The 144,179-nt window shown below is 38.8% G+C and overlaps 1 protein-coding gene across 2 annotated transcripts; it reads left to right on the top strand.

The window, feature by feature from the left end:
- The first annotated feature begins 44,134 nt into the window (after positions 1–44,134).
- TOX3 (TOX high mobility group box family member 3) lies at positions 44,135–134,554 on the top strand. Of its 2 annotated transcripts, none has more exons than XM_054048503.1 (7): positions 44,135–44,831; positions 105,469–105,534; positions 109,479–109,730; positions 126,066–126,335; positions 128,215–128,442; positions 130,259–130,339; positions 132,683–134,554. In XM_054048503.1, the coding sequence occupies exons 1-7, from the start codon at positions 44,748–44,750 to the stop codon at positions 133,418–133,420; spliced, it is 1,719 nt and encodes a 572-aa protein (XP_053904478.1). In that variant the 5' UTR covers positions 44,135–44,747; the 3' UTR covers positions 133,421–134,554. The 2 variants fall into 2 exon arrangements, with proteins under 2 accessions (XP_053904478.1, XP_053904476.1); XM_054048501.1 differs by having other exon boundaries at positions 44,136–44,831; positions 109,476–109,730.
- Positions 134,555–144,179: the final 9,625 nt, after the last annotated feature.

Raw genomic sequence — 144,179 nt, 5'->3', positions numbered from 1 at the left:
TCTCAGTACAGAGTCTTGGGGGAGGAGGGAGACTCTACTGTTCACCTCTCTCCACTGTGAAAACTGACCAATTATTCCTACTCTTAGTTTCCAGTTTTTCAACCAGTTATTGATCCATTGGAGGATCTTCCCTCTTATTCCATGACTACTTAGTTTCCTTAAGAGGTTTTGGTGAGAGACCTTGTCAATGGCTTTCTGAAAATCTGAATACCTTATATTGACAAGGTCACCCTTATCCAGATCCTTGTTAATTCCCTCAATGAATTCTAATACATTGGTAAGGCATGCTTTCCCTTTACAAAAGCCATGTTGATTCTTCTGCAACGTGTCAGTCTGTTCTCTTGGATTCACCCCTTGCACACTATTATAATAATTTTTGTACAAGGTATGCCTTGTGAGGTATCATTTAAAAACTGATAACTCAATGGTCGATATTGTCCTAATAAACTGTGTGAAATGTTGTATGTAAAGTTATAAGATTCCACTGTATGGTGTTACTAAGACATATTCCAAGCATGGGGAGCAGTCAAACCAGTTCCTCAGAGATAAGACAAGCTGACACTTCAGCCAGGTGCAAACAAGGTCAAATGGGCCATCACTTGGTTAAGTGCCTATTCACTGGCAGGAATATGGGTGAAAAATATACATTTTAAAAAGAAAGAGCTTGGGGTGCCCATCCACACAGACTTTTTGTCTCCGGAATCTCGTCTGGAGATGCTTCTCGAAGAAGGGAAAGAACAATAAGAAGGGAGGGCAAATCTTTCCTCCCTTTCTCTCTCCCTTTCTCTCTGCCTATGGCATCCATGACACGTGAAGAACAAAGGAAGCAGCATTGGACTCGTGGAGGGATCTTGACTGAAAGAAGTTCAGCCAGTAGAACTGCTGAAAATGTGGTGAGAGAGAGAGAGACCTTTGCTTTGAATTCACTCTAGTTTAAGTGAGGCATTAGTGGCATTTTACTTTTATTTTTCTTGTAGCCAATTCTGACTTTTAAACCTCATTGCTTGTATTCATTTAAAGTCTCTCTCTTTGTACTTGATAAACTTGTTTTATTGTTTTATCTAAATGAGTGTGTTTGACTTGAAGTGTTTGGGGAAACTCCATTTGTGATAACAGGATTTGTGTGTATCATTTTGTATTAATAAAATGACTGTCTTTATATGAGCTTGTATTGTATTGGAGCGAGCTGGGCAGAACAAGACTTACATTTCTGGGGAAAGTCTGGGACTGGGAGTTTGCTGGTGTCACTCTGTAGTATATTCGAGAATGTGTGAGTGCTTCAGCCAGCCAATATAACTGGGAGTGATTTACATGCTGGAGGCTGTGTATGAGCTGAGCAGGCATGGTAAGTACCGCAGCAAAGCAGTGTAAAAGGCACCCAGGTTAGAGCTGGCACAGCTGTTCCTCAGTCCAGATTGTACCCTGGGTATGTCAGAGCAAAAAATCATGTTTATCTACGTGTCTGCTTCTATTGGACTGGATGGTAAAACTTCATTAACTTCCATCTGTTAGCAGACAGGCTTGTGCTAGCTTAGCTCAAGCTAGTGTGCTAAAAGAGCAGTGTGGACATTGCAGCACTAGTGGCAGCTTTGGCTAGCAGCCCAAGCTCAGATTTACGGGATTGGGTGGGTTTGGAATCAGGTACTATCAGTGCCAGTCAGTGGAGGATTAATGATTTTACCGCCCCTAGGCCCTGAAATAATTGCCGCCCCCGGCCCCTTATGAACTTATTAAACATCAAGATTTTCAATATCAACACCAATATTTTCACTTTTTACTTTACTTTCAACTATTTTTTCTGTCTCACTGTCGGCACTAACTAATACAACAAAGGAATCTATTTTGCACATTTTTGCTATAATTTCATTTTCCCTTTCTTTCTTTTGTATAGTTTTGTTTTTTCACTGAGAACCGCTTAATTTCTTCCTCCAGTCATATTATTAACGTTTAGGGTTCTCGCGAGTATGTTTACTAAATGGTGTTGCCCCGTCATTGGTGGTTTCAATACATGTTATGATTGGTAGAATCGCGGTGTCACTGATGCCACAATTACAAAAATGCTGCTATTATAAATTTGCCACCCTAGGCCTAGGCCTTGTCAGCCTAGGCAATAATACACTGCTGGTGCCAGTGCCGTAATGTCCATACTGCTATTTTTAGTGTGCTTGCTTGAGCTGAGCTTGTGCAAGTCCGTCTACCTGCACTGGCAATCATACCTCCCAGCTGCAGTGTAGACATACCCAAAACACTCCAATGCGTTTCTGCACATACAATTGCATGCATGTAATTCTAGAAATCGGGAATTTTATTTTTCTTATGTTTTTGAGTAATTTTGGTGGTCCTAATAGTGAAGTAGATCTTGCCCCGTCTATTGTAGTATAGAAAATGTGAGCTCCCATTCAAGTACTGATCAGGCCCAGCCTTTCCTAGTTTAGACCGTGACTTGACCGCAGCGTACAAAATTGTTCCTTAAACTAAGCGTTGTTTGGATAACTAAATAAAAATCAGAAGTTAGATACTGTGAATACTGAGGGTAGGATTTTTCAAAAGCGTTCAGGGTTAATTTAACACAGCATCCACTTAAGATAACAGCAGTTTTACCTGTCACTTTAACAGAAGGACAGTGCTGAGCACTTCTATAAAACCTAACCTGAGGCAAATACAAGGAAGTACGGGGGATAGTGAATTTTTATTTATATAAGGAAAACAGGCAAGTTTTTAATGGTCACCATTCTATAATCTAGAAAAGTTATAAACAAAAGAAAATGGATTTTTATAAATGTTGGTTATTTTGAGTTTGCAACCACGTCACATAAGTGTACAAAACTCTGTGATTGTAATCCTCTGAAAAAGAGATACTACCACGGAGAAAACAGGTGAAATCTCCAGGGTACAATCTGAACTGATGGACAGCTGTGTCCCCTCAACTCTCCGGTCTGGGGCGCCTTTTACACTGCTTTGCTGTGAGAACAGCCACTCATGGTCTGTTCACACACAGCCTCTAGCATGCAAAATCACTCTCAGCTGAATATGAGAGTGTTTCTAGCCAGCCAGTCCTGAATTATATTGCAGAGTGACATCCGCAAACTCCCAGCCCCAGACTTGTCCCCAGAAATGTGCGTCTTGTACTGCCCAGCTCTCTTGTTCTGGACAATACAAGCTCATAGAAAGTCTGTCATTTCATTAATAGAAACTGAAATGTACAACTTTTATCTCAAATAGAGGTTCCCAAACACTTTAATCTAAACACACTGGCTTATATAACAATAAAGCAAGTTTTATTAACTACAGAAAGATAGATTAAGTGATGCAAGTAATAAGGCATAAAAGTCAGAATCGGACAAAGAAAAATAAAAGGTAAAATGAAAACTAATACCTTACTTAACAAGCTAAGTGAACATAAAGCAAGTGGATTTCTCTCACCATATAGTCACACCTGGCTGGATTCCTTCAGCCAGGACCACTCCTCCAGTCCATTGATGCTTCATTTGTCTTTCAAATGTTGTTGATGCCCTGAGTAGAGATGAGGGGGGGGAGAGGTAATTTGGGTTCTCTATTCCTCATTTTTATACTTTTCCTCCTCCTTGAGAATAATCTCCAGCTGGGATTCTGGCAACAGAAGTCTGTTCGTCGAGATGTAAATTTCTCGCTCAGACCCTTCTTCCTGCCAAAGAATGGCCACTTAACTTGGTGATAGCCAGGTGTCAACAAAAATCAACTGGACTGAGGCATCAGTTTGCCTTTTTGTCTTGGAGGAACTAGTTTGGGCTGCTTCCCCAGATTTGAAATATGCCTTAGTAACATCATACAGTAGAATCTTATATTTTTGCATTCAATGTTGCCACACATTTTACCAGGCCAATAATCAGCAAATTATGAGTTTTCAAATGATATTTCACAAGGCATACATCGTACAAAATTTATCATAGTCTTGTAAAAGTGGTCAACATTGGAGTACAGTCGGTCATAAATAGAATATGAAGAGCAGCAAAAGCTGGATGGTCCAGTGATTAGTATGCTAGATTTTGTGACTTTGGGTAAGTCACTTGAAATGAATGCAAATTAAGAGCCTAAATACCTCCTGGGGAGTGGGTCTCAATCTATCTGTTCCTCAGTTCCCTAACTGTAAAATGGGGAAAATAGCACTTTCCTACCTCACAGGGGGATTGTGAAACTACATAGGTGCTCAGATACTATGGTAATTGGCTCCATATAAATATCTTAGTGAGTTAGAAAGTCTACTTCCATGATGAGAGCATCCTGAGAAATTAATTTAAATGAGAATCCCTCATTTAAAATACCCCAAATAAAATAGAGCAGATTCCACACTTTGGTTGGGATCAAGTTCACACCCCTCCAGTAAATGAAGTAAACTGCCAATGCCCCTCTGTATATAATGTTAAGACTTTCTTATCACTGCCACCCTCATCTACTAGATTGCTGTTTCTTCCAGTGAATGCCCACAGTGCCCATACATTGCCTCTTTACCAATCGGAGCCATGGACCTCAACGCTATTTCTAATTACATTTCCTTTTCTGTCCTTTCCCCAGATTTTTTTTTTAACTGAAGCAATGTAGTCTAGTGGAGCTAGCCTATAACTAGGAGTGAGACGCTCTTAATTTCTGATCCAGGTTTTGATACTACTTGGCTGTGCGACCTTGAACAAGTTATGTAAACTCTTTGCTTCAGTATCCCTCTCACTGTGTGTTTGTGCTAGGTGCTGTTTAATGGGGTCCCAGTTTATGGCATGGTCCCTCAGAATATGTAGCATGGGAACATCACACAATCTGGTTACCATTTTCACCTTAGCAAAGATGGGCTTCTACTCAGCTCTCATTGCCATTTTGAACACTGTACTTCACTGCATAGGAAAGGGTAGGCCACCAATTTTCTTGATGTATAAAAAAGAGGAAAGTGGAACATATTATGGTGAGGTCATGACAGAAGACCAATATTATGAGAAAATGAAGCCAACAGGGATGAACTGCCATCCTTGTGTAAATGAGCAATATAGGGTTTGGTTTTTTTTAAGTGCAAATCACCCCTTGGTGTACATATTGTGTGTTCAGCTGTTCCAAAGGCTCCTTCCTGACTCAGATCAAGAAAGACTATAATGTGTCATTGAGCAGCACTGCTTGTGTACTTAAAACTGTAGTCTCCCTCTGGAGAGTATCTACATTAAAGCAAAAAATATTCTCCAGGGTACGGGAAGAGCTAGAGATGGAAGGCAAGAAATTACCAGCAGAGCGCTGAGAGATGGCTTCCTAAGATAAACACATAAAGGGTATGTTAATTTTTATCACATACAGTAATATTGCACTGCTCCAAATGAGATGCACCTACTTGTTTTGCTTCTTTTTTAAAATAAAATGTGCAGCGTGTCAAGGTAATAGTGTACTTCGTATAATATGATACCTGCAACTAACATTAATTTTTACTCATGTGGCATTGTTTTCTGATCATTTATTAGTCAAATTACTGTGTGTGGGGGGGAACCTATATCATTTTAGATTATTTTTAAACCCTTTTATTTAAAGAAGGCTCTGTTTTAGGAGGACTCAACCAAATATCATTTTCAGATTGATTTTCTTTCATATAAATATCATATGATGATTTTCTCCTCATTTTATGCTTTTATTTTATTTATATGTTGTTTCACCTGTTTAGAGAAATAATCAGGCACATTGGGACAGATTCTCCTCTGATGAACAGTCTCATGGCTCCGTGAACTTCAGCTGAGCTATGACAGTTTACACTAGTTGAAGCCTATTCTTTTAATCAAAACAATAAACATGTGCATACGACACAATTCTGCATGGGCAAATAAATTAATGTTGGTTTGGAGCCCTGCTCTGGACTAAAAGTTCAGATACTTAATCAGAGCTTATCCAAATGGAGTGAGGGGAAGCTAATTAAGACAATAGGATAACAAAAATAAAAACCTTGAAGATCATTACTCTGAAATCAAGTAACCATCAGGAAAGGAGGAAGGGCTCTGATAAATAACTTATCATCCAATGCCACTGTAGTCTGGTGATTTATTTTTTTTCATCCTAGAGAATTCTTCGATGTCGCCTTGTGTACCAGGTACAGGGGAGGAAAAAACATCCCCCATATTGTCGGAATGGTGTTAATGGAATGTAGACAATTAAAAAACAAAACAAAACACTACTGTGCTTGCAGTGAAAGTGCTAATCATTATTTTTCAGCCATTGAAGGACTACTGGTGTACTGCTTGTGGGGGTAAATGTGCAATCTTTACATTGAGCAATCTAGCCAAAAGGGGTTTAACAGAGAAGAGACATATTCTAACACGGTCCGTTGGGCATCATAAAGACGAATAACCTTTTTAATGTCCTTGGGAATCACAGATTGCTACTTTCTGAACAAAAATGCATTCAGTCATAAAGAACATAGAATTTCATCACTTTTGTGTATCTTGAATTAACTGTTGAAACAGAAGATTTTATTTACTTGGATTCAGGCAAGAGCTTTTTGAATTCTTGGGAATGTAACAAGTCCTCTGTATCTGAAGTGTCACTCAGGAGATGTCTGCCATGGAAGTGAGGGTCTAAAATGTTAGCATGGATTTTTTTTTGATGAACTCTAAGGGTCATGTATAATGCAGGGAAGGAATTTGTTGTAGTGGATACAAGATTGGGAAACCACGAGGATCAATGTTCCGTGGTTCAGAGCAAATGAGTCATATGCCCAGATGAAAATCATTATCTCAAATATCAAGGTTTTATTATACCTAGGAAGAATGTACTGAGGAGGCATTCTTTGCAAATGCAAGGTGCATTGCTCAGCATTCCACAGTACATGAATGACGGAGAGTGGTAGACTGGTCAGAGGCAGACTAGAACAAGCATCATTCTTCTTTTACAGATCAAGGATTCATACACTTTTTTCTGATGTCTTGTACCACGGGAAAATATATTGCAGAGTGAAACTTTAATGGAGTGGGCACAGCCGGGTGGGAAGCAGCAGGCAAATAGTCAGTCAGCTACAGTGACTGAAAAGAAACCAGAATGATCACATTTAATATTTTGAATCTAAAAGGCACAGAATGTTCGAGTCTCTTAAATATTCTTAATGTGAGCAGGATTCATAGCTTAGTGGCTGGTGTCAGATCATGAAGCCAAATGATTTGACTGAGTTCAATTGGATGGAATAGGAACTACTCAGCAGTTCAGCATCTCTCAGGATTCGTGTCATGGAATCAGCAATAGGAGATGAAAAATCACTATTAGCTCATTTTTTGCATCCTCCCCTACCTCTTCTTAAAAGCTCGTCCCTATCAGTGTAGGATTTTCCCCTACAGTATATTCAGTGTTTTGTCTATGAGTCCAAGGACTGGGGCTTCTGCCACACACTGGAGAGACATTCCAAAGTTTAGTTGACCTTCCTATTGCGAAAGTGTTCTTGATCATTAAAGGTTACCTTTGCTCATCCCAGTGCAATATAGAGAGAAGCCCAGCTATGTTTATGCTGTCCTTGGTAGAAAATGTCATTTCCTCAGTTTTTCTCTAATCCTACTGTACCTTTCTGGTACAGAGGAAATACTGAAGAGAAATGTTGGTGCGTGTTGATTTTATTGACTCAGGGCTCCTTCCATGTGAGCAGTCCAGCCTCATTTTCTTGACATAGACAGAACCCTGTCTACCTGTGGATGAGTGCGACTTCTTTTGGAACACTCAGATGTAAACTGAACTGAGTACCAAAACAAATATGAGAACCATTACTCTGGCTTGGCATTGTTATGGAAATGCTGTGAATGGGGTGGCCTTATCTAGTCTTTGGGTTCCTAATACAGTATTTGCTCACATAAATCATCCCATTGAGTAAGTATTAATCAATGTAAGTAATAGTTGCAGAATTAGGCCCAGAGACAGCCCCAAGGAACACTTCAGCACTTGTATTGTGAGAAGATGCAAAAAATGAAAAACTGCACACAACCAGCAGAAAATCGGGTTTGAAAATCTTATGAGAGATCGTTTTTTACCTCAAGATTTCCAATTCTTCCAGTGTTTCAGGAAGTGCAAAAAAAACCCCATCCCTAAATAAGTAAAGTTTGAACTTCAAAAAAGATTTGTTCTGAAAGGTAGTTTTGGTTGGTTCTTAAGTTATCTAAACTGTGTGGCCTACACAGTGCAATGCAGAAATCCAGTACGGAAAAGAGTTTTCCTTATTCTGAGTAAATTAACAAACCAATACTTGTTTGGACTTCATTAGCTAGCTGTTTAGTCTGTAACAGTTGCAAGTAAATCTTATGCTGTTCTGGTGTGTCCATGTGATATATTTCTGCTTGATTGATCTGGCCTTGTCCTTTAAATTGATGTTCTCAGAGCTATGGTACAATTAAAAGGAGTTTATGAATGATGCTAAAACCAGAAGCATCTGAATTGAAAACAGAAATGCTCAATGTTACATAGCAATCAACGGTTCACTTATGGGAATTATGCTTAGCTAACTGCAGTAGGTCAGGTGATGTAATTCACAGATGATCTGGCTGGTGAAGGGAGTCAGTGCAGCTTCCCTTAGGCCGTTATGGAGATGTCTGTGCAGATATCTCTCCCAGAAATACCATACGCTCAAGAGATGCTGTCAAGTCCCAGAGGTACCACCCATTTAAGAGGAGGAAGAAGAGAGCAGATGACCTGCGGCAATGCCATATATTAGAACAATCTGTGTAAACTATACTGCAAAGAAATTAGCAAATTGGAGCAGAATGAAGTGTGAATTGTAGCACAGTGAAACTGACTGAACAAGTACTTAACCTTCCTAGTTCAGTCCCGTCAACACTGCTCCAGTGAGTTACATTTTACTCTGCTTTGCCAGCTCTGTCCTCTTCAGTTTGTCCAAGATTACTTTTCTGTCATTTCAATTTAATCCATCTTCCTTCACTACATTTTTCTCTAGTTCAGCATAATTAATGTTTTCTCGCCCTCCATTTTCATGCCATGCCAATAGCTTTCTCTGGTATACTTCTCCTTTCTCCAGTTTGGCTCATATTTCCGCTATGTAACATTTCAGTTTCAACCCTTTCTTCCTCTGTTTAAGCTTATTAAGTAGTATTATTTATTTATTATTTCTACCTTTTTAATGCACTGCACTCATTGGTATAATACAACTTTCAGCCAAGGCTCTCAAAGCACCTTACAAATGTTCATTAATTATGCCTCACAACAAGCCTATAAAAGATATAATTATTATCTCCTTTTTAATAGATTGGTGAACAGAGGTAGAGAGAGAGTTTAGATAAATTGCCCTATATTACATAGCAATCAGTGGCAGGGCTAGACTGGAACCCAGAGTCCTAAGACCTGTTTCCACACTGTGACTGCTAAGAAATTCAGCCAAGTTGCATTGCTGAAAGCTTGGAGTATCATCAAGAATATACACCATCTGTTGGGGAATCAGTGCATTAACCCAGAATCCCTCATGTTCTAGTTTGGAGCATAAGATCTATTATTGAGTAGGTTTTCAAACTCAGGTCTTCCCTTTTTTCTTTCCTATGGAGACAAGCCAAGAAATCTGAAGTTCTAAGCTTATGATAGAAATCTTTCTATTCTTTTAGGTCTTTCCTTGACTTGTGTTATTAGTTTAAAATTGCCCATTGCTATAAATTATATATAAACTACAGCACGGTATCTACAAAGGAAATCCATTATCAAAATGTCATGGTTTGACAGATTGCCCACAGCATCAAAAAATCCAAGTAAGGCTAAAGTTGTGACCAGTGTTATGACCCATGATAAGTACTGATTATTTTGCTACCCTTACTCAGGCTGAATAGTACCACACTCACTATACAGTCACATTAAAATCTTTCAGGCCATTTGTGCAATAAAATACTATCCAAGTGAGTGAGGATAGTGGATTGAGGCCTTTTGTTATTACTGACGGAGAGCTAGATTGTGCCATTTGCACACAGTCCAGAGTCGGGGCAGAGCAGAACTGAATTGCTCCTAGTGGTGCCTGCCTTCGTCGGTTGCCCTATATTGCCCCCTTGCCAATCCCATGCACTAGTCGCAATCTTTGGGCTGGGTCAAGTCTATGGCTCCATCTACTTTCCACCAATCCCTGACTCCTTTAGGGTAAACTGTGTCCTGGGAGGTGTAGGGAGGAAGAAGCTGACCTTGGACTCTTCTGAGCGCTGAACCAGAAAACATGGCTGGCCCTTACACAGAGTGCCCAAGGTACGGGGAGAAGGTTACTTGTCTCTCCCTCCCCCCAGCCCTGTGCACCTTAATGAAGTTCAGGAACAGTCTGGCCTTGAGAAAATCAAAGGCATCTGCCACACTGTGTGTAGTAAATGCAAATCCCATTCTAATGCTCTAGTAGATAAAACAGTGGAACTATAAGAGAATGCTACATTATTTTGCATCTTATCTCATCCTGCTAAATTTTGATGAGAAATGGGCACTCTCTCAGGCACCTGTGAAAATCCCTGCATAGGTGCCTAGTCTTCTGAACTTCTCATCCATCACCCTGTGTTTAAACACTCAGTACAAAAGAGGAAGAAAGGATTCCTTGCTGTTAGGGTGCTCAAAACCTGACCACTAGCAGATAAGTTCAGCTTATTGTTCACTACATCGGGCATAATGAACAATTAAAGGTGAGGAGAATGTAATTCGAGTAGCAATCAAACAACCATCAACATCTTAAAGAAGTATGGCACAGGAATCTGGTGAGAATAGATGGGTATCCATCTTTTTCATACCAATTACCTCCATAACTTTTAAAAGAAAATATTAATGACACTGATGACAGCACTCATGAGGTGTTGATTACAGCAGAGTGGTCAGAGAGACCGACTAAGAGGAAAGCAAAGCTAAAATATCCTACAGGAGTAATGGTCACAAAGAAAGGCAAGATTTATGGATGAAATGCTCAGCAGAGGTAGTGATTTGGGAATGAAGGAGGGAAATAACACAGTGCACCATTACCAAGTGGTCTGTTAGATGAAGTTTTTCTTCCTCCTGAATCAAAAGGACAGCAGCAGTACAAGCAGCTCCTGGGTGTCACTAAAGGAAGGGACAACAGTCACAAAATTAACTGCACCAAAAAGCCATAGCAACATCAACAATGCAATAGCATGAGTTAGTAGCAGACAGCAGTAGTGCAGTAAGAGGCGAAAGGGAAGAACATCGGTGAGAATAGGGGGAGGCAGAGGCAAGGTTAGGATCTCAATAGATCATATTCCTTTCATACATTTTGTCATTATTCACTGAATATTCCTCTTTTCAAGCTATAGCAAAACTTCTTGCATCCTGTCTTGTTTCCATAAATTGGTCAGCAAGCATTAAACAAAATATGAATATTAAGCAAGAGCATTAATATTACTGCTGTAATACAATGTTGATCCTAAATAAAAATGAATTAAAGATCCATCCACAAAATAAAGATCTGAGTTGCTCTAATCAAGGAATACTAATCATGGGAGTAGATCCCCTGTTGGGCATCTGATTAAAAAATAGGCTTTTGAAAACAAATGGTCTCTGCAATTAAAAACCCTCCCATAAAATACCTCATTACCTCACCTCACCTCACCTATTCAGTCATTAGTGATAAGGCTAGTCTTTTAAAAGCCTGTGTCTGAAATAGTAGCCTACAGTTTTTTGCCTGCAACTTGAAGGGACAAATACTTGAGAGTTCAGTTGATGTATATGTCTCAGTAACTGATTTTCTTGTATCTTGTCATACGATGACATCAACAATTCCCCCAAATAATTGTGTGTAAAACTGGGGGGGGAGTCAGTGCACTGACTGAAAGACAATGGAATGCCATATTATGGTTGGTTAGTGCTGACAGCATGCTGGGTAACATATAAGGAATCATGGTCATTTCCCCAAGTTGTCTCCAATCTATTTCAGATATAGCCAAAACAGATCTCGCACACAGAAATAAACTTTCAGTTGGTCCTCAACATGCCCTTCATATGTGGCTGCCCAAGTGCACATATGTGCCTCAACTTTGTAGGTGCAAACACCTGCTAAAAATTCACTCACATACCTGTGTTCTAGAACAGTTTAACGCCCTGAGTTAATAAGAGTTAGTATTTGTACCCAGGAACACGGTTGTACAGGTACAAATGGTAACATATGCATGCCCAGGCCATTTAAAGGCTGCAGCTAGTTGTGGCATGTGTATGTATTTCAACTTGCAAAGTACAGAGACAAGAATGCACATGGAATTTTGTATGCACACAAGTGGAAGCTGAGAACTGAAAATCCTGCCCTTTAAGTATATGAGGTGCTGACATGAGAACGAATAAGGGGCTCTTCCACGGGGCCTTACAAAAATGATCATGGAAAGACATTTGTTTTTGAGGAAGCTTTAAATGCGTGACTTAAATTGTTTGCTCTCCAAATAAGGAGCATTTATTCCAAGTTCAGGAGGAGGTGGTGGTGTGGTGCAGACAGAGTGAGAGATTGCAAGGAAGGTGACTTTGGAGAATGGCAGGAGCAAGAGGAAAAGAAGAGAAAAATTAGAGCAGAGATGTAGGCAGGAATGGAACTGTGCAGTTCCATAAAGTGAGATCAGGAAACTTGAACCGGATAAGAAAGGCAAGGTGAAGAGTGTTGAAGAGAGGAGTGGCAAATGACAAGTCAAAATGAAAAGTGAGCAGCAGCATTTAGTAACAAACCTACTCGCTAATTACTGGGCATGAGGTTACCCACATCCAACCAGTACAATTTTCCACAATTCCTCCAGCACAGGAAGGGAAGTACAACCTGAGATCAGCGGGATCAGGCTTGGGAAGGATTGCAGAAGCTGCAGAGTGGAGACAGGACCTAGGGAGTTGGGACGGAAAGGCTGAGTGCCAGTAGGTAAGGGGCCAGAAGTAGCCATAGCATGCAGATACTTTGGAGTGGCCTGCAAATGTGTGGTGAGGCCCAAATGTGACCCCTGGTGACAAACTAAAGAACTAAACATTAGTGGATCTGCAGCCAGGGTATGATGGGTAGCCTGGACAGCTAGCCTCAGGATCCGCACCCATCATAGCCCTGGAGTGCACTGCCCCTAGGGGTTGGGATGGGAACTGTTGTGTTAATCTTTTAGTTGCAACTGTTAAGGTAACTGTGCCTAGGTAACTGTTAAGCAACTGTATGTTACTTGAAGTATGGGAAGTTTTTGTGGGAAGTGTTACAGTTGCACCTGAACAGGCTAATGCTTGGAGCACCTTGGAGCGCTCTTGCCTCCAAGCATGTGGCACATCCAGCATGTTACTAAATATCTAGTCAGCTGGTGTATTACACCACTAACAGTGAGGCTTCGGAGTGAGGTCAGTTACAGTCTCTTACATAGACACAGTGGGTTTGCAGGGTATCTTAATGGTGAGTTTTAGGCTTTGGCAACTGAATGACAGTGCTGAAATATACAGAGTGTGTATTTTGTGGAGAAAAAACTCATCCATATAAAATTGTGCTCATTACTAAGGCAAATAAATTCCTGTCTGGCAAGCAAAGGGCCATCTTAGCAGCTGCTCAGAATTCTAAATCAATTACTAGAGAAAAACAATGTCTGTATATAGTAATTATTTCTTTAGTGAAGTTATAGGAGGGTTTCAGATATAGGGTCAACTTCTCCACTCACATCAGCTTTACACCAGAATAACTCTATTGTCCTCAGAGGAATTACTCCTTATTTACCCTGCTACAAGTTAGGAGTGAATTAGGTTCTCAGCATGCTATGAAGCACAGCATAATATGTGGCACCTTTTTATTTTTAAATATTTATATTCAACATGTTCTTATGTGATCAATGCCCCTTTAAATACTTTTACATTAAATTAGGTATTTTACTGCATTTCTTTGTCTCATGTTTGTCAACTTTACAGTCTCTTTACTACTGTCAAAAACATTTCTATGCTATAAATAAGAGCAGGGATTTTAAAGGCACACTAATTAAAACACATGTTTTTCATCACAAGCTGATCACAATGTGTTCACTTCTTCCCTTCTAAAATGATATGTTTTCTTCTTTATTATTTAGAATCTGGGCCATTCCATTAATGCAGAACATAAGTAGATGCACATCTGAGACACAAAAGGAGAATGAAGAAAAATGATGCAGGCATGTAAATTTATTGTACTCATTGATACAAGTGGCAATTTTAAAGAAAGAGTAGACCTTAACTGTACTGTAGTTACATCCAGTATAGAGATTCCATAGAATACAGTGAGACAAAACATGGTGTTGGGCAGATACTGGACAATGAATAAGAAAAATAAATTAGGCCTTTGCTGCTACACTGAGATGAGCAGGGATGAATAGAATTGTGGAAGGAATCAGATTTTAGGCTATGGCTACACTACAGAGCTTACAGGTGCACGGATGCAACTGTAGCGCTGACGCTCTAAGTCAATGGGAGAGTACTCTCCTGTCAACTTAACTACTCCAGCACCCATGAGCGGCGGTAGCTATGTTGGCAGGAGAAGCTCTCCCGCTGATGTAGCACTGTCCACACTGGTGCTTAGGTTGGTGTAACTTATGTCACTCAGGCTTATTCATACCCCTGAGCAACATATCCTTAGTCATAAGGATGCCCTGAGTTACATATCCTGTTGTGTACATAACCTTAGTTGCACTCCCTGAGGCCTGAGTGTGTGAGGTGCTGAGAGGCCTATCTCCCACTAAAGCAAAGTATTGAGAATTCCAAAACCAATAATGTCATATCGAATATTATGGCAAGGTAAAGGTAAGTGTTGATGTGCACACACTAGGCCAAAATCAGTGGAGCTGTGCCAATTTACACTAGTGGGGATTTTTGCCCATTGTGTATATGTGCCCCCATATCTGCACATCAAGAAACTATACATTATGAATCTCTGATCTAATATACTGCGAGTGAAATTGTAAATGGCTGTGTCTACACTGAAATTAGACACCTGCAGCTGGCCCATGCCAAATGACTTGGGCTCGTGGGGCTTGGACTAAGGGGCTCTTTGATTGTAATGTAGATGTTCAGGCTTGGACTGCAGCCTGAGCTCTGGGACCCTCCCACTTCACAGTGTGCTAGAGCCCCAGGCTCCAGCTTTAGCCCAAATATCTACACACAATTAAACAGCCCCTTAGCCTGAGCCCTCTGAGCCCAAACCAGCTGCAGGTTTTCAACTGTAGTGTAGACATACCCAATCCGTAAGTTGTGTGTGCAATATGATAAGATGCGTTCACTGCAAGTAAAATGAGTACATCTGTAAGGCAAAATTGAAATGAATAGGACCATAAGAGGAGTGTTTTAGGCAAGGACAGCTGAGGCTGATTTACATATATTCAGAGCTTTCAAATATATTGCATTTTGCAGGATGTTATGCATTTTGACTGAGCCAAGTTGCCTTTTCCACTATATCAGGCTAGATAGATAGATAGATTCCAAATGCCACATAGCCTAGAGGAGGCAGGAGATCATGAGCTCTAGCTTCACCTCTAGTGACTGCTGTTTATATTTCTGTGTCCTCATGACTGAGCATACCTCATGTTCTGTCCTAGAAGTCAATAGAGTTTAATTCCCCCATTTTATAAATGTTAATTGAGGGGTAGTAGAAGGTCATTTCCAGTAAAGCTTGGATATTTTGTTTGGTCTAATAAACAATGGTTACAGACTCCTTACATGGGGCCAGAAGTAGAACTCAGGATTCCTGATCTCCAACATTCTCCTGCTGTCTAGCAAATAGTTGCAAAACCTACGGGTGAAGTACGTGTCAGTTTCTCCTCTAGTTGTTGGTTCATGGAGAGGATAAATGTCACTGCTTGAGCTCAAGTGGTACCCAGTAACTAGTTCTAGGCTGGAGATTTGAAAGTCCAGGAGCTCTGAAGCTGACAACCCAGGTGGAGTTCTTATGGTGGCATGTGGTGAAGTTTTTTGTTTTTTAAATGGTTTTATTTAATTCACACAGTGAGAATACATCGTTAAAACAGGCTTTATAGTTAAAAACAGGATAATGTGTCAGTCCTGGCGAAAGGCACAACAAAACACACATGTGCCATTTGTTGTTTGTTTGTTGCACATTCTGATTATTTGTTTCACACAATGGCAGGTTGAGAGATCTGTCAAGGCACAATGTTATTTATACAGTGTGATACAATAGCTGGGATTTTGTCAGAACAAGGTAATGCTTGGTATGTAGTTGTGTTAGCACAATATTAGTATTGAGATGGTATAAAAGCTGGTATATAAATGGAGCAATAAGTGTGAAATAAAGGATTGAATGCAAGAAATGTGCAAAGACTAGACTGATTCATTGAGAGTAAAGAGTTCCATTTCTTGCTAAAAGAATTCTCAGCAGCAGATTGGGAAACCAGAAATATATTTCTACAAGGCAGAAGTTTACTGTTATGTGTGAAAGGGAAAGAGATAGTGAACGTTTATGATTCTCACCTCCTCTAGGATTTCTAGAGAATCTGTTAATAACTATATCAAAGCTATTATTTCTTCTAGGATCTTATAAATTAACATTAGGGCCCACACACTATTCAAGGAAAACAAACTTAGAGTGGAAAGTCTGACTTCCCTTTCACAAACTATTTTGTAAAGACTTTTTGTTCCAAATTTTCAAAGGAGCCTTAAGACAGCCTCCATTTGTGTACACACTAGCACCTGGGCATGCAAGGAGATCAGTTATATACATATATGTCTGATCACTTGTACACACAGATATTTGTGGGTACATAAATGGAGACCAGTTTTTGAAAATATGTTTTGTTTTTCAAACGTTGATAATTGTAAATGTTTTAACTTTCTGTGCTGTACGGTGGTGGCTGGTTCAACAATTTTGCCGTTGTAGTTAGATAATATTACCACAGTATTCATGGTGCAATATTACCTGGACTTCCCTTTATTTAGTATAGAAAATCCTATGAATATTAAATAGTATATTATTTTGTTACCTTAGGCAACTGAATAGATTTTAAAGAAGTGCTGTATCTCAACTGACCTTCTAAATTGGACATTTTTTTTTTCCCTTTTGCACCTAATAGTAATTTCTCCGGTTTAGGCCTAAAGTTGTTGTCTTGCCTTTTTTGTGACATGTTGTTATTCTTAATGTTGTTGCTTCCTGCCAGGTTGGAAGAAAACCTGTATTTTGCCACCATGTTCTTTTTCTTCTTCTTTTGATCTGGCTTGTCTGAAAACATGGGATCAACCTTTACTGTCTGCAGTAACCTAAGCATTGGTGTGCACCATTAAATGTACACACCCGAATGTAAGATATCAATAGAAAACAAAACCAACAATGTGAAGATAGGTAATAACTCATACCATATTGTGGGCACCATTAAAATAAAAGTTTACCATGCTATAGTATTTCATCAATTTTTTTTAAATTCCTTTTTCAATTTGAGAATGACATTTTTTTTCATAAGAATAATGAAACAAAACAATGTGGTTAAAAACTTGCAATGAGGATCCTAAAAAGCACACTTGAGAGAGATGCATTTTGTTGTTATACCCATTCAGTTTATGAAGATTAGAAAGAGATAGCTGTGTCAAGTCCTCTTAAAAATAATATGCTTTCATCCTACGTCTTAATATAACACTATCTTACACAGCAGATGTTCTGGGAGTGCTCTTTCCCTTATGCTATGACAGAAGCATACCAATGCTCATAGAGAGGTTTACCTTTTAGAACTGACAAGTGTTAAGAAAAAAAAAAGTGAGAATAGATTTCTAATCTACATCACATAGATATGTGGGAAAGGGCTCAAAAAGGGAGGGGAAAAATCAGAGGCACTAAATAAAATCTATATAAATAGTAACAGTGAAGTCATACAATATCTTTTAGCAAAACAAGCCCCACTGAAAAACAGGCCATGAGCAGCAAGAGCCTGCTATTTCTTATGGGATGTGGTGATAAAGAAATTACATACTTATTTGAGAGGAACATAAATAAAGATTAATAGGTTAATGAGTTATTTTCCTTTCATTACTACACTATTGTACTTTATTATAATTGCTTTGCACTCATTTAATTAAATTTGAACTAGGGCCAGCACAAGATAATTTGTTTTCCCTGTACTAAACAATGAGTATGCAGATTGGAAGTACTGAAGCAGTAATCAGCCCTCTGTTTGCAACACTTTTCTACTCTGAGTAGACATTATAATTGATAATTTGATTGTTGCAGCACTCTGTGCAATATATTTTAAAGCAACATTAACATAATGGAAATTATGTTGTGTGCCTAATCTGAGCTTTTCACTGTGCAAGTATATGAATCCCCTCTGCAATGAATTAGGGCGCTATTCACACAACCTTTACGGGCCTCGCTTTGGTATATAGCTATCTGGGCCTGGGCTTTACGAAACATCTCTGTAATCAAGTAACATGGCCTTAACTGCACACCTCCAGAGGACAAGTCACAAACTTTAAAAAAAAAAAAAAAAAGGGGGGGGGGGGATGGTTGAGTTTCAAAGATTAATAGACATATTAGTACTTAGACAAATATTAATGGAAGATGTGTCCTAATCCCCTAGACTGCTTTGAAACTCTCAACTTATCTTCTGAGCTTTAGACAATATTTTGCCCCTACTATAGCCATACAGGAAAAAAGGAACTCTTATCCCAGTCATCACAGCAGGAAATTATTAGGGACTGAGTTATAAGCACTGTTGCTTCAATCTTATTTCTTTAGATTGCTAAATGTAATTGAATGATTCATCAAACAGTCACAGAGCTATTTATGTGTGTTCTGTTGACATGACTAGCAATAATGGCTCCTCCCTTCATCCCCGCTACTTTCTGTTTTGACCTGTACTTGTTGTAGAACTAGGACCCAGAATGTACTGACTGAAGTTAGGTCCTGCAATATCGGGGCCCAATTCTGAGTGCTGGTGCCCAATTCTCAGTAAATTCACCTCCCTCAGTGCCTCTCAGGATTGGGCCCTTGGAATGAAGTGGAACAGCAGTGTGAAATGTGATTGGTTTTAAAACTCAGCAAACATTTAACTTTATTTATTGACAAAGGCTGGGTGGGTTTGCTTGTGCAGGTGTTTGAGTCACCTCACTTATATTTGCCTTTCTATGTTTATGCCCTGAGGTGTCTTTTGCACAGAAGGAAACTGAGGTAGGTTGTGTGTTTGCAACATAAGTTCAATCTGTTTGAGAAGGAAGTTCTAAAGAAAAGTATTCTAATCATTTTAAGGGCTAATCTTGGAATCCTCATGTGTGTAGTCCCACTGTGGACTAATCACATGAGTAAGAGATTGCAGAATCAGGCCCTTGGTGTTTAGAGGACTGTACCTCTAAACTATTTAGTTTGCTATAGGTAGCCTTGACTATATAGAGAAGTGAAGTGGCTGTCTATTGCAAGAAGCCCCTAAGAAAAATGCATTTTTGTAATAAAATCACAGGAGATTTATATATTAGATTGTAGTGCTTTAGGTTTAATATTCAGTGCATATGCAACTAGGCAGACCTCATATTTGAGCTTCTTTTTGTCTTTTGCTGTTTTTTTGATGAGAGATTTACTAACTATGACTGACTGACCTTATATCATGTTTTATTGTCACTCTACCCTCACATCTTTTTTCTTTTGCTATTAAGACTTTTCACCTTAGTGCACGAGCCAACAGAGAGAGAGATGCTGTTGGCTTTGAAATCTTAAGGAAGTGGAACTCTTTGGATATATTGGGAAGCTACAGTTAGTAGTGACTGTATTTTAGGCTGCCACTGAGATACTACTGAGGGAGGCCTGAAAGAGGGTTGGGAAGGGCAGGGAGAGTTGGAGTATGTTACACACCTTTAAAGAGCTGATATAAAGTGTTCTCTCTGGTCCCGCACACCACTGGGGAGCTCCCAAAGGCATTGCTCCTCTTGGAGGCAGAATGCATCCCATTTTTTCCACTTGGGCTCCTCACTGCCCGTTACTACAGGCTGTGGTAGGGGTACCAACTTTCTAATCGTACAAAACCGAACATCCCTGCCCTGCTACTTCTCTGGGGCCCTGCACCCCACTCGCTCGAGCCCCCGTCGCTCGCTCTTCCCGACCCTCACTCACTTTCACTGGGCTGGGGCAAGGGGTTGGGGTGTGGGAGGGGGGTGAGGGCTCTGGCTGGGGGTGCGACCTCTGGGGTGGTGCCAGGGATGAGGGGTTCAGGGTACAGGAGAGGGTTCCAGTCTGGAACAAGGGGTTGGGGTACGGAGGGATGAGGACTGGGGATGAGGAGTTTGGAGTGCAGGAGGGGGTTCTGGGCTGGGGCCGAGGGGTTTGGAGTGCGGGAGGGGGTTCAGTGTGCAGTGTCCCGGCTGCACTTATCCTGGCTCCCAGGGAGGCTCTGCACACTGCCCTCGTGCCCAGAAGCGCCGCCCCCACAGCTCCCATTGGTTGTGGTTCCCAGCCAATGGGAGCTGCGGAGTCGGCATTGGAGGTGGGGGCAGCCTTAGCTACGGGTCCCCACTGTGCCGTCAACCGGAACCCCAAGTATCCCTTTTCGATCGGGCATTCCAGTTGAAAACTGGACACCTGGCAATCCTAGGCTGTGGCTAAGTTGCCTTTTTGGCCATTCTTTTTGGCCTGCCATAGTTCTCAGTCCACAAATATTTGCTACATGCCTTCTGCTACAAATACCATATAATAAACTTGAATCTCCACTGTCCAGCACGTTGCCTTGTTATTCATGCCAGTGCAAAGTAGGTGTAAAATGCTACTAAATCAGAATGGGAATGATTTACACCCATTTTTGCACTCACTTTGCACTGGGTGAAGGGCAGCAAAAATTCTGGCTCACTATGTTTTCTGATGGTTGAGGTGTGCACATTCCAAATGCAAAGTTACAAGCATATCCATTAGTTTATATTGTAAGGGTTTTGCAGGGATATGCAAATATTCTAAACTAGGTGTGGTCCTTGCATTCTCTTTGTGTGATCCTTGAATAATTGATCCTTGCATGCCCTGAGCCATTCATGTGAGACCATTTCATTTTCACAGGTATGGGTCCTCAGGATCCAGTTACACTACCAGAAATGCAGAAGCAGACTGAATGCCAATAAACATGATGGGGGAGAGGCAGGTGGAGCCATTACATGGTTCACTTTTTAATAATCCCCACATACTCCTAATTCTGGCACTCTTCTGCAACTTAGGCAGGATGTAGGGAGCTTGTGGGGGAGCCGAGGCATGCTTCATGGACATGGGGGCTCCCTGTGTGCTGCTACCCACTGGAGATTTAGGGCAGAGCAGGGGCAGGTCTGTGGGTCTCTTGCGGTGCAATTCCACCAGCCGTTCCTCACATGGAAGGGTGGGGTGGAGTACATATGGAGAAGAGGCAACTTCAGCCTGGATGCTGGCATATTAGCTTTGAATAGCTCTGCTACAGCTCTTGGGTCTAGAGGAGGAAATGCCTTCTCACCCAGCCTCTGAGGAGATCCCCAGGACATTGCCTGGCTGTTTGGGAGAGGAGTTGGAGCCTAATGGCTAGTAGAAGAGGAATCATCATCAGAACCCACTACACAGGGAAGTCTCTGTTTTTTCTGGTTCATGAGGCCACGTATGACCTGAGGTTTAGCTCTGACTTAGGGGTTTGCGTGACCCCAAAAGGCTTTCTGCAAAATTGTGCAGACCCTCCTGGGTTTCAATAAAAACAATGAAACTCACCTATCTCGCACTCGTGCAGGCTTCAAAACCCCAATTCCTCTTCAATGGAAGTAGAGCTCAAACCCTGCCCCATCCTTGATTTTTAAGGGTTGACAGTGGGCCCACTCCCTCCCTGTAAATGAGATTTTTTTTTTTTAAACTCCATCTACAGTCTTTGGGTCTGGAAAGATAAGCTCCTCACCCACCTCTACAAGATTGTGCTGATTCCATCTGGCACCTGTCCAGGGCCAATTTATCATGATGTGGGGCTCAGATGTCTCAAAATAAATCATACAAGAGCCACTGGGTGCCCCTTCCCCAGATAATAGCACAACGTAAGAAGAAAACCAGAGCCTTTGAAGTGGGGGAGACTGTAGGCATGCTAGACCCAGTGAAAATCGCTGTTAGGCCCAACCTACAACTTGCTGAATCTTAGCAAAAGTCACAACTGATCATGGTGAGTTTCACTTTTGTAATAAAACTTGGTAGGTTTCAGCTGCTTTTGAGTTTCATGCAGCAGTACTGTGTGTTGGTGAGGTGCCATGGCATTCACGATAGCCCAGTTAACTCACACACTGATTAGCTATGGGTTTTTACTTCCCACTATTTTGAACTTTGCCATGTTGGGCTGTACCTTTTGGAGGAATGCATTTGTCTGTCTTTAGTAAAAAGTGAATCATAAATGCTCTCTCTTCATACAAAGCCACTGCTATCAGCCCACAAGGCAAACCCAGGCAGTTTTCTGTTTTCCATTTACCATATTTTCAATTGATTGGCTAGTGATGTATATGCTTTTCAGGCTCTTTATTCCCTCTCTTTCAGATTGGGAATCTCACTGCCTGAAATCCTGGGGATAACATTATAGATTTTTTTTTTTCTTTCACACAGAGATCTTTAAACACAAGGCATACCTGAGTTGCTACTCCATCTAGCTTTAATTCAGTCAGGGTATATAGCACAAATCACTTACTGAACACTATCATATTGCTTCTTTACACAGTATAAAAGAATGGAACTTAAAAGGGAACAATCCTCGGCCTAGTTCTGAGCCACAAAGATAACAGGAATGGAGATGTGGGCATGGGAGAACATATTAATATTAGGGGCAATAAAGCAGGTTAATTTTCATCTTATTTGTGTTTTAATTATAAACTAAATTATAATTTAGTTTGGAAGGGATGGATATCATTGAATGGAAAAGGATGAGAAGGGGAAAAAATGTTTGTAGGTCGACAGTTATGCCTGCCATCCAGCACGGATATTTAATTCGAATAACTAAAAGAAGATTGGAGACAACTGAAATGAAAATATCAATCAGTAGTAAGATAGTGATGGGACAGGAGAGAAGAGGACCAGAAAGATTACAGAACAAAGTGTGTGTGGGGTGGGGAGGGTGTGAAGAGAGGGGATGACAAAATGTGAGGATTGCATAAGGGGCTATGATAAATAAGACATTTTCCAAGTAAAAAGGAACAAGAGATCACTGGAAGAGGCAGTGGAGCTTCAGACATAGCAAAGGTAACCTATTGACAGAAGAGGCATGTATTTCTAAAATATTAAACAAACACTTGGACTCAGTTCTCACAAAGAAGGTTGGGGTAATAGAAGACCAAAAGAGACATAGATGGAACATGGAAACAGAATAGGGAATTAGTACATACTCCAGGGAAACTGAAAAAGTTCAAGACTTCAAAAGAGACATCCTGGCATGCTAAGAGCAATGATCAGCTGCAGAAGGAGACAGATTATTAGTGTTGGAAATGCTGGGCATGGCATGGGAAATAGTGACTGGTTATAAATACTTGATGGACTGAAGTGCAGACAAGAGCTTTTAACCCCAGCCTCTCATTAATCCATGGAAAATACTCCAGATTGTGATGGTTCATGGCTGACAGAACAGACCCCAATTTTTGTACATGGCAGCCTTCAAGGTCCTTCTGCTCCATCTGCTCACTTCTGTTCTATCCCAGAAAGCAAGCTCCCAAAAGGGGGCAGAGGTGGTTGGGGAGGAGGTGAGTCCACAGCCCCACTGCCTGATTACCCCACTGAGCAGGGATGGTACGCAGGGCAGAAATAGAGCACATTACTCCCCCAAGGCAAATTTCAGAAGTTGCGACCTGTGATATTGGCTTCAACATTAGAGAAGCCATTGTGAACATTAATCAGAAAGAGAATAGAGAAACCTCACAAAAGTCCTGCTTGGAACCAGAAGGAATGTAAGATATACATTTAAAATGCCACAATGGGCAATGGAGGATAGCAGAGGATACAAATGTGCACTTCTTAATGAAATAAATTCAAACAATTCTGAGATGTGAATACAAAGTCATCAAATAGTATGGTATCAGTGAGCGATTACATTATTTTGGCAGTACATGAGAGACTGGGTAACCAAAATTGCAGACTAATTATTAAAAAGATATCCTACAAACAGAGAGAGTGCAACAGAATGCAGCCAGACTGATATGGAGACAGAGGATCTTATTTATTTATGAAGGTTAGAGAAACTAGGTCTGTATTCTTTAGAAAAGAGGAAATTAAGAGGTCATCTCACCAGGTTAGAGATAATTCTGAAGGGACTAGAGAGGATAAATGCTACAAGGCTGATTGAGCTACTCTCAGATACAAGAACAAAGAATCATGAACGTTGGAGAATTGTCCAACAAAAATATTTAGTCAGAATTTCTTTACAGACTGAGGAAACAGGCCAATGTCTGAAATATACTACCAAAGGCATCAATAGGAACAACAAATCTAAACTGTATTTAAAAGATAGTGGATTTAAGATTTTTTTTGAAAATGTGATTGAAGTGGAATATTTGCACATGCAAATAAGTCAATTAAATCCATGCACAAATTAAGCACATCATTGTTCATACAGTCTTGGTTTTTTTCAGTTTTTGGTTTTGTTTTGCATATCAGGCCTTAACTACCACATCTGAAGGGGAAAATATATTATGGAACAGAAATGCTAACTCAGAGAGTGGACATAGATCTAGACAGGCTTCTTGTGACTCAGCTATCATAAAATTTCTTATATTTTACCCTAACTACTTATATAACATTTTTCCTGAGAGACTCCTTGTATTGTGCAGTCCAAAATAATAATACATTGTACATAGAGAGAGAGTGTAAGGAAAATCTTCAGAAAAATGTTTGTGTGTTATTTAACCTGTGTGAATGAGTGCTCATCTTATGTATTGTGTATGCCGCTGATACGAGGGGATTCTGTGATGTCTGGGTCATAAAGGTTTTGGTTTAAAAAAACTGACTACCATCATGCAGATGATAAACACTTGTACAAAATAAAATGTTGTATATTCAAAGGAACATACTTATTTTGACTCTACAGAAAAGACTGAAAGTGTTTTAATGGATGGGTTTCATCAAGGCATGCCTGCCTGAGACCTTCAACAGGAATTGCTCGGAATACTTACCCATATTTCTCTCCTGTAGAATAGCTCTTAGGGAAAAAGATGTAGCTAAAATAGTTGGAACAAAAAAGAGAGTGACACATTTCATTCCAGGACAGAAGGCAAATAAACTCCTTGTCCTAGCCACTAGAATCGGAAGGGTTCCCTTTTTAGGTACCATAATCTAAGACTACTGTACTTGAAGCTATAATGTGGGATTATTCAGAAACTGAGATTAATTAGGAATGTGGCATCCTGCTTGCTAATATCAGCCTTTCCAGGGAGAGCCTATACCACCACTACTTCAGGCCAAGTCCCACTGTGCACTTCCTGGCAGAATTCTCGGCATTACGTGTGACTTTTAAAGCCCTAAATTAGTTGGATCCAGGTTACCTGCAAGACTACTTCTCTCCATGTACCATACTCCTGCAACTAGAATCGATGGAGGTATTCAAGCTGGAGTGCCCTCAATACAGAAAGGAGAGAGCCATTGGCAGAGGCCTTCGTGGTCTGCCAGAACCCGGATCACTTATTTCTCAGGCTTTTGAGGAGGGGACAAGATGGAGGCTGGGTGGGGTTATTTGTTAATGCAGCAAAACCAAGTTATAGAGTGGGAGTGAATTATGAATGTACAAATGATCAGCAGTGGATTAAGCAGTTCAGAGCAAGTACTGATTACTGTGTGTTTGAAATATTGGAAGGGACACCCAAAGCTATGGATAGGTGCTTCTAGTATCTATGATTTATAAACTGAAATAAATTTGTCGCCCTAAAAAACAACAACCCATAGACCTAAAACCATATCAGGAACGTTCCTTGATGAGGATCTGCTTCAATATATTCACTCAAATGACATGGTCTCCTTCCCTCCTGATCCTTCCAAAACAATGAGGATCCCATATTGGTTCAAATCCAGGGACCCAGAGCCCACCTGAATAGCAAGCTGTACACTGGATATCTGTGAAGGAGATGGGGTGAGGATTTCTCCCTCCAGTTTGTGGATCAGTGCTACAGACACTCTGCAGAGTCCATTTTAGGCTAATGGCTGAGTTAGTTCTAATGCTGTCGCACCACAGAAGAAAAGGAATGGATCTTTTGCCATGGTCCCATCTGTCCCCATGTAGTTGTCTGCACTGCACAGTGATACCCATCCCTGGTGTGGGCCCTCTTTGCTCAACAAATCCACATTGGTTTCTCTGTCAAAGGGACCACCACAGCTCCATTGTGTGTAGAATACAAGTGAATTTTCTATAACAATTGCTAATACTCAGAAAGAATAAATAATTGTCATAGAAGCCTTATCTCAGAGCCTGCAGAGAACAAGAGAGCATTACAAGCCAGAGTATAATATAAAGGATTTTTTTTATCTATAAAGTAGAATAGAGCTTGATTTTTGTAAAGCACCTTTCACGCTCAAGGAATGGCAAAACACTGTATGAAGCAGTGAGTTACAGTTGTGGCTGTTCAGTACAGAGCAGTGACTGGTTTAGTGGTTCAATGCAAAGTCATTATGCGCTCAGCAATAGCTCACGCGCAGCCTTGGCCATTAGAAGACGTCTTACTGAGATAGGGAATGTTAGCCAGGACACCAGCATTATCCTCTATTCTTTTCAAAACGTCTCGTGAGATTCTTTCTGTTCCCATGGGATAGGAATCGGAGTTGGAAAGAAGGGAACTTTGGTTTCATTTCTCACTAAGGACAGCAATTCGGACAGCACTGTTCCCTTTTAATGGTGCATTGTAAAGTTAATAGTTGATATGGGTGTGGAACTTTTAAGCTCAGAACTGAGAGAGTTAGTCAGCCAGAGGGTCACTGTATGCTTGTGAAATATCTGGCTATGTAACAACATGCTTCTTCCTGTTCTAGCATGAGGAACCGGACTTCTTTGAATATTTAAATTAAATACAACCAGACCACTAAATTTTTATCTATGCAGCAAGGCTGGATTTTCACAGGAGCCTAGGGGAGTTAGGCCTCTGATTCCTATTGAATTTGAATTGGACTTGTGTATCTAATTCTCTTAGGCTCCATTGAAAATCCCTACTTCAAATTCACACAGAATAAATTCTGAATTCATAAACTTGATAATTTGTAATAGCACCCAGTTAGCTATACTCACCCAGTAAAGTAACAGAAACTATACACCCAGTAAAGTAACAGACACATCAAACAACCCTGCACAACACAGATTTTGAATTTAACAATGTATAACTTGTGAATAGATCCAAAAATTATTCAAAATAAATAATTTGTTTCAGACTCTGATTCAGCAAAGCAGCTCAAGTTCAGCTTAAATCTTTTGCTGTAAAATGCATCTTCAAGTTTTTCTTTGTTAAAGCATCTTAACGTTTTTAGCCTAGGAACAAGTCATTACTCAGCTCTGTATTCTCAAGGGGCGAAAGTCACTTCTCACATAAAGCCATTTCCCCCCTCTCTTTGTGAGTATGAAGAATGAGTGGGAGGGGTGGATGGGCTGAGAGCCCGCACCCCCACTACTCCAACAGCTGCGGACTCTGCATGCCACTTGTGTGGTTCAGTAAGATCCATGTTAATAAGGGTCCCACCTTTGCTATCTCTTGTATGCTGACCTATTGAGGTTTAGGCAGGGGCTCTCTCACTGGCACTTCTTAACTTTTCCACCAACACTTCATCCACATTCCACTCACAATACCACTAACCTTAAGTTAGTATGGAGAGACATAGGGTTCCCATATTTCCCCAAGGGAAAAATGGGACACAGTGAGGGACTGGCCCAAGCTGCTGGCCCAACTCCCTCCCCCAGGGCTAGCCTGAGCAGCTCGCCCAAGCCCTGCCTACCCCCTGCGCACGGCTGGGGCTGCCTGAACCCTGCCTGCCCACCACACATGGCTTAGGTCACTGCTCACCCGATCTCTGCCTGCCTCCCCCAAGCCCTGTCTCCCCCTTGTGTGGGGCTGGCATCGCTGCTTGCCCCCCCCCCCACGTTTCTCCGCACGCACCCCACTTTTTTGACAAAAGTGGGCATTTGTCCTGTTTTCTCTTGCCAACTGATCAAGTCGGCAAGAACAAATGGGACAAATACGCACTTTTGCCAAAAAAGTTGGGATGGCTGGGACAGGGCTTAAAAAAGGGACTGTCCTGGCCAAAATGGGACATATGGTCACCCTACAGAGACGTAACCCTGATCCTGCAAGTTACTCCACACAGGGCGGACACCTTCTCCCCACTAAAGTCAATGGGGTGCTGTGGACACAGGGGTCTACTCAAGCAAAATAATTTGGAGAACTAAGGCCTTAATACATGTGGAGGGCCCTGCAGAAACCCACATCAGCAGGGTGAAAAAAAAAGTGAAAGTTTTAGAGAACGCTTTGCCAAGCAATACCTTTGGCAGGAGTTTCTTGCAGTAAAAGACATCAAAATATTTTAGTCTTTCATTTTCTATAATTATTCTGAATTGCTTCACTAATAACAGCCTTGTCTTGGAGAGTCACAAGTTAAGAACTAGAATGGGCCTTGTAATTACATAATGTTCTTTTTGTGAGAACTGCCATAAAAAAAGACTGCAATCTCATTACATAGAGATTCTAACACCTTGCCCTCCCTTACTACTGGACACCCCGTTCCGGATCATCGTGCACATTGGAAGTCACTTAAATTCATAAAAATAATCCAATAAAATGTAACTTTTAAATGTCAGAGAATAGGCCTTGTAAAAAGAAGGAATTTCTAGTTGTCAAATCAATGTACAAGATAACACAAAAAATACTAATGAAAAAGAAAGAAGCCATTGTCACTGTTAGTAGTAGGGGTATATTGCAATTCGTATGATGATTTGATACTTGTGAAGCAAACAACTTACTCAAAAATATGTTTTCTTTACCAAGTTGTATATTTAACAACTTCCTTCTTGACCAGTTCATTGAGTACTGAAGGATGTATTCCACAGTTCTTAGTACCTGGAATTGCATATTTATTTTTTCAATGGGAAAAACTATAATAGCTTTAGCAGAGAACACATACACATCATTTACCGGTACACTTTAAACAAGAAAATATCACAATTGTCATCACAGCTCACTTGACTTTGAACATGCTTTTTAATGAAAATGTCCCAATCTACCTTGGGAAACATTTAATATTTAGAATATATTCCTTTAAGATCCATCAGAAGAGGCAAAGCTGCAAAACAATGCCTGGTGCCGGAGCATTGTGCGTCTAGTACAAAGGAATGAGGTGATTCTTTCTTTCAGGTCAGAAGGTCAGGCTTCACTGCATTAATTTTGCTGAGTCCCTTTGTTATAAATAACAAACAAGGTCATTTATTTTCACTTCCTTGTTTCTAATTGCATGCATCTCCTTTGGAGTATGAACTCAGTAAACAGGTGGCTGAAATGCTGGGGGAAAAGCTTGAAGCTGTTCCAGAAAAGAGGGCACGTCCCACACTGGTAAAGTGGTTTGATGAGTTAGAGATTTAGTCATAGCAGGATGTGCACCTGCTTGAAAGCAAACACACTTCTGTTTGGCACAGGCAGGTTCATGTAAATTAAGAGAGATTCTTTCATTCTGAATGCTGTGTTGATATTTGATCAAATTTAACATTTCAAATATAATCACAGTGTGTATTAATGAAACAAGTTCTTTTCAGCTGATTCTGATTTCCCCCTCCCCTCCCCCCCGCCCTTCGATGGGTATTACAAATGAATACTATTTTTCCACTGGCTGGGTCTACAAAAACGAATATTTCTCAAGAGGAGAACTTTATCAGAGAATCATTTTGATCGTAAGTAACTGCATGCACAAAAAAATGTAATAACAAAAAGCTTGGACTTGTGACTGAAAGGCATAAACAAGTCTTATTGATATATTTTTACTCTGAAATTAACTGCCAACAAATTAAAGGGCACTTGCTGAAAATGAAAATGTCTGGTTTATCTGTTTTGAGCCAGATGTTCAGCTATCCTATGCTCAGTCTCTAAATGGGCTCATGTGCAACTTTTGCATGTGCCGTTAATGTTTAAATTAGAAGCTGCTTTTTGCAGATATAGGGTCCTTGCCTATACGTAAGGTACAGAGCATTTCTTGAGACATACTGTGGGCTGTCAACTCCCATTGATTTTAGAGGCAGTTGGTGGCATTCAGAACTGGGTCCCAGATTGTACTCTCAGTGGATGCAAAAAGGGCCCTCTTTCCAAGGATATCCCAATTTCCACTAGGAGTGAGAGCATCACCTCCCTGTCCCTGGGCTCTGTGGTGAAGTCCTCTGCAAGCTTAGGAAACTGTGTGTGGGAAACAGGCTGAGTTAGGAAGAGTGGCTGGGGAAAGAGAAAGGAAGAGAGTATGTTTTACAAATCAACCTAGACAAGATAAACAAACACTTTTTTTGTTTTAGTCACTTCATTTTAAAAGGCAATAAATAATCTTACAGCAGCCTAAATAATTGTTGATTATTTAGGCTGCTATAAGAATCAATGTCTTTTATTGTAGAGCATTGTATTTAGCAGTTAACTTGGAAGATGTTTCAAAACATATGTAATTGGTATGGTTTTGCCCTTGGCTGTATTGTTCAGTGTTACGTATGCATGGTAATGGTAAAAACAGAGTGTGGCACTTGATTGAATGTGAGTTTCCAGGGTCTGAGAGCAGTGGGTGAAACCTGCCTTCAGCACCAGAGTGTGGAAGACCCAGCCTCCTGAAGCAGCAGAAAAAAATCAGTGTCACTCTGTCTTGAGTGGCTCACAACCGTCAAAAGGCAGGGCAGAAACCCCAAACCAGTTGTATGTTGTATAATTAGATTTCACCAACCCAGTAACCAGTGTGAACACCTAAAGCACTATAACAGTCGTACCATGGAGTCACAGACAGTCCCCTTGGACATTCCAGTCTATCTTGCTACCCAGCAAGTTGGACTATGTGATAGATGGTCACTAAACACTAAAAATCACATTCCATAAAGTCTAAATACATTGTTACAGCTCTAATATCTATTTTGATAATGCTAACACACATTAACACAGGTGAGCCAGACTGGTTTCCAGCTATACATTTGTAAGTTACTCCTGGGGGAAGTTAGGACCACAAAAATAAAAAATTCTGTGCACAATATTTTAAAATTCTGCATATTTTGTCAAAATAACACAATATAATCACGCTAGTTACAATTATTTTGGTAATACACCTCTACCCCGATATAATAGTGTCCTCAGGAGCCAAAAAATCTTATCGCGTTATAGATGAAACTGCGTTATATCGAACTTGCTTTGATCCACCAGAGTGCGCAGCCCCACTCCCTCCCCCAGAGCGCTGGTTTACCACGTTATATCCGAATTCATGTTATATCGGGTCGCATTATATCGGGGTAGAGGTGTATATACCTGTCAGCAAGTATGTCTGTAACAATACAGACAACAAAAAAGATTCAAGAAATGTCACTAAGCTGGGGCTCCCGTTGTCAGCCCCACCATGTGCGGGGCTAACAGCCCAGACACCCAGAGCCAGCCATGTACAGGGCTGAAATTTGTGATTTCCACCAAAAGGAAGCATTTTGGTGGAAATCAAAAATTCTGCGGGAAAAAATAGAATTCTGCAGGGAGCATTAATTCTGTGCAAATTATGCACTGTGCAGTGGTGCAGAATTCCCCCAGGAGTAGTAAGTGTTCAGTGAGCCTGGGGACCTTGGCATGAGCTGGCATCTGTTTCCAGCATCACAGTCAGAATTAGAGTGAATAAATTTACTCTGTAAAAAAACAGGCCTCATCCTTGAAGGTATAACAATGTGTTTAAAAGATGATATTGGAGTGCTGTGTGGGTCCCTAGATTGCGTTTTTAGGAAATGGAGCCCCAAGTTAGAAAAGCACTTAAGCACATGCTTAAGTCACTCTCTATTAAAAGACCCCTAAGCTCATGCTTAACTTTAAACATTTTTCAAATTAGGTCTTATCATCTCTTATTTATATTGTGGTAGCATCTAAAGCTCCAGTCATGGACCAGAACCCAATTGTGCTAGGCACTATACAAACACAAAACAAAACGATGGTATATAAAATAAAACAACATATTCTTACAGCATTTCTGTATTACATGAGTCAGTGTGATATTTTCCATTATATAAAGTTAATCTTTGCTGAAGCACAATTCCTTGTTATATTCCACGAACACAGTTGTAAGTCCTATTTTCTTTTTTTTTTCTTTTTCCAAGGAGGGATGAATAATGTATGTCTTCTGTATTTCTTGCTATCTTAGAGAGTCCTTTTCACTGGAAATTTTCACAAGCAACATCTCATTTAATTCTCAAAAAAAAAAAGTGTTTCAGATTTGCAGATGAATATATCTTATCTGAAAATTCAATAAAAAGAAACCAGATATCTTGCTATTTGCTTTTGCATACCTTGTTGACTTTTTAATTTGATGCACTAACAACTCCATTATGCTATGTCCCAAACTCTATTGTAGCAAGTACTTACAGAGTAAAGTGTTTTCTTTGTCTAATTCCCAGCTAATAAGAACCATGCTACTACTAATAAATGAGTTATTAAAGATTTATAATCTCAGAAGGCTACGTCATTAATTAGGAGACCTAAAACGATAACTAATGAGTCCTTAAGAAGATGACTTCCAATTATTGACTAGATTTTATTCCAGTCCTGCCCCAATAAAATTGTGCTTATGGGCAGTCTCACCAGATATGAATAAATCTTATATTTCCACATCTTCTTGACCATTGCTCACTGGTTGTTTTATAATTTTTTAAACCTGTATTGGAGCAAGGTACCATTAATACAACATCTTAATAAAACATTATTCCTTTAGAATAGTACTGTGAAGGCGTGCATAGACCCCATATGGACCAGGAAGGTGACAGAGAGGGCTAGCCACATCCCTCCTGGCATGTCAATCTTGTATAAAAGGGAGGAAGCAGGGGAGGGTGTGGAGCAGGATTGCCCTAAACAGTAGACTGCAGCGGTGACTCCTGAAGCTGTGGCGGGAACTCTTAGCCAGGAGACCTTCACCCCAACCCTGACGAGAGTGCAGCAAATTCCCAGGATAAGACAGAAAGGCTGAGCCTGACTCAGAGGCCTAACCAGAGTGATTTTCCCAAGTCCCCCTATGGTGGTGCTTGATTGTTGGCAGCATTGTACACTTGCCACTCTGCTCCTGGGGCCACAGGGCAGGAGTATCCCCGAATACACTAGAATTTGTGACTTTCATTTTGATTCCCCATCCAGAGAAACTTAAAAAGGCTCACAAAGAGCCCCACCCCTTGCAAATAGTAAGAAAGTGGGGCCTGTTTTGAGACCACCCAGTATAGATATTTGGGCATGGTCAGGTCTCCCACCCTCTGAGGGAGGAATCACCGAAGCCCCCATTATAGGTACATATGGCAGACGATCATTCCTTAAGGGGGGAGGAATAGCTCAGTGGTTTGAGCATTGGCCTGCTAAACCCAGGGTTGTGAGTTCAATCCTTGAGGGGCCACATCTGGGGCAAAATCAGTACTTGGTCCTGCTAGTGAAGGCAGGGGACTGGACTCAATGATCTTTCAAGGTCCCTTCCAGTTCTAGGAGATAGGATATCTCCATTTATTATTTTTTAATGAGTATTTCTCTAAGATTTTTTCCACTATCTCTTCCTCTATCCCCTTTATATCTTTTGCTCAAACGTTTGTCTGTTTGTGAGATGGTACAATTCTAAACCAGTTCCTGTATAGCTAGTGAACTTTCTCTTAATTCTGTTTACTAGTTTTATGACAAATACAGTATCACAGCTATAAATGTTGGTAGAAGGGTAGTCTTGCAGATCCAAAATGGTATTTAATTTCTTGGAAATTCATTAGAATGTCTCCACGATACAACTGACTTAAAGGTGGGTTTACCAAACTAGTTTCTTAGGATGAGTAAGTGTGGAGCATGATCAAACCATGTGATGTGTCTTTCAATTAATTGCATGAAAATGTATAATGGAAAGTGTAGATGAGTATATTTAGTGCAGGCAGGAGAAAAAAGGATAAATTTTGTAATTCAGATGTAAAGTTCACCAGCTGTCTCTAAGACTTTATAAGTGAATTTAAGTAAAATAATTCTTTCAATAATCAACTTTTGGTTCTAGAGTACAATTAAAGTACCTGCCAATGACAAGTGCTCCTTCTTAAACTTGTGTAGAATATTAAAGAAGTTCAAGAAGAATTTGGACTGACCTTGATTAGGAACATATATGTTCCTCTTGATAAACACATTTCTCATTTAATTTCCTTTAAAAAGTAGATATCTTTTAAAATACATCTGTCTCCCTTTTCTTTCAATGATTTATATAGATTATATTCCATACCTGGGCACACATAAATAAATAGCACAACCACGCCCCTTATTTTTAACTGATGCTGAAGAAAACCATGCATGACAAAACCAACTGACTCTAAAAGAAGCATCTTGTCCCACTTTAAAATGTGCCTCTTTCAAGAAGGGGCTACATTTGGGCTACATTTCCTTAATTTCAGTTAAAACCTTTACAACGTTATTGAGACCCTTAACATTAATCCAAGTAACCATTATCAAAATAGCTATTCCAGTAATTTGTTTTCTTGAATAAGTTAATTTTCACATTAGTTTCTAATTTTTGTTGTTGTTTCGTTTTCAGCTCTAAGCTCAGTCCTGTTTCCACTGTGGTCCTTATCCCACAAAAACTATATGCTGGTATGGCAGAGTGCTGTACATAAAACAGTATGTAGACAATAGCAACAGGATATTCACTCTGGCAAAAAGTAATTTTATACTTTATTACATTATAGACAGGTTAATTTTGAAGGTGTATGGAACAGCATTTTAAAGAATTAGAAACCTTTTTACTATAAGATACCAGTACCAGTGTCGGTCTGTACTCCAAAGACAGTAAATAACTTGAAATAATAATTTTCTGCCCTAACACGGTTACAAATGTCAGATGTGAGTTGAGATGATGAAATAATTCAGACAAATAAAAACAAACGTGATCCTTCCATTCAAAAATTAAAATAAATATTTTTAGAAGTTTGAAAACAATCAATAGTTTCATGATTTTTTTTTCCAGTTTCACAAACATCTGCACTTCCTGATTTTTGGCAAGGACCATAAGAAATTGGATTTCCATTAACCCCATACATCTCTTTTGCCTCTGAAGTGATTGCAGTATCACAATATTGTGTATTTTTAAGTAAAGTGTTATAATAATAACAACACTGGGCTCTTGTATGGCCTTTTTCATTCATAGATTTCAATTGGATTGTAAGTATCATTAGTCCCAATTTACAGATGTGGTAAAGTGAGGTTAAGTGACTTGTTCAAGATCAAACTGTAGACTAGCAACAAACCCATGCTTAGAACCCACCTGTTCTGGCTCTTGGGCCACTGTGCCTCCATAATAAAATACCACGTTTACTGCAGCAACCCTGGGCGGTGAATGTTGAGTGTTTAATGGTGCCCACTGTACCTGGGACAATTGTGTTGAGCAGAAGCATAGATATCAATGAATATCTGATTTAAATTCATGTTAATGGTAAAAGTGGTCTCTTATCAGACTCATTGTTTAGGAAGGAGGGAGTCTACTTCCTGTCATCAGTTTCATTTAGAGGTGCCAGCTGACCCTAAGATCTGATGAGAAAGTGACGTGGCCATGATTAAGATAAACTGTGATGAATTAAAATGCTGTTAATCATATCAACTCAAAAGTCAGCACTATAACTGTTATTTCATAGGATGAATCAAAATATTATTGATTCTCAGCTGTTGTTCTGGTAAGATTGCCATCTGGCTGGTTTTTAACCGGTCTGGCTGGGGAAGAAGTGCCAGGTTTTTTTTGCCCTTTTCCTGCTCCCCCACCCTGAGAGTGAAGGGGAATAAATGCTCAGCAGAGACTTCCCATGGTCTTATCCTTTTCAGAGCTGAGTCTCCCTTGGAGGACTGGGCTGCCTTTCCCTCCTTCCCAGCATTCTCCGTGATCAGCCAGATTCTGTAGCCTCCGCCTCAGTAAGAGGAATGGGGGTGAGGAGTTGATTGTGGGGCCACCTTCCCTGCTGGCTGCTTGTGTATTTGACAGGGGACCAGAGCCACCTTCATCCTTGGTTGGACACTGGCTGGACTCAGAGTGCAGCAAGGCCTTGAAGCACCCCCCAGGTTCCCCGACCTGCATAGTCATCTGCATGAGGAGGGCAGAAAGGGGTCAGGCTGGTGGTGATAGGACACCTAAGAGCGGATGAGGAGTGGCAGGCTGGTGGTGGAGGGGAGGCCAGTAGCCAGTTTTTCTGCATCTTGGAGGTGGCAACCTTATGTTCTTGGTAAGTAGATTATAGGTCTGATCCAAAGCCCATTGCAATCAACAGGAAGGAGTCTTTCCACTGACCTCAGTGGACTTAGGCCCTAACCAGGTTAGTTAGTAGCTCATCTTGCTGCTGTCCTTCTCTTGCCCTTTTTTACGTCTCATACTCCCTGTCCCTCTCTTGTTGCTCTGTGAATGGTTTGATGGTTGATGGGATTGTGGTACCCTCCCTTGAAGGACAACATCAGAGCTCTGATCTTCTTCCAAGAAGGATGGAGAATCAGAGGTAAGTCAGTCTAACAGTAGCCTCTCTAACAGCCCAAAACAATGGATAACAACGCCTGTCATTTGATGGGGATATCAATCTTTTGTAACTCTGTCCCATATCATGAGACTGAGGCAAAGAAATAATCTCTTAACAACATTCCTGTGTGTCACACCCTTATTACAGTCAAAATCTCTCTCTCTGACGTATTTCTTCTCCCCTTCCTCTTCACTTTCCTCATCTTCTTTTCCCCGTCCTAATTTTTCCTCTTTTTTTCTCTCCCCTCTCCCAGTGTGGTGATTGTAACATCAGACAGAAATCACCAGTAGAATGGTTCACTCAAGTTGCTGTATTTGCACTGTACTGTATTGAAGTTCTGATTACTGAGGTTGTAAACATGTAAATGTTAGACGGATGGCATGGTCTCCTCTATTGGATTGTGCATAGGGTAGAACTCGGAACTCTTGAGGTATACTATAATCCTGGCTCCGCTATTAACTCATTGTGGCCTTGGTTAAGTCACCTTAACCTCTCTGTGTCGCAATTTCTTTGATTGAAAAAGAAGGATAATGCGCACATCCCACAGTATTGTATCCATTTTACAAAAGGAGAAACTGAGGTGCAGAGGTTAAATGACTTGTAGAAAGTCTCACAGAGAATAATAAAAAGGTCTCCGGATAGAGCCTATGAACAGTCCTGATTTTCTGCGCTCTGCTCTGACACTAGACACACTGCTTCCCCACGTCTACTACTGCATGGAAAACATACTTGCCAGGGATGTAACAAAACCAACTGGACTTGGAACATGAGGGTTTACAGATTTAAGTTGAAGATACTGTTTTTTAGGTGGGAGTGAATTTATATATGCATATTTATCTAATATGTCTATTACTGATTCATTTAAATACATTTTCTGTGCTTGCCGTAGACCAGGAGTCTGAGTGTTCTTTGTGGCTAATTGATCTGTGATGAGGATGATTTGGAAAAAGTTTAGCTGAGGATGGAACAGAGTCATATTTTATGTGATACCTCCAGACTTAGTAATTGTTGGCACTACTAGACGTAGATTATACTACCACCAAAAGGGTACATTTTAAAAAGTTTCTTCAAATTCAAGGCTGCCTGGTACAAAGAAAATCCTTGGCAAGAGTATTCCATTTACTGCAGAAAGATGCTTGCTTTATTACACCATGAAAAGAATAGAACACACACTTAAAATGACCAATACTTCATAAATACAACTGCTCTGAAAGAAAAAAAAAAGTAGAATTCCAAAGCCATGGTTCTGTTAGAGGATATGAAAGTGAATAACCAAAGTGAAATTTACTGGGCCCCCTTAAATATATAAAATGATAGAAAGGCTCTGGACCACATTATGTCCTTAGATAAACCAATGAGATCAATATGGCTTGGCTGTGTATGTGGCCATTAAAAGTGTAGCAGGAATTATTTGATTTATCTCATAAAGTGAATGAACTTGAAAAGATGTTGAGAAAATAAACCCCTTACATACCTGTTTTATTTTCAAAATTGTTAAATTCTTTATGGAACAATATCTCTATGGAACAATATCATACAAAACGTAATGCTTGTTCTAAAAGAAAGGTAATAAGCATGCATCCTAGTTTCCATTCCTTTCTCCTTAAAATGGTCCTTTGCTCTCACTTGATCAATTGCAACTGTCACTAGAAATTCATACCTACATCCTGTGACTAACTAGAGATGGTCGAAAACTGGAATTTTTATTCTGTGCAAAAAGCCATATTTTTTAAATTTCCCGTGAAACAAAATCTTTGAACATTTTTTCCTTTCAGGTTAATTGAAATGTTTTATTTCAATAAAATCAAAATATTTTGTTACAATATTTTTAAAAAGTGAAAATTGCATTATAATTTATAAACAACATTTAGTTGAAACAAACCCATTCCATTGGAAAATTTTCGGTCAACTCTAGCGAAAAACAATTAGACTCCTGGGGACAAATCATGCTCACCTTAGTTATGCAAGTCCCATTGTATTCAGTGGAAATATGCCTATACATCGACTTAATAAAAACTGTATAAAAACAGAATAAGGCACTCAGATTTCTGATAGTCTCTCAGAAAAACTGCTTGTCATAAATAATGTGTGGAGTCACAGCTAAGAAGCGACTTTTCCTACCTTGCATAAATGTCTTCCAGGAGCATAGCCTCCAAGTGAATAGACAGATTTTGGTGCTTGCACTTGTTAAGCCTCATACAAAATTCTTCTCTCCTCTAGAAATTGGGTTGCCATCCCTGTCTACCTATCATTTTTCTGTCAATGTTGTTTGTGGATGAGATCGCCAATAAAATTTTACATTCTGAAGGGCTGTATAAATTCTGGAATAGGCTCTGCACTTCTGCTATTTTTTTCATTTTGCAAATGACTTATTTGTCTCATGAATGTTAATATTTTTGCTACATGGTAAATATTTTTGCATGAGTGCACTGTATACACACCATACACATTTCAACCTTTTTTGCTTCCAGCATCAAGTATATAAAGCCGTGAGCAAGCGACCAGGGAGCTTTGTGAACAGGGGCCGCTAACAGGGAGTTTTGAGAGGGAGTTTGGAAGGGAGGCGAGATATACTTGCCATTCTTTAATACCTTTAAACTAAACTATAATCACAACTTCTTGATTTAAACAAAAACCCTATCAGTAACCTAGGTAGCTGTAGGAGAGAATGCAGGCAGAAGCCCAGCAGCAGAGTGGGGGCTATCCTGTGTATTGCACTCAGTGTAGCATGTATGGTTACCTGCCCTGTAGGTGGGTGGCGTATGTGTGCATTCGGTGCAAGGAGCTCCTGCCCTAGGAGACCGCATATGGACTTTGGAGGCCAGAGTGGCGGAACTGGAGGAGCTAAGGGAGGCAGAGAGGTATGTTGATGAGGCTTTCTGAGACACTGTAGATTTGTCCCACCTCTGGTCAGACAGCCCCTGCGCTGTTAAGGAGAATGAAAGGCTCAGGGAAGGAGAGTAGTCAATGGGAGCAGAGGGAAACCTTCCAATAGTTGGGACCCTCCTTCCAGATGATGATGGGGTATCCTCTCGCACTGAGGTTACCTCTCTAGGGGAGGGAACTCCAGTCATTAGGAAAAGGCAGGTGTTAGTAATGGGAGAATAAAATTGTCAGATACGTAGAACATAAATTGTTGGGCAAAAGTCAACATGGTTTCTGTAAAGGGAAATCATGGCTTACTAATCTATTAGAGTTCTGTGAAGGGGTCAACAAACATGTGGATAAGGGGGATCCAGTGGACATAGATTTCCAGAAAGCCTTTGACAAGGTCCCTCACCAAAAGGCTCTTACGTAAATTAAGTTGTCATGGGATAAGAGGGAAGATCCTTTCATGGATTGAGAACTGGTTAAAAGACAGGGAACAAAGGGTAGGAATAAATGGTAAATTTTCAGAATGGAGAAGGGTAACTAGTGGTGTTTCCCAAGGGTCAGTCCTAGGACCAATCCTATTAAACTTATTCGTAAATGATCTGGAGATGGGGTAAACAGTGAGGTGGCAAAGTTTGTAGATGATACTAAACTGCTCAAGGTAGTTAAGACCAAAGCGGACTGTGAAGAACTTCAGAAAGATCTCACACAACTAAGTGATTGGGCAACAAAATGGCAAACTAAATTTAATGTGGATAAATGTAAAGTAATGCACATTGGAAAAAATAACCCCAACTATACATACAATATGATGGGGGCTAATTTAGCTACAACTAATCAGGAACGAGATCTTGGAGTCATCGTGGATAGTTCTCTGAAGATGTCCACGCAGTGTGCAGCGGCAGTCAAAAAAGCAAACTGAATGTTAGGAATCATTAAAAAGGGGACAGAGAATAAGATGGAGAATATCTTATTGCCCTTATATAAATCCATGGTACGCCCGCATCTTGAATACTGCATACAGATGTGGTCTCCGCATCTCAAAAAAGATATACTGTATTGGCATTAGAAAAGATTCAGAGAAGGGCAACTAAAATGATTAGGGGTTTGGAACGGGTCCCATATGAGGTTAAAGAGGCTAGGAGTTTTCAACTTGGAAAAGAGGAGAATAAGAGGGGATATGATAGAGGTATATAAAATCATGAGTGGTGTGGAGAAAGTGAATAAGGAAAAGTTATTTACTTGTTCCCATAATATAAGAACTAGGGGCCACCAAATGAAATTAATGGGCAGCAGGTTTAAAACAAATAAAAGGAAGTACTTCTTCACACAGCACACAGTCAACCTGTGGAACTCCTTGCTTGAGGAGGTTGCGAAGGCTAGGACTATAATAGGGTTTAAAAGAGAACTAGATAAATTCACGGAGGTTAAGTCCATTAATGGCTATTAGCCAGGATGGGTAAGGAATGGTGTCCCTAGTCTCTGTTTGTCAGTGGGTGGAGATGGCTGGCAGGAGAGAGATCACTTGATCATTACCTATTAGGTTCACTCCCTCTGGGATACTTGGCATTGGTCACTGTCGGTAGACTGGGTACTGGGCTGGATGGACCTTTGGTCTGACCCAGTATGGCCAGTCTTATGTTCTTATGTTACTTTGTTAATTTTGATTCTTTGGAGGTTTGAAGTAGGTAGACACTGACTGAACCTGAAGCTGATTACAGTATTTTTTTTTATATTATATATTTTTTGCCTCATGCCGTGCCTCTCTGCGATCAGCGTACAATAAGGTGCAGGGATCTCAGCACTGGAGTCTTTCAACTGGGAGGTTGCAGTGGCTCAAGGCAACCATTACCTCCCCTCTCCTGGGATGTCTGCAGTCAACATGTTGCTGGCTCTGGCTGAACAGAGTCTATGGAAAGTTTGTTGGGGTGACGTGCTGATTCCCACGGCATCCCAGATGGAGCTTAAAGGTTTTGCTCTTATGTGGACTCTATGAGAAGGAATCATGGGTGCTGTCATTTGGATTTCCCTGTGCTAGCTGGAGTGAATCGAGCCACAGGATGTAACAAATATTAAAATGGTAAGAGCACGATTGCGACAATATTCCCTTTTTAAAATCCCGTGTGTCTTTCAGGTGTCTGCAAAAATTAATTTAGGACACGTCATGATTGTGCTGGTCATGTCATTTACAGTTTACAGCCCAATCTGCCTATACAATACAAAATTGAACATCTTCTTACACACACATGTGCACACACACGTACATACACACATATATATAAGACCTGCCGACATTTGGTTATGAAATGATATAATGGGGAGGATTGTCAGTTTGGACGGTGCAAGGGACTTTAATTGGTGGACTAGGGTTCTGGTTGTATGGGTTTCTCTTATAATTGTGCCGTTCAGGACTCAGCCACATAGATGTCTCTCCCTCATTTCCTCAGACCCATGAAAGTGCAAGAAAATTGTACATATCTAAATTTTCTTGTAAGTTAGGAGACTTAGACACTAGCCTGTTGGACCCTAAAGTCTGCAGCTGCCTCTTTCTGTGGAGCCTTTCAAAATGAACATGTTCTAAAAATAATCTAGGCAATTCTTTGTATAACATATATTTTGTGCTGAAATCCTTTGTTTATTTTTTTTAAATGATATTAAAAGCCTTATGAACACAATACCATTTCAAGAACTGCAACGTGTATAGGAATATTCTCTCTTCTCAAGAGGATGAGGACCTTTGGACACACATCTGGCCAGTTTCTACTGGTGGTGGGTTTTTAAGGATTTGCAGTTGGGTGTTAGGGTGGACCTACGCTCAAAGATAGGCTGCCTCGGCTTCCTAACTGCTGGAAGTTAGGAGAGGAGGGGCAGCCTTCTTTTGGATCCACAGACCCATCTTTTCTCTGTCCTGGCTCCTTCACAGTCTGGGGTCACAAGCACCCTTTATTTTTCTGTCATCTGGTTTTATGAAGGGTAAAATGAGCAGATGTATAAGACATGTCCCCTCCTACAACAACTGTACAGAAATATGAATGCTACCATACAGGGTCTTGTTTAAAAGTTCTGTGGCTAACATTTTTGGGATACAAAAGCCTCCATAGATCTCTATTGTGACAGCAGATCCAATAATGTGGTGACTATGGTTGAGTAAACATATTTGGATTACTGTTCTCCCTTTCACATTGGCTTCCAAAGAATTTGAGAGAGAGAGAGAGAGAGAGAGAGAGAGCTAGCTAGCTTTTGTGAGCAGGCTATTATGTTTTAAAGCCTTAGTGTGATATTATGCTAGCAGAATCTTTTTCTTTCTTCTACTTCCAGGTTCAGCTAGCAAGATATCACTATGAATCAATAAAGTACATTACAAAATAAGCTGCAATTTAAAAAAATGCAGTGGTGGAAGTTACTCACCTACAATCTTTCAAGAAAATAGGACAGGAATTGAAAGGTCCGGTTACATCCAGTTATTGGAATACCTTTTGAATACAAAAGAAGACCAAAAATAAATAAGAAGGAAAGAAAGTTTGTCAAATGAAAACAAACTAAAGGAAATAGTATGGAAAATTATTAGTATTTTTTCAAGTGAATAATGGTCTTGTGTCTCTAGATACAAGATATGGAAAGTGTTGAGGAGGAAGGAAGGAAAGGAGTAGATCTTGCTAGGGAAACTGCAGTCTGCTCTGGGAGTCCTAGAGTGGTGGATGAGTACAAGACAACTAAAAACAAGGGGGGAAACGGAGGAGCAGGAAGGACTCAAAGAGGTGGGGAAGACATGGGCATGTGGATTAAGGGAAACTGAGGAATATATGTGGGGAAAGGGGAGAATGGATCAGAGCAATGGAGAGGGGTAGGCATGTGTGTATATATGTACAAACTGTTCACTATGTGTGTATGCATGTGTAGCTGTGTGTCCAGTCTGTATGCACTTCGCTTCATGTGCGCATTTATGTGTTCACAGTATGCACATTGGGCACTGTTTGCGCATTGTTAATATTTTAAGCATTTATATAACACTTCAACTGTAGCTTTAAGCCCTGTGCATTGTATTTGTGACTGTGCGTGCACATGGGTATGTGCCGTACCCTGTATATGTGACTGTGTGCAAGCACTGGGCTTTCTCTATTCACTCCACACTTGGTATTGGCTGGGGTAGGTGCACGCACTGTATTCTGTGAGCAGGGGGTGTGTATAGCTGTGCAAACATCGTGTGGCACTGCCTAGGCACTCCAGGGATGGATGTGCAGTGTCCTCTGTGCACTTTTTGGCTGGGTCTCCGCTCTGTATGTAGCTGTGGGTGTGCAGGTGTCCGTGCAGCCTGTTGACCCTGTCCATGCTCACCGAGTGTGCACCCGGTGTGCGTGCTCCGCATGGGTGCGTGCGTGCGCACTGTCCCCCGGTGCGCGCGCAGTGTGCTGTAGTCCGGCGGGGCGTGCGCACGGGGGCATGCCCGGCGAGTGCGCGCCGGGCTCTGTGTGGAGGAGCGCTGGCTGGCTGGCTGGCTGGCAGGCAGGCAGCCGGGGCGCAGGGAGCGCCAGCTGCTCGCCGTGGGAGGGGTGGGAGCGCGGGCGCGGGGAGGGGCCCCAGTCCCTTGTTCCACCCGCTTCACTTATTCATTCCTCCTGGGGAGCGGTGCCAGTAGCGGCAGCAGCGGCGGCTCCTCTGCTTCTCCAGCACTTTGAACTCCCCTCAGTGTAGCCGAGGGGGGGTGGGAGCCCTCCCCCCTCGCCAGCGCCCTCCCCCACCCCACCCAGCCTGGCTTCACCCCCTCCCGGACAGCGGGGCTGGGCAGCTCTTTCTCTCCCGCTTGCCTTGCAGCCAGGCTTGGATTGTCTGCGGGCAGAGGGGTGAGCCAGCGGGGCAGCCTTTTGTTCCCCCTCTGGCCGGCGAGCCCCTTCCTGGGGCAGGCAGGGCGCCGCGGGGAGAGCCGCTGCTGTATCAGCGCCGGGCGCGTGGCTTCTTTGTGTACAGCTGCTCCCGAAGGCAGAGGCAAACCCTGTGGCTTGGCACTGAGCTTTTTCAAAAAATAACAGCCCCTCCTGCCTCCCCGCCCCGGCAGAGAGAGACACCTACCTGGGCTGCTCCACCTCCTCCCTCTCCCTTGTTTACCTGCACTTTCCCACCGCCTCTTTCTTCTCTCCCTCGGTCCCTTCCCTTGTCTGTCCCCCTTGCCTCAAAGGAAGATTCGGCTCCCTCGCTAGCTCCAGCAACTTGGTCCTTTCCCTGAAGCAGAGATCCAGGGAAGGGAGCTGAAGGTGGATCTGTTATAACCTCCCAGCGCTTTTCTCGAAGTGCACTTCTTGGACCAAAACCACCCCCAGCATGGATGTAAGATTTTACCCAGCTGCAGGAGACCCTTCCAATCTGGACTTTGCCCAGTGTTTGGGTTACTACAGCTACAACAAGGTGAACATTTCTGTTCTTATTCATTATTCTTCAGGTTGCTGTTATATTGCTTATCTCTGTATGTATTAGAGTTTGGTGTATGCCGGTGTGTGTGTGTGTATCAGGAGGTGGGGATTTTAAGTACTGATCCAGAAGGTTAAAACTTACTTTTCGAAACTGCGAAATGGGACACAATGTCCTTAAAAAGTTTAAATGCTCACTTCCCCCCCCCCCCCGGCACGCATTGATGGAGAGAGCCGCTGTGATTTTTGCTCTGAGAGAATATTTCCATCTCCCCCCAGTCTGAAAGGCACAGCTTTGTAATGGTGCATTTACATCTGTAAACGCAAATGTGTTACACTTTGAACAGCTACATCATGTTACCGCTTGTAGCGTTTCATTGGCCACAAGAGAATTACTAAGGAACCGAGTTTTCATCTGGGCAAAGGATCTTGTTTAGTTTTTTTTAAATATAACTTTCAGATGCGCTGCTTTCCCCCCGCATGTCGGGAACAATGGACAGCTTCTTTGAGTCCGTAGTAGCAGAGTGGGATTTCTATCCAGGGCCAGCACTTCTGAAGTTTTCTAGGGGCTGGACCCACTTCTGCTCCCAGTGTTATGTTATAGCAGAGTTCGGATGGAAATGGTGCTTCAAGACAGTGCATATCTGTTGTGGGGGAAAGAAAGACATTATTCTAATAACTCGTTCTTTCAGATTATTTCAGATCAGTTTTATCGAGGCTCTAAGTAAAGGATTATTACAAAGTGGAGGATTATCTAGAGGTTTATGTACCTCAGCTGCTAACTTTAAAAGGGAATAAACATTTTGATTTGGATACTGTCAACGAAGTTGCAGTACTGCTTACTGTATTTGTTTTTCACACCTTTCTTGTGGCTTGTATGGATTTCAGAACAGATGTTGCTAGTCAGAAGGAGTAGATGTTCCCCAGTGGGTTCTAGCCCACGAAAGCTTATGCCCAAATAAATTTGTTAGTCTCTAAGGTGCCACAAGGACTCCTCGTTGTTTTTGCTGATACAGACTAACACGGCTACCACTCTGGAACCCAGTGGCTCAATTTATTTATAAAATATGTGTTTAAATAATATCAAGACAGTTTGTTTCACAAATTACCAAAATCTGGAAAATGTGAAGTTTAAGAATGATACTGTGACTCACGCTATTTTGAAAAAGACTTAGCTGTTTGCACTGCTGTGTGTCAATAGCACATTGAGCTATTAGCACTGGGCCCTCTCACATGCACATAAAGATCCCTTTCACACTGTGTTTTTCCTGGTGCTGTGTTTGCCCAACCTCTGGGGCCTTTTGTGATGTACTATATGAAATGTTGGGGAAAGAAAGGGTGCTGCATGAAGTGTTAACTTACGTTAACTCTGATTCTAGAATCCTTTGTGAATGCCTCCTTAAAGTTTGAGGAAACACGGAGATCACTTTAAGGGAGAAATAATTTGGGATCAAAATAAATGGATGGAACAATATTTGAGTATGGAGAAACTTTCTCATGAAAAAATAACATACAAGTGGATATCACAAGTATACTTTTCTATTCCTCTTCAAATAATAATTCTAACTTCAATTGCTGCAATGTTGAAGGTTGTGAGTGCTTTTTTGGGGGGCTGCCTTGCTATTCAAATCATAGATATACTTTCACTGGGAGATGTAGAACAGACTTCCCGGGAAATGTACATGACTCACACATTGCGCATGCTCTCAGCGAATCCAACACGGAGAATATTGGCATGCTGCTTTGTTAATAGTTAATATTAAAAGAAAACGTGAATGAAGATAACATGAGTGTCAAGCTTTGAATGCTGTTAAAGGCTTCAGAAATGCTAAAATGCCTAGTAAATATGCACTGTTGTTTGGTACACCAACTAATTTTGAAAACCTGAGTAATTTACTTGACATAAATTTATTTATTCATTAACATTTTTATGTATTATACACCTCATGTACTTATTTCAGGAGCCACTACAGATACTGTGTAAATTCTTTTTGATTCAGTGATTGTTACATCCAAAATCTTGAATAGCTCCAAAACCAGAAGTTTGTTGTGTAAACTCAGTTGGTGCACATGCACATAAAGTTCACATCTAAAATCACCATACTCAATACATTTTTATTGTGGGCAGGAAAGGAAATAGTGCACATATACAGCAAACATTAGAAGTAACCAACTTCTTGACCTGTAAGATTTTTGGAAAACCTAATGCAAGTTCCATTTTTCTGTACTTGTTAACACAGTTTTGGTAAAGACTAGTAGGCCAAGCTTCAGCCTATAGCAGAAGACGTTTTTATGACCAGAGGAAAACTTGTAATAGATCTACATTGTGTGAGTTGTTACAGATAAAGCTTTGCATGTTAAGGGCCTGATCTTGAGCGGATGTGTGCACCCACAGTTCCTAGAGATGTTATTGGGATTGGTAGGTATCATTTCCCGTAAGGATCAGTCTGGAAAGCAATAGCATACTGTGCAGGTGTTTCAAGAACAGAAGTGCAATCTCTGATTGAGTTCCTAGAAGGGAGGCTCCTGTTCTATAGTAAGTTAGATTCGACTTCTACCTATACTAAATAGCTCACCTAGTAGTTACTCTCCTGCATGGAAAATATACTCCCCACCCCTTAAAAACAGAGTTCACAAACGAAGGTTAGACTAGACAATCACAATGAGCCCTTCTGGCCTTAACTTGAAATGATGCATATATTTTTTCTTATTAAGTTTAGTTTTGAAGCATTTCTCCCTCCCACTCCCCCAGATAGTTTATTTTGCCTAAGCATATTTTAGTCACTGGGCTCAATTGAAAGCATATAACTCAAGGGTGAAATCCTGGCACCATTGAAGTCAATGGTACATCTCCTATTGACTTCAATGTGGCCATGGTTTCATCCCAGGTCTTTAAGACTCCCAGCTGAGTTCCCTGTCCACTGGACCACTCTGCCTCATTGTTACAATCTGTATTCATATTCTTCTTGTAATGTGCCAATGACATTACCTGTGACAATTGAGTTGCTGTGGAAAAAATGGTGTGATTACAAGTAAAATGGTTTCATGTTGGAACATATCACTGCATAAACAACACAGTTTCTATGAAAATATTGCCAGTATGATTAAAAAGTGTAGTTGACGATTCATGAGTCAGCCACTGCAAATTAATTGTTGAGTTATGATGTCTAAAAATTTCAACACAAGCACTGATGTTGGGTAAATACACTATAAAGATAATCATTGGAGCAGAATTCTCACTCTAACATAATGCTCTCACCCTCCGCCTAAGGGACAATCTCTCTATCACTCCTCTGGAGGCCATGTGACTCTGCCTACCCCTAAACAGAGCTCTGGCATAAACGTCACAACCTAACCCTGAATCTGCAGGTATGCAGTACACAAGGCTAACTTGATTTCTTCCACCAGAACAGTCTCTAAAAGTTGCTACTCTCAAGCTTAATGTCACCCTGTTGGTTACTCAGTGTTGTGGTAATTATTTCCAAGGGGTAGCACCTTGATTTCGAAGACTATTAGTTTTGGAAATGAGATAGGCCCCTCCTGCAGTGTATTTAAGCACAAGTTTAACTTCAAGTACTAGAATAGTCCAAGTATTATTATTTGTATTATAGTAGCTTCTAGATATTTCTAAATTAGGATTCTATTTTGCGAGGCACAGTACAAGCACATAGTATGCTCCAAAGGGCTTACAAAATAAATAGCTAAAGAGCAATAGGTGAAACAGAGGCACAGAAAGGTGAAGTGATTTGTCCAAGGTCACCAGCATAGCCAGGAATAGAACCAAGAATTTAGACCAGTGCCTTATCTGGTCCATACTAGATCTCATTTACTTCAATATGATTAGTTACATATTTAAAGTGAAGTATGTGCTTAAATGCTTTTCAGGATTGGGACAGTAATTCATAAATTTTCCATACAGTTGTGACGGTAGTTGGGTAATCAAAGTACATAACCTGCCCCTCTGTGTGTTAGGACTGCTGGTGGTTCTCAAGGAGGAGACCCATCTCTGATTTGGTAGAATTGTATGAGGGACTGCAGTATGCCTCATTCTAGTTCAGGTCTGTTATATTTATATGCACTAAAAAAATCACCATAAAAGAGTTGTAAAAAAATTATTAAAAGTTGAAAGACACCAGCTGTTACACATTCTGCTTCTGTCTTGCTCCCTTTTATGGTTCTGCTGATAGAAAGTAATTTTGGATGTAGGCTATAGTATAATGTGTTTTTTTTTTTCTAAATAAACTTTTTCCAGTTATTGAATAGATTACATGCCTTGAACTGAAAATGTTTATGGAACTTTTTGTCATAGAGAATAAGGAAGTCTGTATAGCAGCCACAATTCTCATGGTGCTTTTAAAAAAAACAAACCAAAAAAAATTCTCCTGGTGCTTAAGTGAGTTATCATATTAGAACTGAACAAAATTTGCTGTATTATTTAACAGTTTACATTTTTATTGAAATACAGTGTATTTATTCCATACAGATGCTCTTGAAGGTCAAAAATTTCAAATTTGGGTGCCTACATTTAGGCACCAAAATCCATATTTCGATGCCAGAGTTTGATGTTTTGGGCTGAAATATCTTGTAACTTATGGGTTTAACAATGAGTTTATCCTATATTTTAATAGAGGTAGAGAAGAGACAGCAGTAGCCTGGGTCATGGGGAGCCTTTAGTCTGGCTGTACAGTAGTGAATGAAAGGAAAACTCTGTTTCCTTTTGGTGGCTGAGGACCCCGGGCACATAAGCTGAATGCCTTAAGACCTATGCAGCAGTGTGCGTTTTCAGAGAGAAATATGAGTTTTAAGTTGTCTGTAACACTCTATTGCTGCTCAGTCATGTTTACGCTGATCATATAAACATAGGTTTCACCACATGTCCCAGACAACTTATCTAAAGACAGTGGTTATGAGATGGGGGACAATCCAAATAAGGGTCTGTGATCTCTCCCCTTATCACCTCTTTTTGGATTACCATTTTATCACTAGTATAGTTCAGTGAAACTCCTGGACAGCTGACAAATTTACTGAACTTTCACTTGCCCAAAATGGTAAACATCTGTCAACATTTCAGCACTGTACAGGCAACTTCTGTGGGGAACAACAGAATAGTGCAAAATGTCCCCCCGACCTCTGGGGACCAAGAATATTCCATCTGAGATTCCCTTTGCTCCAAAGAGGCATGAATTCTGATATCACTGAAACCTTTGTCAAGCCAATGTGCTTTACTAATGTAGGCTTCATGAAGAACAGTGAAAATCCAAAAGTAGAATAAAAATTACCGTTTGTGGCATCACTACCACTTGCAGTACGTTGTCTTTCTGAAGAATGATCTACAGCTTTTCATGACTTGAGTCTTCTTGAACAGCTAGCTTAGAAAACAAGCCCCCTAAATGTCAAGGGCAGCAACTTTACAAAGGACTATGTTGTTTTGAAGGAGCTTGTACATAGTGGTGACAGTAATTGGATTGTGCAATGTATAATTTTTTTGTTCAAATAATGCAACTTCTGTATTGAATAAACCATTTGTATGTATGACACAGGGAGAAATTGGTTTTAAAAACAGTTAACATAGCAGAAGCTGTTTTCTCTTAATGATTTGGCAGCAAGTTTCATTACAACTAATTACAATTTAATCAGCAAGGACTTTTAATGAAGTACAATCGTGTAAGAAAAGTAAAGTGCGATAGTTTATTGTTAAAGGTTTTCTGAAGTATGTTTACTATGGCATATGAAAAGCCCAAACAGGTATCATTTAAAAATATGAAGTGATAGTTTGTAACAAATTAATTCTCATAAAAATATTTCCAAGAACGAGGAAAATTATTTTTAAATATCCTTTTGAGACCTGTTCTCATAAGATTGTTTACTTTAAATATTATTCTTTGATATAAAATGATCACGTTCAGTGCTACCGAGGAAGTGAGGTGAAATTTTGGTAGCAATATTACAGGTAATCATTTACATTCCACCACAAAGGCTGGGACTGCCATTTACAGTAGAATCTCAGAGTTACGAACTAACCAGTCAACCACACACCTCATTTGGAACCGGAAGTATGCGATCAGGCAGTAGCAGAGGACCTCCCCACCCCAAAAAACCCCAAATACAGTATAGTACTGTGTTAAATGTAAACCACTAAAAAAAAAAAAAGGGTAAGTAGCATTTTTCTTCTGCATAGTAAAGTTTCAAAGCTGTATTAAGTCAATGTTCAGTTGTAAATTTTTGAAAGAACAACCATAATGTTTTATTCAGAGTTACCAACGTTTCAGAGTTATGAACAGCCTTCATTCCTGAGGTGTTCGTAACTGAGTTTCTACTGTATTATATTTTTGCACAGTGCCTAGCACAATAGGCCAAACTGGTTGTAGCCTTTAGGTGGTACTTATTGCAAGGTAAATATTATAATTATTATTGATTTGTTGTGTTGTAGCCTTGTTGGCCCAGGATATGAGACAGACAAGGTGGGGTGAGGTAATATCTTTTAAGTGGACCAATTTCTCTTGGTGGAAGGGACAAGTTTTTGAGCTTAATTATTATTATTATTATTAGTGTTATTAATAATGGATTTGAGTAGTTTCATTGAATTTAGTGACACTATATAAACACCCAAGTTATGTAGACATAAAATAGATAATTCAGTGGGATTATTCAAATGCCTAAATGTTTGCACAATCAAGATCTTAAGTGCACAATATGCCCTTTTGATCTGTAGACTCCCATTGCTGTTTACAGCATGATGTAAAATTGGGTACTGCACTGACAATATGCAGCCAAATATGTAATGGCAAGGCTGAGTACTCAGATGCTTAAAACTCTTATCCGATAGCAGTTGTCCATACTGTTACCTCTCTATCTTATGTATTTATAGAGTGCCAGTCACCCTAGTATCTTGGAGATGATTTCTACCAAAATTGAGAACTCCAGGGAGAAAAACGAATCAGGAACTTAGATAACAAAGTCACACAAGAACCTTCTGGTCTCTATGATTGTTAAATTAAGATGAAGCCTTTGATGAGATCATGTTTGCCCATTATTAAATGATTATTTTTATAATAAGGTTACCATTTCATATCTGTTTCCTTGTGTCCTAGCGCTTGTCAGCCCAAATCCAAATGCTATTTTTTGTGTGTTCTGTCTACTTGAAATGAAAACAACATATTGAAAAATACAGAAATTTAATACAAATATTGAACTTATAATAACAGAGGGGAAAAATCATTTATTCTAGAATTACTCCTCAGATTTGCAGTTTTCATATCAAAATAGATGGTTTATTTGACAACACTTGGTGTATATATAAAGTCATTTTCACTATTTCCCCTGCATAGTCAGTTAGCTGGTCCGTTTCTCATTTGTGAGCGACCCCTTATAAACATCAGCATGGGAGCAGAAAACCCTCTTATAAAGTTTAATAATTTCCTCTCCTCCTCTTCCCTCTTCCCCCCCTCCCCAAATTAAGACCTATTATTAGGCGGTTCTCTGTCAAACAGGAATTTTTGAAATTGGTCAATTTAAAAAAAAATTCAAGTTGACTGTGCCCCTTTAAGCTGATATAAGATTTCTTGGATAGAAATACAGTGTGTTTCCTTTCACTAGCATTTTTGGGTTTTAACTTTGTTTATACTCATTTAGGTCTGATCCAATGTGGGAATTGCTTCATTGACATATATGGGCACGAGATCAGGCCAATTCTTGGTGTTTCATGGGAAAAATAATTTGCAACTCAGTATTTTGTTTTTGCTACCGCAAAGTAGAATCCTTCTCAATGTGTGGTTCATGTTGACCCTGCATTATTCCTCTTAGCCACAAGTTTGCACAGGGATAGCCAAGAGCTAACTCTGGTGAAGGAGAGGTGGATGTAGCATACACAGAAGGTAAAGAAAGGTATGTTAGTGTGCAACTGGGCAACTGCTAGAAGCAGGGATCTGTTTGAGTTCTCTTCCTGGATACTGCAATTGTTTTGGTTTGGATCTCATCAGCTGCTGGTCCTGGAAGTTGCTGTGGAGAGGCAATGGTACATCTCTCCTTCTCTTTCTCCCCATTAATGTATAAAATGAATGATTTGGGCCTCAATACCTTTACATCTGCATTTTCTTATCTTCAGTTAACTCTCACCACTAAGACATCTTAATGGAACTACCACATAAGTAAAGATACATGTGTAAACGAGATTCAGAAGTGCATAGCTACCTGTATTACAAAGTCAATTGTCCTTTCCTATTTTACTGAAAAATGCACCCAGTTTTTGGAGTGAGTGCCTTCTTATGGGTTGAGCTTTTGTGGATGTCTCTTATCCACTAAAGTAAAACAATAGTAAAGTTTACATGTAATTTTCAGTTTGAAAGCTACTTTCCCTTTCAAACAGTAATTGCAAATCCTTTTGTTGTTGTTGTTGTTGTGAAACTGCTTTTAAATTTTTATTAAGATGATGATGATAAAAAAAATTGTGAACAGAGTTTGAGCATAGAAGTTTCTGGTTGTCAGGGAATAACATACAGATTATCGAGGCTGCAAAGTTTGGCTTAAGATCAGATGGCATGAGGAATACATAATCTGCAATATCCCCGATTGGGGGTAAAAGGTTGATGGGTCAAAGTACAGATATTGAGATATGAGGGTATGAAGTTCATAGATTGTGTTCGGGTGTGGACTATAATGAGTGGATATGATGATGAGGATGGATTGACCCTCATTTGATGAGATTTAATGTTTAGGGAGTTCATGGTTCCAGTTCATATGATCCAACGGAGAAGGTCACTTGGTCCCTTTTATGAAACAAACTCTTCACACCTGGTATAAAAACCAGCTGTCCTCATTTGCACTTCTACTGGTGATCCTGAAACTTGAGGGTTCTATTTAACACTGAGAATGGGCACGCCATTTGCATTGAAATCAAGTAGTTTAAAAAGAAAAAGAGAGAGAGTAAGAAAATTAGCAAACATTTCAAAACTGGGTACCTGAAGTTAGGCACCTGAATACATATTTAATCCCTGCAAACACTTACACATGTGAACAATTTTATGTGCATGAGTAATCCCATTAAGCTCAATGGGATAACTTGCATGTGTAAAGTCAGTCACATATGTAAGTGTTTGTAGGATTGGGGCATATTTAAATACCTAAACATTGATTTAGATGCCTAATTTTAATGTGAAATATTTTATGATAATTGTGCAAAAATTGACTGAGCGGCAGAGAAGAGCTGCTTATTTTCAAAGCAGAAGATATTTATCTCATGACTGAGCTCTTTTACAGTTACTCTATTTATAGTTCTCATGCTGCTTTTATAAATAGCTGCGTTTCAGATGGTTTAGGAAATTGGCATACTCTGTCTTATTCATAAAAGCATATTTGTTAAATTAAATTATACTTTTATTCATAAGCTAGTTTCTGATTGGCAGAGGTTTGTCTTTTTTTTTTTAAGCAGTTTCAAGTTGGTAGAATAAACAGTATTGAATTTAATTAAGTTAAGTGTTACTTAGGTATTGGAAAATTGATATTCAGTATGCTTTAGAAAATAGAATTTTTAAAAGAATAACTTGGTTAGGTTTTTAACCTGTAAGCATAAAGATACAATACTACTACTAATAGGCAAGAAACTATGTACTAACTACAAAGATATAATTTCACCGATAGGCAGTAGTAACACACTCTGTGGTTGTGGTTTCTCACCGTAACCCAAGATGGAGTTTCTTTCTATTGCATTTTTTAAGATGGTTAGAAACACTTTAACCTTACACTTAAACAGTTAAAGTCAACTTCTGCCCCAGATATGGGCACTTAAGTCCTAAAAAAAGAAGAACAGGAGTACTTGTGGCACCTTAGAGACTAACAAATTTATTAGAGCATAAGCTTTCGTGGACTACAGCCCACTTCTTCGGATGCATATAGAATGGAACATATAATGAGGAGATATATATACACACATACAGAGAGCATAAACAGGTGGACTTCAGTATAAATTACAAACATATATGAGAGCACAACTTGGAACATTTATGTTGCATATAGTCATGGATCTCAGTGGAAACAAATACTTGTACGTGTGTAACTGTGAAGTCTGTGACTCTCTAAGAATTTGCAAAACTATATACAATATGATGAATTGGCATGGTTGACTTTTTGCAGAAGAACAATGTATGCTTTGTGGTATAAGCTTTTTTTAAAATAAAGTCAAGCAACATGTGCTCCTGTTTTCCTTTCTTTCCAATATTTCTTTTAGATACACACTTTAAGGCATCTTTCCTCTGCCACAGTGATGTAATGGGGCTTTAGTGTGATTGAGAGTTAGGCCCAAGAAGCATGTGTATCAAGCGTATGAGTGTATATAGATGAATTACACATTACTTCCGATGGTGCAGTCTGACATTCTAAGCTAAACAGAGGCTTGCATGGTTGCTTTTTTGACAGAGATCTACCTGTTGTTTGTGGCATAATATATACAACAGATAATTTACGCTCTCTGTTTTATTCTGGTATCTTTGTCTTTAGATTTCAGCATTTGAAAAGCACATTTCAGAGTAGCTGGGCTGTATTACTCATGGAAGATGTTTACAAAAAAAAACCCATCTGTAGCTTGTTGAATATACATATAGAATTGTTACTCCAAGGACTCAGCTGATACTCCCATACAGAATTATGCATTCTTCATGTGGGATTTGGAAGGTTCTAATATAATAGTCTTTTCTAAATTGTATATGAGCAGATGACTTGATTCACTGTGGCTGGCTCTGAGGGAGCCTAGCAGCACCCCTAGATTATTAGGAGCTGCTTCAAGAGAATGAGGATTTTTGTCTGGCGAGGGCAGGTGGTGATTTGCTAGCAGAGGGCAGTTTTATGTTGTATCTTTGGCTCCCAGTAGCAAATACTGCCTGGGGAATGTTCTGAATCAACCTACTCTTCGGTTGTCATGCCTCACCTCTGATAGTGCTTCCCACTTTTGACCTGGGTTGGCTGGTTCTAGGTCATACCAGCCACTTTAATTACTTTTAACTCCCCCAAACCTAGGCAGACTTTCACCATCCAGGCCTGAGGTATGTCTGTAAAAAACAGCATAATCCAGGGCTAAATATAGCCCACAGGGTTTAGCAACAAGTTGTACAAAAGGAAATCATATTTGTTATGCTAAATGGAAGGATATGGCGAGGTAGACAAATGACTAGGTACCATAGATTTACTTTGGCACTGTACATATGCAAAGCCATTTGTGGGATAGTTCAAATTTGCAAGCTTGAGATGAGTCTTGAACTTTCTACTTGAAATTTAGCTCTGCTCTGAAAAGTCACTGTAAAAATGGCATTATGCGGTTCCATGGTTATTGTGTCACAGTGATTTGCAGATCTAATTTGCTCATTAAGTAACAAGATGTTTTTACTAAATGCAAATAAAACAGGGCTCTTTCTGTCTTCCATGTTATGAAGTATATGGGAGTTCTGCTTGAGTGAGGACTGCAGTATTTCGTTCTAATTTCCAGTTGCAGAACTGGATTACTGATGACACAACATAGTCTAGAAAGTCTTTTGCCTATATTACTATACCCATATCTTTAGTCAGTAGGAGTTCTGCTTGAGTAAAGGTCACAGCATTTGGTGCTTTAACAACTCTGATGATGATGTGTGAACCAGAAAAGAATCCAGCTCCCTCACTTATAGATGTGTTGACTCTGTAGGACTAACAGGAATAAAATAAACGTATTCTTCAGAAAAGTTTGCAGCGATGACTTGTTATGCACACAGAGATTAAAATTGTTGAGTCAGAAAATGACACTTTTATATAGTCCCTTTTTTAAAATGTTATTCGAATTTAAGGTTCTGACTCAGTTGAAATGAGCTTTCATAGCACCACAAAAGTGGTAAGAGGCTACTTTTTATTGTGAAGGGTTAGGACTCTTTCTTTGCCTTTTCTAGAGTCATTGAATTTTTTATGGCATGCTTATGGTCCTAGTCTCCCATATACCTACTGTATATGACTTTCTGGCCCATTCAATGCTTGCCTCTCTGCATCACATTTCATACTGCTTGGCAATATGCATATGCACAATTATTTCTAAATAGATGCTTTTAAAAGTTATCTCATCATGAGAAATGAGCAGTATGGTGTGATGATAAAGAGCTTGATTCATGTGATGATATGTGTGAGCTTTATGCTATTTTAGACTTTATACACCTGCAGAGTTTCTATGACTCAAATAACTCATAATAGGCTAAATTACAAAAAATAAGGACATCAGAAGAGTTGGATAGGGTCTAGAAATCACAAAAATGTAACAGGAATCTATACGGCCTCAAACTATATAAAGTACTTGAGTTTCATTTATTTTCTGCATGGATGAGAACTGACATCAGACATATTCCTTGCTGTCTCCTGCAACTACATTTCTTCCTCACAAAATGTAAACTTTTTCATTTAAAATAAATATGAGAATAGAAAGGAGTGTACAATTTCTGTAGAGTAAAATTAGTTCTGGACCTTCATATTCACTAGTCCAGATTGATGGGTTGCAGCTGCTCTTGATGAGAGACAGGTAGTTCCGTTGTTGACATCTGGCCCAGAATTTTGACAGCAAGCATCTCCATCTCATACCTCTCACCATTATTTTTATGCTTTTTCCCTACTTCTTTCTGCTGCATTCCTCACCTTCATTCCCTGCTTTCACATTTCTTTGTGAAGAGGCAGTCATTCCAGTCTACATAAAATTCTGAAAAGGCCACATATTTTTTAAGAAAGGAAGATAGCTGTGGCGAACCTGCAAGAAGGGTGAAAATAAAAGAGTGAAGGGTTGGGGAGCATTCCTACAGTTAATAATTTTGGGGTTGATTTGTTTTTGGTATTCCTAGGCTCTGAAACCTGCAGTTTCTGGGACTGAGGATGTCTGCCGTCTTCCCAGAGAAGGAGAACTCCTCATTCAAAGAACAGAATATTGATGGTAACCAGACAGAAAAGGAAAAAATTGATTCATCTTTTTCTTCTTTCATTTTGATAGCTTCTGGTACTGAGCAAGGGAGCTCACATTTGTAGCACTTCTCCCTTACTTTAGTAGTTCAGGTTATGGAAGTTGTTAGCACGGATGCTGCATTAATGTCCTTGAATTTAGAAACATGAAGAAGATTTCAGACAATGGATCTCTGTGTGGGTGGTAGTGAGTGAGGGGGAAGAGGCAGTTATTCTGTTCCAACCGCAGAAGTTTTTCTCTTGGAGAAAAGCTCTTCTCTTAGAAGTTCTTATTCTGAAAAGAAGGATCATGACTCTTCCAGACATTTAACCTAGAGAAAGCACTGAACTTTGTGCTAAAATTTGTCAAAAACATGTGTGACTCCCTCTTCTCCAGCTCTGGTTTCCAAAGAAATCTAAGAGCAGGAGAAACTGGATAACATCATGCTCCCATACATAGTTGTAAGTTCTCTGATGGAGAATCTGTGGCAGGTTGAAGACAGAAATAGTTCTCATACTTTCACATTTCATAGATTCATAGATTATAGGACTGGAAGGGACCTCGAGAGGTCATCGAGTCCAGTCCCCTGCCCGCATGGCAGGACCAAGTACTGCCTAGACCATCCCTAATAGACATTTATCTAACCTACTCTTAAATATCTCCAGAGACGGAGATTCCACAACCTCCCTAGGCAATTTGTTCCAGTGTTTAACCACCCTGACAGTTAGGAACTTTTTCCTAATGTCCAACCTAGACCTCCCTTGCTGCAGTTTAATTTGATTGAAGCTTCATAAATAACTTGCTGAAAAATTAAACTGGGGGGGGGGTACTGTAGGAATATTAGCCATCCCAGGCTCCGCAGACCTGTGTTCTAGTCCCCCAGTTCATAGGCATCCATGATCTGAGAAGTTAAGGCCATTCCCTGATGCTGTTTGGAAAATAAATGGAATCTGTGACAACAATCTGTTCCACCATATCATCGCACAATGTTAGTAACCATCCATCTGGCTGTTAAAGCACCAACTTCCATACAACAACCACTACATGCAATGTCTCAGCCTCACCACCAGCAGCAACGTATCTGCCTGGTAATGAAAATGGGCTATACAGCTATAAACTAAGTCATAAGACCTGCGTTCTTATTTTATGAAGCGACAACCATTGTTATGTTCTTCTACAGCAATAAAACTTACAGAATTGCCTCATGTGACGTGTCCCTGCATTCTAGGATGTTCTGAGTTCCAGCAGAAGGATTGGCTAATCTGGTGGGAGCAAGAAAGGTTATCTGCTTTGACAAAGCAAACCAAAGATGGGACAATAATCCAGAACCTGCAACTGAAGGATTTTAGAAATATCCATCAACCATCAGTGCAGAATTTCAAGGAAATTAATTTTTTAGAGGGCAATCAGGTCAACCCGTATTGTTTTGTGAGTCCACATTGTCAGACTGGAGGGAGGCTAAACTGGCTAGTGAAAGCATGAACTGATATTTCTGCAGATTGCTGTGTGAAGTCAGCAATTAACAGATTTTTTTTGGGTAATTTATAGTGATTCCATCACCCGCTTGGTTCATTCATAACACAGGAGAGGGAATTACAGACAGAGACAGATGACGTCAAGCCTGGTAGATAATCTCCTTGGTATCCCGGAAGAGAAACCAGTTTCTCCTCTGGAGGCATGCTCGATCATTTACTTAATTTATTTTGACATCTCTAAAAGATAATAGGAGGTAAATGGCCAATCCTAGATCAAATAGGTGACTCGTTTTGTTGTGAAGAATGATTATGAATTGAAACTGCAAGGGCTCTGCTGTGGGCGATTATCAGGCATCCCTGGACTTGGAAGGATCACATTCTTGTTTAATTAGAAACATCTTGAGTTTTGCTCTGAGGGATGATTATCTACAATACTATTCTCTCCACACTGAATTTATCTCAGGTCCAGAGTACTGTATAGTGTCCTGCTGGGGGGAGTATCCAGGAGCCTAGAAGGAAACTATCTATCTAAAGAGATTAAAGGAATTTTCCTTCTTACATTAGATTGTTACTGATGACACTTCTTATGGGTATGGGGCAGATCTTCAGCTGGTGCAAATTGTCGGAGCTCAAAATTGAACTTCAATGGTTTACATCATCTTAGGGTATGGTCCATGGAACCTGAAGTGGTTGTTGGCTCAGGAGAGATGGTTCCTTTAGCGGTGTTTATAAATCAGTAGCCTGAGTTTCAAGGTTTGGGAAGTGTTCATGACTTTTTAAGGCTATGCCCTTAAGAAATGAAGCCCTCATTAATTTGGGCAGTGGAAAATAATAGATAACTCTTCACAGAGGTATGTGAAGTGAGTGTGAGTTCAGCTGTCCCTGTTTGTGTCAGACTGTCTTAGTTCTGTGGAAAGTAATTAGAGCCGGAAATTAGCACAGTGTGTGTGTGTGTCTTTCCCTTTTCTTAGTCCACAGGGATAGACACACCTTAGCTCTGATCCCACTAATGTAAAAAGTGGTTTGCAAGATGCGGAAGGGTTTGTCCATAAGCATTCTAGGAATTCCACCCTAGGTTCTGCAGGCTGAGTTTGATCCTGTACAATTTTCAATAAAGGAATAGTGTTCTTTCCCCATGTTTGGATTGAAAGCTGGATACTTAAATCCATTCTGACTATTGACATGGGTAGTTTGCGTGTGGCAGAGACAGGAAAAACTCTGTTTGCCTAGCAAATTATTCAGCATTTTCTAGTTACAGTCTAGTCACTGATATTTTTATTGAAGGCAAACAGAACTGTTGATGGTAATATATTATACAAGTGATCATATAGTTTATTAGATACAAAAGTAAAGGATTACAACAGAGTTGAGACAATGTAAGTGAAAGGTTAGAGTAACTACATGTACTGTTATAAAAGTTATATCAAGGATACATTTAGAACTACTTAATTCCACTATGACCATCTATCCTCAAATAGTCCACTAGCTAATCTGATTCAGGCATAAATTGTTCCATTTCATTTAATGGTTTTATTCTTGTCATCCTCATATGCATAGTAGGTATTTGTTTTTGCAGCCATAGTAATTAAGTGCAATTTTTTGGCTTCAGTTACAAGGATTCTTCTGCCTTTGTTTAACTTCAGTAAATCAGGACATTGCCGTAACACCATAATTAATGGAATTTGGAGATTCTTGAAATGGCTCTTGTATCCATTGTCTAACAGCACATCAGAATTCTTTCAGTTTGGTACATTCCTGGAAGAGAGATAAAATGACCACTCATACCATGGCGCACTTGCTAGAATTTTCTTGTGAATTTTGCATCGATTTTGCTTTTTTAAGACTAGTGTATGGGAAGTTTCCATAAAAAATTTCCCACCTCCCACAAAGTGGGTGAAGTTGTACTATTCATAGTGATTAGGATTATATCCTCTGAGATATGCTGGTCCCTTTCCTTTCCTAACCTTGTGTCACGTTGTCAGTATTGCCCTCTAATTCCATAGAAAAATATGTAGCTGTGTATTTATTTATTTTTATCAGAAATCAGATTATTTTATAATTTCCTAGCATAGTCCTCTTGTTGGGATGTTGATAGTTTAAGCTTCCTCCAATTTCTTTTCTTCATTTTAGAAGGGATCACTAAGCAAATCCTGTCCACCACTTTCCAATACTTAAAAATTCACTTCTGCCACGAGCCTACAGGAAGAGAGGGGAACTAAAGAAAATATTAATGAAAAGAAAAACTATCATGATGTGTATATGCCTTACTAAGTAACTGCATTATATGATTGTCAGCCCACTTTTCCCCTCCTTTATTCCCCTCTCTTGACTGTTTAGGTCTCACATGTTGTGCATGACTGATTTAGATTTCTTTGGGGCTAAGGACATGCCTTCATTTTCTTTTTGAGGTTTCTGTCATATATTTGGGTACTCTATCATCATCATCACCATCCATCATCCATTGTTCATCATCTGTTATGAATTCAGAGGGTATTCTCCAACAGGTAAAATGGAAAAGTTCTAATTTAAGCACTAATTTAAATTTAAGCACTAATTGGTATTAGTATTTATTAAGGAAGGCTTGGACAAAGGCTAGTACTTTCAGAATCCACACCGCTTCTTTAGTGCAGTTCAGGGGAAAATTATCTGGTCATTAGATGGAATTCCCCCATCTTCTTGTGGTCGCTTTCTTAAGAATATGGCTCAGTTTGTTGTTGGAGTAAAAGCTTGATTCTAAGGCTTTGACGGCATCCAAATGGTGATAAACGGGAGATATGGGGTTTATTCTAGGTTTTACTTGAACCAACTTTTTACTTGCACACTGCTTATAATACGATTGTATTTGCTACTCCTTATATGTCAGAGGGGTGAGTTGTATTTGGGGATGGTTGCGGGGGGAGAATAAGAATTAAGAATATTAAATCATCTGTTTATCCTGTGAAGAGATCCTAAAAAAGGAGCCATGATGTACAACTTTATGATTCCCAGATGGATTAATGGAGGAATTTTGGAGGCATGCTTGCAGAAGGGATCTCTGGCCTGATGACCAAAGTACATTCCACAAAGAAAGTGGCCTCTTCGGGGTTGGAGAGATGAGGGGAAGGAAATCTGCAAATGCCCATTTAGTCGTCTTCATTTTGTTTTACCACCATAATATAAGTTTTCTCTTTCCCCCTACCCCCTCCCTCAGAGTGAGAGAGGATTGCATTTTGTCATCTGGTGGCTGGTCCACAAAAAGGAAAAGGAACTTACTATGACTTACATGCCAGGGAGATTTTCCTTTACCTCAAATGGTACATGGCTGTGTTTTCAAGCTGAAGCACTGGGATTCCAATCCCAGCTCTGCAGGTGTGTGTGTTTGTGTGATTTACCTAGTAATTGTGACTGTTGTCTGCAACATATGGATTTGTTACACCAAGCTGGACACTTTTTTGACTCTGCAGTTGTGTGTTCAGCCATGACATCCTGAAAGCAATGATTTCTGTTTAGCTCCACTTAATCTTGCTGTAAGAAACTGCTATTTAGAGCCCATCAGCCTGGGTTGGTGGATCTAACGGTGTAGAAAATAACAGTGTGTAAAGGCTGTTTATCTCAGATACACTTGTCTGGAATATCCCACATGGATATCTGTGCACTATTTTATACATCTGAGTGTTAGGGCTGCTGTTTTCATAAATGGTTTTTATAATTCTTTGTTTCCCTTTAATGATTACGATACAGTAACATAGTTCTGATCCTCTTTAATCAGTTTTTATTACCTCTGAGCGCTGGAGTAATCTCATCTGGGGAAAAGCTAGTTGAGAACTCAGGTACCAAACTTGTAGGCTAGTTCTCATAGATCCTGCTACTTTTAACTCACAGAGAAAGAAATTACAGTCTGTCAGTACAGACTTGGAGAGGCAGAAAGTGTCTTTATAAAAAAAGAGTGCTACTTTCCTAAGATAAAGGTAATGGAAAATAGGTCTCTTGATAGAAAAATGTTACTTTTATAGTAGATACAAATTAATGCATTCTTCCTGTCCTCCTTCTCCTGTGTAGTGCTGTCCCCATTTTGGATTGCATACTGATGGGGTGCTGTAACAGATTGTAGGGACTCATGTACAAAGAAAGCTTAGAATCCAGTTAATTTTGAAAGGGGACACAAAGGTTGGGTAATATATTTTCATACACTAGTTCCCGATAAGGTCTTTGTGAAATTTAATTGCAGGGCCTAAACTGCAGAAAGCGAGGGCCTACATTTTTCTAAAGTGACTAATGTTTTTGGGTGCCGAATTTGAAGCACTTTAAAAGTGACCTGATTTTCAGAGGAGGTCCACTATATGGTCTGAAAATCAGCCCCTTGAAGTGTCTCAAGTTGGTTCCCAAAAATTGAGAAACTCAAAATCACTAAACACTTCAGAAAATGTAGGCCCTGCAGTATTTTAATGAACTGGATGTATGACTACTCAAGTCATAGGACTCTTAGATCAATTGTTAGTATGAGACCCATCGTGATAATGGTACAGATCTGTTACCAAGAGAAGATCATAATCACATGATTCCTGTTTTAAAAAAATAATTGGAGAGAACTTGTCACTTACAAAACTGTTTTACTGTTACTTGTATTTTATTCTAGTAATGTATGGGAATGGTAAATTTAGCAGAAAGTATTCAGCACTTTTATGTCTGTCTTAGTAAATTTCATAGCTACTTCTTAATTCTTATTAAAAGACTTTGTAATCACAGACATTTATTAATCAGAAATAATTAGCTTTTCCAGCTTTACACATGTAAATCACAGAAGTCCTAGAGAGTAAGAACCAGGACTCTTACATCTGACAAATACATGGAGCTTCATTTCCAGAAATAGAACTTGAACTATGTTCTTTCTTCTCAGATAACTCCTCTTTCTTGAAAAAGATGCTCATCAAAGAATGTTTTATGAAACAGAAATACACCATTCACAAGCCCCGTTGGATTCCACGAGTTATTACATTTCACATCCAGTATGGTTTATTTTTCCAGATGCACACTTCAGAATAATGTATTTTTAATACTACATACAGAATTCAACAGATTCATAATAACACATGACATCTTAATATCCTTTGTGACATCCTATTGGTCATATCCAACTGGGCTAAACAGTTGTGTATGCTATAAAAATGACATCTATTATAAAAATAAGGATAATGCAAAAAGATACAAACAATCCCTTAAATTTGTGAAGACTGTTACAAACCTTGAATGTTAATTTTGAGAGAGAAAATACATGCTAATGCTAAGTTTCTGCCTTCAGTTAATAGCCCTTTATTCCTCCAGGAAAAAAAATCAAGCAGCTATGCTTTAAATGAATTTAATGAACTGTAAAGACTGACATTTTCACTATAAAAGTCACACTTCATTTAATGAAGTAGTTAAATATTGATGCTATATTAAAATACAGACTGAATAAAAATGGCAATATGGTTTTCAAAATAGGAATTCAAGGTTTTTTTTGTTATATTGAAAATTTCACGAACTGAGAAAAGGGAAGTACAGTACAGCAAAATATCTTCATGATAAACACAAAATATAATGTTGAAATAACATGAAGGTTGAAAGACATAAACCCATAAAAGCAAGGAAATTGAGTTAAGCCTTTCACTGCACTCTTAACTCAGCCCCTTTGTGCTTAAGCATTGCAATGTTATATGAATGGATCCCTCGTTATTCTCCAGTGTCTGCGTCTTCTGTGGGTTTAGAACAAATGCCAACAGATTGTAACCCTGCAGTACAAGTGGTACCCAAAAGAATTAGCCACATATTTAATCCATGTAGTTTAAAATAAATATTTCCCCATATGTTCTATGTGTCTCCCGGTTTGGTGTTAGTTCAAAATTGTTGTTTTTTAATGTTCAACTTTTGTGACAATAGTATGTTTCCATGTTGACTATATTATGGTTTCTATTAATGTAGCCTTTTTCATTTATCTTCATCTTTGTATGTAGACTTTCACCATCATGATCTTGAAAGAATTTTGTCATGAAGCAAATAAGGAAAAAAAACCTGGATGAAGAAATATCATTGGCAAATGTGACTATGATGTTGGCTCCAAAGAGCTTGACAAAGAGGGGAAAAAATGGGAATCTTGCCACTGACTTCAATGGGAACATGATTGGTCCGATAATTTAGGATTAAATTTTGTTGTTATACCATGTAAAGTCATAACTCCACTGACTTCAGTTTTCCAGTGCTGTAAAACACACAGGGTGAAATCTTAGCCCCATTGAAGCCGTTGGCAAAACTCCTGATGACTTCAATGGACCCAGGATTTCGCCCTCAGAAGTTAACTTGTAAACCAATGGCAAAGAGTTCTAGCATATTATTTTCTTGTGTCAGATCTTCTGTTGGTGTAAAATGATTTCTGTACTTTGAATTTAGTAGAGCTGATTTACCTTACGCTGTAAAATAAGAGTTTCTAATTTTAGGAATAACCATGGTCTCATTTTGTTCCCTGACCGACTATCTCAGAACCAAAAGGTAGTGATGGGTACTGAGAAAATGGGGTTGTTTAAAAAAAAAAAAAATAGTGTTAGGTATACATCTAGTGATACTACCCAATAATAAAGGATAAAGGCTGGTTAGGGAACATTAATTAATTATTTACATTTCTAGCAGCTGCCATGAGTGGTCGTCTGGTTATTTTTTCTGATACATAGAACACAAGTTTAACCATTTATTTTTAAGTGCAAGGTTGGAATATGCAGACCCTGTTATATAGGTATGTATGTGATAGAATCTGGGTTAGAGTTAGTGGCCATCATAGTTTCCACTAGTGTGACTGTGTCATAACATTACTGCTAATGGTGTTTTGACATGGCAGTGGCTGAGAAGGGAAGCAATTTCAGTCAGATCAGTGGAAATGGTCCTTTTGCAAAGCAGTATTGACTATCGCTGAATTAATCCAGGATATTATCAGAACATTGAAGAATAAATTCTCAAATTAGAAATTGTTCCAGAGAAAGGGAAGGAAATGCAAGGATATAATGACTGTCACATGTTAATGCTATCCATTGTTCTCAGAAAGTAAACCATTGTTCAGTGTTTGGTGCTGCAAATGGATTTGTTTTAGTAATGCTAGCTGGCGCCTGATCATCTTGCCATTGAAGACTGTGGCAAATTTCCCATTGAATTCAAAGGGAGCCGGAAGTGACCCTAAATACATTTTTTGGGGTGTATTTATCAGTGTATGTCCTTCTGAAATGAAAACACTTTAAAATGGTAATTGAGTACTTGAGAAATGTGGTATCTATAAGACATTTTTGTAATTATTCAGCAGTTGTATATTAGAATACTTTTATTAAAACAGCAACAGTGCTGTTATCCTTAACAGTAATACAGGGAAGAAAATGCTTTATTAAATGCTAATTTCACTTGTTATTTAAGAAGTAGCTAGCTTTGAACACATTAATCTCTTTTTCTCTTTAATTCAAGGTTGATGGTCTAGGTCTTACACATTGTATCTATGAATAGGGCACTCAATAACTATGCAAAATATCTATTTCTCCCATGGGTATTTGGGCTTTGATATATTCTGATCCTTATTAAATTTAAACAGGATCAAATTTATACAGCTCTGGCAGAGATTTATTAAAATACACTGAGTGGACAGCTTGTGGGAGTGCAGTGTACAGTAATAACATATGCCTTTTACCAGAGAATAGTAATTATTGAGAATCAAATAAATCTGTAGGAGGTTAAGTATATATGGAGTAGATATCAATTGTAGTTTTCTAAAACTAGACAGAAATACTATCTGAAGATGTTACTGTATGAAGTAATGAACTTTATCCTTTAAAAGCCCTGAACCTTCAGTAGTATTTGGTTATGTCATATTCCTTACTAACAGATCTACTATTAAGAAAATCCTCAAAAAAGAGTAAAGTTAACACTTGTTCAGTGACATTACATACATTAACATTTAGCAATATCCATCTGCATAAGCACCTGTTTCCTCACTTATCTCATACTTTTATTAAATGTAAATTAAAACCACATGCTCTGGAAAGTTTTTTGCTAATTCTTTTTCTTGAACAGAATCTTATTCCCTTTGGAAATGAAAATCCAAAATAAATGATTGCACATTAATGAAAGAGAAAATATCTTTTTTTTTTAAATGGATCATATAATGTACACATTTCATTCATAGTTCAGCAAAGTTCTACCTAAAATGAGTTCAAGTATTTTTATTATTTAGATTAATGTCTGTAATAACTCCATTGACATAAAAGTATGGACCAACTATGGTAGTGGCAGTGCAAATAATAAATATTAAGTATTAACATGGGTATAAATATAATACTTCTAGCTATTGTGGTAACCAAGGTTACTTTCTTATGTAGCTAATGTCTTGGGATTCTGGAGGCTTTCATGACAATGGAAGTTCAATCCAAAAAATAAGGAAAATCTTTTTCAATTAACATTTCTTACATTTTGGAATTTTAATATTACAGTGAAACCCACTTAAGTACCAAACTGTTTCATATGCCTTTCCAAGCTTCTGCAGTGGTTGAAAGAATTGTGGTGAATAGAAAGCATAAAGTAAACCAAGACCAAACCATTAATGATAAATTTCCATTGGCTTCAATGGGCTTTGGATCTGGCTCATACCCTGGTCTCCAGTGGGGCCCCAGGCAGTGGAGTCAGTGTTGTTCAACTGGGGAGGTAAGATTTGAGCATCCTTAGCCAGGGAGAGAGGAGAAGCCTCAGTAATTTTGATATAATCAGTTTGTGATAGGTCATTGTCAAGGTCTTTAAAGGTGAGAGAAATTATTTTCCAAGCTACCCGAAGGTAGTTAGCACTGGAACTCATTTTTAGTGAGGGCCTGCAGGGTATATGCAAAGTGTGTCCCAGGAATCCTGCCACAATGGGCTGGTCTACACTGAAAACTTACAGTGGCATGGCTACGTCTCTCGGGGTGTGAAAAATCCAGAACCCTAAGAGATGTAGTTCAGCCGCCCTAACCTCCGGTGTAGATGGCTCTACTGCCTCTTGGGGAAGTGGATTAGCTACAACGATGGGAGAAATTGCTAGAAAAAATGGTTAAATAAATTGTTGTATTCAGAAAGTTCCAGATATGTTTTTCCTTGTCTCAGAAAAAGAATGTTATAATTCTGCACAGAAAATAAATTACACATACCGTTTAGTTTTGTAAGATATTTTCTTTTATAAAAAGTAAGTATAGAGGAAAGCTGTATTAGATTTAAAATTAGATCCTTAGCATACCAGATTGTTGTTTTTCATTGTACACATCCAGTGTAAGCAATTTGGCTTTCTTGCAACAAATGAAAAATATGTCATAATATGTATAAAACACATATTTCTGCCTGTGTAAGCGTATCCTTTTTTGATAGATCAAGTAGCGATTCTCTAAATGATACCACCTAGAGATTGTTCTTTGCATTGATAAGTCTCAGGTTACAAATTCAAGACATACATCATCTCAGTATTTTCCTTGATAAACTCACGAAGCCTGATCAGTTCCCATTTAAGTAAAAGTTTTCATTTCTTTCCTTTTACTATAATAGAATGATTAGAAGTACTTGGTGCTTAGAAGGAACATATGGTGTACTGGTTGAAGTAAAGAACTAGGAATCAGGATATTTGGGTTCTATTCCCATTTCTGTCCTTAGTTTGCTGTGTGACCTTGGGCAAGTCATTTACCCTTCCTGTGCCTCAGTGTCTGTATCTGTGAAAAGAGAGATGTTAATACTTCTGGTCCTTATGCTAGCGTTGTGAGGCTCAATTCGTTAATGTATGTAAAGTGCTTTGTGAGTCCCACTTAGAAGACACTGTACAAGTGCATAGCAATTATTATTATACTATGTGTATAAATGTACTTGGGTATCCAATATAACCTCAATTTGTTTTAACAAATGAATGTTTCACTACTCTTGCAATTTTTGTTCCCATCTAGTATTTCAATAGAACAGTTTAAAGATGTATCAGGTTGAAATAACACTGATTAACCGTATCTCCTCCTTGAAGACCACAATTTTTTTGCAGATGATGTCTAGTCTTATATGCTATCTATTTTGATAGGCACATTATTACAATATTTACATGGGATTTTAATAATTTGAAATGAATTAAAAATAAAGTGTAGTTCCTAGAATAATAGCCTATAGCCATCTTTATTGTATGTTAGGTAACTGCAGAGTTGTTCTAGATTTTTCAAGTTTAAACTATATAGAATTAAGCAATGATGGAATAAAAACTGAGAATTTGGTGTTCTGCAGTTCTACGAAAATCTCTTAGTGCTCTTCTGTTAAATATTTCTAAATCACTCTTTTTCTTTCCTAATGCAGTATTTTAAAAGAACACTGTTTTGCAGCTGACTTTTGCTGTGTTTTCCTGGGAATGTACTGATGCTTTTGGTATAACATGGATTAGGAAGTCCTTGCTCTGCCTGTGGCCAAACATAGAACAGCGTCTGGTTTACGCATGGTAATAGGAATATATTTGTAAAAAATTGGACGTTATCCTTTGATAGATCCTAGTCATATGGTTTTGTGTTTTATGTTTACCTCTCATTAGATATCACATGTAATAAAAACTCAGATTTCTTCCTGTGTTTAGTTTCTTAGGAGGAAAAGTATCTTTTACAAATCATTTCATATTTTAACTTCTTAAATTACTGTTAAAGATTTTGCTACAAGCTGTTAGGCTATGACTTTATTTATTCATCACAGTAAATCAGTTTGGCAAAATGGTTTACCAATACAGACCATGATCTCTCATCTCTTCAGGCTCAAATCATTAAATCTTTGCACAGTTGGAGTTGGTACAAGCTCTTATGTGGTTTGGTACTAATTCTTGCTTAGTATAAATCTAATAGCAAGGAATATTCTTGATTCTGGTCGAGGGAAATAAAGTAGAATCAGTCTTGTTGCTGTAGGAAAATTATTCCTACATTGCAACAGTTGTGCAATGCAGAGCATTGTATATTCTAATCTGTGTTTTTGTGTACAAATATATACCATTTGATATAAGAACATATACAATAGAGAGGATATAGTTATATGGAGGAAGAGTGGGCTGAAGGCTCATACCTATGTAATATTTTTTAACAGTTATCTAAATGTTAGGTCTAAAATTTTGATAGCTATGATGACATAAAAATACTGGTTATTTCTCTTGAATTATGTCTCTGCACTCTTAGAACATTGATTAATATGGTTTAGATAGTAAAAGTTTTAATTTGAAGGTAACATATTGAAGTACAAGATATTAATCGCACCAAAGATAACATGCTAATTAAAAGGTTCATGCACAGTTGTCTAAGGTTAACAGTGTGCGTTGAAATACTTGGAATGGAAACCTAATTATATTCTAGACTCAGAATGCTGTATTTTGTAAGGGAATGAAAGACATGTCTTTTGTGTTGTCCAATTTTCCTTTTCCTGGGAAGAAATCTTTTTGCATGTTGTTCCTTTGTAGTGAAGCTGCACAGATAAGAAAGAACAAACATTACAAACCATTGATTTGGGCAATATAAATAGATTCACATTCAGAATTAGTTCCAAATGCAATTGCAAGGATCATATCAAAACAAACTTGATTTTTATTTACAGTTTAAAAGAATAAGCAAAATACAGGCTTCTTAAATTTACCCATGTACTTACTGCAAGAAATCACAACATCCTTAAGAATGTCTAAAAGAAGTATTTGTGTTTCTACCCATTAGACATATCAGTTTGGACAGTGGAAGCATGCACACTGTAATCCAAGAAACCAATCATAATTTTAGAATGCTGGTGCCTGAACAGGTCAAGTGGTACACCCCGTCTGTGTTCTGGGCCAACTTCAGGTCTGTAATTTTAACAAGAAAGGAAAGGAAGAAAATGCAACTCCTGTGACCATGCTATGATTTATTTCATTACAAGACAATTCTCAGCCACGCCAGTTTCCTCAGGTTTTTCCTTTAGGCTCAAAAACCTTTCAGGATCTTAGTGTCATCTCAGAGGAGGGAAATAAGAGCTTCTGGCACTATAAAGCCACAGACTTCCTCTAAAGGAAAACTGCACCCATTATTGGCTTCAGATTTCAGTGACGCCTATTTGCAGATCAAGCCAACCAAAATGAAAGTAAATAGGAGATATACATGCATATGTCAGGTTAAAGAGAAAAAGGGTTGTTGAATTATCTCCTCTTGGACATTTCCTTCTATCCATTCCCCACAAAGGCAAAGTTCTGGAATAGAAATAAAGCTTCAGTTTACTTTGTTAGGAGTTCTCAGTAGAGGAAGGTAAGACCAACAACCTCCACTGGCATAAAACTGGATTAAACAGTAGTGAATCACCTATGTATCTAGGTAAGGATTCAGGGCCTTCAGGAATGATTTTTATCTCCGACCAGTATTACATCAGTGTAACTCCACTAACTTTGATAGAGTCCCTCCCAGTCATGAGGCAAGAATCAGGATGTAAAACTCTCTAGCTCATTGTTAAGATGTAACACCTTTAAAATTGTAATTCTGTAAGGAGAATCATGAAAAGAAATTACGTATTTGTGAGATGATTCAAAAATACATAAAGAAAGGTTTGAGGCTCACCTGGCCGTAAATGTCCTATGATGAGAGAGGAACAAAAGCTTTACATATTATGTGATTGAGGTCAATGAAGTTCTGTACCCAAAAAAACCCAAAAAACCAATCAAATGACTTCTTGTATCCAGGCTATTCTGTTCTGCTCATTGGGGTTCTGTAATATTGAATGAACTGATTCACTGAAAAATGGCTCTAGCCCTTAGAAGAGGTTATGAGACACTTGCTAAACCTTTGAGTGTGAATGTATTATGTAGCTGTTAATTTTCTGATTGGTTTAACAAACTAATTAAGGAGCCTAGCACAAAGAAGTGTAGAAAAGATTAAAAAATTAGTATTAGTGATTTTAGCTGTCAATTTCCTGTATATTCATGCTTCCATGGATATTGTCACCTTTCCATTCCCAAATTTGGCATATAATTTGGTGGCCCTCTTTGTATTAGACCATGGCCCGGTGGTTTAATTTCCATGGTTGGCTTGGTCCTGTTGTTTTTACTTTTTTGGGGGCTGGTCTTGGTTAAACGGTTAAACGACTTAACACATCAAAAATCCTTCTTCCAGCAATCCTTAGACTTTTCCTCACAAACATTACAAATTCAATCTCGCAGATTTACCTTCTGTGGGATAGTGAAGTATTATTATCCCCAATTCCTAGACAGGTAACTGATGCAGAGAGAGTAACTTGCCCAGTGTCTCACAGGTATTCTGTTACAGAACTAGGAACAGAACCCAGTTCTCTTGAATCCACTCTAGTGGTTTAATTACAATATCATCCTTCCTCTCCTACTAAAGCATCTCTGGAAGATAGGTTAATAAATTTCCCACCAAATTAACTAAATATAACTTTAACAATATCCATGGAATATTACGTATAATTCTGGAAACCCACCCTCCACTTCCCTTCCCCAGATGATTTCCTTGCTCATAACCAATTAAATGATCAAATTGAGAAGTCTTTACAGTGGAGAAGAATCTCACTGGTCTCTCTAGGAACTTTATCTGAGTAACAAGTAAAAATAAGGGCCCAGTTCTGAAAACACTTATTGCTGGGAATAGTGATTACTACCATAAAGCAATCCCATAGATCACTCTACAGCAAATCGTCTCAAACAGATGTGAATAATGGCAACTTGAACCAGACAAATAAAAATTCACAGGAGGACGTTCCCTTTGTTTTGATCTTCTGAGAAGCAGAATAGACACCCAGGGGCCTGATCTAGACCTAAAATAACTCAACAACTACACACTGTTCAAAAAGTTATAAATGCAAATTCTCCAGACACTGATTTCACCGAAAAAACCAGGACCTTTTTAGCATCAGTAAACTTGCAAGGAACAAGAGGTATCTGTTTTTTTCATAACGTTCTTTTACTTTGTTTTCTTTACCCTATAGACTCGCCACAGCTCTTTGAGATTTTTTAATTTTTTTTCTTTATTCTTTTTACCTCAAGAGAAGAATTTGCAATCACTCAAGAGCATCAAAACCTATTCCTTCAGCTTCAAAAAATAAAAAGGTGCTTGAACTACAAAGCATGCGCTGACTCTGAAAAGACACATTCAGTAATACACACAAATGGCTTTACACTTACACAAATTCAGTAATAAAACAAAGACTTCACCTTAGTATATAAACCGATGCATGTGCATGTACACTTTGTCTATATAGGCTTGAAAATCCAGGCCTGTGTTTATAATTTTTTCCGTTTGTTTGTTTAAAGGGTACACTCAGCACTGCAGACAACTAGTAATTTTTAGCAAAATGTATACATTTTTCTTTGAGAAATACAGAAATGGATTCAATATCCCATTAAATTAGTCACTTTATCTAGTATTCCAAATACAACCATTTCAAATGAGACTGTGGTAGCACCTCAGGTTTTTTCCATGAAAAATCCTTGTTTGAGTAGCAGTAATTTTAAGATAACGAAGGATTCATCTTCTACTTTGTCCAAATGATTGGTTAATAAAAGCTTGGTCATTTTGAGCTGTTGCCAAAGTTCTGGATAATTTACAAAGTCTCAAGTTTCTAAGAGGTAAGTACCAAGAGGAGTGCCTTTGTTTTTATGCAAGCTCTGTTCATTATGGAATTGAGCACAGTGTTCCCCCAAACAAAGAGGATACAAAAATACTAGTTTGAGTGAAGCAGATTCAATCATTCTGTGGCCCTAAAGCAACAGATATTTTAGTTCTTGTGTTTGAACATTGCCCAGTGGACATGATTACTTCCAGCCAGGGGTACAACAGCAGCTAAAATAAGTTATCTAAGGGCTTGTCTTCTGGTACAGCGCTACAGTGCTTTAGTGAAGATGCTACTATGCTGATGGGGGAGCGTCTCTTGTCAGACTAGTTAATTCACCTCCCCGAGAGCCGTTAGCTATGTCAACGAGAGAAACTCTCCCATTGACAATAGCACTGTCTACATGCAGAGGTAAGTCGGTATAACTATGTCACTCAAGGGTGTTGATTTTTTTCACAGTAATATCTATATGTCTGTAGTGTACACCTGCCTAAGATGGCAATGATAGCTTAATACCTCAAGCCTTTTCTATTGCTGTTGACTATACCAGAAAATCTGCAAATAGGAGTTCCATTATAAGAATTGTCTTGGCAAGTTTAACTTTCAGTTCCAAGTTGGGGAGCGCACTGTCAAGAGAGATCAGTCGGGTACCATACAAGGAAAATGGTCAAAGGAAGAGAGGACAATGATAGACATTTTCTAGTTACTTGCTGTGTCTTTTGATCTTCCAGCTCCAAAGAGCTGTCTTTGCTACAGATGTTAATAAGAATGATTTATCAGTGGCAGTGTATTTGAATGAAGCAGAAAAGGTCAGCAGCAATTCTTACCAAACAAGAGTCCTTCCAGATTCTGTTCTGGACAGCAAAATACCTATTGTCCATAAAAGCTGTGTTTTTGGAATGTACATTAAACAAGAATGTGGATTAGCTGTGTCATTATTTGTTCATTTGGGGCTGCTCAGGGAGTATTCAAAATGAGTAAGGGAGCTAGAATGGGGCCCCATATTGCAGACAGCATGTGTCACACATGAAATGCACAGGGGGCTCCAGAGGATACATTTGTCTAAAAATATTAGGTATTTTTTTTTCTGTTTCAATTTATTGTAAAGGGCCTGTGACAGAATTTACTGGCACAGTTGACTATTGGTGGACTTCCTAGACAAAAATGAGTTTGCAAAGACACTATTGACTTTTGTGTATCTCAGAATACCCTCCTTTTATGGTTAAATGGTTCTTTAGAAGTTGAGCTTTTCTCCCTTTAAATTTTTAGCCCTTGTTAGCCTTAGGGAATGCAGCTGGGGGTGGGGCATCCCTTTACCCTGACAATCTCCACTTACTGAAATGGACCCTGGGGGTTGTTCTGGAAACTGGCGCAACTTAGGGCGGGTCTACACTGGGAACTTACATAGGCATAGCTATGGGGAAAAACCCACACCCCAAGAGATGCAGCTATGCTGACCTAACCCTCACTGTAGACCATGCTAAGTAGATGGAAGACATGGCTGCTGTAGCATTTTAAATGAACAGTTACCATTACATTACTCTGGGTTGGCAGGCCAGATTGACACAGATTGGCCTACAAAGGTAGTTTAAAGATGCCTTTGTGCCCCACCTTCCTGAGCTGTGCTGGGTGTTTCTCAGTCCCAGCTTGGAGTCTGAACTGTAAAGAGGAAATTTCTTGGCCACTAAAGGTTAATCAGCTCATTTTCAGAGATGCTATTGGCTATCCACCTATCTGGATTGCTACAATGGACATGTAGTTAAGGAGTGTAGCTAAGGAGCAGAAATTCAATTTATAGGCAAATGTTAGGTTTCCATTCCATTAAAAATTGTGTCAAAAATATGACTCCGCTTTTAAAAATAACAACAATATGGTTCATACTCCAGTTCTGATTTGTTGGGGGTTTGCTATTCTATACACAGAATCTGCCTACACTTCAAAATTCTGTTACCAGATTTCACTGAAAAAGCTTTCATTCTTCCCATGTTTATCAATCCTTTAAAGAAGAAAGAAGGAAATTTTGTTCTTTCCTATGCAATGGCAACGTATAAGGTCAGTTCCAGTTTTTACCAAAGACAGTGACTTTGGTGGGGTTGCTAGTGTGCAGTATTTGTCCCAGATTCTAGATTAGTTTGGAATAAGTTATGGAACCAATTAATTATAGTGCAACCTTGCATACTTTTTTTGAACTAAATTTACTAGTTTCTAAATGGATTCAGTATCACATTAGAATCTTCCAGCTTAATTTGTTAAGTGCAAGAACCACTGCACTGTAATGTCAAACTTTAAAGGCCCAATTTTGAACAATACGGGAGCATAAATGTGCATGCAAAAAATTAGCATGCAAGTACAAGCCAATTTGCAGATGCAGCTTACCCTGGTTGCACATACAAATTGAATATTTGCCCATGCAAATGCAGAGTTACAGATCTGTCAAGCTGTAAAAGATTAGTTGGCCTTTTGCTCTAAATGTTTCACCTATTCTCATTAGTGTTCTAATTAACTTATTAACTTATTTTTTCTACCTAGTTTCTCCTTGTTTCTGCTTCTGTAACAACCATGTGTAAATCCCACTTGAAAATTTATAGACACTTTTTTTTCTTGATACCACACTCTTTCATATTTAAAAATAGAATAAGAAAAACTGAGGAAGGCAAAAAATATTTACTTTTTTAATGTAATAATTAGTGAAAAGTGCTGTTAAAATGTTACAGCAGAGGATAAAGAACATCTTAAAAAACTTCTTTATATTGTTTTTACACATTAGAATTTCTAAATGTTAATTCTGATGTCTGCTTCATCAGAAAGAAAGTACATGTTCAAAATTTTATGAAAAGACAATATCATACCTTCCAGTAAAATCAGATGATTTTTTCCATTGTTTATAACATCTGCTGAAAAGAATGCCTAAAGTGCCATGAATATTTTAAACATTTTCACAAATGTATATTCATAGTTCTCTTGAAATGTTACACATCATTATTATTTTCCAAATTAAGTCATTAGCATAGATGCGGAAAATGTTATTTTATTAATTTTCAGTTTGATATTTTTTTCATAACCAGTTTAACCACTGTTTCCACATGTACAACATTGACACAGTCTAATGAACACACTTGAATTTAGTGTGTTGGGTATATAGGACTCTGTTTTGATGGTTGATAACAATCACGCTGTAGGATATGTTTTTCACTGTATAATGCAGAATACAGGTCACTGTAGGTAAACCTATTTTAATCATAGTTTCTGTGAACATAAATCCATTAACCTGCAGCGATAACCTCACTTTGAAGATTTGACATAAACAATACTGCATTATAAATCGTATAGTTTCATGACTGAACTGCATTTGGAAGGGCATTCTGAATAAAGTTAACAAAGTTATAAAGAAGAAGTTCACTGGAGTTTAACCTCAGTTGTCTGCTGTTTAGATACAGCTGAATACTCAAGTTCTGTATAGTGAAACGCTCCTTCCATATATGCAGAATCTTGCATTGATGGGTACATAAGCATCATTTGTCCAATATGGCACAATTTCAATGTGCTTTTTTTTCTTAAGGTGTTTGGCAAATCTTTTTTCAAGTTGCTTCAACAGTGCTCAGTCTAAGAGGCTCTCAAGTTACTCAAATCATCAAAGGCCATAACATTTTTCCTGACCGATAATGGGGATGTAATGGTCGTAGTGTTATGACGACACAACATTGCTGTTTCGTCAAATGATAGTACCTATTGTATGCCACTCTATGTGCGCATATGCACAGGAGACTAGAAGATTTTTGCTTGCTTTCAGTATCCGTTGGTCCGCTCCTGCTCCTCTCTTTCTTGTGTGCTGAACTGGGGCGTAAGGCATGGTTCAGACTGACTGAGTCTCGAATTTCTTTCTGCCACCCATGGACTGAGACCAAACCTCTTCAGTGTCCGCATCTTTTGCTAGCTTACCTATGCTAAACTCAAGTTGTGTAAAAACTATATTTACAATAGTTATTTACCATCTTTAGCTCGATTATAGTTGTTCAGGACCCTGCCCTCTTTTTTTTAGGGGTACCTATTATGCCCAAAGTCCTGAGTTTCAAGAATTGTGTAGCTTGCCCTCAGCTTTTTCAGTCAGTGACTACTGTGACATATGTCTCTACTATCTCAAGAAAGCCCACATCCTCTGTATGTGCAGCATCTGCCAATCCTTTCCAAGCGGAACCTGTCCAGCCTGTGAGTACAGACTTTGAAGATTCCAAATGGATCATGCTCTGAGACCCCAGTCCAATCATGGCCCATCAGACCCCACTGTACGTTGGGCATAGGCACTGAAAAATAACCCTCCGAGCATGGCAATCTCTGGCTCCTGAGCTGATAGAACAAAGGTCTCTTCCAAATGGGTATGAGGAGGCTAAGAAACACTCTCACAAGAAACTAGAGAAATCTGCCTGTAGGTGCTCATCCAAAAAAAAACAAAAAGAAAAGACTTCCTCTCCAACACTCTGCAAGTCGAGTGAGATTCTCCACCCCAGTATAGGAGTGTCAGGAGCTCATAGGGAGTGTATCACTGTATTCACAGCACCAAAATACAAGAGCACCCCAGAACTGGCGCTAAATAAAGGAGAGGAACCATCCCTGGGACCAGTGAGGAAAAAATGACCGTGTATGCCTCCCACACTGGCTCTACCAACATGGCATGAAAAGGAGTCATATATGTGAAGACCACAGCAACACTGGCTCTATAGAAAGAAAGACGCCTGACTCCATAAAATACCACCGGGGTCAAGACAATCCTTTCCATGCAGGGAAGAACCTCAGCCGCCTCAAGAACTAATTGAGGAGGAGGAGGATCTGAATCAGGAAGAATCAGGTTGCCTGGCCTCATCATCTCCACTGCATGACTACAGACACCTTCAAGGTCTACTACGGAGAATCCTACTCACATTCCAGATCCCTCATTAACTACTATAATCCTCCAGAGTGTTGGTCCTGTAGGGTGGCATTCCCAATTAATGAAGCCATCTTAGAACCAACTGCGATGGTCTGGCACAGTCCCGCCACTTGTGCTCCCAGTCTGAAAAGAATGGAGAGGTGCTTTGTGCCATTTAAGGGAGCAGAATACGCACTATGCTCTGAACAGGCTAGTGGTGCAAGCCATTGCTGAAAAGAGCAGATAACCCCACCCTAGAACAATGTTCAGCTTTGTACACTTTCTATCACCAAAGGGTGTACAAGCCACCCAGGAAGTGCCAGAGAGTGCAGCACAGCAGACATAATCTCCCACTTCATTCTCGTTCTAACTCCAACCTCCTTCTAAGAAATACTCTAAAATATTTTTACGGGACTTCTGAGAGTCGAGTGAGATTCTCCACCCCAGTATGGGAGTGTCAGGAGCTCATAGGAAGTGTATCACTGTATTCACAGCACCAAAATACAAGAGCACCCCAGAACTGGTGCTAAATGAAGGAGAGGGACCATCCCTGGGACCAGTGAGGAAAAAATGACTTCTGAGAGCTTCAAATCAGTCCCTATACCACATCTACGTGTTTAGGACCCTGTTCCCCAGTTTGGTGGCTGCCTAGTCATTTTTTCTCAGGGTTTGCACCTGATAAGTGATTTCTGGAGATAATCATCACTGGTTACATCCTTCTCCGTTTATTTTCAGAGACCTTTTTCATGGGAGGATGCTCAGGGAGCCATAGATTCCTACTCAGCACAGAGGGAAAGGATTTTATTTAAGATACCGGGTATTTCCTTTTTCCCAGGAGGAAGGGAGGATGGAAGCTTTAATAGATCTCAGATTGCTGAACATCTTAATCCATTGCTTGAGGCTCAGTATGATCACCCCAGCATCTATAATTCCCTCACTGAACAAGGGTGATTGGGTCACAGCTCTTGATTGAAAGGATGTTTACTTTCACATAGACATCCATCCTGCACACAGGAGACTCCTGAGATTCACTATGGGCCAGTACTACTACCAATACAGAGTGATCCCTTGGCTTTGTAGGAGTGCCAAGGGTATTCACAAAGGTGTTATTGATAATGGCTGCCCACCTCCACTAGCAGGCGTTCACTGTGTTCTCCTACTTTGATGGCTGGTTACTCAGAGGGAAATCTCATCAAGAGCTATGGATGATTACCCTGTCACCTACACTCCTTTGGACCCCAAGTAAACATAGAAAAGTCCACTTTAATTCCCACAGAGAGAACAGATATATTTGGGGTAAACTTAGACACAATCTGTGTCAAGGTATATTCGCCTCAGAGCAGATTCCTGGTTATGAGGAATCTCATTACTCACCTCTGGCTGAGCTCCCAGGTGGCCCAGACAATACTGATTCCTGAGTATTCTCCAGATGTCCATCTGCCTTATCTCCATTTACAGCTTTCCACCAGACCTGTTGACTCAAGGCAGAGGCAACATCAAACATTTCAATCAAGCACTCTTTCACCTAATGATGTGATATTTGGATGGAAAATGAACCTACAGAAGTCATGTTTGGTGGTGGTACAATCCATACTTAGCAATAGTAGGATGAATGCTATGAGAAAATACTACACCTCAAAGTGGAAAAGATTTTTCCATCTGGTGCCAACATCGTTGGAAAACTCCAGAAGATGCCAACATCTTGTCATTTTTGACTACCTTCTCTCCTTAAAAACTCCAGGTCTATCCCTTAGATTTCTGCAGTTTTGCTTCACAACTGTCAGTGTCTTTTACTTTCCGGTGGACAATCATTCAATCTTTGCCTGTCCTATTATGGTATGCTTTCTAAAAGGCCTGGTTAGAAACTTTCTTCCAATAATAAAACCTACCCCAATATGCTCAATCTAATCATATTGGCATTGTCAAGGGAGAAGTGATCTCTTCTCAGAGACTTTCCATATGGATTCCAGGCTGCATTCTGCTTTGCTATGATTTAACACCAATCCATCCCCCACAAAATATGAGGGCCCACTCAATTAGAGCCTCAGCTGCATTGGTAGCATCACTTTCTGATGTCTCTGTTAGAAACCTGTAGAGGGGCAACGTGGGGCTCCATTCACAGCTTTGTGAAGTATTATGTCCTAGTGCAAATTTCTACTGCTGATGCATCCTTTAGCAGAGCAGTCCTGCAGTCACTGTTACAACAGGTGTCCTCAAACCCATCTCCTCAGCATATACTGCTTCTGAGTCATCTAAAATGGAATACACATAGAGACCATCACTTGAAGAAGAAAGAAAGGTTAGTTACTTTGTCCTGTAACTGGAGTACTTTGAGATATGTGGTCCCTGTCTGTATTCCACTACCTACTCACCTTCCCTTCTGCTGCATAATTAATCTGGGGGTGTAAGTAAACCCAGTTTTGTTGAAGATGCTCATCTCAGAAGAACAGAAATGAAAGTTAACAAACACATATGGAGGATTCAGTGTTTCTCAGAATCCACAAGCCAGTTTCTCTTGAGTCTCTCGGTGTCGAGGGTCACCTGTGTGGAGCTGCATTAGGCCAATCTATCCCTGTAATAATCATCATAACTAGGGCCTTACCAAATTCATGGTCCATTTTGGTCAATTTCACAGTCAGAGGATTTTAAAAATCGCACATTTCATGATTTCAGCTATTTAAATCTGAAATTTCATGGTGGTGTAATTGTAGGGGCCCTGACTCAAAAAGGAGTTGTGTGTGGGGGAGTCACAAGGTTATTGTAGGGGGGGTTGCAGTACTGCTACCCTTACTTCTGCGCTGCTGCTGGTGGCAGCGGTGCCTTCAGAGCTGGGCACCTGGAGAGCAGCAATGGCTGGCCGGGAGCCCCGCTCTGAAGACAGAGCTGCCACCAGCAGCAGCATAGAAGGAAGGATGGCGGTACTGTGACCCCCCTAAAATAAACTTGTGACCCCTCCTGCAACTCCCTTTTGGGTCAGGACACCTAATTTGAGAAACACCGGTCTCCCCTGTGAAATCTGTATAGTATAGGGTAAAAGCACACAAAAGACCAGATTTCATGAGAGGAAACCAGATTTTGTGGGCCATGACATGTTTTTCATGGCTGTAAATTTGGTAGGGCCCTAATCCATAACCATTGTCAGAGGGACAGGTGAGGTGCCCACTCAAGCACAAGAAGAGGCCAAGGCATATAGCCTCACAAGTAGAGACGACAAAGCAAACACTTCGAAACTTTGAGACATCCAAGAAGGCCAGAAGGCCTTAAGTATCCAGACACATTCTAATAATAGGAAACAAATCCTCTGCCATGGCATACTTGAACAGACAGGGTGAACTGATTTCCTCATTTTTCAAAGAGAGGCTCAGTTTCTATTGATATGGGCATGTATAATGCATATCAAAGGGGAAAACTATCTAATAGCCGATAAACTCAGATGGAATGGAGCTTGATCAATCAGTTTCTTATGAATTCTACATTTTCTTCTAAGAGTCTGGGGAAAATGTTGACAGGAGTTGCTGCTGTTTGATCACTTAAGATATTGTACTGTCAGCAAAGCAGTATTTGGATAGAGGCTAAAATGGAGTCCTCGCTCATGCATACTACAGTATATGCTATAATATGTATTATTTTTATGGTAATGCTCAGTATGTGCTAGGTGCTTTTCAGACTGACACGAAGAAAAGGTCCCTGTCCTGAGACGCTCACAAGATAAGAACATAGAGAAATAGGGGTTGAGCTTGTATTCCTTACTCGCACAAATATTCCTTTTTACTTGGGTAGCTCCACTGGCTACAAAGGGACTATTTGTGTGAGCATAATAGACCTGGAGAGGCTTCTGTTTGGTTAATTTTTCCTTCATCATCTGGTACTGAACTAGATTTAAAAAAAAAAGGAGCTGCTTTTTGTGCGGTAGGTTTAGTTAGCCTGTTGAAGTGTCTGCCATGAAAGGAATCTGTTTCATATGCCTAAAAAATTACATCGTTGTCCTTTTCCATTGAATGTGATGACTGTAATGGGGGGAGGGATAGCTCAATGGTTTGAGCATTGGCCTGCTAAACCCAAGGTTGTGAGTTCAGTCCTTGAGGGGGCCACTTTAGGGATCTGGGGCAAACATTAGTACTTGGTCCTGCTAGTGAAGGCAGGGGGCTGGACTCAATGACCTTTCAAGGTCCCTTCCAGTTCTATGAGATAGGTATATCTCCATATATTATTATTATAAATACATTTTACTAATGTGCACTTTATTTATGCAATCTTAACTCATGACGAGTAGTACTGCACTTTTCACATGTACGTAGTTCCAGGGAGGTAGTAGTTCTTTGGAACTGCTCATGTAAGTGTTACTCAACATGAGTGAATTGGATCCCTAGTAGGAAATATATCTGGATACATTTTAACTGATACAGTACTTTGACTGTTTTACGCCAAGTATAAATGTAGATACATTTAGAGGATCCTTTTAAGAGAAATGATCAAGTGGTTTGTATGGTAAAGAGAAGGAGAATCTGAAAAATACTGTACATCCAGCCAGACTTAATTGCTGCAATTGCATGAATATCCAAGGTACTTTTGATGTCAAAGGTTTCACTTCCTTTCAGTACCTTTTGCCTTTTTGATTTCCCCTTGTGATCATAAAGCTATAAACATTCTTTCCAGGGGTCCCTGAGAATCCTATTAGTAGCTTTTTATTATAGTGGCAAATTCGTATTGAATTGGTATCCATTTTCACTAACGCAGAATAATCAAATCCGTGTCATTATTATTGTACTGTTCAAAAAGAAAATAATGGGGGTGTAATGTAAACCTGGTAATGTGGTGAAACTCTCTTATTGTGTTAGGTTAAGAATGCTGTTCCAGCTCACGTGAAGCAGTGATTGAGTAAGGAAATGGAAGGCACTTCATTTGTGATAAGGTGCCATGTACATCCTTATTTGAATGTGTAATTGTCATTTTGTGGCCAAAAGGGTGATTTCTCCTGCACATATGTGCTTTCTGTGTCAGCCATCATGTTGGTTTTTAGACTTGTGAGCATGATACTGTATATCTTATTTTATGTACAGTGCTGTGATTTCCTTTTTTAAATCATGAGTAGCATTTGATGGTTCTGTCTCCAGAAGAAATACTTTATATATTCTTTTATGTGCATCTGAGCTTTTTAAAAAAAAGGGGAATAGGGCCTTTAGAGTACATTGTTAGAAAGTACAAGCAGCCTCTGAAGGTTCAAATTTGACAGGGATGTTAGGAGGCAGGTCAAGTGACTGCCTAATGAAGATGAATGGAGAAAATTGCTGGTACAAGAATCATGTGGTGGGTACTCAGCCCAGGTTGTTGGAAAAAGTGTGATGGAATCTCACAGCTTCATTTATCAGTGTCATATTTGGGCTAAAAGTGAGCAGTATTGTTCTCATTTCTCCCAGATGGATAGGTCAACTTTAATATTTATTGCTCTTGTAGAACATTTGTTTGATGTATTTCCATTAGCTAAGCAATAATAGAAAAGCAGTGGAGAGAAACATAAAACAGCTTCCTTCCTCTTCAGTTGAAATACAGCATACACTAATATGTAAGTATTGCTAGGAATGACATTGATATTTTTTATGTTTGATGACATGATCATCTATATATTAAAGATTCTTGTAAAAATAATGGAGAAAGCAACATCAAGGAAATATAAATTATACATCTGTTGTAGTATAATTTTTCATCACATAATATTTTCCAGGATTCTGTAGTACATCTCATGCATGTCTGTGCTGAAAAGATAATAACTTCTTTGTTGTATGCTGTTCTCACAAAACAAGGCAAAACCATTGCACTACGGACTGTTACAAGAGCAGAAGCTAATTTTGGTAAAATGCTCATACCAGTTTGGATTTGTCAAATTGGAACAGAGACGTTTAGTTTTTTTTTCCCTCCTTTGTGTCCTGATAATGTTCGAATTATCTTCTTTAATAGAAGACCAACTAACCATAACCCAAATTGTCTCCCAATATTTTAAGTAAAGAAGGAATTTACTTTTTCCAAAATGGTGGCACGGCATAAAGATCTACTTACCAATGTATTAACTTTTTATATATTTTTATAGTAGTCTGAGCACCAGGCCTAAGGTGTTTGACACATTATTTATATTGTAGAAGGAGCCTAGCTGTTTGTGAAGCAGGTGTTGTGTTAAGTGCAATGCAAACATCCTAGCCATATGTTTCTATAATTTAAATTAATTTGGTACAGTCATACTGTTAATCTTTAGTGACTTGTTGATTGGCATTTTGCAGACATATTTCTGGAAGGCACCCAATACCATTTTCTGCAGTCTTTCTGGCAGTAGCAGAGAGCAACATTTCCACAAATTGGAATCTTGTACCGCACTGGGAAGTGAGCCAAGATTTAAATTAGACAATAACCTCTGCTCTGTATATAGCTTCTATTCTTCAGCTGTAGGGAGAGTGATTTGTTTAATACAGTCAGCTCTGTAGCATATAATAGACTGATATATGAGTCACTCCTTGGCAATGTGTGTTTCTTAAATTTATATAGATTGAACAACTGGTTGGTAATGTACTTAGTTACAGTTGTGCAAACAATAACTATTAGCAGGGCAAAGCAGGCCTGGAAAAACTGCATGTGGAGAGTGTTTATTATTAAGGATTCTGCAGAACTGTTGAATTTCAGAACAATCCTTCTTTTCAGGTGCAGAGGAAGCTATTTCATAAACACGAGTATTGTATGTTACTTTAGAAAAGCAGCAAGAAAAGTTTTTAGCATAATTTGGTGTTTCTTATGCTTTGTGCATATAAATATTGACATTGGAACATAATGTTCCTCAAAAATTAAATTTAGCATCTATCTGTATTTGTAGCTACATAATTAGGTTGCAGTTCTTTTCGGTTTGCCCTTTTCGTTTTTTTCCCCCCTCTTTGCATGTTAAAATGTATTACTGACAATTGATATCCATGGATGCAAAGAATTCTTTTCTTTCCAAACAGCAAGTCTTTTTTTTTTTTTTAAGGGGAGCTCTTTACATCAAGTCAGTTCATGTTTATTTAAAAGCTTAAAATCATTAGACCAAATCTCACTTTTTGTCCAAAACAAAATTGATTTTGCTAACAAAAATGTGTGGGTCTGAGAGAGAATATTCAGAAATATGCAAATATAGCAGAGAGAGAAATCTGTTTTGAGCGGCTGAACAAAGCAATCACATTTTTACCATTGAAAGTTTATTTAGTCTTAGTCTGAACATTTCTGAACAAAATTGTCAGCTGCTTTTAGTAAAATACTTCTTTTTGTAGGAAAAGGGGTAGTCTTTTTAAATCTGAACTGTTTTTAATAACCTACATTTTCTGGCAGCTCTGCCATTTACAAAATAAAAGTACACTGTAAATATTGAACAATACAGAGATATCTTTCATAACAGTTTATGGTACACTGCACATTCTGGATGGATGCCAAGCAGTAGTTAGTAAAAATTACATGCCAGTCAAAATTATTATAGCAAGTATAACCTGTTATAATGCAGTATCTTATCTGAAAGTGTCAACTTGATATAAGCCAGATCTTTTTCTTTAAACTTAAACTCTTACATGTATAATTCTGCTTGTACTAATCCTAATTCCCTCCCATAGGCTCATTGGAAGTGCAGAATAGTGAAGCATAAACTATCTGGCAGTTGTATATATTTTAATCAGTGCTAATGATAATGTTCCATGTATAGTACATGCAGTTTATTCCTTAGTCAGGGAAGAGTGCTATGCAAACTAATGGCAAGATATCAAAAGAGCTCATCTGCCATTTAAAGAAATGATGGTCAGATTTTCAGAAGAGTTCAGCATCTGACTTCTTGAAAATCTGGCTGATTATGTTGGTCCCTAACTGGACGCTAAGGTATTTTTGAAAATATGGTTCTGAGGGGACATCCTGACCCATTGAAGTCAATGGGAGTTTTGCTATTGACTGTCAGTGCGGCCAGGATTGTAACTCAGCTATCCACTACCATGTGGCACAAATGTACTACTGTGTATGACCTTTCCTTGCATGCATTAAAACAATCTCTTCCTCATTGCTGGTGCTTGTTTAACATTCTGAATGTTGACAACAATATTTAGATGACCAAATAAGCTATGTGAAGAAACAGTATTGTAAATCCTTTATGCTTTAGAGCAGCACTGTACAAACGTACTGGGTTTGACCTCCCTTGTAGTTTTGGAGGAATACATGTGTTTCTGATCTCTTGTGAAATTTCATCATTGAGATCCTAATAATAAAAGTAGACTAAAGAGGCTGAACTACTGTGGGCCTAACAAGCTGAGCTCAGAAAATGTCCACGCTGTAGCGCTGAAGAAGACAGAGATTGGTGCAGAGCAGCAACCCACCTAGAGCCAGTGATGTGACTGAGACTTCAGAGGTAATGGAGAAGGCCAACAAAGCGCCCATCTTACCTGAAGCTAACCTTTGTAGAAGGCAAGTCTGCAGAGGGGAAACATGATAGCTCACACTCAAGGATGCTGAAAGCCTTCCATAGGAAAGTAAGACTTTGCCACTCCAAAAAAATCTGTTGTTCAGCTAATCTGTTTCTGAAGCATCCTGTTTAGGCTACCGCTATTTGAAAGGAGTGTAATTGCCATTCACACGTGTGCGCGTGTATACACACACACACACACACACACACACACACCCCCATTTGGTTAAATCATATAATGGGATAGGAATTTCTTCCTGTGATCAAAAGATGATCTGTTTGTACCCTAAGCATGAAAAGTGGTAGCTCTTTTACTTTTTTTGGTATCAAATAGTATAGCTCCAGATGATATTCCCATAATACAATACTGCTATAAACATGTGAATCAAAGATTATTGCTTAATCCATGTGGGCAAATGGCCTCTTTCCTCCTTCCTCACCACTAGCACTACTTGCAGGTGTTTTATTCAGGCTTTTCTTTATTACTCCTTATTTTCCTGCCCGACCCTTGCACAAAAGGTTGCTTGCAGTTTGATTTTCTATGAGTTTTTTTTCTTCTGAGTCGCTTTGAAACCAACCCTGTAATATTACCATTATCAGATTCCCTTGATGATTCATTTGTCCTAGCAGCCCTTAAGAAATTGAGAACTTGTTTTTTCCTCCTCTTTCTCTTAATACTCGCTATTACAGTCACTCTGTACTTAATGTAGAAGAGGGAGGAAAAGATCTCTTATAAAAGTATTTTCATGGAAGGCCAATTTTGATGTTTTAAGAGTGTTGTCTGAAACTTGTTTCACTTTCTGAAATCTCTGCGGGTCTGAGGCAGTGATGCAGGCTTTAGGTTGATGATGCAAGATAAAGAAACAGGAGGAAATAATATGAGGTCACGTCTATGTGTTTTAATGTTTTTAATTTCAGACAGCTCAAAGCCTCATGTAGAGATTTGGGTGAGTGGAGAGGCTCTGTCCTTGGGAATACTCACTGTTATCCAAATCTTGGGCCAAAAATCCCAATAAAAACACTTAATCTTTATGCCCATCTATAAGGAAGTGTCCTTTCCCTTAGGATGAAATAGTCAGATATATACTTTGGCCATTGTTTACTAGGGCTTATATTGCTACCTCGATATAACGCGACCCGATATAACACAAATTTGGATATAACGCAGTAAAGCAGCTCCGGAGGGGCGGGGCTGCGCACTCTGGTGGATCGAAGCAAGTTCAATATAACGTGGTTTCACCTATAATGTGGTAAGACTTTTTGGCTCCCGAAGACAGCGTTCTATCGAGGTAGAGGTGTATTAGAAACCAAGTGTAGCAAAAAAGATAATTATATGGGTTACCTTGTAAAACTTTAATATTTGAAAATCTCTTCACTGAGCAAGGTTCTCAGCCTGGACTTTACATCTGTCAGCTTCTTGTACAACTACCTCTGTGACTTCTTCCATGTGACCCTCTGTGCATCGTATGACCTTCCTGATTTCATCTGCAAAGCTATGACACTGTCCACATTTAAGACCCTCTTGGAGGCCCACTTCTGCCTTGTTGCCTGTAGCAAATCAGATAGACTTACATATAAATGGATTGCTGATGCTCCCCTTCCAACACCCTTTGTCTGCTTGTGTGTCTTTTATTAAGCTTATGAGCTCCTTGGAGCATCATTCTTGAATATTTGCAAAGCACCTAGCACGCAGTGGGTGCTATTGTAAACAAATAATGTATAATAATATTGAGAGGGAACGGTTCCCCAATTGAGAGGGATATTATGAGGGGGGTAAAAGAGCCAGGTGAAAAGGTCTCCCATTTCCCTGGAATGATTTTGGGTGGAGGGTTCTAACTTCGGTCGTGTTCTGCTCATCTGTCTTTAGTGTGTTCATTGTAGGGCCAAAATCATAATGCTGAGAGCTACCGTAGTCATGTTATTAGATGCAGGCTTGTATACAATGAAGTAGAATTAATATGATTTAAAAAGTAAAATAAAATGATTTTTCATTTGATACTGAGCAGTGTTTAATAAAATGGAGACTATGTCATCACAGAAAAAATGAAAGGAACTGTAGTGTCAATGTGACTAAGAAATGAGATATTTAAGATTGCGTTCATGTACTTTATTTAGCCTAAAAAGTGGCTTGACTAATCTTCCATTATGATCATTATAAAATGTCTATATGCGCTTCACTCTTTCTCTATCAATTTTACATTTAAAACTTGATATAATTTGTTACTGTGTAGTACAGTTGAATCATATTCCAGAATGGAATTTACAATTTTTGCTGAAGTGAGTGAAATTCGATATAAGATTCTAAGGAAAGCTACTTATAGACCAATTGCAGAATAATCACATCACTTTAAATTCATGTGAGAAAATGTTATGGTAATCTTGAATGTAGTGGGATAAAACTATTTCTTGGGATTCTAAGAATAAAATGCTGTCATTATGTTAAGAAATACTTATATTCAATACTTAGCTTATATAAAACGCTAAAATAAATGAGACACCTGATTAATGCCTTGATTGTATTAACTTAGTGCCTTGAAGATGAAGGCCAAACCCCAAATTCATATGATGATGATTGATTCCATATTTTATGGTATTGCTTTTGTTTAGGAATGGTCTCTGAGTTACAGCCAGACTAATTAAAAATAAACAGTTGAAACAAAGTGTATTTAAAGGAAGTGAAGACTAAAGGGTCAATTGATCTACTCTGCTTGTGCTGGCCAATAAAAAGGAGAACTATAGAAAGGGGAGCAGGACCAAGCAGACTTCAAAGCAGAAATCTGGCGACACCACTGTATGATTTCTGTCCTCTTTGGAGAAGACATAGCCTCAGTTGGAGTAGCCTTACAGCCATGAGGCCAAATCCAACTCCAGTTAAACTCTTGTAAAAGGCTGCCATTGACTTCACAGTGATTTGCATTGGGCTTGGCGGCCTCACAAAGGGAAGGGGTAGGCGATCCCGGAGTTAGATCCACAGAGTTATGCTTGGCCTTCGCTGCAGGTCCTTTTGTTCCACAGAATTTGAAAGCCACATTCATTCTGTAGGGCAGCAAGTCCTTCTCCATTGAGTAACCTTGCAGAGGTTGGAGTAATTAATTTCCATTCTCCCGTAGGTGGTTCTGTGGGGAGGGAACAATATGGCTCTATCCTTGCTTGTGCTCTTTAGAGAAGTTACAAGGAAGAATGTAATTTAACCTCCTCCTGCTCCTGGACCTCATCAGGAATGAAATTTTATGTCTCATTTGAGCTATTTCTTGGTAAAAGATTTTAGATAAACCAATATTTATTACTGTTAAATACAGAGAACAAATGAAACCTATTATCTGTTTGGTAAAAACTTTTCCCTGTGGGAATTCAGGCAGTCCTAAAGACAGAGAAAAATATATATAATCAAGATGTTTTGCCATGTGAGCAAAGACCTTCTGTTATTTTGCTGTATGTTCCCTTCCTTTACATACAGTCAGACTGATTCCAACAGGCAGACATGTCCTCATGAGATTCATTATTAAAACAGTTTCCCAACTCACCAGTGAAAAATCTCTGAAAAGTAAAATTAGGCTAAAATTAACAAAACAGTGAAAACATTAAAAACACAATTCTCAAGTTTTAATATATTTTTTAAAAATGTATTGTCTCAGTAACAGTGGGTCTGTGTGTGTTTATCTCAGCATTTGGTCTTGAAAGTGTTTTAAGTCTCAGGTGGCAACAAGGTGTGATGACAGTGACTGTAGAACTCCTTGAAATAACATCTGTAGATCTTGTTGAGATAATTTTTACATGAAACATAAAGTGCCTAATTTAGCTAAGTTTAATATTTGTATTAAGCTCTGAAAGAAAAAAAAAGTGATATTAAGTGTGGTGTGGGTGTATATGGAGGTGCAGATATACTCTCACAAAAACATAGTCCCTGATTCTTTATTCCATTACACCAGCTTTACATCTATATAGCTCTTCAGAAGTCAGTGGAGAAAACTGGTGCTAAAAAGTAGAGAGTCAGGCACAGAATACAAACATATTAGATGGTAAATTGGAGCTCTCTGAACACTTGACAACAAATGCAAAACAAAGATTTTATCTCCGACATAATCTTTGTCACCTTTGGAATGAAGTAAATTAATTTAATGACAGTTAAGAAATAAAATTTGATTATAGAAACTAACTTATTAGATTTAATAATTGTATTCACACAGCTGTGTGTGATGAACAGTGCTGCACAAATCAGCATAAGAGGCCCATAATAGCACATACTGTATTACTTCCAGTGCAAGCCAAACAAAACTATCATACTACCGTATATCTCTTTATACAAAGTAACTTATTTCTAGAGTTAGTAATTTTTATAGACTGTACACTTCTTAAAGGAACTGAAAACACTGGTCTACAATTTTTGAGAAGTCGTCTGCTTCAGAGATAAAATGTGCTATTTATTATGTATTTTGATGTGCTGAATTCAAATATGACAATTAAAACAACTGATTGGCTACTGTTTCTAAGATATTTAAGTTTTTACATTTTATGTCTATGTATATTGTGTAGATAGTAGAGTTTTAATCATAAATTGTAAACCTAGGTCTTTTCATGTGTTTATGGTAGCTTTACATGATAATATTTCACCTGTCCTGTTTATGTAACACTTTAAAAATCAGCAAAAGGGTTATATAAATAAAATTTATTACGAAACAAAAGGCAAAAAACTATTATGTACATAGTTTAGTCCTACTCAGTGTCTACTCGGCGCTTCTTGGCTTGTCTCTTGTATTCATTAAATGGAGCATCTCTTGTCACTGTCCAGCAATAGTCTGCAAGCATTGATGGGCTCCATTTACCCTGATAGCGTTTCTCCATTGTTGCAATGTCCTGGTGAAATTGCTCGCCGTGCTCGTCGCTCACTGCTCCGCAGTTCGGTGGAAAAAAATCTAGATGAGGGTGCAAAAAATGTATCTTTAGTGACAGGTTGCAACCAAGGCTTTTGTATGCCTTGAGGAGGTTTTCCACCAACAACCTGTAGTTGTCTGCCTTGTTGTTTCCGAGAAAATTTATTGCCACTAACTGGAAGGCTTTCCATGCCGTCTTTTCCTTGCCACGCAGTGCATGGTCAAATGCATCATCTCGAAGAAGTTCACGAATCTGAGGACCAACAAAGACACCTTCCTTTATCTTAGCTTCACTTAACCTTGGAAATTTTCCACGGAGGTACTTGAAAGCTGCTTGTGTTTTGCCAATGGCCTTGACAAAGTTCTTCATCAGACCCAGCTTGATGTGTAAGGGTGGTAACCAAATCTTCCTTGATTCAACAAGGGGTGGATGCTGAACACTCTTCCTCCCAAGCTCCAATGACTGTCGGAGTGGCCAGTCTTTCTTGATGTAGTGGGAATCTCTTGCACGACTATCCCATTCGCAGAGAAAACAGCAGTACTTTGTGTATCCAGTCTGCAGACCAAGCAAGAGAGCAACAACCTTCAAATCGCCACAAAGCTGCCACTGATGTTGGTCATAGTTTATGCAGCTCAAAAGTTGTTGCATGTTGTCATAGGTTTCCTTCATATGGACTGCATGGCCAACTGGAATTGATGGCAAAACATTGCCATTATGCAGTAAAACAGCTTTAAGACTCGTCTTCGATGAATCAATGAACAGTCTCCACTCATCTGGATCGTGAACGATGTTGAGGGCTACCATCACACCATCGATGTTGTTGCAGGCTACAAGAGCACCTTCCATGAAGAAGAATGGGACAAGATCCTTTTGACGGTCATGGAACATGGAAACCCTAACATCACCTGCCAGGAGATTCCACTGCTGTAGTCTGGAGCCCAACAGCTCTGCCTTACTTTGGGTAGTTCCAAATCCCTGACAAGGTCATTCAGTTCACCTTGTGTTATGAGGTGTGGTTCAGAGGAGGAGGATGGGAGAAAATGTGGGTCCTGTGACATTGATGGTTCAGGACCAGAAGTTTCATCCTCTTCCTCTTCCTCGTCTGACTCAAGTGCGAATGATTCTGTTGCATCAGGAACCGGCAGTCCTTCTCTGTGGGGTACTGGGCATATAGCTGATGGAATGTTTGGATAATGCACAGTCCACTTTTTCTTCTTTGACACACCCTTCCCAACTGGAGGCACCATGGAGAAGTAACAATTGCTGGTATGATCTGTTGGCTCTCTCCAAATCAATCCAAAAGGCATAGATTTCCTTTTCTTGTTCAACCACTGGCGAAGATTTGTTGCACAAGTGTTGTAGCATATGTGTGGGGCCCACCTGTTGTCCTGATCTCCAATTTTGCATCAAAATAAAGGTGATAGGCTTTCTTAACCACAGTGGTTATACTGTGCTTTTGTGATGCAAAAGTCACTTCACCACAAACATAGCAGAAGTTATCTGCACTGTTCACACAAGTACGAGGCATCTCTGCTCACTTTAGCTAAACAGAAATGTGTCCCTTTTATAAAATCAAACACTGACAAATAAGAGAGCACGACACTGTATGATTTCTAGAGCGGATATAGGGCAATTTGTTCAGCAGAGTGATGTAAGCTTTGTTATGATTGTATCATCCATGACTTCTAGGAATAACATGATGCAATTCATATCATGTATGACGCAATACCAGCTTCAGATTGCATCATTCATTGTTTTGCCTAATAAGCAAGTACTGTCCAAACCCCGCCATAGATTTATTCATAGATCCAGTCAAAGATGTATTTTAGTCATTTCTGGTTTAAATTGAGATCCCTTCCCTTTATAACTCACTTATCCTCCGCCATTCCCAAGTCAAGGGTCTTATATATTGACCCAATAGCATATCTTGAAAACTAGAGCCAATCAACAATTTTAAGCATCATTTTTGTTCTCAGTGACCCAGAATTAGTAAAGTTTGTCTACATTTATTTCAGAAGCATTTTAGCTGTAGAGCAGTGAAATGGCTATAATTTGAGACCATTAAATATTCCTCATTTTACTGTTCCAAGAGTAGAACAGTCCCATACTTGGCATAATATCATTAAGTTACTGCTGCTGGCCATGGAATTCGCTGAAGAAGGATTTCATATTAAATGGTTTGGCTGGAATTAGAGAGATTGTCAAGGTGTTTTTTTTTATTATTGTTAAGATTTTACTTGCCGGCTAAAGGCATTTAAAAGTAATTTTAAATATGTTCACTTTAATTGCTTGTTGCAAACTTTTAAATATTTAGATTTGCAAACAGTATGTTTGATAGAGACTGGGAATGTCTGAATACAATTTAGTTTACCACTGTCGTCCTCAGGACATTGAAAAAAAGTATTTTGTCTCAATGAGATTTTCTTCCTTTGTTATTTTTAAAAAAATCCAATGTATAAAATCTAGGTTGCAATACTGCAAACACATATGCACATGCTCTACTTTAAAATTTGAGTAGTCCCACTGAAGTCCAGTCAAGCAATTTTTAAAACTATGGTTCTGCATAAGATCTTGATCCTTCAAACACTTATGCATTTGCTTAACATTAATGAACAATTAATGGGACTATTTGTGTGCTTAAAGCTGAGCATGTGCAAATGTGATTGCAGAATAGGGGGCAGGGGGTTAGGTAATGCTGTAATTTATTTTAAAAGATTCTACTTGCCTGAACACTGGCATAGTTTCAGTCTAAGTAAGGTATCTGGGTGTAATGGAGTTTTCCCGTTGACTTCAGCATTTCACTCCTGATTTTTGAGCAATGGAGGAGCAATCAAGTTGCAAATACACCTCTCTCCCGATATAAAGCGACCCTGATATAACACACATTCGGATATAACACGGTAAAGCAGCGCTCCGGGGTTGGGGGGGGCTGTGCACTCTGGCGGATCAAAGCAAGTTCAATATAACGCGGTTTCACCTATACGCAGTAAGATTTTTTTGGCTCCTGAGGACAGCATTATATTGGGGTAGAGGTGTATATTACCTGAGGGAGCTCTGTATGTGGATGGCTGGTAGTATAAGGATTGGATATTAACTTCTTTTAGCCAAAAAATCTTTAGAGTAGCTTCTGATATGAACTGTCGTCTTTTTACAAGGTTCTCTAAAGTCTTCCTGTGGGAAATTTGTGGGCATATGCAAATAGGAAATGAATGTGCTTGCAGAAGAAAATGTATTATTCTGTATTTTAACATGTATTTTTTAATGATAATATATCTCACAAAGTTAGAATTAAACTATTTTTATTATACTGTGCCTTAGTGGATGCCTGAAGGTAAATGAGCTTTCAAAATATATGTAGAAATGCAGGAAGGATGAACTCACGAAGTATCCATAACCTGCTTGTTGACCAATGACCTAGTACTTCATGCAAATACACACAAATGCTCGCTTTTGATGACGTGATTTTTACTAAACCAGAGGGCTGTTAACCATTGCATAATAATTCCAACATCCCTTCCTCACCATGCCTCATTGTATGTCCTGCCTGACTTCTTCAGACCCCAACTGAACACCAATTGGTTATTTCTCATCTAACTCTCTTACATCCTAAACATCCAAGTTTCTCCATGTTGAGCTGCACTGGCTTGTCTGCTGTTACACCCATCACCCATAGCCTTTGTTGAATTTACAATTTACTTATTTCAGAAGTTTTGCTATCTTGCAAGACAAAGTACTGAGATTTGCAGGGTCTGCAAGCAGCTACAATATCCAGAGTGCCATTTTGGATTCACTCTGAGATGGAATTGACATCCCCTTTGATTTTTCTTGATTATTTTTAAAGGCTTTGGTCCAGATTTTGAACTCAGTTGTAACAGTGTAAATCCCAAGTAACTCCACTGAAGACAAAGGATTTACTTTAGATTTACATCAGTGAACCTGAGAGCCGAATATGCCTCTTCACTTTTAATTGTAAAAATAAAATGAAATAATTTGCAGTATAACCTAAAGCTTCTGAAGCATTTAAATGGCTGTGGAGACTTGCTCTTTCAGGGAAATACATCTAAAGAGCACTACATTCCTTGATTCATGGGTCCAGGAGCTATATGTCAACTATGCTTAAAGTGAAGGCACTACTTAAAAATAATTAGATGAATAGGTGGCAACTGTTGATGAATTATTTTGCATTGCAGTTGTGTGAACTGAAGAAGTAAATTGTTTTTCATGATGGGAACAAATAATATTTGGTTTATAATTTTCTGTAGCATTGAATGCAGTTGATTACGGTATTGGTGTTTGTAGATATTAGTTGATCAAAACCTCCTCCCATTCTTCACACTTTGTTGTCAGAATGATTTTAATGTATATTGTGGTGTTTGGAGTAATCAGGCTGAAGTAGCATTAGTCCAGCTTCTCATCTTTTAATTACAGACAGTTTATTGTCTATGCTGTCCCACTTTCTGCATGGCTCCCCACCAGCTAGCTAGATTTAGCAATCTCCATTAATTTAATTTGGCATTTCATTCAATCAGACAGGCTGTGAACATGATGATTTAAAAAAAAAATAATAACACAATGCTCATTCTTAATTGATGTCCTTATCAGACATTGTATTTACCAGAGCTGTAATTATTGGTCAGGCAGCAAAATCAAATCTGCCCAAATGCAGAGAAGATGTTCTCTAGTGGAATTATGAAGATACAGTACTTAGACCTGCAAAGTAATTTAGTTCTGGTCTGTAATTACATCTTTTGGGATCATTATCTTTCTTTTTATTCATATAGTATAGCCTCTCAGGAATTAATTTGCCAAAAATGATGATAGAGCTGAGATCTTTGCCATAATAATAATTATATATAATATCTACTTCCACAAACATACATCTACTTGCACAAATATATTTTTTCTACATGAAATGAATATATATAATAATGTAATGGCCATATTTAGTAGCTATAATTATATCTACTTGCACAAATATACATATTCTTGTGCAAGTAGATACTTTTGCATCTGAAATGACTATATATAATTTAATTAATGGCCACATTTAAAAGATATGGCTTCTAACTTTATTCTAGAGAGTGCCATTTTATAGGATCAACGAAATGAGAGCACAAATGATAGAATGTGGATGTCTGTCTACCTAAAATGCAGATACAAAGAATATTTGCACACACAAATTAGGTAGTTGTCTGATTTCTACTATTCACACCTTTAGTTTGTTGAGAGTGCTTTGTTAGGGCCCAGTCCTGCACCCACCCATATAATGCTTAGAAACCTACCCATTGAAGTCAATGGGCCTATGAATGAGAGTTTGCAGGAATGAGGCATAAGGGTTTGCAGAATACGGTGTTTAAACACCACAGAGTACCTGTTAAATATTTAGCCCTAAATATTTATTTTGGATATTTATTTACTAATAATTATGAAGGCACTGGTTGTTGCATTAGTTAAATATGAGTTCCATTTTCACCTAACTAAGGGATTCAACATATCTGTTCTGTAAGAGAAGTATGGCCTATCCTCCTCAGACTTGCAGTACTTACTCTTTGAGTACAGAATTACAAACTTTTCTTCTCAAGTGGCATAAATAAGTTTTGTTCCAACTCACAATATGTTCTGTTAGTATGGTACCAGTGGGCCCATTCATTGTCTTGACATATTGTGGTGTGATTTTTTTTACTATGGTATGATTTTAGTACATCTTTGCTGCCTATTCTTATTGCAAGATTTTGTTTTTGTTCTTGTTTGGAATAAAAGCTTCTCCTTTTGTTCCTTGTGTTTGCATGGTTAGTCTATACTAACGAGGAGTTTGATTGGGAATATATAATAGGTTTGCTTGGTGAGTCATGTTTCACAGTTGAAGGTAAAAGTATTATGATAATAAAAATCTTTGTTTCTGTTCGATAGGTAGCATTTTTAAAGGCACCTAAGTGGTCTAGTGGCCTAAATCCATTGAAAGTCCATTGGACTTAGGCCCTTAAGTCACCTAAAAGCGCTTTGATGCAGACATAGGACAGACACATGCGTGGAATTAAGTGGTAGGTCGCAACTTTTATTAAACTTTAACACAGGGAAGGGGCACTACCTGCCCATCACTCTCACTCTCCTCTACCAAGCATTTAGTTTGTTCCCATGCCAGGGTTACAGGGATCATTACCAGATAACCCATAACTTGGGATAGACTCTCCTCAGGCTATGCTCCAGGACTCATCTGTCTCTTGGTCCTAATACTCTCCTCCCCCCCTCCCCCCCGCTCCCCAGGAGAACAGGGGGTGCAGAAGGATAGGGACCTCAGCAAGTCTAATCTCAGCCTGCGAAGGCCACAAGATCTCACCCTATCCCATGAGCCCAAGGCCTATCACCAAAATCCCAAGTCTTTTATCTTGGAGAACTGTTCATTTTATCCTTTTAACTGCCCTGGAAACTGGCTGCAAATTGCAACGAATAAACAACTCAACCCGAGTACCTGTGTTAGGCAGTAATGTGTTCCTACTTAACCTGCTGTGGCTTGAAGATGTTATGAGGAAGGCAAAAAACTCCTTGTCCTCTGCCAATTGGCCCCTGGGAGAACAAATTCCTTCCTGACCCCCCAAAGGGTTGAATGTCTATACCTACAGCATCTGTCAGACTGGATTCCAATTCCTAGTTCGGGTGACTAGTTTGAGGCCACTGGAACGGAGCTGAAAGAGGCTCCACATGGCCTCCGCTCCATGTTAAATCATGGGAGCTGTGACATGCTGGCCAATCAGCACGCTCCCTCCTTGCTGGCCAATGGGTGCAAGAGACTTCCAGAGTGGAGAAGCGAGTGTCTTCCTCCCTTGCTGCTGGGACTGTTCCCTTTCACTGCTAGTTTCATTGAGACAAGTGGATGGCATTTTGAAAATTTTACCCATTGGTCTATCTTCAAGTTACTTACTGTATTTCTCTATCTGCTTCTTTCTAGTGTGAATACCAGGGATGAGTTCTCTCAAGACTAAATGTTCATTTTTATTCACTAATTTTCAAAACAGATTTATACTAGGGTTTTGGTAGTTAAAAGGATGGTAATGTGTACAGTTATTATTTAAATTATTATTATTTAAGAATTGCTAAGTATTATATGTAAAATCCTGGCCCCATTGAAGTCAGTGGCCATACTATCTTAGTGGGACCAAGATTTCATCCTACGTATCTAAACTCTCCCCATCTCACTCATAGTTAATGTTCTGAAAATCATGGGATATTTTAGAGCGAATTATTCTCCACCATATTTTTCATACTTTCAGATTTGAGGCTTATTGGTACAGCTGTGAAAATATGGTCATGTTTTTAGAACAGGGTATTATATAAAGTTGATTATCTACTGTAGCTTATATTTTACTTTCTGGAAATGTGTTTTGCCTCATCACTGCTACAGAAGAATAACACATTCAATAGCCCATATTTATTTTTTGAGATTTTGAGGAGGCTATGTTGGAGAGTAAGCCAGACTCTATGAACCTCTCACCTGTGATGTGTTCGTGACAGTATTGCCTCAGCTCCTCGTTTCATATGAATTCATGAGAATTTCAACTTTCATTAAAAAAAAAAAAAAAAAAAGTGTCTAGCCCTCCTGGCGGCAGGGAACAGATTGAAAACCCTAAAGGCAAGTACACCATACAGGTTCAAAAACCAGAACGCAAATAATCAGAATCTAAATTATTGTTGTTATAAAATCTTGTGATTTTTAAGCTAACATCATGGTGTTTTAGGACCTGATTCATGATTTGTGAGTGTCTGAGGTAGGCAATACTGCAAGTGAAAGGTATAAGAGTTAAAAAGAATATTGCACAATATTTAAAGCCTAACCGTGGTCCTTGGGTTGATTTGACTTTGTCCATTAGGACAAGCATGTAGGGTGGGAAAGAAACTTTAACCTAGTGATACTCAGACCTTAATGGCTCAGGAGCCAAATTAGCAATCAACATTACTCAGAAGAGCCACAGTAGTGTAAATTAATTGTTTCACTTACTATATCTTTTTCTTTCTTTCTTTCTTTCTTATTCTCACTAAGTATTATTATTTTATCAACTACAGTAACATAGTAAAAGCATTCTTAATAACTTAGATTGCTTAATAATTAAATCACAGTGTTTTAATAGCATGTTCTGTAAAGAGCTGCAGGAGGTACATTACAGAGCCACTTGCACTCCTGAGCCTCAGTCTGAGTATCACTGCTTTAACCTAATATAGGAAAAATGTTTTTAAAAACTGCAATGTGTAGTGAGATTAGACATTTCAGTTCAAGCTTTGTAATCGAAAGTATGTAATTGAGAAGACCAGCAATGGTGGTCTATGGAATACAGAATGGCAATTACTTGACTGCTTTGGATTGGCACTAATAACAAGCTACAAGAGATTTCTTACCATTCTCCAAAGTGAAAACAAACACCCTCCCACCTACCTAACCTTATGATAGAGTAAAAAGGATGAAATCCTGGCCCCACTGAAGTCCATGGCTATTTAACCCCAAGGATTGTTGTAATTTTAAAGACATAGAACCAAATAATGTCATTAGTTTTAATGCAAAGCTCCCACTCATTTGGATGGGCATTGCTAGGGCCCTACCAAATTCACGGCCATGAAAAATGCATCACAGACCATGAAATCTGGTCTTGTGTGCTTTTACCCTATACTATACAGATTTCCCAGGAGAGATAAGTGTTTCTCACATTGGGGGTCCTGATCCAAAAGGGAGTTGCAGGGGGGAGGTCGCAAGGTTATTTTAGGGGCGTTGCGGTATTGCCACCCTTACTTCTGTGCTGCCTTCAGAGCTGGGTGGCCAAAGAGTGGCGGCAGCTGACTGAGGGCCCACCTCTGCAGGCAGCAGCGCAGAAGTAAAGGTGGCAATACCATACCATGCCATCCTTACTTCTGCATTGCTGCTGGTGGTGGCTGTGCCTTCAGAGTTGGGCTCCCGGCCAGCAGCTGCCACTCTCCAGCTGCCCAGCTCTCATGGCAGCGCTGCCGCCAGCAGCAGCACAGAAGTAAGAGTAACAGTATTGCACCTCTTCCCCTCCCCCCCAAACATAATAACCTTGCCACCTCCCCACAACTCCTTTTGGGGTCAGGACTCCTACAATTACAACACCGTGAAATTTCAAATTTAAATAGCTGAAATCATGAAATGGATGATTTTTTAAATCCTATGACCGTGAAATTGACCTAAATGGCCTGTGAATTTGGGAGGGCCCTAGGCATTGTACATGCAGAATGAATGAAAGAGATGATTTGTTTGTTCAAAACAGTTTTATCTTGCCTGCTTTTCTTTTTTCAACGCATTGCAGAAAATGAGGGTGCATATACAGTTTCTTTTGCTCCATCAAAATACAGTGTGCATATGTAAAAGTGAGACTGCGTGCAAATCTTAGTCAGTATTGGAACTGGACTTTGTGCAATTCTTGAAATCAAACAAGCATGAGCTAATGGCTGAACACAGGACTGGCAGGCAGTAAAACTTCTTGTTTTCAGTTGGGCCGCAGACTTGCTTTGTGACCTGGGAAAGTCACTTATGGTTCCTCTCTTTCTGTATAACTGGGATACCACTGCATGCTGCTTCAGAGACTTTTATTTATTAATAGTTGTAGAGTGCTTTGGGATTTTCAGGTGAAAGACACCGTACAGTACGAAGTATTACTGACTATTATTACTAAGTAATTTTTAAAACAAAACATAGGCCAACTCAAACAGTAAGGTATCAGGGCTAGATCCAGCAGCTAGATCCACCTTAATGCCCCAGTCAGTGAAGCATCACAAGGGTTGCGCTCATGTGAATTACATTGCAGGATCTAGTCCTCCTTTTGCACCCCTATTCTCAAGTATGTAGACTACTGGTATATGTTAGTCTGGGCAAGTGAGTTCCCAGAAAATAAATGGAGATAAGTGTTGACTCATTTCACACAACACATTTGATTTGTCTACCCATTCTAAATTAAATATTTTACTAAAATAGAATAGAACTCCTTGTTCTATTTAGAATGATTTATAACTGTTCCCAGATGATCATAAAGTGTTTCTAAATTAAAAGCCATTAATTATAGCTTTATATAGATACAAAAGATATGCAAGAAGTGCTTTGTAATTCCAGCTCTGCACTTCAGGTGAGAGCTTTTAAAATTACTTGGACCATTGGAGCCACCTGCTTGACTAACTGCTGAGGGCCCTGTGTTTCAGTACTCATCAGTGCATTGCCGTGTTAACATTGTTACTGATTTTTCTCATTTCTCCAGGGCAAATACTAATTAATGGATACAATTCACAGCTGATTAGCTGTAGTTTCTTCAGTAATTACATTCGCATACTAACTGTTCAGAAGAGGATTTCTAACCCAGTTCTTATTTCACTCTAAGCTTAATTTGTTTTTTGAATTGTTTAGGTCCTTAGGATAATAACCATTTTATTTTCCTGTGTCATTTGTGGTTACTATTAGATAATAAGTAAGTTTAATCTTTAAAATGTTCACTGATAAAACATAGTTTGTCTTAAATGGATTTCTAATTCACAGACAAAAATCTACAATTAAATAATGTAGAAGTTGTGATACACCCGAAAAAGCACAGGTACTGCATGGTCTGAGGTTAGTTCCTGAAGTTATATAAAATAGGAGCTGCAATTCTCAATCACAATAGCAAGTTAAAAATGTAGTTGCAACCTTCACTTTGACTTTCCTTGTTTTCTCATTTTGTTCCACATTCTTAATGACACACAAACATAATTTTCAATCTGTGAATTGCTTTTTTTTCACTTTAAGAGCATAAAGTTGAGGGAAAAAAAAAGTTATGGCATTCAGATCTGCTGCAACCTATGTTGTACTTAAGTATATGGAGACGAAGAAAGTACATCATTCTAACCCTTTTTAAAGGTATATAGACAAAACCTGGCCTGTTGTGAGCAGGTCCAATCTCAGGAAAGATATGCTAGTTTTATAGTAGGGTTGAATTTGGCTCTACCCAGTAGATTGTGATAAAATCACTCTCTTGTACATGACTGTATTTAGATATTATTTTAACAAGTGGTGTTTTTTTTTGTTACTGTAGAAAAGAACATCTCCTTTGGAGCCATTATAGTTTTTCATGTAAATCCTTCTTAGTTCTCGGCTCACTGACATGAGAAATCTATCATGTCAGTCTCACTGCTGTGCATGAGTACTAAGTCTGTATGCTAAAAATCCAAAATCTTGTCTGGAAAAAATTCCTGTGAATACGCAATGGCTGACTCTAAAAACTGATCCCCTGAATTTTATATCTACATCATCTTTAGATATATAGTTAGTTGTAGTTATGACACAGTATAAGTATGCCATAAACACCAGTTTTACTTAGACCATGTACTAGATACAGTTTGTGTATCGCTTTGTATTTTGGGGTGGAGATTTTACTCTCTAATTTTGTAAGTTGCAGTTGATCTCTTACCTTCCCTTCTCCCCATAGTTCCTCCCGTTCTGTCTTCTACCCTGTTTCTAAACTCTGTTATCTACAAGGGCATGATCCACCGGCCAGTGAAGTCAATGGAAGGACATTAATTTTACTACAGTGGGCTTTGGATCAGTTCCCTTTACCCATCTTCCTTTTCTTCTCTCCTCCCAATGCTGCTGCAGTTGTCCCATATTTGAGTTTGGGGAAAGGTTCTTGTGAAAGTCTTTCAGGGAAATTAGCCCTATCAAGAAAAGACCCAGTTTTCTCCCTCCCGCCCCCAATCCCATTCTCTGATGCTGCAGGTATGAGGGGCAAGGTCTGAAACCTCTTCATCGCCAAGACCTCCAGGCAGTAAGTTGGATAAAGTACTGAGTGAAGGTGGAGGACATACCTTTTCATTATGGATTCATCACGCTCTGGCAGCATTATAGGATTTTATCATTTCAAACAGACAATTGTGGGGGTGGCTGTGAAAGTGAATATTTCTCCATCCTCAGACACTCATTGTAGAGCCCCGTAGTATCAAAAATGTCTATTTTAAAAAAAATCATTTCAAATAAAATGCACGCAAGACTTTGTAAGACAAGGAAAAGATCCAAGGAAAGATTTATATTTGAGTTATAAAACTCAGAAAATAGGAGGCCAGGATAGAAATGCTGATGCAACCTTAACTCTCATGGTGTGAGAAGGCCATTTTATGGACAGTGTATAAAAAATTAACGTGTTCAGAGATCTCAGCAATCCCTTTTTCTCACTCTTGCCCACAGTGCTATGTTAGGTATTAAATATTAGTTTGCAACAACACTAATGAACATAGATAACATCTATGTTATCTTTTTTGCTACCCTTTATTATATTTTTTCACTATGCCTCATAGTAAATAGAACCTTAGAAACACAAAGGAGGGTTGAAACTCCATAGCTTAGTGTTGCAGCTGACAGCACAAACACACCAATGATATTTGTTCTTGAAAAGCAAAGCTTATGAAATGCTCTTGTGTATGTGTTGAGAATACATATAAAGATAGTTACCAGTCTACCTATTTTCCTACAAACATCTGACTGCTGCCATTTAAGAGAGCAGTGCATGTAAATCACCAGTTAGCCAAATACTGGTAATATCCTCTTTTCCATACTAGTCTCTAAAAAGAATAAATATTTCTCAAATACAGTCAACTGATAATCATGATTCAGACTTTGAAAGAAGGAAATTTGGGGGAGAAAATCTCCATGAGGATACCTGTTGATGGTTCACATGTGTGGGAGGAAGTGGCCCTCAATGGAATGGGGCACTGACTGACCACAAACCTGGCAGATCCCCCCGCACAATTCCCCTATCCCTGCTCTCCATTGGCTCCCTGGCAGTGTGACTCCATTGGAATGAGAACTGAGCAAAAGATTTCAAATTTTTGAATGGGTGGGAGGAGACGAGGGAGAAGTGTTTAAAAAAAAAAAAATCTTGCAGACTTCCTTCATCCTCCCTCCCTCTCTTTCCTTTTTAAAATCAGCTCTAATTGAAATCCTGCTACTGGGGACTCCCCAGGCATTGGTTCCCCTCAGGACCTCCTGGGTGATGGGTGGGCCTTTGCAGAAACATAATAGAGCCTGGGGATGAATTATCTATTTCTGAGAATGGACCCATGAAGTGCTTGGTTGATAGAGGTGATTTGTGCTGCAGAGTCAACTGACCCTGCGTTCTGCATGAGAAGGGGCAGATTCCATGCACAGAGTGGACCCTTCCTATGCACAATTGGGGGACACAAATGATCCATACTAATTCAATCAGCAGTATAATAATCAGAATCATCCAGCTTGGTTGTGACTATAGCAGCTCCAAAAGAGCATGTGCAGATTTACATCTTCTCTTTTTTTCCGAAGCCGTTCTTTTCTGGGTAGTTGATGGGATAAAGAATATATTTTGACTGTATAGTCATAAAGGTTTATCATGGCATATATTAAAAGCCAAATATCTATTTTTCTTTCAGTTTGGAAACAATAACAACTACATGAACATGACGGAGGCAAATAATGCATTTCTTACTGCAAATGAGGTAGATGTTTTTCTTTTTATCTGTGTTCATATTCGGCTGTTTGCTTTGATAATTTAACAGACTTTCAACAGATGAAGAGTGAAGTGCTGAATTTGTATGTGTTTTATGGAGCACAAAATAAAGACTTTAATGAGAAAGAAAATAACCTGACAGCTCTCCATTACTACTCAATTTAGCTGTCCATAAGGCTGTTACTTACATAGCATGTCAATAGAAACAAATCTGCTTTATGTATGAAAAAAATTATAAACAGAAGGAAACAAATAAAAGGCACAGTAGGTGTAGATTTTGAAAGCAAGCCTAGTAGAAGTCATTAGTAGCAAATATGCTAATTTCACTCATAGATACAAACATTTTAATTTGGGTTCTTAACATTCACATAAGTTAGAAAACAAAACAACTTAGTTGGCTGCAATGTTTGTGTTGGGGGAAGGAAGAACAGACTTTCAGCCATGTTTTACACATGGGCTTGGGAACAAGCCTTGGGTCTGAACTGATGTAGGCTGACAGGTCATTGAGGTGATACATTTGGCTGCTAGCTTTTAGGAGTGGGGCTAGTCAAGGGCGGTGTGCACCAACCACAGTGTTCCTGTAGTTGTTTTTAGACCACGATCTACTGCCAGCTAGTTGTTTAGACTATCATTGCAGTAGTATTGACATCAGCTCCAGATGGAGCTGCCTTTTGGGCATACCTGGAAAATAACAGCTATTGTTCCAATGAGGGTGGAATGATAAAAAGGGCAAGATGTATTGACTAAAAAGTGTGTGCATGCGTGTGTAATATATGAATATGGAGAGAGAGGCAGAAACTGGTAGTAAGTAATATTTAATATGTACATAAGGTGTATATCATAAATCTCCTAAAGGTGAGGAAAGGTTAGAAAAATGAGCAGCCTTGACCTTATTCATTGAAAGTGACAATTCTGTCATGACTGTGCTCGTTATAGTAAAACAGAAAGTGATATGGAATTAAGTGGCAAAGAAGGTGTTACAATAAAGATGAAGGTTCAAATTAAGAGTATTATTTTATGAATCATTTTTACAATGGCCACCATCTCTTTTTATCCAACAAGACTGCTTAGATAAGGGAATATTGTTTGGCACTGGCTCCAGTGTTGTTTGTGATAATGAACACAAACCCCATCTGTAATGACAACATGATGTTTCATTCTGTAGAATTTCTTTCCTACATTTGAATCAAACATTGATGAAAGCTCTGCTGCCAGCAGCTGTTCAGAGACAATTTAATTCCAGCTGTGATAATTCACCGTGTCAGACATTGGCTGTTATATGTTGATACAACAGTTCTCCAGATTTGCATTTTTATCAAAAGGAACAAATGTTTTGAACATTTCAGTACAGATGGCATTTAACCATGCACACACTTTTTAAAAAAAATGTAAGAAATAAATATATGAAAAGTTAATAACTTAAAAAATACAATTGGTAAGATAACCCCCAGAAATGTTATACTATCTTGGTTATAACAGCACCTTTCTGCAATATCAAATCACATACCTCTTTTTACAGTCTGAATAGCCCAATGATTTGGATTAAGACTACATCACTAGAATACTTTTTTTTTTTTCTTTTAGATTACATCTCTTTTATCCTCATTCTTGGATCATTTAGAGATATTTTTAATGTATACTTATTTCAAGCAATTATATTGTGAAAATTAGTTTTATGTTAAGTACTCATCAGTTTACTCATGATTGTCTCTCTACTTGTCGTAAATTATAAAAAATGTTGCATTATTATATGGTTGCATTATATATTTATACAATTGTAATGGATTTATCCCTTTAGATGAGGAAACAAAATCCCATTCTCATAATTACTACGACCTCATAAATATGACACTTAAAACAGAGTTTCAGCGCTAGTCTAATAATACTGATTTCACCGCTTGGAGAAAGAATAAGAATATGATTAAGTGATAATATTTGCATTATAGTGTGAGCCTAACTTGGCAATTACTGCATTTGGTGTGTGTTTTGTTATTCAGTTTTTACATTTAAATGAGTGTAGCTTATTCATTAGGATTTTGCATATGGACACCGCCGTGCTAGAAAAGCATTTTATTCCCGTAAATAATGCCCTACAGAGAGAACAGTGTAAGCACTAGAACACTTTCACGTTTAGAATCCACACGTTTGCTTTGTTTTCCGTCTCTGTGTCATGATGATTACCATGACCCATTTTTAAAGCACCTTAAATATTTATTGAAATAATATTTCAAGTGTTAATTACAGTGGTAATGAAAACAGCCAAATGCCACATATCAAGAATGAGTGTTTATCCGTATTGTTAATGTGATATGTTAGATTTCATTAAGCAGTAATGGGGTAGCAAATGAGTCACAAATTACAGTTGCATCTGTTACTAGACCACATTAGTGCGAAAATAACTGCAAATGCAGCCATAGGGTTATGTTCATTAGCCAACCACTTCTCATGGCCAATCCATCCTTTGTGTTTGTGAACTCAGAGCTCCACAGTAAGAAAATGTGCGCCTTTTGTAACATGGCAATGAAAGTCAAATGTCTCCCTAATGCAGGACCAGCTTTCAAATCTGGAATTAAGTTGCGATATTCTGCATCAAGCGAGACTGCTAGAGTCTCAGCAGACTCTCTCACTATGCTCCTGCAGACTGTAGCAGTCTGGGACCTCATCATTTCTGGTGAGAGACCAATGATGACAGCTGACAGGTTCTGTATGCAAGCAAAGGTTTTACTTGTGTTTCAGTTTCCATCTTCTCTCAAGCGGTTATTAATTTATATCATCATTAACAGTTTGAAGGATGACAATTTACAGCAGTTAATGAGATCTTTCACTGAACATATCATTTTAAAATTAACTGGAATTAAGACACTCTTTCAAACCATGTAAATAATACATGAAACAATTTTTGCCCCTCTCAACTAGAATTTTGAACTAATACAAACAAATAAATCCCAGAGCAGTGTTGCGTGTTCAAAATAAAACAAAGTGCCTATTTTAGGATTGCCAGCTGCCCAGTTTGATTGAGATAGTCCTGATTTGGGTACATGTGAAATGGCCTAATTTCAAGTATTAGATTTCTATTCTTAAGCAGCAGTGGACCTGAAGTAATACACAGAAATTGATTTAGCTCACAAGAAAGAAATCTGAATAAGCATAGTTTTTTTTCAAATAAAAGTCAGCAATGTAGAGGCCAGATCCGGACTGTAGGTGAGTAAAGATTATCTTAGACACACACAAACATACACATACAAACCCTGAAGATAACTAGCAATAAATGTTCTGCTCCAGGCATCCTAACAGGTGTTTACTTAATAAAAAAAACCCACTGTTCAAACATGCTGGCCTGCTTCAAAAAACACTGGAAGCTACTATAATCACCATTGCTATTGTATAAATGTCTGTACTCCAAATAATAACCCTTCTGTAAAGGGGTCCATTATACTTCATGGGTGGAGTAGAAAAGAAATCGAAAACTGAATTATAATATTTCATGTTTGTTAGTTGTAAAAAGGAAACAAAAGATGTGCCGTGTTCAGTACTGGATTAATGGAGTGTATGTGCTACAAAATTGTCAGTATTTTATGAAGCATAAGAATAATGTAAGCCACTGATGCTATTTCAAAAACATATAAATAAAGTGGCAATTTGTTATACGGCCAAATCCAGTGTGGCTGATGTTCAGTCTAACAACAAAGACAGATGTTGCTAATTAAGTACACATTAAAAAACTGTTAATACTGATACTCCATTAAAACCATATGATAATGAGACTTAAATCTTTAATCAGAATTATCCACAAAGCCCTATGTATATGAAACTTATAAAATTTGTTATTTTCAGAGAGCTAAATAATCCAGAATTCCTTTGGTTTGCAAATCCAAAAATGGATATTTAGAATGGTGCACTCTAATATGGTTGCTTTTTCTTTTCTTTTAGCAGACATTCCATACTCCAAGCCTTGGAGATGAAGAGTTTGAGATCCCACCAATTACGCCCCCTCCTGAGTCAGACCCCACGCTAGGAATGGCAGATATACTGTTGCCCTTTCAGGGTCTAGGCGACCAGCTGCCTGGACAAGGAAATGAATTTACACCCCAGTTTCCGCCTCAGAGCTTGGATCTTCCTTCTATTACAATATCACGAAATCTTGTGGAACAAGATGGTGTAATCCACAGCAATGGATTGCATATGGTAGGCATGGTCCTTTGTATCTTTCAGTGAATTAATAACACCTGTCAAAACATAGAAATGCAGATTTTTGTGACATGTAAAAATACCTATTTTCATTGATCTCTCAAAATATCAGTCTGAGGTAGTAGAACAATAGTCACCCTTAAACATTTGCCAGTATTAAATAGATAATATTACCTGCGTATCTGCAGTACTTTACATATGATAGGAAATACTACAATTAATGGAATAGCATTATTTGCTTCACTATGGCAACTGGAAAATGTTAAGGGTAACTATTCAGGAATGTGGGCTTTGTTATTAATAAACCATGTATTGTTGAGCTGCGTATGAATGGATTTCTCTATCTTACAATAAAGGAACCAGCCTGGTAATAGTGTTAACATAAGAATTTGCAATCTGGGACTGGATTTAGAAACCCATGTCCATAGGCCAGACTCGACCACTGAATGCACTTAGGACTGCTGAGGAAGTTCATGAGAACTATATCCGCACTTTAGAGGGCAGAATTTGTCCTATAGAATTGATGGAACTGGCTCTTCCCCTGTAAAAATTCCTCCTGTGTTAGGCCAGTAAGTTCTAAGGGAATTATTTGGATTAATATAATGTTTTCGGTGGAAGGTAAGGAACTGCCTTGACAGTACCAGGGAATGATTTGCTAGCATAATACAGAGAATGTTTCTTCATTTCCTTTCCCTTTTGAACCAACCTATCGACAGTAAAGGAAATGTTTGACTATACTATGTATGTATATTCCATGGAGTTATTCTAAGGACCCTGCATTTAATCTTTTTAAATTAATAACCTGAGTTTATTTTCAGTATTTTGATTAGGTTTGGAAATACAGAATAAGATTGTCCATTGAGGATCCGCAAACACAGGGGCGCTTTACTTGTGCATGCACCTGGGAGTGGTGATAGGCTGGGGCCAGGCATCATCTACCCCTGGGCCTCTGGAAAGCCTGGGGTGGGGTGGGGTGGGGATGGGGTGCGAGGTAGAGATCTGACTGTGGGGAAAGGTTTGGCTAGCGTGATAGGTACACCATTAACCCCAACAATCAGAATCCACTAAAAAATTAGTAAAGTCTTAAGGTATATTAACTTTTTTACAGAGCCTTTTCATGCTGTAAAACTCTCTCTCTTGGGACAGCAGTGGGTTGAGGAATCTCTGGCCCGGATGACTCTGACCATATGGCTGGGAAAGTTGTAGGGGGAACTTTCAGAAGACACAGTTCCTCAAACAGACTGCCATGGTGCCTAGTAGATCTGCATGTAGCTTGCAGGGTCCAGGTATTTTATTGCCCACACTGTTTGCTCATTCCAGTGTACAGGGATTCAAATCTCACTTTATGATCTGGCGGGGAACTCTACAAAAGGGAACCTTGTAGTTTTTTTTCCTACAGGTCCCATTTTTTGAGTGGTTTTGGGGTTAGGCTATCAGATCCACAATTATTTCCAATCTCAGTGGTAAATTTACTGTACTTAGCAATTTAATTCAAACTGTAGCCATGGAGTTTAGTTTCTGTATTTCATAATAAAGAATGGCTATATATACAGCTAGACAGATATGTTATACAACTAATAGTTATTTAGTCAGATTAGCAGTTTTCTAGGAGCTTCTGCTTAGTGTGGTGAAATTAAAATACAAGTTTACTGGTGGTCTAGAAGAAAGCAAGTCATATTGTCAGTTTACAGTTTTATATAAATTGTCTTATTTTTTTAAATTAAACGCTCCAGATAAGGTAAAAGCATGGAAAGATTGGATTTCCAGAGATTCAATAATTTAAAAAATTACAAATACATGTGCAGCAAATGTTTCTTTGGATTTCTCCATTCTAGCTGAAAGCCCATTACAGCTTGCTGGCTTCATTGCAAACTTGAATGTTCCCATTAAGGTCATGATAAATAGCTAATGCTAAAAATAAATAAATTAAAACATCTCACTGCTGAGCAGGCAGAAAGTCCAAATAATTCCATGGCCAGGAGTCATAACTTTCAGACTACGATCCCTCTCCTCTGATTTCACCCTGCCTGTGTATGTATTGAGCAAAAGGAGTGATTAAACCAGAGAAAAAAAAGTTTAATAAAGTCTCAGGCTTTGGAGTAGAAGTAGGGAATTATGTGCCCAAGAAGTAGGGAATCCTGAACTGTTGTGATTTGTATGGGTATATAGTTAATACACCACAACCAATTCAGGCACAAATAATAGAATGTTTTTGACCACATCCTGCATACTTCCCCTTGGTGTTACCAGTTGGATTGTGTGAACAAAGTGACCAGGGATTTGTCTTTTAATTTTGCGTTTTTCATATTTTGTGATTCCCCACAAATAATGGCGTTGGGTGATCCCCTTCAGCTCTGCTTATGGAAGAGACCCTCTGATTGGATCGCTTCTTCTCCACTGGACCCTTCCCTCCTCCCCCCACACTAGGTTAGCTACGCTTCTGCAGAATCACGTCCTTCCTTTTCCAGGGCCCACTCTGGGGGAAGGAGTAGACACTGGGGGCTTGATTGTGTGCCCATTGAATTTGATACCATAGCTCCCATTGATTCATTGGGGCAGGATTGGTTCCTGATGGGCTAGGAGGAGACCTCGGCAAGCACACACCTCATCCTCCCACCAGCCCCTCTGCGATTTTCTGAGGAGACTGTCAACCCAAACCCCGCCCCCCACAATTCAGGTGGTACTGAGGAAGCTGTACTCTAATGGAGCTGGCTTACTAGGTAGCTGATGATGAATTGTGGGGTAGGTCCCATGGTCTGACCAGGGAGGAACTTTGCAGGGGGATTCGTGTGATGATTTCCTCCCCAGGACTGTCCCTTGTGGGTTTTACTGTGGGAGAGCCAGCTCATGTTTTTAAGTGATTACATTTTTTCTCCCCCTTCTTCTTAAACCAAACTCTTCCCCTCTCCAGAAACACTGGGTAGCTTAAGGATCTATTAAAAAATAAAGAATGGTCATCATGCAGGTTTCCCAAAACTTCTTTATCTCTATCTGCTATTCAGATACATTCCCAATGGATCATCTTTATTCTGAAAATAGATAATGAAAACAGTATATCATATTTTATATTGAAAATGGGCACTTTATTAAACTGGTAAATATTTATTAATAATATTAGAATTCATCTTTAAATTAGACATTTCATGAATTACCTTGCCTGGGAGCTATAAAAACTTTATTACAGCAATAAAAAAATGTAAAGGAGGCATTTTGACTATGAAATTTCATTTCGTGGTCAATTGAATTTACTATATCTGACAGAACTAAAGATGAGGCCATAAAATAATTATGATATTCATATACACTTACAGAACAATGCTCTTATGCAGTGATTTTGGGTAGTCATACTTTAATGGTTCATTGATAGTGTATGGCTAATTACAAAAACAGTTTCTAGATACTGAAAAACAAGCAGTAGTTTCCTTTGCTGAATACAAACAGTTAAAATAATTTGAGATGAACCACATCAAGTTCATTGGTCGTTTTCTGTATTATTAGAGAGCTTCTTGTAAGTGATAGTTATTTTAGCTTGATATAAACTTACCTTGTTGAAAAGTCCAGTAGAATTTCACCTTGAAGAAATGTCATGAGATTTTAAATCACAAATGTTGAAAAAATAAAATGTGCTTGGACAGAATTATGATTAATACAGTGTGTCTTTGGCTTTGTTCTATGTACTACCTGACATGTTCACCTATAAACTTGAATGCGGAATCGCCAGAGGCATGGTTAAAAATAGGTTATGTCAAGGTTCTCCTATGTCTCCCTTAGGGTACAGAGTTGGCTAGCTACATCATAATACTTTTACAGGCTCCTCAGATACTCCCCATAGGAGGACCAGAAAAATAATAAATAATACCTTACATTATATTCTTGATTTATTATTGCTTATATTCTTCAGTTCATGCAAAGTGCAAGCAAGATGTTTATTACCAGAATAAATGTGGTCTAGCAGTTATTAAAAGATTGTATTGATGGATTAACAATTGTTCATGCTATTAAGAACAAGATAGGTTATGATGTATTGGGACTGATTTCCTACCCTGTCACATTGGTTTTGCTTTAGAAAAGAGTGACAATTTGTCACATTGCTGATTAGCTTCATTATTATTGGCAACAACCACAATACATTTATCTTACTTAAATGCATGCTATTACATTTAAAAACAGACAACAGCAACAAAAAAGGGGAGATAAAAGGAGTGCAGTATGATTAACAGTCACATTTTAATAATATGCAAATAAAATCCTAGTATTCAAAAATGTATTAATGAAAAACGGAATGTTGATGCTTTTTTGACTTCAAAGAAACGCTTGATTTACATGATGCAGATACTAAACTTATAAATATCTGACTCAAAATAAGTAGAAATCAGTAGCAATATTCTGGCAAAAACATTTTACACTGAGGCTCTGTTGTCTGTTTAGATGATCATCTGAAAAATTATTTTAATCTACAAAAGATGGCAGTTCTATAAAACTACAACTTGTGCTCCTGAGGGTTCCTTTTTTTTAACACCTCTCTATAATCTGCCCAGCCTGCTGAGTAGCATTGACATCAGTAGTACATCAATTTCAGAAAGTGGATTATTTTTACTAGACAGCTATTGTGACATATTGGGTCAGTCATAAATGAAAGATATTCATGCAAGCATGCAATACTTGTAATGAAGTCTCACTCTGACCTTCTGTATGATTGATTCTGTAATTTAGTTTTCTCAGGCAGTGCCTGAAATGAAATGAAATCATGTTGAACAAGTTTTGAATACCCACAGTGCACCAGGAGAAGAAAAATCTGCAGCCCCAGAGGCTTGAGAGAGAGCAGCTGAACGATTTATCTCCATGCTATTATAGCCTTTGCCAGCGTTCAACATTTCTTTCTTTCTTTCTTTTTTTTTCTTATTTGGCTTAAGTACTTAATTCTGCAGGTAGCTGTAAATGGGAAAATAAAATGCTGTTCAGATTTAAAATGACAGGACAGGAGTATGTGCAGGGGACTGATAAAATATCTTGAATAGAACTGACCTTTCATGTAGCTGAAAGTTACTGGGGGATTCATCCTCATAATTACCATATAGATTATTTTTATTTCTTTCCAGCAATGAAACATTTCAGAGAGCAGTAGTGCTGATTGAATGAAAATTGAACTTGTTAACATTCTTTTCAGCTTAGCCTGTTGTACATAACAGAAGGTTAGCTTTGATGAATTTCGAAATTCTCTTTCTGATATCCAAGAAACAGACAGTAAAGTAATTTTCTCTTTTCAGTCTGATTTTTTTAATCCAAAAAAGTATAGATTTTACAAAAACAAACTGATTAATTTACATATATTGCTCCATATATTTTACTGACTGTTGGAGAAATTGTGTTTTCTGTTTGGTGAGGATTTGATCCTATTTGAGTTTTATGATTGTGACAATACCCTGATTACATTTAGGATCCTGCCCAGATACACTTAATTCATTTTGGAATAAACTCATCTTTAATTATGTTACAAGTTAAATGTGGGACTGAGGTCAAAAATCAAAAAATGATGGTGGCTGTAACTGAGATAATAAGAGACTTTTAAATAAACAGTGAACCGATATCATGGCCTTAAAGAATTTAGTTGCAATTTTTATCCTGTTAGAGGGCAGTAAATATGTCAACTGAAGAAGGAAATGTTATAAACATCTCAAAATAGTGGTGCTTTTTACTTAAAGATCTGAATCTTACTGTATTTAATCCCAAATTGCTAATTTAGTTTTTCAGTGACTAGATTAACTCAAAATTGCCAAAATTAAAACTTAAAAAAAACCCTAGTTTAAATGGCAAAAAAGTCTTCATTTCAGGCAATTACTTCACCACACATGACTGCATACCTCTAATTTATATCTTTAATTTTCATTTACAAAGAAAATTCCATGTAATCTTTTTTAATATTCAGTTTATAATTTTATATTTTGAGAGAAAGTAGGTTTTCAATTAATACAGAGTTATAGCTATGTTTAATGTGTTACAGATAAAACAGTTATTTCATGGGTCATTAATATGTTTAATGCCTGGAACGTTCTATTAAAACAAGCCCTTGTTATTGTTATGAACATGTTTATTGCCATCCTTAATAGGAAAAAATAGAACTTATTCTGGAAGGTGATAATTATTCATTTATAGGAACAGTGGCTATTTCTCAGCAGAAGAGATCTTTTACTTTCAGTGATTTGATTTTTTTCTCAAGAAACTGTGGGCCACTAAATTTCAGATTAAGATAAATAGTATTAATCTGTTTTATACTTGAGTTGTACTTTAGGAATAGTAGTTTTTATAGTCACCCCTTTCAAGAAATACAATACCCACAGACGTTATCTCAAAATAAATAATTGCTGTTGACTAAGTGTAACTAAAACTAAGGGGTACTCTTAGGGACCAATCCTGCAAGAAGCTGCATGCCTTTGGCTCTCATTGAAGTCAGTGAGAGTTGTGTGTATTCAGTGCCTTTCAAAAGATGCTTAGCACCTTGGAGGAGTAGACCCTTAATTCTCAGTTAAGGTGTCATAAACATACAGCTACGGGTAGCATAAAATCCCTCTTTACCATGTAAAGTGTTAATCCTCTTTTACCTGTAAAGGGTTAAGAAACTCAGATAACCTGGTTGGAACCTGACCAAGAGGAGAAGATACTTTCAAATCTGTGGGGGAAGGTTTTTGTTTGTGTCTTTCTTTGGTTCTCTAGGAGTTAGCAAAGGAACCAGGGCAGGGTAAATACATCTCCCTAAGCCATATCTGGATTAAGCGTCTAGTATTGCAGAAATAGTAAGTAATAGCAAAGAAATGCGTTAGATTATCTTTTGGTTTAGCTTGTGAATTTTCCCTGTGCTAAGAGGGAGTAACTTTAAAGTTTTGCCTAGAGGGGAAATCCTCTGTGTTTGGAATCTTTTTGTTACCCTTTAAAGTTACCTTCTATCCTGATTTTACAGAGGTGATTCTTTTATCTTTTTTTTTAAATAAACTTTTTTAAAGAACCTGATTGTTTTTCAGTGTCCTAACGACCCAGGGGGGTTGATCTGTGCTCACTTTGTAACCAATTGGTTAGGATATTATTCTCGAGCCTCCCCAGGAAAGGGGATGTAGGGATTTGGGGGGATATTTTGGGAGGAAGTAAGGCTCCAAATGACCCTCCCTGAATGTTTGTTTAAATCACTTGGTGGTGGCAGCGATCAAGGACAAGGTGGAACTTGTGCCTTGGGAAAGTTTTAACCTAAGCTGGTAAAAATAAGCTTAGGGGGTCTTTCATGTGGGTCCCCACATCTGTACCCCAGAGTTCAGAGTTGGGAAGGAACCCTGACATAAGGCTTTGCAATACCAGTGTGCATTGGAATCACGATAATTGGTTTTATACCTGCGGATTTGAGTTCAAAGCTCAGTTGAACAACTTTTGGGATTTCTAGAGGTGTAAATAAACAGTATATATAGCCCACTCAATTTACAGTAACAATCCCAGCTACAGCAGACAACCACTGCAGTTTGACACAATACTAAAGCAAATACAATCCTTCCCTATCTTGGTGATGGACTAAAACATCTAACTGGTCTTTTCAGACTCTAGTTTATTATGCCCTCAATGCCATTTTAATTTTGTATGTTTCAATGTAGACAAAACAGTCTCTTTGCTATAAGACGTGTTTCCTCCTTCCTCTCCTCTTGATACAAATTTAACAAATCCAGGTGCTAGTGAACTTGTTACAGTACAGACAAACAAAAACACCAAATGCATCATGCATCATACAAAATGATGCAACTCAGAGCAAAATGGAAACTGAGTATATTGAAATGAGAATACCCATTTATGATCCATTAGTCAACATGGACTCCTGCCATACCATAGAAACCTTGAATGAAACCTTAGCAGCAATATGATACAGATTGGCAGTATTTGCCTGAGACACCCATCCATTGAGCTGGTGATGTTGCTTCTAGTAAATATTAAGGGGTTTTGCTGAGTCACTGGTGCAGGTGACTTATTACCCTTCCAGATATGTGAGGGGCTTTCTAGAAAGAGAGAGGAAGGATCTAAGTTGTGGTTGAGTACTGAAGAAGATAAATTAATTATTTAATATGAATATAGCAGGACTGCCTTTAGGCCAACCAGGCTGAGACAATATTGTGATAGGCACAATAGGAATATATAGAAAAGTCTGCAGTCTAGGAGCAGCCAAGCCTCGGATGAGTTCTGTGGAGTGAAGGAGTGAGCGGAATTTGTTATCTTGTTAATTTCTGTGTTAATATACCAAATTCCAAGACAGAAGTGGGATCTACACCATGTATGGATTGTTTTGAAATGTAGTTGGAAAAGGCAACTATCACGTGGTTTAAGGTGTGATTTTTTTTAAAAATCTTTTTGAAAAAAGTGATATAAAAGAGGAAAATTGGAGGAAGTCTTGACTTAGGGCAGGTTTTCACTACCCGCCGGATTGGCGGGTAGTGATCGATTTATTGGGGGTCGATTTATCGTGTCTAGTGTACACGTGATAAAATCGATCCCCGATCACTCTCCCCGTCGACTCCGGAACTCCAGCTCGCAAGAGGCAGAAGCGGAGTCGACGGGGGAGCAGCAGCGGTCGACTCGCAGGCGTCCTCATGGCCAGGTAAGTCGACCTAAGATATGCAGACTTCAAGTTGCATATCTTAGGTCGACCCCTCCTCCCCCACTAGTGCAGACTTGGGCTTATATGATGATAAGCTGCAGCAGACCAACAAGAACAACCAAGATAGTTCTAAGAATGGTAGCAAGCCCAGTCTGCAGCCCAATTCCAACAGCAGCAATTCCAGGACCAAATGTTCCAGACACACCATTCAGGCTACCAGTAGCCATCCTCCTTTCTCCGTTCAAGATGGGACTGAATGATGACCGTGCCTGGTCACCTTTGAGCAGATGGACACTGCTGTTGCCTGGGAGTAGTCCTGGGATGTCCATTTTTGCTCCTTTCCAAGTTCTTTTCTGGCCTTTGTTAAGAACGCTGCCACTGACTACCTTCATTTTCCCTGGCTGCCATCCTAGACTGGGTTAGGAACTTTGAGGAGAAGTACCAGCAGCATTTCTGGGGGAAGCTCTTTTCCTCAGGGTTGTGGCTGCACTCCTTCACCTAGTAACTAACCTACGAGGTGACTTGGTGTCTCAAGCCTGAATATTAGTCAGTGGAAGAAATTATAGATTGGTTTTAGGCCGTCTGCTTAAGAGTTGCAGACTTGGGTGGACCCACATTGACTGTCTATGCTGGCAGAGGTTGTGCAGCACACACAAGACTACATGGAGAAGCTGAACTACCAGAGGGACCACCACAGCCATGCTGTAGCCCAACCCTGAAAGACAGTTCATGAGCCAAACTCAAAAAAACATCAGAGAAAACTGAACGGATCATAGGATTAGAAGTAGGGAGTTAAAACACATTCTCTCCCAGACTGTAGGGAGAGCTGGCCACACCTCCTAACCCATCTTTTGTTTGTGAAGGGAGACATATAAAAAAATTCTGTGCCATAAGGAGGTGTGACATGGAGATATGTGAGATCAGGCCGACAGAAAGGGACACACCTAGATTTAGGGGTGATTCAGCAGTTGCTCCTTTGTCCGCTCTTTGTGTTAGAAAGGAACTGAGATATATCCAAAACTTTGCAGGCGTGTAATGATGGGGAGATATGTGGTCTTTCTAAGATCTCTGGGGCCTCCGGGGGATGAACTGTGCCTGTATGAGTGGAAGGCAGAGTGGCTTTTTGACCTGAGAGACTTGTAGTGCACTTTAGACCAGAAGATTTAAAACAGCCTACGTGTTTTCAGGTAGAAGAACCTGTGCATGTCTTCTCTGTCCAGAAGAACTTCTAGATGTATCTTGCAGCCTTAATTCCCTGTGAATGGAGATGGTCATTTATCCTTTCCCGTTGTTGTGGGACAAGGCTAAACTTTCCTCTCTCCAGGGACATGAGAGTGTGGCTCATGGCTATGCAACAGGAGATGCTGGCAACCACAGTTGGGCTGGTATTTTACTAATCTGTATATTTGAAAACATGAATACTTCTTGAATGGTGGAAATACTGAGCAAAACTTTGTGTTGTATTTCATAAAACAAGGATTGACTCTATGACAGATAAAAGCATCCTGTTAGTATGATTTTTTTTTTTGATGGACGGACAAATTCAAATCTTATAAAAATGTGATTAATGGATTATTTTATCTATACTGCAGTTGTGGAGAGAGAGCATGGACGATTTCCTTTAGAGAGATGCTGACTTACAAAATCTGAGTAATTTACAGATAGGAACAACCGATGGTTTTGCTTTTTATATTGAAGTAAATTTATCAGTTGGATTACGTCGGCTTATGTTATCTTGACAGTGACAAATCTGAAGGGCAATAGAATGCGTAATGTTTTAAGTCAACTTTCAAGGGGGTAGTTGGTATACCCACAGAGTAATTTGCACACATAAGTGTAGGATTTGGAATACATACTTTTCTAGGGACATTTACCATATCCTTCCTTTAAAAAATGACCCACAAAGTTCAGAGTTTGATCCTGGTCCTGTGTCTTTATATAGACAAAATGTCTATTGGACTCAGTCCTGACAGTGTTTTTCTGCAATACTCCCACTGAAATTAAGTGGAAGTGTTGCCTAAATAAATTATTCTGGATTGGCCCCATTGATTTTAACAGTATTTTTAAAGGTATCAAGACTTCAGGATTGCTCAAAAGAGTAATTTTCTAGTGATTTGATCCTAAAATTCAGAATTCTATTTTTAAAATATCATATTAAATGTTCATGTAGGGTGAAATTCTCCTGTCTGCAGAAGACTAGTGCAATGCCATTACACCGAAGTCACTGTCAAAATAGGGTTTAAATGGGATGTAAGCAGCATACAGGTTCATGCTAGCCCCTTGCACCAGGTGAATTTCACTCTCTTCTATCAAGAGGATTATTAAATTGTTCGCCTTAATTTCTGCTGGATGTTTTGTAAGTTTGATGTTACAAGAGCAACATCTAGCAGTGTCCTTGGTTGGAAGGAAAGGCTGTATAGTTCCAATTTTATCTGCATTGCATATCATATACTGAAGTCTGCAACATTGTGCTGGTGCACTGCAGTAGTTGCCTCAGTTACTTCGTGAGGGAAGTGGGAGATAAACAATTCAAAAGGACAATCCTTTAAAAAAGGATGCTTACAAAAAAGACTTTTAGATAGGTTGGCAAAGCAGTGAGCAGTCTGATGTCTGGAGATCCTCTTGGTTCCTTTGATCTTGCCTTCTGTGTATCACATTACACTGAGATAATAGTGTAGAGCTCTAGGACTATGAACAGTTAAGTTTTGCACATATCTATAATGGACACTAAGATTTGCTTGCGGATAGTTTGAGAGGGGAGAGTTTTGATGGTAAAACATTTTGGGCTAAATATTGGCTTGCCCCCAGCCTGGGTGTTCTTGAAGGGGCAGGTTTGCTGACTCCCTCACAACAGTGCTTTTGCACAGGACTTCACCATAACTTTATCTTCAGTGCTCTTGAGGGATATTAAGCAGAGTTGGGTGAAACTTTGGGTATGTCTACACAACAATAAAACACATGCAACTGGCCCATGTCTGCTGACTTAGGCTCCTGGGGTTTTCAGTCTGCAGGGAGTTCATACAAATCCTTTCCCTTTTTTATTTCAAATTCATACAAGTTTGCATCCCCTGAATTCTTATAAAAACAACAAGGAGTCTGGTGACACCTTAAAGACTAACAGATTTATTTGGGAATAAGCTTTCATGGGTAAAAACCTCACTTCTGAAGATGCATCTGAAGAAGTGAGGTTTTTACCCACGAAAGCTTATGCCCAAATAAATCTGTTAGTCTTTAAGGTGCCACCAGACTCCTTGTTGTTTTTGTAGATACAGACTAAAATGGCTACCCCCGATACCTGAATTCTTATGATATTCAAACTTGATTTAGCCCTGGTGCTACTGAACTCTTGTGTTTTGTCTCATTTTTGTGTCAGAACCATGGAGAACTTGCCAATTTCAACTCAAAACCATAAATCAGACCAGGTTCACTCAAAACTTGATTCAGTTCATCTTAAAAGGTTCATGAATGTTTTGGCAAACTTGATCTAAGTTTTGAGTTACATTATGAAAGTTAAGTATCAGAGGGGTAGCTGTGTTAGTCTAGATCTGTAAAAAGCAACAGAGAGTCCTGTGGCACCTTATAGACTAACAAATGTATTGGAGCATAAGCTTTCGTGGGTGAATACCCACTTCGTCAGATGCATTATGAAAGTTGTGCACAGTTCAAATAAAAAACTACACCGAACCCCATGTACATTCATAATACGAAATTGGTAGCGCCCTGCAAATCTGTGGATATCCGCATCGGCGGATCATTTTTGCAGATTGTGGTTCGGATGCAGATACAAATTTTGTATCTGTGCAAGGCTCTAGAAATGGGCACATAGTATTATCTGTTATTTTGACTATTCCAAAAAGATGTATTCTGAATATGTGAGCTTTGCTGTTTCACTTGTCAGTGTTTCAAGTACTAATGGAATTAAAATATCACATAGACACCGGAATCCAAACACTGATTATGTTCTTTTCATGAATACTCCTGATATGTGAAAGTTTCTCATAATTCTCTAGATAATGAAGGAAATGTTACTGATTCTGTTGACTCTATATGGCTACCACTCTGAAATCTATCGGAAGTGTTACTGATAAGGAAACCACCATGTTTAAAATATTTGAGGGGAAAAAAATAAATAATTAAGGTATCTTGGTGGAAGTTTACATGATAATGGTGTCCTCAAGTTGATTTACAAGCTCAGAAAGGATTCACCAAGGCTGTTAACCAAAAAAAATTAGGACTGTGTATATCCCATATCTTAATACCATCACATCAGACCATTATAAAAATACAAAAAGCTCTTCCACTTCCTTTTCTGAAATCTCCTCTGCATGCACAGTTATGTACAGTATTCTACTGAAATTCACAATGACATATATCCACAAAATAATAATTGCATTCACACTCCATTCATCATGCTATTTAAATACATATATTAGAAATATAACTTTGAATATAAATGCAGAAAATGTATTGCTGATGGTTGTCACATGACAATAGAAACTATTTTTTACCAAATCAGAATATAAGACCCAAAAATTAACCTTTAAAATATTTTCTTTTTCATATCAGACTTTCTATTTGATGCCAGTTAGCCATTTCCAGTTATGAAATGTTACTTACTTTCCAGTTTGTGTTTTTACTTAAATTTTTATTGAGGCAAAACAGGCAAGGGAATAATAAAAAAATACAAAGAGGAAAAAAAGAGAATTCCCCCTCTCCCACACAAACATCTCAAAAGAAGGAACAGTTAACAATTCATGGGCTTGTATATAAAATTAAAATCTGAGTCAATGCAAAGTGAAGAGAATTTAGTTTCAATAAGATCATAGAGACAACCAAAATGACAAAACGTAGAGTAAATCATTTGTAACCCAGGGCTTCGTATTCTGCTGCTTTGGTATAAAGACTGTGAAAGATGGTTTTGTGTAACAGTAAGGAAGCGAGGGAAAACTAGTCTTTTAGAGGTAGAATACTTCCTAGAAACCGCTTTGTGCATGACCCACAAAGAAAGCGAATTCTGATTATCTCCACCTTTGTTTTAACAGCGATTTTTTTTCTTAATGCAGTAAACCAGTGTCTGTAAAGCAAAAGGACTGAATATATATACAGAAAGTGATATCCCTTAAAAAAGACTTGGAATGACTTCCAGATGCCACTGTCAATATAATTCTAAATCAGAGTGACCCTATAGTTAGCGGCAGTAAATTTCACAGAAAGGTGCCCTGAAGCAAATAGGCATTTCAACTAATCAGTCTGATGCTTTAAACATTTCCATATCAAGTGCTTCATTTTTTGGCACACACATTCATCTCTAAGGAACTAGGCTCCTTTTCTTGGAGGTGGGAAATAATAAAAGCATTTGAGAAATAAGAAGAGAAATGAAGCCCGGTAGGGCTGAGCAGCCCAGCGGGCAGCAGCTTGTAGACCACGGGAAATTTGGGGGCGCTCTTGGCGGGTTCTGAGATCCCAGCATGTAGGATCTGAACCTTGAATTTGGAGGCTAGAATTAGTGCATCTGTGTTGGACCCCAGTGAAGTACTTCTGCTAGGTATGGTTGGGTGTTTTGTGTGACGGATAGCCTTGCTCTCCCACAACTTGGTGTGCTTTGGCACTGGAAACATCCATGATCCCATAGCTGTGTGCTGGACCATTCTGCAAATTGAAGGAGGCTTCCACAGTGGGTATCAGCACAAAAACAGGAGAACCCTAGATTCAGTGTTAATGTAGAAGGAGCACTTATTTGGTGTTCTAAGGGAAGTGAGAGAGGCTGGGCAATCTTGTGTTGTGGAAAATTGACCACAATTGGCCCAAGTCAAAATACAGGCCTACCTGATCCAACCAAAGTTTAGGCCCAGCAGTTTTTCTACAACAATTGTTTCCAACAGATGAGGAGGATGGAAAGTTCAATGAACATTACCTTCCACTACCAACCTCTGCAGCACTTAGGGCCAGATTTTCACACCTTGGAGCTTTCAGGAAATGGTTTTCCCATAATATGAATATTTTTGAGACATTGAAATTTTTTCCTGACTTGAAATGGAACAAAATATCAAAATCTAAAAAAAAAAAAAAAAAAATTGTGCACCAAAAGTATTTTTGGTTCAGGTCCATTGAAATGTTTCATTTTGGTAACTTTTTTAAATATTTTGTTTTGATTGTGAACTTCTTTAAGTCTATCTTAAATTTTTAAATGAAAGTTGTTTCAAATTGAAAAAAAAATTGAATTTTTAATTTACAAGAAGTTGACATGAAATGTTTTAACCATTTCTGAAACTTTTTGGCACATTTTTTTTGAGTCAGGAGGTTTGTTGAATATGAACCTGTTTCATAAACACTACTGGTTTTGGTGAATTGACTTTAAAAAAAGAAAAGAAAAAATGCTTTGTTGAAAATTCCTGACCAGCTCTAGTCAAACTCTGTGGGGGCAATTCTGAAAGAGTTCAGCCTTATTTAGGCACTTAAATAAGCTCCAGATTGTCACATAAGTTCAGCACTTATCAGGTCCTACTGAGATGCTTCTGGCCAGTTTTTCAAGTAAGCTCAGCACCCAGCAGGGAAGTTGGAGATGGACTGTAAATTGAGCACTTCACGACTCTGCAGTTTGCTGAGGTTTTACTGTATTTCTTTAACTATTCCTTCATGTGCAACTAATTATGGTGTAGATTATTAGCACTGAAAGAATGTTCAGAATCTAATTTACTTCTTGCATTTTCCTCTGTTTGAACAATATAGATTAGGCAGATTTCTGAATCAATTTGTGAGATTTTTATTCTCTCCATTTACTAAGTGTGGTCTAGAAATGATCATTTTTTCTTTCAGTTTTAAATATTCTTTTATGGAATATTGATCTTCTTTATATACTTACAAATAATAAAACCTAGTTCTCCATAGACAGATTCAAGTCCATTTTACATTCTGGATCTCTGTTGTTGTTTATAAACATGCTAGGTACTGTACAGATTTATAAGAAAGCAGCCCTGGCCTTCAAGAGTTTATGATCTGTAAAGACAAAAAAACCCACAAACTGTGGGAGTCAGAGACACAATATGCAAGAAAAATAAGACTGATGATTAGGACGTAGTTTGTTAGTTCCATGTGTACTTTGTTGTTTGTTTTTTATTTTTATCTGTGTATATTTACTTTTTTGTAGGCTACCTGCAGAATGTGTTTCTTAGCAGTGATTTGAATTATTTGAACTCTGCACTAGCATGCTGCAATGTCTGGGTTCCAGACTCTGCATGTTCTTTGCTTAAAATAACTTAGATTCCACTTCAGTCTGAATTATTTCTTTACCTATGTTGGTTACAAATAAGAGCTATCTAATAACTGAGTTGCCATTCAGTAGAGGAAAATGTTTATTTTTTTCCATTTTGTTTACTTGGTGCGTGGATAGCAGCAATTTGTGTCTAGTCAGTTTCAATGTTTCCCCTGCACAGTCAATCAGTCTTTTCCCCTTTTTGTTTGTGTTGGTAATCTGCACAGCAACAACAACAGGTGGAAAACATTTTAAAGAATAGGGAAATATGATTGTAATGCCACAAAAATGGGTAGGGGGACTCTGGGGAAGGTGTTATACCTGAAGCTGCTTTTAGCTCGTTTTTTAAACTGACTAGATTTCAAGTTGACAGTATCAACTAAATAAGACTGTTAAAATGATCCATAACATTATTTTATGGTCGCTGCTAAATATTTGCCTTTTCCATGCTTTTTAGGATCATAGCCACTCACAAGTTTCACAGTATCGCCAGGATCATTCTTTGATTATGAGATCGATTGTTCATATGACTGATGCTGCTCGTTCAGGAATTATGCCTCCTAGTCAGTTAACCACCATTAACCAGTCTCAGCTAAGTGCACAGCTGGGACTAAATTTAGGAGGCACTAGCTTGCCACATACTTCTCCTTCACCTCCTGCAAGTAAATCAGCAACTCCTTCCCCATCCAGCTCTATAAATGAAGAGGACGCAGATGAATCAAACAGAGTAAGTTATAGTATGTGTTGTTATACATGATATATCTAGTCATATATATATATATATATATATATATATAATATAGTTTTGAATACGTAGTAGTAGAACTGCTGACTTCACTGCAATGTGGTCAGGTAAAATATACAAATATTTCAGTAGTGGAGTATATGATTGTAGCAATATTCATAAGATCTGGGTGACCTCTTTACTTAGTAAAATTATATTTGCTTATGAAGTGTACATAATACACCTCTACCCCGATATAACGCAACCCGATTTAACAGGAATTCGGCTATAACACGGTAAAGCAGCGCTCCGGGGGGGGGGAGGGGGGCGGGGCTGCGCACTCCGGCGGATCAAAGCAAGTTCAATATACTGCGGTAAGATTTTTTGGTTCCCGAGGACAGCGTTCTATCGGGGTAGAGGTGTATAGCTCTTTAGTGATTTTAGGAGGATATCTTAGGCACATATGTATGTATGTATATATGTATGTATAGGCCTGTTTCTTTATGACAAATTTCAGATTTTATAGACGTGATCAGTCAGTTTACGCTATCTTATAACTGTTTTGACATTTTAACATTCTTTAGTGTCATATATTAAAATATACATGCATTTTGCTAGAAATAAAGGTTGACCTTTCCCTTTTTATGAAAGTTTTAGTATGCCTGGAGTTCATTTCCACTGAGATTTAAATAGACCTGTTAGCAAAGGAATTATTCTGGTCAGATCAACTGAAATTAATACAAATATTTGAGCAATGAGAATTTATTTAAGGGTTAGGGTTGCATGTACTACCCATGCAGAACTCCTGATGAAAACCAATGGGAACTGTGCATGTGAAAGCTCTGCAGAATAGGGTTGTCATATACCAAAGCAATATTATGGAGAAAAGTATCAGAGGGGTAGCCGTGTTAGTCGGGTCTGTAAAGAGTGACAAAGAGTCCTGTGGCACCTTCTAGACTAACAGACGTATTGGAGCATAAGCTTTCGTGGGTGAATACCCACTGTGTCTGACGAAGTGGGTATTCACCCACGAAAGCTTATGTTCCAATACGTCTGTTAGTCTAGAAGGTTCCACAGGACTATTATGGAGAAAGTCCTTTCTTCACTATATCCCTCTGCTGCCACAGATTATCCCTAGAACAGCAGAATGGGGTAGAAGGCAAGGAGCACATATATGTTGTAAGAAGCCCCCTCTGTGACTCTTGGAGGGGTCCTCGGGAGGGTCTCCTGTGTGCCAGCCTCAGGGAAGATCCTTGGCAGGGAATTGATGACTACATGGATCCATCAGTTCACTGCTTCTCCACCCATCAACCCACAGGAAGTGGTGGAGCTGGAGAGCGATAGCAGTGTGTGTTCACTCTAGCTCTGTAGCAACTGAAGAATGACTCCACTATTGCTCTGTAGCCAGAGGAAAGTATTCATAACCCCTGGCCCAAGTGGGAGTTAACAGGCTTAGCCACGGGACTAGGAGGTGCCCCATAACTTCTTATTTTTGAGTTTCTGTTGCTGAAATCTATTCTTTCATGGAGAATGCACAAAATATGTAATGTATCCTGTATTAATTTTTATAGAAATTATATCCAGGACATGCTCTTCCCATCCAAAACTTAAGGGATTGAGTCTGCAACCCTTAGTCATGTTCAATAGTTATTACACACACGTTTAGTTCCATTAAGGCCAATGGGATTAAACGCCTGAGTTAATTCTACTTAGCAGGAGTAAGGGTTGCACAACAGGATTCTAAAACATTACCTGTCCATTAATCTTATTCATTTGTTGTTTAATAGAACTTCTGAGGATTTTTCATACACACATATATCTTCCTAACTATATTTCAAGTGAATATACCGTGTAGGCAATGATTTTTGTTGCTGTTTCTTAGGCTACTGGAGAAAAAAGAGCTGCTCCAGATTCTGGCAAGAAGCCCAAGACTCCAAAGAAGAAGAAAAAGAAAGATCCCAATGAACCACAAAAGCCAGTGTCAGCATATGCTCTATTCTTCAGGGACACACAGGCTGCAATTAAAGGGCAGAACCCTAATGCTACATTTGGAGAGGTTTCAAAAATAGTAGCATCTATGTGGGACAGTTTAGGAGAAGAACAAAAACAGGTAATAAAGAATAGACTGCAGTTATGCAATAGTATATTAGGAGAAGTAAAATGACAATCCTGCTAAGTAAATAGCAGGAGCTAGATTGTCAGCTAGTGTATATCAATGTTGCTCCACTGAGCTATGCTGATTTACATTTCCTGAGGAGCTGACCGCAAAACAGCATGTTATAGGAGTCCGACGGTGGTATCGAACTTTGGTGTCCTATCAATTCATGTAGATAACCGTTGCCATCAAGTCCAGTATTTACAGGTCAGTTTGGAGAAAGCTTGGGTGATGGCATCCCAGTACCCTGTTATATATAATTAAATAATATATTGTCAAGCTTTTTTCCTTTTTACTTTACTCAAAATTTAGACTAGAAGGAGGGAAGGTGCAACACACTTGCCATTTCCTTTGGTCTTCTTTACGAACCTTTGTTACAAAGATTGTTGGTTTCAAACCTTTGAAGCCAACCCTGTGTGCCTCATTATATCAGCCTAGTGTTTGAAATGTTATTCATAGCTCATTTTAAAACTTAGTACAGTAGAATGAGTTTTCAGAGATTAGCGCTTCTTTCTTAGGGGTTGTGTTCCTCTCCATATCCACATAACTCCTATGCATGAACTGAGAAAATAATAGGGTCTGCTCTTCTGTTGATACTTCTGCGCAACCCCCATTATTGTTAATGGAAGTTATGTTTGCATGTTGATAGAAGAATAGGCCCCTTAGTGATAAGCAGAACAATGTGAAGAAGGGAGAGGCATACTTATTGGCCTCTTGTTACAAAGCACCTGCTACCATGTAAAGTGGCTGATTCACTTGGTTTTGGTTTAATGGTGACTGCTCTAGTTTTCATTGGTTAATGAAGTTAAAATCCCCGATCCTACAGTATATTTTGTCTCTCAATTCTGAGATCTCCAATCACCCCTTAAACTCCCTAATTTGGAAAACAGTTTTGTGGCAAGCTATGAACGGTTCTTGTTTTGGACATACACTGTATGATTTCTTTGGAAGATTTTCAGCCCGCTAAATGTTAGCAGTTTAAAGGTGAATTTTTTCCATATATTGAAAATGAGATACACAAAAATACAGATGGCTCAGCTTTGGCTTAACTCTGTTTCCATTAAAGTCAGTGGGAATTGAGTTAGGTCAACTTTGCACACTTTTCAAAATCCAACCCTTAATAGAGTGTGATGTTTTTCTACATCTTCATCCATACTGCCTAAAAAAAATCTTCACTCCCTGGAGATTTTCACTAGTTTTGCAGACTTAATTTCATCTTCTTCTCTTCTACCAGCACTTGAAATTGCACTCCTGCCATATCTCCCTGATAACTGGTCTTAGTACAGCATTAGCTCCTATAGAGGTGAGACAAGCCTGGAAATCGCGTCATGGAGAAGGAAACATCTTGCTGAAAGAAATGTCATACTTAATAGTACTGACCACTAGCTAAGACCATTCACTATTGCAATTTGTAGCAGCCATAGAACAATAATATGATTAGTGATAACAAGGATTACCAAAGGAAAACATTAGGGTACCATGGTTAAAATCCAAACAGGTAGGCAGTAAGCTGAAAACTGATGTTCATCTACAGGAGTAGATAGTGTACAGTGTAAGGTAATATGATTTTCAGTGTAAGGCTAGTTGTCAACATTTTAAGAGAAGAAAAATCAGATAACTGTGTGTGGGGGGGACACGTATAGACTGAAAAGCAGGACTATATCTTTAATTTCCTTGCATGTTTACAAGCATGACCCCATTCGGGCAAGTGGTGTTTTATGGTGAAAAATGTATAAGCTGAAGTTGGTGTTAATTGTGGTGTCTTTAACAGGTATATAAAAGGAAAACGGAAGCTGCCAAAAAAGAATACCTAAAGGCACTTGCTGCCTATAGAGCTAGTCTTGTTTCTAAGGTAAGCCTGATGGTGACTTCAATCAATCATAAGGTAGAGTTTGGCAATGGTTATTTAAATGTGAATTTTGTCATGTGATTAAAAATAAATCTAGAATCCCAGAGTTCCTTTAATATAGCCCTGAAACATTTTGTATAACACTCAGATGACATTCTGTGCTTAATTTTTGCACAAACATTTTTCATAGTCCTAAAATCACAGTAATAAATATCAGACAATAACTATGCAAACACACCTTGTCTCTGGGTTATTTTTAGAAGTAAAATAATACATGTCGCTATGGTGAGCAACAGTTTGTAAAAGTAGAATTTGGTCATTAGAAATGTATTGACTTTTAAATACTCAGATTTACAAGCTATTTGCAGAATTTTCCAAGTACCCACTTTTTAAGAAGACACAGAATATATTGGATATGGGGCAAGGTGGAAGATGAGCTGTGATGAAGCCTGTGTATTTCTTGCTGATGAAGGACAGAAATTCGCTGTGGCTATGAATTTAGAAAGTACCTGCAAATGGACAACCAGGATCCATACCGAGTACTTTAGAAGAAATACAATTATAAAACCCAACTTGCAATACAACTCTACCCTGATATAATGCGACCCGATATAACACGAGTTCTGATATAACGCGGTAAAGCAGTGCTCGGGGGGGGGAGGGTGAGCTGCACACTCCGGCGGATCAAAGCAAGTTCAATATAACGCGGTTTCACCGATAACGCGGTAAGATTTTTTGGCTCCCGAGGGCAGCGTTATATCGAGGTAGAGGTGTATGAGGAAAGTCAGCCTATAGCATTCTTATGTAAGAAGTAGCCAGTATCCCTAACTCCATCAATAAAACATAAGGAAACAGTACAAGAAAACGATGAAAACCAGCTTTCAAGATCACTTATATGAGTAGCAGAAGAGAGTGTTGAGCATTTCATATAATTCACATTACAAATATCAAAACAACACCAGTAGTTGAAAACTTGGGGCTATATCTGAAGTTATATTGTCTGCAGGATATGGCTCTTTATTATCTCAAGGGTTTGTAAAATGAGGCCACTAAGTCACTTGGACACTTTTGAAAACGTTACCCTAATCCTCTTTTCAAAAGCCCCAAAGTTGCTTAGGAGCCAAAGTATCATTGTCTTTCAAAGACCGTGGGACTTCTTATTATTATTTATTATTTATTTGTATCACTGTAGTGTCTAGGAGACCTAGTCATGCACCAGAATCCCATTGTACTAGGTACTTTACAAACAGAGAACAAAAAGATGGTCCCTATCCTAAGGGGCTTATAATCTACATATAAGACAAGAGAACAGATGGATATAGACAGACGGGAGTACACAGAAACAATGAGACAATATTGGTCAGCATAACAGGCCTGGATTGCTAAATATATTTAGGTGCCTAAAGATGCAGATAGGCACCTACTGGGATTTTCAAAAATGCTTAGGTGCCTAACTCTCATTGAAATCCCTTTAGACTTTAATCATCTGTAAAGAACTCCAACTTGGTACACTAATGTCAGTAAATCGTTGAGAACTATACTCTACAAGTCAGTTAAAGAGGTTTTGCTCTTTAGTGCTGTGTCATCATGTAATTCCATGCACATCTGTCACAGGAAAGTTTTGTGGAAAACAAATATGCAAGTATGCAACGTATTGTGCCATGATGTCCCTGTGGGTATTTATCTTAAAGCCCCTGGGTCAAATTCAGGTTTTCCCCCATGCAATCCCATTCACTTTAGCAGAATTGCAAGGGTTCAGGGAGAGCAGAATTTAGCTTCCTGTCAGAATCAGAACTTTAGTTGCTTGTGGTACCAGCTAGAGCGGTGTATTAATGCAGAATGGAATGAATCAATGAATCTGAGCCCTAATGGTCTCTTCTCCCTGCTAATTGATATTTTCCAGAAAAAAAACCTCTTTCCTTGGCAGCTTCTGGATTTTCTCTCCACATCAACAGCACCCCTTTTTGTCCCTGTAAAATTGTGAGGTTCCTTAAATTGATCTGGGTAACTCTTAGCCAGGATTCCTGCCGGCCTCTCTATCTTGTACAGATTTAATTTAAAAAGGAAGAAATAAGAAATGAGACAATAAATCTATTGAAATTGTTGTTCAATAAAGGAAATCGGCTGTATTGTGCAAACTCTAAGAAGTGTTGTGACTCATATCTGCTACATGAACCACTATAACAACTGTAAGACTGCTTAGGATGAATTCTTTTCTACTTCATGTTAAGCTGTTTACATTAACAGTATATGAGGGCAGAAAGGGACTTCATATAATTTGTGAGCCTGATAATAATGTCCTTCTCTGTACCAATATCAGCTCTTAAATTTCTCTTTTAAACACAGGCGGCTGCAGAATCAGCTGAAGCCCAGACAATACGGTCTGTTCAGCAAACGTTGGCGTCCACTAATTTGTCATCCTCCCTTCTGCTGAATACTCCTCTTTCTCAACATGCAACAGTGTCTGCATCTCCTCAGACTCTCCAACAGTCCCTTCCCAGGGCAATTGCTCCAAAACCTTTAACCATGAGACTGCCAATGAATCAGATTGTAGCTTCTGTTACCATTGCTCCAAACATGCCAGCAAACATTGCAGCCCCATTGATAAGCTCTATGGGAACAAATATGGTCGCAACACCATCTTCATCACAAGTAAGCCCTTCAATGCAAACCCAGCAGCATCAGATGCAACAACTACAGCAGCAACAGATGCAGCAAATGCAGCAGCAGCAACTACATCAGCATCAAATGCATCAGCAAATCCAACAACAAATGCAACAGCAGCATTTTCAGCACCACATGCAGCAACATTTGCAGCAGCAGCAGCATCTTCACCAGCAAATTAATCAGCAGCAAATGCAACAGCAGCTGCAACAGATACAGCTGCAGCAAATGCAGCAGCAGCAAATGCAACACATGCAACACCAGTCCCAGTCTTCTCCTCAGCAGCATTCCCCTGTAGCCTCACAGATGACCTCACCCATCCCTGCCATTGGGAGCCCTCAGCCAGCATCTCAGCAGCACCAGTCACAAATACAGTCCCAAACACAGACTCAAGTATTATCGCAGGTTAGTATTTTCTGAAGATAAATGTTCTTGCAACATTGTTTTGCATTTATCAAGGGGGTGGGGTAAACCATATTTGGCTGAAAACTGTAAATTGTTGATGGTAGTTATGCAGAGATGCATAACAGATCAAACGATCCTCTAAAGTGTCTATTAGATAGGCAATAAAGAACTACAATGTAGCTGTGTATCATCTTTTAGCTGACTATAAATCATTTTGTTAAAAAAAAAATAATAATAATAAAAAAAAGCTGTGCTTCTTTTCATGTAATGGCCTTTTTAATTTATTTAAGCTTTACCTACAATATGTGAATCAAATGGCCTAATAAATACTTGGATGTTATGACTGCAAAATGGCCTTTCGGAGTTATATAATGTAACCTTTCTTTCTCTAAAAGTGAGTAATGCACTTCAAGGCAGTTTAAACTCATGAAACCCTTAAAAGCACAGTTGTAACTACCTGTAAAATGATGATTGGATTTCATACAATCATACTTGTATGACATGAGTAGTTGATGGCATTTTTTTGTCATGAAAATAATGTAAATCAGATTTTTGCCAAAGCTCTTATTTTTTTTCTTTCCTACACGCCTTCAGAAAAACAAATGCAAGCGACTAAACTTAAATGGTTGACCCGTCCTTTCACTTTGATTTCTCCAAATAAACGTACCATACTTTGTAACAAAATATATATCGACACTGTTACCCTATTATGTTAATTCCAGTTACAAAACAAATGTGAATATTATATTCTGTGTTTAAGTGACGAGTTTCAGATTTAATACACTGTATTTTTAAAAGGGAAATGCACTTAAATAAAACTGTTATTACAAAAACTGAGATTAAAAAATGCAAGAGGATTTAATATGCTGTAATACCAGTAGAATATTTAAAAGAAGCTCCACATCTGAATAATCAATGTAAATATTTTCTTTAAAAGTTGTAAGTTTTTCATATCATGTGTTGTAAAGTTTTCATAAATGAGGCTTTAATGTAAACACTGGTAACATGAACTATTAATTGCTACATTGCTTATTGTGTTTTTAAGCTGTTTTATACTTTTTTATGAGTTATGATAGCAGCAATTAAGTTGTTTGTATTTTGCTTATCTAAAATAAATGCTTTTATCTTGCTAGAGAATAAACACATTTCAGTAAAACCAGTGGACTGGAAGTGTTTGATGCAACAACCAGAAGAAAGTGTTCACTTTTAATAGTACCGTCTTTAAAAACTTACTTATTCTCCCTTCAGATTTTTATTTTCTCAAGCACCCTGTGTAACTAGGTACCGTGCAGTTTGCTAGTACTGTATACGATCAGTTCTGGTATATGTACAAGTGCCCTCGTTAAAACACGGGAAGAACAGCATATGACTTGTTTACAGTCTCTGTGACTAACTGCACAGGCAGGGTATAGAGGGTGGGATTATAAAACATTCACAATCCACAGATGTTGCATAATATCAAAGGCACTACTAGAGGAGACGAGGGAGCAGAATCAGGCAGACTAGTAGTATTTCAAAATGGTCTCAGTCAAAATTCTGGATTTAAAAAAACCCTGAACTTCGTTGCCACAGACCCATAGTTCTGTAACAAAACCCTGGATATAAAACCCCTGAACTTTGTGATTCAGGCTCAGCTCTATTTGTCTTATTTGCATATTTTAGCATATGAGCACTGAGTGATATATAGGGGTAAAAAAATATAAGCATGTCACATGGCAGGTTTGGAACCTTCTACTGTAGTGTCAAGATGCTGGTGCTTTTTATACATTCTTATTCTGGAGAAGGAAAAGAACTTTTTTTTTTTTTCTTTCTTTGATTTCTTTCCCTGTAATAGCTGCACTATGAGTGCACTGTGACCACTATCCCCAGTTGTCTTGCATGATTAATTACAGCATCTGTCCTGTCAGAAACTATAATGAAGAGGTCTTGATAAAAATTGCAAATTACCACTGGCAACAATCTAAAACTGCTTATGATAAAATGAAAATTAAAAACAGCAAGTGTCAAGCCTGAGCAGAATCCTAATCTGAAAAGAATGAGCATGTTAGAGGAGTCCATGGCTATTACGCTCAGGACAGAACCCAACAAAATGGAATATAGATTCCTAAAAAGTTGCAGTTATAGTTTTGAGAAGATTTATTATATGTTGTGAGTTGTTAATAATGAATTCAGCTTTCAATATTTCATAATCTGGCACTTTGTTTATTATGTACAAATATTGAACAGCAAGAGATTCTAATTATAAATTTATAGATTTCTTGGAGCAGAAAAATTCATGTATAAATTGAAGTATTTCATAATAGGTGTTAGTTGACAGGTACCAGTGTTCGAAATAGTCTTACTATGATATCTAATTACGTCTGGGAGGGAGAAGGTTTATTCCACACATGAGGAAGTCTGCATGCATTAGAAATGTCACAGCAGAGGTTGCCAGTGAGAGATTTTTCTGTGTCAGTTTTAACCAACGTTACATAACAATGGGAACCATTTTATAGTCTATTTTAAAACCTTTAGACAACTGTCTTCAAAAATAATTGCTAAACTCCATGTGACAGTAATTGTGTATTAGTTTTATAATTGTCATTTTGAAGACCTATGAAGTATTGTTGGAAAAATGTCACTAGTAATAAGAGTTAATTACAACTGAAGTCTGTTTTCAACTATTTGCAGTTAGAATCAGGTGTTATTACGCTCATTAAATGATTTCATAAATCCTGGGTGGTATCCCATTTGATTCAGTGCTGCTGAACTATTGATAGTCAATTCCAGGAAAAATAGCTTTAATTACTGCAGTTAAAAACATTAATCATTAAGCAGAACTGTTCATATTAAATGTCAAGATTTGAATCATGGAAAACTACTTTTCCCCCTACTTGTTACGAAATTATATTTCACATGGTCCACAACAGCATATTGCAGAACATCTTGTGTTTCAAATTGTACAAGTTAGCATTCATATGCTCCAGGTTTGAGTACATAATTTTGCTGTTACGGGTCAGAAATACAACTGTTAATATACAATTCATACAGGAAATATGCCTAATGATTTTGGTGTCATACACCTATTAAATAAAGTTTTTACTCCTATCATTAACAAGTACTTAACTACCCCCTTCATTTCCCAAGGTTTTAGATACTTTATCACCCCAGTTAACTACATTCTACTTTCACATTAACCTAGGCTGACACATGATGAAAGAACATAAGGAGGTTTAATTTTTAGCTGACACGGGGTCATTAGTTTCCAACTCAGAGAACAAAGGCTTTAAATACCTTTATGCAGCATAATTTCAACTATATATTATCACCTGACCATTGTGGTTTGAAGATTTTTCTAGCCAGATGGATTAAATATCTCAAGTTTAACCAGAAGTCTGGCGCTGACTCCTTTCAATGGGGTTTGGACATTTGAATGGCTCCTTTTCCATTTCTCACTTCATGGAGTATTTTTCAGCACTGGACTTCATTCTAACCTTTCCCTCTCCCCTTTGTTTGGCTTTTGTTTTGCAACAGCTGTTATTATCGTTTTTGGTCAGCTGTGATTGCTGGAGGCAAAATAGGACCAGATGGTGTTTTGCTATGCATGAATGGAGAGTTAGAGGAGTTTGGATTGAATAGGCCAAGTTTGAATGGTGTCTATGCACCACCTGCCCCCTTCAGCAGCAGCATACACATCATAGTAGCATGATCTGTCTCAGACCTACTAGAATTGGATGGGAATGGAGAAAGCCTTGTTGGATTGTCTCCATATTTATTGATCTTCCATGCACTAACAGCATAATGCAGTGCACAGTCAATTTGAGTGAATTGGATATGACACAGCATGTACATGTAATTTATCACTGTAGTCTCTTGGTACACTTTAAGTTTTGCTGCTACAGAAAAATGCACCCTCAGTAGTCGCCTGCATTAATAGACTAAGTAGATGGATAATTGTACTGTTTGTGAACAAACTATTCTCAAAATAAACAATTTAAACCATCAGAAGAAGAAAATAATTCACAAATCTAATTGGTAAAGAATACATTCAGCATTTTGGCACAAATAAAATGCCCTCATTTTTTATTTTTTGTTTGGTTGGTTTGGGTTTTGGTTTGCCTGTGAAATTTAAATAAAGAATTTGTTCTACCTGGTAATAGGATCACTAGAGCAGAGCCAGAAAAATTCAGAAAATCTTTCGGTAAATATATGTGCACAGGTGTCTTCCTGCTTAGTAACGGAGGATATTTTACTAACTGTACATCACTTACCAGCCTTTAACACATGGTCATTCAAATTAGCCATGCAAACTTGGAGAAGCATAGCTTGAGCAAAGGACTTCTGAATTCAATCAGTGCTGGTAGCAGTGATGGGGTCGGATTTTCAAAGAAATTAACGTCTTGATGCACCTTTTAATAAATAGAAAAAATTGGAAAAACTCACAGCAGGTACACTAAGGCTGGATCTGGCACTAGGTGTGAACAAAATGTATATGCAATTGCATGCCTAAATTGCCTGTTCTGTTGTTGTGCTTGCACTTTCAAAGCCCCAGTTCGATGTGTAACTGGCCTTTTGATGTGCGGCACACAAGTTGGTGATGCAGTTGCGACCCTCGAAAATCAATCACTGGCTTTGTCTGTGCCACTGGATAGAAAAAACAAACAGTTCTTAAAAGTCAGCTGCTTGCTTATGAAAAAGCTTGAAAAATGAAAATCCCTTCAACTGAAAAATGCTTATGTGTTTTCAACCACCAATGAATTCCTGGTTTTGAAGGTTGAGGAGGGTTGGGTTTCATGATAGCTAGGTGCATCTGAGGGACAGAAAAAAAGAGACTTTTTTTTTTTTTTTTTTTTTTTTAATACTAAAATCTAACAAGGATGTACTGCTTTGGATGAGCATTTCTGACCATTACTAAACACCTGTGATGTACACTCTATTTATCTCTACTACAGAGTAGAGAGGAAATATTTTCAATAATGTTTTCTGTCCAAGCACACAGGGTATTAACTTTTTCAAGTTCTATACCACCAGCTCGGTCTACACACAGTTTTTGTACTGATTTAATTGCATTGACCAGAAAGGTGATTTTTTTTTTTACTGAAAAAATTAAATTGGTAGAAGGCTTAGGAATAAATTATACTCATATAAACACCTTTGTATCGGTATAACTGTATCCACACTAGTGTAGTTGGATTTCTATTACTATACTGGTATAGTTAAAGTTGTACAACTTTTGTGTGTAGACAAGCCCAAGGCCCTGATCCAGTAAAGCACATGTGTAACTTTAAGCATGTGAATAGTAATTTCATTGACGTGATTGCTCACATGCTTAAAGTTACACATTTGCATAAATGCTTTGCTGGATTAAAACCTATCTTTTTACAGAAATAGTCCTTCAATAATAATAACATCCTGAAGATAACCGAGAGCAAGGAAAGAAAGAACAAGACTTTTCCATGTTGATGTTTTTCCTTTTTTTAGTTTCTATTCCAAACCACTCCGGGGCCTCATTTGCAAATGCGCAGGCAAATATATACACCTACGTTTTATGCTCGTACAGTGATTGTACACGTCACAACCGTGAAGTGAAATAACCATCTAACTTGTTATTTGCATGCTTAGTCATGCTCAGTGTTAGTTTTGCATTTCTGTGGCAAAGGTCTGAAAAGTCTGTCCTTGTACTGGGTATTAGTCTCAGTTCTCAGAGACATTGTCTTGACCAAATATTTAAATTCTGAATAAAGAGACTTTACAAAAATGAAGATGAGAATATATATTCCAAACACTGCAGCATTATAGTCTCTGGTGATATTTGAAAAGTTCAAAGTGTATTGTTGCTTCAAAGTCGGAGCTCTTTTTTTAATAACCCAGCCCCAGGTGCACAGAGAGCAAACAAGTACTTGTCATTAACATAAAGCAATGAAAAAATAAATTCTGTATACTAAAGTATAGCCACCTTTCATAATTGCCTATTTGAAGCGTTTCAGTTTGAAGTTTCTTCTGGCTTTCAGTGAACCTCACAAAATGTACCTACTTGGTATGATACAGCCTTTTTTTTTTGTTTTTAATAGCCTGTGATTTTGGTTACTCAACTTAAGGCACCTTGCACCTAACTCCAGTTGAACTGGAGCTGTGGGTGTCCAGCACATCTGAAAATCAGCAACTTTTGAAAATTTTGGCTTACATCAATAAATTATATCTGTGATATCTAGGCCTTTTGAACACTGATATCATTTTATTAAAAACAGCAAGCGGCCTGGCACACCCGAAATAAATTTACAGTCAGGTATCCCCACCCTCATCTATGTGTACGCAGGTGCGTGCTCTCTGTGTCACTCTCAGAAGTGCCAAAGTAAATACATAAGTTACAGCCTGGGTCCTACCCTTGTAAACTTGCAGTGTGTTCCATTTTAGCTACCTACCCTGACTTATCAGAGGGGTAGCCGTGTTAGTCTGAATCTGTAAAAAGCAACAGAGGGTCCTGTGGCACCTTCTGTTCATCTCAAAGGTGCCACAGGACCCTCTGTTGCTTTTTACCCTGACTTAGAGGTGCATGGCATGGCAATGCCTCTGCAGCTGTTACTGCTGGCTGGTGTTACTGAGTACTGAGATACTGTCATGAAAAAGAACCTCTATAGGGTCCAAACCTGCATCACCGCGATTAATGAGAGCTTTGCCATTGACTTTAGTGGATTAAAGCTCTATAAAGAGCAGCATCGTGACACATCCAAGTGGCAGAGTGAGAAAAAGTCATACTATACTACAGAGCCTAGTAGTGGTGCTACCAACTACATCACATTGAAGCTTTACATATTAACCTTCAAGGTCCTCTCCAGTGCTGCTGCTCCCTCCTTTTGTCCTTTTTCTTATTCCAGCTCTCCCCACCATCCTCTCTGTTTTGTCAGTGATGACAACCTTCTCCACCCACTTTTCCCACAACGGTCCGGGCACCTGTTTCCAAACTACATGGAAGGCCCACCTGAAACTGATCCATGAAGCTTCTCTCCCTTCAAATCCCTCTTCAAGACCCATTTCTGTCTTGATGCCTACAAGAAAATGGCCAAAAAGGGAGAGGCAGTTAGCTATAGCTGATGTGTATTTATTAATGAGAATAATGTATATAACATATATAAAAATGTGTATATATTTCATTGTGTCCCTTCTGATCTTTTATACTTTGTCATTTTAGATTATAGCCTCTTCAGGGCAGGGACTGTCTCTTTACTGTGTGAGCAGTGTTTAGCCCATTATGGACACAACCAGAATACAGATAATAATGGTGATGATGATGATGTATAGACTTTCACCCTATATCTTATTGTAACAGATAGGTTTAAGGCTGTTTTGTGCATTTGCAATGAAAAAGTAAGGCCTGGAACTCATGGTGACACAGTTTCAGAATACTGGTGTTATTACACCTCTACTCTGATATAACGCGACCGGATATAATGCGGTAAAGCAGCGCTCTGGGGGGGGTGGGGCTCCGCACTCTGGCGGATCAAAGCAAGTTCAATATAACACGTTTTCACCTATAACGCGGTAAGATTTTTTGGCTGCTAAGGACAGCGTTCTATCGGGGTAGAGGTGTATAAGTGATTGGACAACCTTGTTCCTTCTCTCTCTCACACACACAATACATGAAATAATTTCCCCTCACCAAGGAAAATCTGGCCAGAGATTGCTAGTTGGCATGTAAAAATTAAACAACTTTGAATAAGAATAGCAATAAAACTTTAATAATATTTACGGTCAGTTTGAGCAAATCAGTGGAGTGGTACCAAGGCTGAATTTGTCCCAATTAGTTCTTTTCATTTTCAAAGCAGTTGACCAATGTGAATTAATTAACAAATGTATGTGTAGCTCCACTGCTCCATCTGTGTTGCTTGCAAGATAGTCATGGGGGAATCCACTTCAGAATTAGAATCCATAGCGCAGTTAAGGAACACATCAGAGAATACTAGCTTAGTAGGAGGGTGACATTGGCTGTCTAGATGGGGTACTCTGACCTCAGGCCTGATCATGTTCCCACTGAAATCAATGGAAGATTTAACCGTTAACTTCAGTGGGTGTTGGATCAGCCCATGGTATAATCAGTTTTAACTTCATTAGTCAGTGGGTGAAATCCTGACACTACTGAAATCAAGGGTAAAACTCCCATTGCTTCTGTGGATCCAAGATTTCACCCAGTAAGTCGCTGGGCCAAATTTTCTGCTGGTGTAATACCATTGAAACACTGAAATCCGTGGAGTTATGATAGCAGAAAATCTGGCTCATCAAAAGCAGTTTTCTAATGTATTGGGGCCTGTTTCAAAGCTCAGAGAACTCAGTGAAAGACTCCCATTGATTCCAGTGGACTTAGGATCAGGCCTGTGTAGGGTGACCAGACAGCAAGTGCGAAAAATCGGGACGGGGGTGAGGGGTAATAGGAGCCCATATGAAAAAAAGCCCCAAATATCGGGACTGTCCCTATAAAATCGGAACATCTGGCCGCCCTAGGCCTGTGGTGAAAGCTGGCACAAAAGTGCAGCATTTTAAAGCACACTTATATTTCAAATTATGCAGGACTAATTCTTTTATAAAGAGAGAGAGAGAATTCCAAGGGGAAAAAAGTAATTTCCTGCTGAACTGAGAAAATGAAATGAGCCTGTGTTGTTATCACAGCAAAGTGTTTGTATCAACCCTCTCTGCTTTCACATATAAACAACTTTCGAGTGAAATCTGTAGAGTGACTGTGCAGAGCATCTGGGAAAATATTCATGATTTCAATACATTAAGTAAAATGATAATGTTACTTGGCTTTGGTTAATCAATAACAAAGGAGAAATGTAATGCGTTAGTTTGATTAACCTTCTGCTGTGCACTACAAAGTCAAATGAAATCAGAAATATTTTCTCTTTTTAAATTTGCACAAATTGGGTTTCGCAGACTGAGGCTTCATCTCTGGGAGTTTTTTTTCCCCTCCTGTCATTTATCTGTGTGTTTTATCTGAAGTTTGTTTGTTGCGTTAGAACAACGTATTTGTCTACTCTAGACAAAACAAGCTCTTTGTTCAATTCCTTACTTGAGGTCAAATTCTCTTGAGGAGAACAAGTGTGGGTTGTGTAGCTGTCAAAGAAGGTTTTAGTGCTTGACCCTAAAAAGCATTCAGAGCCCAGAGTCTTTTTTTTTTTTTATTGCTTTTCATTTTCATTGTTTGTACTTTATACTTAGGAAGGGGCCTCTGCAGAGGGAAAAGACCCTGCTTTGGTATTCACAACTAGCAGCCTGCTACTAAAACACCTCAAAAGCTATTCACTGCAAGAAATTTGGGAACCACTGCTCTGCGTCAACCTTTAGTGCTTAATCATAATTGCACATAGAGAGGGCGTGGGCCAGAATGCAGGAGTGCAAATTAAGGATGTTTAATACTGGGGAAAAGCTTGGTGGAGGTGGAGTTAGAGATTCAGGGCTTGTGTATATAGATTTCTCCAGTAAACAGAAAATGGTGCAAGTAACTAAGCCTGGATTCAATGAAGCAGGAAAGTGAATCTAAAGGGGTAAATTGTTGACTTAATGTAGATTACAGGAAGTTACAGAAAATAACTGTTTAACTTTATGCTCACATTTTTGCTCCGATTGATACATTTTTATATATCTGTATTCAGATAGTAGCTGAATGTCTTGTTTTCTACAGATGGTGTTTATATAGTGTACACAAGCTCACTGTTAGAAATAGCCATAAAAAAGACTGAGATTTTGTATAATCATTCGCAATTACTATTGTTTAATTGGATTATGCTACGGTTATATTACATTTTTATGGAACTACACTGCAATTATACTTCAACAATAGTTATTAACAATAAGAGGTGCCTGCTTAAAATATACAGCGTATTTTATGGTGTTTACTAATTGAACAAGGGATTTGGCTAACCTGGGAATGAGGATACTCAATCCTTTATATGCCAATAGGCAAAAGTGATGGCCTAAGCTTTCTCAACTCAGATAGTAACTTGAAGGGTTGGTGTGGGGGAGAAAGGGCTGGTGCCAACCACATCTCCTGTGCATCTCTCAGGTGAATAGCCTCATAGAGTTTAAGGCCAGAGGGACCAACAGGTCATCTAGTCTGATCTGTATATCACAGGCCACCAAGCACCTGCACGCTAAACCCAACACCTGAGATTAGACCAAAGAATTACAGCACACAGGAGACTAGACTGTTATGTGCTACAGGCAGAGAATAGGAGGGACCAAGACACACCAGTGCCTGAAGCTCCAGCAATGGCAGGGAAAAGATTGTGAGATATACCCAGATAACCCTGTCACTATCAATCTGCCCTGGGGAAAATCTGCCAGCCAGGCACCTGAGACACATAAGCCAGAAGTGAACCCCAGGGCTGCCGAGCACTCCTCCCCACCATCACAAGCAACCCCCTCATACAAGTGCACTCATACATTTGTCCCGCTTGCTCTTAAATCTCATTAAGTTGTTTGGCCCCACAGCTCCTAGGGAGAGACTGTTCCGGAACACACACCCCGCATCAGCTGGCTAGAAACCTTCTAATTTCCAGCCTGAATCTGTTCATGGCCAGTGTATATGCATTTGTTATGGAAGTGAATACCTATTATACAGTGGGTGTGACAGGGTGTACTCTCCACAATGGCCCTGAGAGGGTAAATTAGGCCCAATTAGCTTCCCAGGCTGCACCTGGAGGAGGAGCCAGGGAGAAGGGGCTGATTAAATGAGGCTCAGCTGGGCAGGAACAGGAGTGGTCTGTATAAAGCCCAGGAGACGAAAGGAAATGGGAGCCAGTTT

This window comes from Malaclemys terrapin, chromosome 14 (assembly GCF_027887155.1).
Source record: "Malaclemys terrapin pileata isolate rMalTer1 chromosome 14, rMalTer1.hap1, whole genome shotgun sequence".
NCBI classification, from domain to species: Eukaryota; Metazoa; Chordata; order Testudines; family Emydidae; genus Malaclemys; species Malaclemys terrapin.
Note: the sequence above shows the minus strand (reverse complement) of the source record. Positions and strands in the feature narration are given on the sequence as shown.

Excerpts from the sequence above, each read along its gene's own strand:
- TOX3 (XM_054048501.1), top strand. The coding sequence starts at position 44,748 with ATGGATGTAAGATTTTACCCAGCTGCAGGAGACCCTTCCAATCTGGAC. Across the intron at positions 44,832-105,468 it reads GTTACTACAGCTACAACAAG|TTTGGAAACAATAACAACTA; the intron begins GTGAACATTTCT and ends TTTTTCTTTCAG. Across the intron at positions 130,340-132,682 it reads GAGCTAGTCTTGTTTCTAAG|GCGGCTGCAGAATCAGCTGA; the intron begins GTAAGCCTGATG and ends TTTTAAACACAG.